The sequence below is a fragment of the Homo sapiens genome, chromosome X, assembly GCF_000001405.40.
Source record: "Homo sapiens chromosome X, GRCh38.p14 Primary Assembly".
In the NCBI taxonomy this organism is placed as follows: Eukaryota; Metazoa; Chordata; class Mammalia; order Primates; family Hominidae; genus Homo; species Homo sapiens.
In genome coordinates, this window is record NC_000023.11 from 118,329,861 (window position 1) to 118,466,167 (window position 136,307).

Consider the following 136,307-nt stretch of genomic DNA (forward strand, 5'->3'; position numbering starts at 1 on the left):
TGGGGTTTCGCCATGTTGGCCAGGTTGGTCTCGAACTCCTGACCTCAGATGATCCACCTGCCACGGCCTCCCAAAGTGCTGGGATTACAGGCATGAGCCATAGTGCCCGGCCTTGGATTTGTTTTTTACAAGTCTACACCTATGAATCACTCACCTAGCATGTTGGGCTGCATGTGCTTACCTTCTTCCAGTTTATACTTTCCTCCCATTAAAAAATTAACAATACACATCTTCAAAAGCATGCCCACCACCACTAATTGCCACAAGCATTTACAGATACTTAAGATTCTTATGTTTATATTTTAACACTCCCATTTTCTGAACACACCTCTCCAAATTTCACAGTCACTTGGAGGAAGGAAGGCATTTGTCCAGATGTCTCAGAGTATTTATGGCTGGAATCTTCAACCTGACAATGAAATGACAAATCTTCACAACACGAAAATGTAATGCAATGCTCCCTCAAACAAACTTTGTTTAAAGTGTTACCTAAGGACCACCTGCATCACAGTCATTTTGGGGAAGTTTCTTAAAATGCTGATTTTGGCCGAGCACGGTGGCTCACACCTGTAATCCCAGCACTTTGGGAGGCTGAGGCAGGTGGATCACGAGGTCAGGAGATTGAGACCATCCTGGCTAACACGGTGAAACCCTGTCTCCTCTAAAAATACCAAAAATTAGCCGGGCGTGGTGGCAGGCGCCTGTAGTCCCAGCTACTTGGGAGGCTGAGGCAGGACAGTGGCGTGAACCCAGGAGGCAGAGCTTGCAGTGAGCAGAGGTCGCACCACTGCACTCCAGCCTGGGTGACAGAGTGAGAGATTCCCTCTCAAAAAAAAAAAAATGCTGATTTTGGGGATCTCCCAGAGATCAGAATTCAATAGATCTGGAGTGAAGTCCCAGAATCTGTATTCTAACAGGCTCTCCAGTTGAGTGTATAGTTTGAAAACCACTGCAATAAGAGATGCTGCTTATGTAGCTTTGTTCACTTTAGGCATCAAGATCTTGACTGTGGTCAGCAGGCAATGCACCCATAACAGTGTGTGATGTATGGAAAGTTCTTTAACTTGAGACTTTATGAAGACAGCAGAGATATCTGTTAAGAGTAATTGAAACTGGCTGGGCGTGGTGGCGGGCACCTGTAGTCCCAGCTACTCGGGAGGCTGAGGCAGGAGAATTGCTTCAACCCAGGAAGCAGAGGTTGCAGTGAGCCGAGATTGCGCCATTGTGCTCCAGCCTGGGCAACAGAGCAAGACTTCGTCTCAAAAAAAAAAAAAAATGACAGAGAGAGTAACAGAAAGTGAACTCTAACAGCAAGGACTATATTCTTGCTCATGCACACACAGATACACACTACTTGTTTACTTACTACATATATTTTAATAAAGCAAACTACAAGGGTCTGTGGTGGGTTTTGATATCAATCTCCAGATCCTCTTTTCTCAGGAACAGACCCTGCCTACATTTTCCTTTCAGATTCTGGGAATCATTCCCTATGTCTCCCAAGTTGTCATACCAATGCTGACTGATGTGGGAGAACCAATTCTTGCTTCAGGGTGCTTATTAGGAATCCCATGCACTTGCTCTAAGTATCAATAATTAATTTATTCCTATATTAACCTTTATTTCCTTCTGATGTGCTCTGCAAGTGGCTGGCTACCTGCTGTACTAGTTAATAGGAATTGGCAATACTTTCAGGCAATGTCTAACCCAACAGTTCCAAAAGCGGGGGTTGGTTGGAAGGGAAGGGGATATATGAAAATAATCTGAGGAGCTTTTTCAAGTGACATGTGCTTTCTGCCCAGGATACATGAGATTTTGGCAAAACCCAAGTTTGTGGATGGGGGATGGGGGTCGAGAATCCCTGGTCTAACCAGCAATCTGCGTTCTCTAAAGCTGTTGTATTCTCTCATTTTTAAAATCAGCATTCTTCAAGGTGAGAGAATGGGAGGTGCATTTTAAATCCCTTCTGCTTTTTTTTTTTTGAAAAGCCACTCCTGGTTTGGAGTCTAAGCTGAAAACAAATTCCCCAATTTCCTTCACTACACAGGTCCATAACACAACACTTCCTCAATAAAACCATGAACATTCCTCCTCTACCATCCCAACCCTTACTCCTGGGGGAGCATTGGCTTAGGGTATTACTAGTTAATCACTTCTTGCCTTCAACCCCCTCATTTACAGAATGACTTTTGGATTTACAATGGGCATCCTCAGAGATTGATGGGGTCGAAAGTCTTTCCCAGGGATGGTATGATACATGGCCTAGACTTCAAGTTTCCTACCTATGATATATGACAAGGGGAAACTGGTTTCTGTTACTGGCCTCATTAACTTTCATTCCTCATTGAATGGCTGTCCACTAACAAATGTAGACTCAAAGGGAGAAAACTTAGATTTCAAGCAAAGAAATCAATGACCCCTTTTTAAAATTTATTTATTTATTTAAGACAACTTAATTCATAGGTTCAGACTCCTTTTTAGACAAAAGTTATGGATCCTCAATAATAAAGTAGCTCAGTTTCAAATGGATTGAAACTCTATCCTTCCTCGGCAGACTAGATAGCCTCACACTCTCTTGGAAAAAATGAACTCTCACCTTTTACCCAAACAGTGTTTGATCCACTTTCTGCAGTTATCCAGCCCAGAAAGTAACTGGCCTCTTCAAGGACTTGCTGCCAGTAGAAGTAGCTATGGCACACTCTCTGATCCAGGACTTCAAGCACCATTATTTTCAAAGACACTTGATATAGTTTGGATCTGTGTCCCCGCTCAAATCTCATGTTGAAATGTTATCCTCAGTGCTGGAAGTGTTGCCTGGTGGGAGGTGATTGGATCACGGGGGTGGTTTCTCATGAATGGTTTAGCACTATCCCCCTAGTGCTATTCTCGTGATAGAGTTCTCAAGAGATCTGGTTATTTAAAAGTGTGTAGCACCTCCCCCTTCTCTCGCTCTTCCTCTTGCTCCAGCCATGTGAAGTGCTGGCTCTCCCTTCGCCTTCCATCATCATCGTAAGTTTCCTGAAGCCTCCCCAGAAGCTGATGGCCAGCATGTTTCCTGCACAGCCCCTGGAATTGTGAGCCAATTAAACTTCTTTTCTTTATAAATTACCCAGTCTCAGATATTTCTTTATAGCAGTGTGAGAACGGACTAATACAACACTATAATAACATATCCACTGCAACAACTATGTAATAGCCTAATCAATACAGCCCCAAAAGGAGAACTTTTATACAGTTTACTTTCTGCCTAAAAGACTGCTTCCATGACAACTCCATCAGAACTGAATCCAACCTATCCAAATCCCCATCTTTCTGTGGAATAGAATTTAACTGAGGTTATACGGCAGAAGAGATAGCCAAAGAAATACCACCCAGTATGGCACATCTTAAAATGATGATACATTATAGATGGTTGATAGATGGATAGACAGATAGAAAATATCCTTTTAAATGCATGACTGATGGTTGAGATGGCGAGAGTAAGAGCCAGTAAGGATATCTTAGCACTAATGCCGAAGGAAAAGGAAGCTATAAATCTGGCATTTCCTTTTGGATAGCTACTGGTTCCTAGCAACCCTAGAAAGTAGGTTTTTTTGTTGGTTTGTTTTTTGTTTTTGTTTATTTGTTTGTTTGTTTTTGAGATGGAGTCTCAAAAACAGCCAGTCACCCAGACTGGAGTCCAGTGGCGCGATCTCAGCTCACTGCAACCTCCGCCTCCCGGGTTCAAGCAATTCTCCTGTCTCTGCCTCCCAAGTAGCTGGAATTATAGGCATGCCCCACCACATCTGGCGAATTTTTGTATTTTTAGTAGAGACGGGGTTTCACGATGTTGGTCAGGCTGGTCTCGAACTCCTGACCTCAGGTGATCCACCTGCCTTGGCCTCCCAAAGTGCTGGGATTACAAGCATGAGCCACCATGCCTGGCCCCTAAAAAGTAGTTTTAACGGATCACTCAAGTGCATGGGGCAAAGGAGACAACTCCCAGGGCCCAAGCAAGGTTATAAATTGGATCAGACACACACTATCCCCCTTCTTCTCTGGTTAAAGTCAGACCCCCAAATGGTAATGGATGAACAGGGGGTAAAACTACCACTCAGAGGCAGATGGTAGAGGTATGGGCCTGCCTCGGTTTTAGCTCTGTGAAGTATGGGGGAAAAATGAGGGGAAAAAAAAGAACTCCTTGAAAGCTTCATAACCCCAAACTTGTACTCAGGTAGGTCTAGGTTCAACTTTCACATTATCTGTATGATCAAGACATCTCACACTGGAAATTAGGCCTAAAATCATTCTGGATTGATAGCGTTCCCAAGTTACTAGCAGGGTTAAGTGCAACTCTTCTCTGGAAGAATACACTTTAAACCTAGGCCTCAAAGAATTTCCAAAGAGAAAGTTCCAATGAATATATGTTCACAAATAAAGATCATAGTACACATTTTAAAAACACAAAAGACAGGTTAAAGCATATGGGGGATATAATAAGAAGGACCACTGCATATCTAATGTGACTTCTAGAAGAAAATATTAAGCAGAATAGGAGAAAGGCAATATCCAACAGTTAATGGCTGAGAGTTTTCCAAAATTAGTGAAATATACAAATCTTCAGATTCAGGCCACATTTAATTAGCATCTTCACTCTGTCTACTGAATTAATTAGGCTAATGCCAACCCTTCATTAGCCCACATGAGAATCCTGGATTGACCACAGTCAAGGCACCCAGTCATGATGTCAGCCTCTAAAAGAGCAAGGGACAATGAGTTTAGTTGCTTGAATAAGCCTCGTGGGTTGTTTCAGAATACTAGAACCGAAATTATGTATGGTCAATGTAGACTTTTTTTCAGAATCGGAAGCAGCATCCAATAGGTGAGCTCTGTTAATTCTAACTCCTAGCTCAGCCATTCTGCAATTTCCAAAAGGAAAAATAGAGATAAAGGTATGCATTTGGTGTGGTATACCAGGAAAAGCATTCACTTTAAGGCTCAGTACTCACCTAAGTTCAAATTTTGACCGTGCCACATGCTTTAGATTCCTACCTACACAATGAAAATAAAAATACAGTGGAGAAAGGTTTGAGAATTAAATGATTGAGATAACTTGTAAAATACAAGCTAGATCATAAGTACAGACTAAATTATTATTCCCTTTTTACCCTCATCCCTCTTCTTAGGTCATGACTTTCAGACTTTTGCCCAAGACTGAGGCCAGATCCATGGTTCATTTCTAAACAAGTTGTCTACTGTTTTGTTTTGTTTTCTTTTCTTTTGAGATGGAGTCTCACTCTGTTGCCCAGGCTGGAGTACAGTGGTGCGATCTCAGCTCACTGCAACCACTACCTCCTGAGTTCAAGTGATTCTCCTGCCTCGGCCTCCCGAGTAGCTAGAAGCTGGAACTAGAGGTGTGTGCCACCATGCCTGGCTAATTTTTGTATTTTTAGTAGAGACAGGGTTTCATCATATTGGCCAGGCTGGTCTCGAACTCAAGTGATCTGCCTGCCTCAGCCTCCCAAAGTACTGGGATTACAGGCGTGAGTCACTGCACCTGGCCACAACAAGTTGTCTACTCTTCACAAAATGATCACTTTGGGTATAAAACTTTGTCAGAAAATTTGAAAAACTAAAATTATGTCTACTATTTCCCAACTTGAAGAGGTATATGGCAGGTCTAAAGGAACAGATATTCCCGACCATACCAGCCAGCCACTGTGACTTAGATGGGCAGTGTGTAAAGGTGGACAGGATAACAGAAGAAGGCAAAAAATCCAGCAGGGCAAGCTAGGTTTCAAGTCCAGACTTAGTACTGGCCAGGAAACATAGGAAGACTATAGTCAGGGCAGGCTGATATGCTGAAGATTTAGCTTCAAAGGTGAGGAACATAGGCAAAAAACCATAAGTGAAAAGTTAGGGATTTTGTTTTTCAGGGACTGGCCAATGACTAATGGGAGCCCCATCCCCAGATGATATGGATCATGTGTCAGATTCCAGGCTTAGACAATGCAGATGAAAAGCTCAGTCAAGGATCAGGCCATACCACTGCTAACCTGATATGTAGTACCATACCTGGCATATAGTGAGCCCTTAATCTGTTATTAATTCTGTTGAAGAAGCAATGAATGATCATGCAACCACAGTGACACCAGATAATGACACTGGAAGGTCACTATTAAGATAAACATTGAGGAATGCTATTCAACCTTTAAAAAGAAGGAAATACAGTCATTTGTGACAACACAGATGAACCTGGAGTACATTATGCTAAGTTAAATAAGCCAGGCACAGAAAGACAACTACTGCATGATATCACTTACATGTGAAATCTAAAAATGTCAAACTCATAGAGACAGAGAGTAGAGTGGTGGTTGCCAGGGCCTAGGGGGAGTAAGGGGCCACAGCCAGGAAATGGGAAGATATTGGTCAAAAGATAGAAAGTTTTAGTTAGACAGGAGGAATAAGTTCTGGAGATCTATTGCACAACATGGTGACTATGGTTAATAATAATATATCATATACTTGAAAATTGCTTGCAGCCATAAAAAATTAATGAGATCATGTCCTTTGCAGGGACATGGATGGAGTTGGAGGCCATTATCCTTAGCAAACTAACTCAGGGACAGAGAACCAAATACCACATGTTCTCACTTATAAGTGGGAGCTAAATGATGAGGACACATGAACAGAAAGGAGAACAACACACACTGGGGCCTATTGGAGGGAGAAGGTTTGGAGGAGGGAGAGGATCAGGAAAAACAACTAGTGGGTACTAGGCTTAATACCTGGAAGATGAAATAATCTGTACAACAAACCCCTATGACACAAGTTTACCTATGTAACAAACCCACACTTGTACCCCTGAGCTTAAAGTTAAAAAAAGAAAAAGCGAAAATAAACATGGAAAATGAGACCAATGGCTAATATAAGTTACAGAAAAGAGAACAGAGAAAAATAGGAAGCAGGAGATTAGCAAACAAATAATGGAGAATTTGCCTGATTTGAAGGGTGTGAGTTTTCAGTCTGAAAGAGTTCTGCAAGTGTTCGGCATAATAACACGCACGCACACACACACACACACGCACACACACACACGGGAGTACATCATTTGAAAGTCTAAGGTATGAAAAAAAGAAAATTGCTAAAAGTAGATTTTAAATGTTCTCACCACAAAATAGTGATACATATGTGAGGTAATGGATGTGTTAACTAGCTTGATTTAATCATTTCACAATGTGTGTATATATATTTAAAACATCACATTGTACACCATAAATATATACAATTTTTATTTGTCAATTATACCTTAAAATCTAAAAGTATTTGGAATGAAAAAAATAAAGATTGACATTGGAACTGAGCACAAGTTCTAAAGGCAAGCAGATTCACCCAATGGGAAAGACCACAGAAGCAGGGATCAGGCAGTCCCTTACATCACATGCGTAGGAGGATTGCTGGGGTTCTGGGGAACATTTTGTAAATGGGGTTGAATTTGGGGCACAGTGTGTCTGTAGTGTATATGATGCTAAACATTTCTTTCATATCTTAAATGCATGTTAGGTTATTTTTTCTGAATTCACTGTTTTTCTGTTAAGAGAAACACACCATAATGTTCACTCCAGTGTTATATTTATTCCCAAGGGCACTCAAGGACTTCAGAAAGCAAACAGTCCATGTTGATGTATTACACGTGCTTTTATCATGACCTACCTAGATCTGTGGTTCTTAACCAGGAGAGAGGATAAGGATATTTATCCCTGTAGTAGTTTTCTATTGCTTCATAACAAATTACCACAAGGTTAGTGGCTTAAAACAATGCCAGTTTATTAGCTCACAGTTCTGTAAGCCAGAAATCTGAGTACAGTGTGACTAGGCTCTCTGCTCAGGGTCTCACAAGGCTGAAACCAAGATGTCAGCCAGGCTGCATTCACATCTGGATCTTGGGGTCCTCTCCCAAGCTCCTGCTGGCTGTTGGCAGACTTCAGTTCCCTGCAGCCACAGGACTGAGGCTCCCATTTCTTTGCTGACTATCAGCTGGGGGTTCACTCTCAGCTCTTAGAGGCCACCCATAATCCACACCGCATGGCCCTCGTAGGCAGTTCACAGCATAGATGTTTGTTTTCATCTAGGCCAACCAGAGTGCATTTTTCTGACTTCCTCTTCCCCATCAGCCAGAAAAAAAATCTCTCTGCTTTTAAAGAACTCATGTAATTAGGCCAGATCCACCTATATAATCTACCTAATCTTTTTTTTTTCTTTTTTTGAGACAGAATCTCACTCTGTCACCCAGGCTGGAGTGCGATCTGGGCTCACTGCAACCTCCGCCTCCCAGGTTCAAGCGATTCTCCTGCCTCAGCCTCCTGAGTAGCTGGGATTACAGGCATGCGCCAGGACGCCCGGCTAATTTTTGTTGTTTGTTTGTTTGTTTGTTTTTTATTATTATACTTTAAGTTATAGGGTACATGTGCAGGTTTGTTACATATGTATACATGTGCCATGTTGGTGTGCTGCACCCATTAACTCGTCATTTACATTAGGTATATCTCCTAATGCTATCCCTCCCCCCTCCCCCTCACCCCACGACAGGCCCCGGGGAGTTTTTGTATTTGCAGTAGAGACGGGGGTTTCACCATGTTGGTCAGGCTGGTCTCGAACTCCTGACCTCGTGATCCGCCCACCTCAGCCTCCCAAAGTGCTGGAATTACAGGCATGAGCCACCATGCCCAGCCTAATCTACCTAATCTTAAAGTCAACTGATTTGGAACTTGAATCACATCTGACAAATCTCTTCACAACAGCGTCTAGATTAGTTTGGGACTGAATAACTGGGAGATGTGTGTATACCAGGGGCTGGGAATCCTGGGGGCCATCCTAGAATACTGCCTACCACAACCCCCCAATGTTGAGATGTACCCATTTAGATAAAGCATACCATAAAAAATGAAAAAAAAATCAACCAATTGCTTTTTTACTTGCTGCAATATTATTATTTTAGATATTTCATTCATTAACATGCTTCATTTGTTGCAGGCTAATAAAACTCCAAACTCTGGAGAGGTAATGAAAAAATAAAATAATAAAATCAAATCAAAGTGTAACCTGAGGCATGTCACCACTTTCAACATCTCAGTTTTCATATTTGTAAAGCAAAGGTGATAATATGATCTTTCCTACCCTTAAAGTGCCTAAGAGTTCAGGCTCTGAATTCAGAAGGCCTTGGGCTCAAATCCTGACCACTAAAAACTAGCTGTGAAACATAGGGCAAATTACTTAACTCTTCTAAACCTCAATTTCCCTACCTGTAAAATGGGTATAATAGTAGCATCTTCTTCATATAGTGTATGAAATGAAATAATATATGCAAAGTACTTAATGTGGTGCCTGTTACCTAGTAAGCACTAATTTAATGATAGTGATTATATTATCATTAAATAATAGATGAAATTGTCTTAGAAAGTATGAATAACTATTGTTATGTAACATATTATTGGCCGGGTGTGGTGGCTCACGCCTGTAATCCCAGCACTTTGGGAGGCTGAGGCGGGTGGATCACGAGGTCAGGAGTTCAAGACCAGCCTGGCCAACATGGTGAAACCCCGTCTCTACTGATAATACAAAAATTAGCCAGGCGTGGTGGCACATGCCTGTAATCCCAGCTACTCAGGACACTGAGGCAGGAGAATCGCTTGAACCTGGGAGGCGGAGGTTGTGGTGAGCCAAGATCGCGCCACTGCACTCCAGCCTGGGCAACGAGAGCAAAACTCTGTCTCAAAACAACAAAAACAACAAAAAAGAAACAAAAAAACATATTATTACTAGGTACACACAGAGAACATACCATTAAACAGGTACTGTACACATATGGTGGACATGTATAGTATCTGCACATATTATTGCATATTTATTTAATGCACCACCTTAATTGTGTAGTCAAAATTCCCATTTATCTGTCTCTGAACACATTCAGTGTAAACATATCAGTATATATTCCCAAGATAAACATACAACAGAGAATTGATAACCATCTTTGAAAAGATGAAAGGTTTTGTATGGACTTAGTAACCAGAATCATAACCAGTGGATGAAAATTACAGAAATGTAGATTTGGGCCAAATAAAATGAAGAAATCTGCTAACATTAGAGGTTATCAAAAAATTGATTGGATAAATACTAAACTCCATGTCCTTGAATGACCATTTACTGGTGAAGTTTGTAGAAGGAATTCATCTATGAGATATGAGGCTTGGACTGATGACCTTTAAAGTTCCTTCTCACCTCCAGATACCATCACATTGGGGATTAGGTTTCAACATATGAATTTTGAGAGAACACAAACAGTCTATAGCACCAGAAAATTCTAGTTGTTGCTGTTGAGTGTGTGTGTGTATGTGTATATTAGCCTGGTGACTGACATTTCTATATAAATATTTGCCTTTAGATTGAGTTTCAAGCATTTAAAAAAAATAAAGATGCCATGGGTGGTAGATAAAAGACATCTTCTCCAGTTTGTGACCCAGAATAATTTTTTTGAAGGATGAAGTTCATATGCCTTTATTCATTTCTCTTTAGATCACGCCATATATACTCAATGTGTTGAAAAACAAAATTATGCTTAGTCCATATTGTTAGAAGTATACCTCCAACCTTGCTCCAAAAAGCTTCCGATCTGTTTCACAGATTCACCATTTCTAGTTGCTTTAGAAATTACCATTACTTATTCTCTTTATGTGTCAGGCTTGCAGTGCAGAAAATATGACTTTCTACTGGTAGACTAATTGCATTTCAAGATTTGCTTTGTGGGTATTTTTTCAAAGTTCAGCTTCTTGGTGGTATTTACTGAAGTGTTCCAGAAACCATCTTACCTACAATAGGCCCAGGACTCATAGTTATGCACTATGTAGGAAATGAATTTTAGATCTTAATTTTGTATGTAAATCTACCTTGTATATGATAGGTTATATATTTTCTTTTAATAATTTCCCCTTATTTATAAGGTAATACATATTCGCTGTAGAAAATCATTACACAAAGGTACAAATAAGGCACAAACCTCCTATTATTATTATTTTAATCAGCAACAAAAGATGCTCGCCGTAAATCCTTTGTGAATATTTTTCCAGAATTCTCCATACACAGAGGTATACACATGTGCATAGATAAATGACTGACATGAATGGGATTATTCTATACACAGTATTCTGTAACATCTGTTTTCATTTAACACTTTATGAGCTCTTTTCATGTCAATGTATATAGAGACTTACCCCTTAATAACTTATATAAACATGTTGCTACTGTCTGCTAGTATCCTTTTGTTTGTCTGTTTGTTTTGCTAGTATCCTTTCCTTGAAAAAACATCCACTGAATATTCTATGCAGTCCTAGTAAGGAAGATAATCACAGTAGTCTCTCCTGATTTGGCGAGTGGCAAGCAATCAGCTGACCCAGGCCTGAACAAATGAGAGTTCTGTATGCTCCTAGCTAGATGGGCCTCCTAAAACCAATCAACATCCTCTCTGAGATTTAATATATAAACACTGACAGAGAAAGTCTCACTTCCTTTGGGACTGAGAGTTATTAAGACATTATAAGCTAAAGTTCCTTGCAGCCATCTTCACTAACTACAAGAAGGAAGTTGTTTGCAGTAGGAAAATTGAAGCCAAAACACAAAAAGAAGCAGATGGACAGAAAGAGAGAGCGTATTGATATATCTTGGGCCCTGGATCCAGCCATACCTGAAGCTACCACATCTGGACTACAGTCAGTTCTGCTATAAAGGGGCATGAGCATTCCTAAAAATCACTCTGCTATGCAAAATTGTTCAATAAAAACCACAAGGCTTATGGGGAAAATGGGGTAGGGGCACAACATTCAAAAATTTCATCAGTGATATATACACAAAAAGATATGAACCTAATAAAAATGGCAGCACAGTTTTACACATGTAAAATGATTAGGAAATACATAAATGCTACAGTAAAGATGGTACTTTACTTTGAAAAAGACCTGAAATTTGCTTGTGGAAGTAGGTATCAGAAGGGTTGCAGGTTGTAGACCAGGTACAGTGGCTCACGCCTGTAATCCCAACACTTTGGGAGGCCAAGGCAAGAGGATCACTTGAGGCCAGGAGTTCAAGACCAGCCTGGGCAACACAGTGAGTAATATTTAATCTTTTCCTGTCAACATTATGTCTCAAATCACCTAACACTGTACATAAAAAATTATTTTTCCTGAGTTATCACTTTAGCTCTTGCTTGTAACAAAAGGCTACATGCATTAGGATGTACTTGGAACACTGATGTTCTGAGTGACTGGTTACCCTTGGGGTTGCGGCAAAATTAGCCTCAAGGATGTTGCCAGTTTGTATTATTCTTGCCAAGAGGAGAGAATGAACATCCCACAGATAAGTTGTTCCATACAGTGGCTGTGACCTCTAGTCTTTGGAGAGTAGAGTATTTGCTATGCAGATAAGGAATTTAGTTAAGCATAAAAATTTTCCTTAAACCCACCTTACCCTTAGATGTATGAAATTTTAATAGTCATTGGGAATGAGCCAGGTAGGGAAGGTTTTATTCTTATTTTTATCTACACACATGATTTTGCAGCATCATATGATCTGCTGAAACCATTTAATTTGAGGGTATTTTTAGTTCTGAGGTACCCTAGAAAATAGTATCTTATGGACCAAGGATCTGAAAATTTTTCTGTAAAAACGGCCTGATAGTAAATATCTTAGGCTTAGGCTTTGTGGGTCACACAGTCTCTGTCCCAGCTACTCAACTCTGCCATGATAGCGGCCATGTGCAATATATAAACAAATAGTCCTGGCTATGTTCCAACAATATGTTATTTACAAAAACAGAGAGTGGGACAGATTTGTCCAGTGGACCATAATTTGCCAACCTCTGCTTTGGACCAATAGTTTTTCATTTGTTCTTTTTTTTTATCGGGCCTTAGGACAGTCTCCGGAGATTCAAGGAAGGTCAAACAGACAGGGACCTCAACTTTGAAACCCTGTTTCAAATAGAGCAGTTTTTATTTGTATACTATATCGACTTTTGCATAAAATTAAGTTTGATTAAGGTTCCATTTCTAATACAGAGAAAAGCTTCAAAACCACTGCCTTGGATGATACCTAAAATCTGCTGCTTTAAAACTCAAGAACTGATATTTCAGGCAAAATAAACACATCTTTTACATCTTTAAAAGTGATGATGGGGCCGGGCGCGGTGGCTCACGCCTGTAATCCCAGCACTTTGGGAGGCCGAGGCGGACGGATCAAGAGGTCAGGAGATCGAGACCATCCTGGCTAACACGGTGAAACCCCGTCTCTACTAAAAATACAAAAAAATTAGCCGGTCGTGGTGGCTAGCACCTGTAGTCCCAGTTACTCGGGAGGCTGAGGCAGGAGAATGGCGTGAACCCGGGAGGCGGAGCTTGCAGTGAGCAGAGATCGAGCCACTGCACTCCAGCCTGGGCGACAGAGCGAGACTCCATCTCAAAAAAAAAAAAAACAAAAAAAAGTGACGATGGGCAGTATTTATATGTGTTTTAACGTTTCCAGCAATTCATTCTAGCAATTGGCTTTCTCATGCAATTGATAAAAGCATTTAAACGGAAACTTTAAAAGCTCTAAAAATGTTACCAGTTTATCATTCCTATCCATTTTACCTTTTTCTAAGTATAATGTTTAAGGCAGCTTAAAAGGTCCAAGAGAGCTGATATGGTATATTGAAAAAAAACAGAGCACCAAACTAGGACTCCGTATTTGTCTCCACTGCTAGATTATTAGCTTTTTGTAGGCAGAAACTTAAGTTGTCTTTTTCTGTTTTGTTTTTGTTGTTGTTGTTGTTGTTGTTTTTGAGACAGAGTCTCCCTCTGTCGCCCAGGCTGGAATGCAGCGGCGGGATCTCAGCTCACTGCAACCTCCGCCTCCCAGGTTCAAGCAATTCTCCTACCTCAGCCTCCCGAGTAGCTGGGACAACAGGCAAGTGCCACCACGCCCCCCTAACTTTTGTATTTTTAGTAGAGACAGGATTTTGCCATGTTGGCCAGACTGGTCTCGAACTCCTGACCTCAAGTGATCTGCGCACCTCGGCCTTCCAAAGTGTTAGGATTACAGGTGTGAGCCACCGCGCCGGATCTAGTTGTCTTTTTAATCTGTCAATTGTCCTCAGCATCTAGAACGCTTCATGACACCAAATTGTATATGTTTACTGAACTGAGCGACTGGTTTCCACACACGGCATTTTGTTTTTGTTGTTGCTGTTGTTTTTTGTGTGTGTGTGTGAGAGACAGGGTGTGGCTCTGCTGCCCAGTCTGGAGTGTAGTGGTGCTATCTCAGCTCACTGTAGCCTCAACCTCCTGGGCTCAAGCGATTCTCCCACCTCAGCCTCCACAGTAGTTGAGACCATAGGCACATGCCACCACACCCAGTTAAATTTTGAATTTTTTGTAGAGACAGGGTTTCACCATGTTGCCCAGGCTGGTCTGAAACTCTTGAGCTCAAGAAATCCGCCTGCCTCGGCCTCCCAAAGTGCAGGGATTACGGGCGTGAGCCACCGCGCCTGGAACTAACACCTCTATCATATAGAGAAAACTAACTTTTTTTTCTTTGGAAGCCATAAATTCACTATTAGATATCTAGGAAGAGAATACATTCAGGTAGTTAACATCTTTCCATAAATATATATTTCCCTACCTTATATCTGGTATCTTTCCATAATCCAAAAAGAAAACAAAAAAACCTATCTTAGTGAGCAAAACGTTTTTAAAAGTTAGTACTTTGAGTTACATTTTTATACCTAGGAAGTTAATTAACATGTTTAAGACACATAAAACCTAATAATTTTTAGGTTTGACAAAAGTCATACCCTCACAAGGATCCACAAATCCCTTGTCTCCAATTCTGAAACTTCAAAAGCTCTGGAAACCAAGTTTCTGTTTTTTTTTTTTTTTAGTAATTTATTTGACAGTCAAATAGATCTATCTTAAACTTATTTGGCAGAAGCGTCTGACTCAAACTGAATGAGGCTATTTACTTGTATTTATTTATCCCGTATGAACAATCATATATCTTGCTGCAAAAATATTAATATATTTGATTACGCAGTGTTTTCCCTAAACTCCCTGGGGTATTATAGAATATACAGTATATGACATTTGGTTTTTACCCAAGTCCACTAGACCACAGCAGACCTTGCCCTGATTGCTTGACAAAGTCTAGAGCCCCTTTCCAGTTTCTCTGAGACCATACCCCTGGCTCCAATCCAGCCTTTTCTTGAATACTAATTGAGGCTGCACGAACAGCTCAAAATGCCTATCATGATGTCAGTTGGAGAAATAAATATGCTGTGTGATCATACTGAAAGTCAATGTTATCACCTTGATGGTCAATGACCCGTGGTTTAAGAAGGAACATCTCGGTTTTTTAAAAAGTACCTTTCTATTTTTATCACCGGACGCTGGGCAGTTGAGGATCAGAATTAAGCCATTAGCTCGTAGGCTTGCAATGATATCTGCTCAATAAATATTTACCATTTAGCTGACGCACATCTTGGGCAGTATGTAAGAACTTCTCTCACACTGTGTTGGCAGCGACAGACATGTGCGGAGAAAAAGTAACCGGAGGCCTAATACTGGCTCAGCTCCAGCAATAAATCCATCATTACACCATGGAACTGGCACACTCCCCGTGTATATCTCAAGGACCCCACCCTCTGGCCGGCAGGATCATATCTAGGGATCTCAATTAGAGATCTCGTAGTGAATAAGGGCGAGTTATTCTCGTAACGCCAGAGGTGGTGGACCTGCCGACGCCCTAGGGTGGGACATTCCGGGCTTGGATAGTAAGACATCGTAAATATACGCCAAAATGTCCACACCAACGTTTCCCGAGAGTATTTCTTTACAAGTAAAAGACCGACTCAAAATCACCCCTCTCAAAACGCGTCTCTTTGGAACTGCAGAGTTAGGGAGTAAGACTTTCTGCCTGACCCCACCTACGTCGGCCGCGCGCTCTCAGAGCCAGGGCACCACGCTGCTCCTGCGCAGGTCCTAGACTCCTCCCTTCGGGAGGCTCACCCCCTCCCTTCTCGGCTACTTCCGGCCCTCACCGAACGCCCTCAACGCGCTTGCGCCGTTTTGATAGGCTTCTCGGGCCGAAGTAATCGGAGCGCTGCCTCTCTGGAACCGCCCCCGCCACCTCTTCGCCCCGCCCACGTATTACCGCCCCTCCGAAATCTCGCGAGGGTAGGTGCGCGTCGGTATTTTGCGGGCAACTAGCTCTTCCAGCTGCTGTAAATTGCTGCTGCGGGAGAAACTGGAGCCGCTGTAGCCGGCGCGCCCTTCTTCCCTTACTGCGAGGAGCCACCGCCTCTTTCGCGCTCCTTATACACCTATCACTGGGAGCGGTGGCAGCAACATTCCCTGGACCAACCGCCGCCTCTTCAGGCGGCCGCTTTGCCGGTCATTCCCGAAGCCCGGCAACTGAGGGCGGCCCCCTTTCCTTAACAGTCTCCTCGCTACAGATCGTCTGCTCCCTCAGCCTCGCCCGAGACCCACTTCCCCAGTCTCGCCCGGGTGGAGGTCGACGAGGAGGAGACAAGAGTCACCCTTCCTCCAGGCGGCGCCGGCCCCCTCACCCGCGGGTGTGTCCTATAAATGGCGTCGGAAAGCGACACCGAGGAATTCTATGATGCCCCTGAAGATGTGCACCTAGGGGGCGGCTACCCCGTGGGGTAAGTGACTGCAGCTATGACAGGAAGCCGGGCATCCCAAGCCCCCCGCATCTCCTGTGTCTTCCCCCTACACCCCTCCCAGGTCCCGCTGTGTCCGCCACCGCTGTTCCTCCCCGTCTCACTGGAGGACTTCAGAACCCAGACCTGGGGCTTCTTAGGGCGGGGTGACTCGGAGAAGGGGGAGTCAGCCACCTCGGGCAGCCTCCCGGCCGTTTCCCTACTGAACGGTCCCAGGGTCGGTCTCGGAGCCCGTTTCTCTTCTGATCCAGCCTTCTGTGAGGGGGAACAGCTTACGTGCCTGAGTCGGAGATTTGTATCTGTGGGGTTCTGAGCTTACCTTTCAAACATCCGTTTTGGCCTCGGGGACCGTAGATTAAAGGAGCAGTAACAGGAGAAATGTAACTTGTAGTTTTTTATTCTCCCGTTTACCGCTAACTTACCTATTCACTTCAGAGGTGGCTGTAACTCTCCCCTATTTGCCGTCCTCTTTTTCTTGCACACAGCGAAAAGGAGCGGGGGGAAGGTTGGGTATTTGCTTAAGAAAGTCCTCTAGCGAATGTACTCTAGATCAACAGTGTTTTATTAAAATAACACCTTATCGTGAGGTAAAGGAAATCGAATACACGGTCCCTATTAGGCAGAATGCGGTCTAAAAGGATGGCCAGACAGAAGAAATGTGCACAACTGACTGCAGAGGGACAAACAAGTGCTGAGTAATCTGGTGATTGGAAGGAGAGCCCCAGCTTTGTGTTCTTTATCTAATTCTGCAAGATGTTTTAGTGGTGATTAATATGGGTGATTCTGAATAGGAAGTACAGTAGTTGGAATGCTCGCTTGACTAGGACTTGTATTTACTTACCCACTTCTCCACTTTTCAAAGTTGGGGTAGTGCTTTAAAGCGATTTCGCCGAACTCCCCTACGAATGTACGTGGAAATAGAGGCAGTGAAATATATTTTCATGCTGTAAGAACTTGAGGATTGGTAAAATGTAGATGTTAGTATAAAGGACTAATATGGTTCGAGAAGTTCACTGCCTTCAATTCTCACACTTACTCCGTGGGAGTAATAACCCGCTGTGATGCAAGTATAGTTAGCCATGCATGCTAGAAGTCATTCTAAAAACTAATGTATGTTTATACACAATATGCACCAAAAAGTTACAGTAATAAAATCAGAAAGCAATGTACGTTGGTAGATTTCAGATGTTTGTCTTTCCACCAACCTTCATGTCACTGTTGTGGGATTTTGGGGTGGCAGTGGCCAATCTTGAGATGACACCGAATCTCCTTCAAGTTCAATATCTGAGACAAGTTTAGAGCTAGGTGTAGAGCATAGGAAATACATTTGGGTTTTGAAATGTATTGGACTTCCGTGAAACTTAATTTTTGTGTGTGTGGTTTTCCCTTCAAAGTAATGAACTGACAATTCAGATTGAATGAGACACCAAGTCCTTTGGTACTTTTGTGTGTGTGTATTGGGGTGGGGGAGGGAAATCATCAGTTTATGAGCTGATCAGTTTAGAACTACTCTGTGGATATTGTTCTTTCCACTGAATAAGTTTAATTTCAAAGGACGCAAGTTATATCAGGACCTGTGTAAACTGTCTAGTCCAGTACCTGGGCACAGAGAAAGCATTCAAAATGTTCATGCTTTTCTCCTTCCTTTCTTGGCATTGGCAAATTTGTTAACTTTACACAAAGCTTATTTTGGGAGATATATAGAACTTGGACCTATTTTACTTATCTAAACCGGATGAGTCATTTTGATAGAATTGATAGAGTCACTTCTTCCCTCATGAGATAATACAGCTTCTCAAGCACTTTGATCCTCTGATATTAGGTGAAAACTGAAAAAGGTTTTTTTGGAACTCAGCTTTCTAATTTTAACTTTAACCTGCCCAATTACTAAGTGTGTTGAGTTCTATGGATAAAACTACAGGGTCAGTTTGTGGATTTCAGGGCTCCTTTCTGTATTAGAGGATTGGAAAGACAATAGACTAATCTGGAGAATTGCATCTGAAAAGAACTGGCAGCACTGAGGGCAGAAAAAGGTTAGCATCATTTACATTTTCCTCTATCCTTTGTGGAAGGTTGTATCATTTGCATAAGACACCGTGAGGAGATCTGGGTGGGCAACTTATAACCTAGAAATGTAGTGAGAAATCTTGATTTGTGGAAACAGATTGCCTTACTAGATATTGGTCATCAGAAATATGTTCTGTTCCTTCATATGATCTGGAGTGGCAAACTATACAATTTCTAAGGTTAATAGACTGAATTTGGGCACTTCAGAAATGTTCCTTGCTGTTGTGTGTTTGGGAGTACACAGACTATGTCAACAAATTGTAGTAAACTGAATAGGCAGTGGAGACTTATCTCATGTTTTGTTAATTAGCACAATCCTAATACACAAGCTATTTCCTAAAATTAATTTATTTCTTGCATTTTCCTTCCAATGATGTCTTCGGCTTTGTTAATCTACTCTTTGAAAGCAAATTTAATAAGTTAAAAATCAGCCCAGTTTTTTTAGAGACTTTTAATTCCAGTACAGCCTACTTTTCTACAGTGGCAGATGATCTTCACTTGCCCAGCTTTGCAATATATGCCGTATTTATAATGCTTTTTTATTGATATTTTAGGTCAGGTTTTCTTTATTTTCTTTTTTCTTTTCTTTTTTTTTTTTTCCAAGATAGGGTCTCACTCTGTTGCCCAGGCTGGAGAGGTGGTGAGATCATGGCTCACTGCAGCATCAAACTCCTAAGCTCAAGTTATCTTCCCACAGGTGCATACCACCCTGCTCAGCTAAAGGTTTTTTTAGAGATGGGGTCTTGCTATGTTGCCCAGGCTGGTCTCAAACTCCTGGCTTCAAGTGATCCTCCCACCTCAGTCTCCCAGGGCGCTGGGATTACTGTCAGGCATGAGCCATCTCGCCAGGCCCAGGTTTTCTCATTTTTATCTTCATTTTTACATATGAGGAACATTTTTTTTTTTTTTTGAGATGGAGTCTCGCTCTGTCGCCCAGGCTGGAGTGCAGTGGCACGATCTCTGCTCACTGCAACCTTCGCCTCCCGGGTTCAAGAGAGTCTCCTGCCTCAGCCTCCTGAGTAGCTGGGACTACAGGTGTGCGCCACCACGCCCAGCTAATTTTTAGGAGAGACGGGGTTTCACCATGTTCGTCAGGCTGGTCTTGAACTCCTAACCTCATGGTCCGCCCGCCTCGGCCTCCCACAGTGCTGGGATTACAGGCGTGAGCCACCGCACCTGGCCTAGGAACCTTAGACTCAGAGACGGTTAAGTGAATTTGTCCTAGGAGAGAGCTTTTAAGTGGCAGAACTGGGATTTGAAACCAGCTCTTCAGACTCCTAGTCCAGTATTTTTTTTTTTTTTTCCTGTGGAGGGCGATGAGAGCAGTGACAGAGAGGTGGACAGAGATCCTCCCCTGGTAAATTCTGGAGTAAAATGCTTTAGGACCAAGTTGCTGAATTGAACTGATACATCTCCATTAAAACCAGCAGCCTAAACTTTTTTGTTCTCTTGGCAAGAAATTCCACTTTCTTTCAGCAACGTGTATTTTTGTTTTGTCAGATAGGAATTTTGCAAGATCATAGCCTGTTGCAGCTAGAAGGGACATCTAGTTAAACTCCTTCGTGTAAAATGTTGTGAAAACTGAAACCTAGAGAGAGAAAGCAACTTGTAAAAGCTGCCACAGCAAATTAATGGTGGAGCTAGGTCTAGAACCCGGATCAGTTTGACTGTCTGGCGTTCTTTCTGCTACTGGGCTGTCTTTTGATAGAGCAGGAAAGAGAAGAGGAATCGTGTGGTACACTAGAAAAGAGCCCTGCACTGTGAGTCATTTTATTTCCTCATCTTTAAATTGAGGGGATTACACTCTTGAGAACCCTTCCAACTCTAAATGTCTTTATATTGAGGTTTAATAGTGTGCTTGTATTGATAAGCTTTTGTTCTTGGTAAATCTTTCGTGATTTTTTTTAATCTTTTCGTTTAACTTAATGGTATTTGGTACATAGTTCAAGACCCATAAATTTGAAATTAAGTATTTACTGGGTAAATTATATATGAGATGAATGCCCCTGCTAACTCATGTGGTTTATACTTACACATACTAAAGGCTGGCACTGAGAACATGTTGTAAAAATAAATGTAACATTTTCAGCACTCTTTTTTTTAGTGGCAGCCAAAATATTTTTGAGGCCTTGGAAGAAGGATAGAATCATAACATTTTTAGAGTAGGAAGGGACTGGAGATCATTTTAGCCCAGCCTTCCCTTTTAACTGAAAGTGAAATTTAGGGTCTGAGAGGGGAAGTGACACATTGCTAATAAGGGCAGACTTGGAACTAGAGCCCAGGTCTCTTGATTCCTCACTTATACCATGCTACCATGTCTGCGGAAGAAGGGAAAGTATTGCTGGCTATTCCTGCCATAGGTTTCTGGCACTTACCCTATTAGCTGGGCTTTTAAGATGGTTTACTTGACTGTTTCTTCATACCTTGCCTATCAGAGGTCTTGAACTATTTTAGAATCCTAAGTTTTGCTTACGAGTTTTTTCCAAGTGAAAGTGAAAAACAATGGCAAAATAGCTTGTCTAAGAACAGTGATTATTTGTATTATTTTATTCTTAGGCATTTAGTTAGTATTAACTGCAATCTACCATATTCAGATAGGAATAATGATAAAATCTTAAGTCATGGGAACTGAGACCAAACTGTCCTGAATAATTGTTAGGTCTGAAAAACAAAAAGGTGTGTAGCTGCCTTTGTTGAAAACTCAGCTTCTCACTTTACTTAGGTGTCAGAAACATTTCTCTCTGAATTGAAAATTGATACAAGTTTTAATTTAAAAAATACCTGTGCAATATTTATTACTTTAGGGAAGTTTCCTTAAAAATGGCTGTTTGTTGATGAGTTGACATTTGATCACAAATTTGATTACTGAAGGCTTTAAGGAGTGATAGAAGTATATTTACAAATGCTGTTTTATCGCACTCATGTAACATCATATTGAAGTGAGAAAAAACAACCCTCTACATATTAGTTAGTAAATTCAAGTTCTAAATTTAGTGACATCCGGCCGGGCACCATGACTCACGCCTGTAATCTCAGCAGTTTGGGAGGCTGAGGCGGGTGGATCACCTGAGGTCAGGAGTTCGAGACCAGCCTGGCCAACGTGGTCAAACCCCATCTCTACTAAAAATACAAAAATTAGCCGAGCATGGTAGCACACACCCAGCTACTTGGGAGGCTGAGGCAGGAGAATCGCTTGAACCCGGGAGGCGGAGGTTACAGTGAGCTGTGGTCATGCCACTGCACTCCAGCCTGGGCAACAGAGCAAGACTCCGTCTCAAAAATAAATAAATAAACAATTTATATTTAGTGACATCTGACTGTCAGTTGGTAACTCATGGGGGTAGGATAGTCCATAGTGGCATGGCAATTTGGGGGCTCAAGTTGAATCTGTATAAACTCCTGTAAATTGGAAACTGTATTCTCTTCTTGTGATAATCTACTTCATAAGATAGGACAGATAAAATTTGTGTTGTTTGTTTTTTGTTTTTTGTTTTTTTTTTTGAGACAGGGTCTCACTCTGTCACCCAGGCTAGAGTGCAATGGTGCAATCTCAGCTCACTGCAGCCTCGACCTCCCCAGGCTCAGGTGATCCTCCCACCTCAGCCTCCCAAGTAGCTGGGACCACATATGTGCACCACCACGCCCAGCTAATTTATATATATATATATATATATATATATATATATATTTTTTTTTTTTTTTTTTTTTGTAGAGATGGGGTTTCACCATGTTGCCCAGGCTAGTCTCAAACTCCTGGGCTCAACTGATCCACCCAACCTCGACCTCCCAAAGTGCTGAGATTACAGGTATGCACCACTGCACCTGTCCCTTGATTTTAAAAAATATTAAAAACCTAAATAGTTTTAGGATGTGAAGTATAGTGGTGGTCTTAAACAGAAAATAATTTCTAATTATTGGTATTTTAGACTTACTGTCTAACCTTTACATTACCCAACACTCCATGTGTTTGTACTCTTAAGTTCATTGTTAAGACTTTGACAGAATCAGGTGAATTTGCCAGGCAAGCACCTTTAAGAGGCTGCTTGTTTCCTCCTCATACTCTGCAATTTTGTTAGTTACTTCCTGGGGTAGTAGTGGAGGTGGAGGAAGGGAGTATAAAGAGATCATGCAGGTTGTGGTGATGGAGGTGGAAGAGGTAAAGGTAGCCCCAGCAGTAGGTATAGAGACCAAGTTACAGTGCTGCTTCCTGGGGCATGGATAACTGAGATAAGACAAATCCCATCATTTTGATACACATGTTCACAGCATGAATTAAATAACCCCTTCTCTAAGAGATTAATAACCTATAAGAAATACCTCAAATCAAAGTTAAAGTAACAAAAATTGTAGGTACTTTATGATGTCCTACTGATATTTAGCTTGAATTGATAAATAACCTATGTTTCTCATTTCTATCCATAGTTAGGCTAATATCTACAAACTTTCACAAGGACTGTTCCCCTCTCACTGTTGGATATTATTCAGCTAACCAGCTAAACCTTTAATAGGGTGCTTTCCTTACTCTTCAGAGTGAAACTCTTTCTATTCCCTTATTTCAAACTCAGCAGTGTTTGTGTTAGTCTGTCATCTCATGATTCAAAACCGAGGAAAAAGCACCTACGACATAATGTGGGCCTCATACCTGATGGCAACCCTGATGTTTTTCCTCAGTCAGTATACAAATTTATCTTGGTTACTATAGCAACCAGTCTATCAGTTATTCTTCTAGCTCTTTTGCCTTCTCTCAGATACTAGGATTACCATATAATCAGGTTCTGCCAGAGCGCTTCAGGTCTTAGAGTTCTATTACCAGCTGCAACTGTCTGGCAGTTCACAGTTTGGCATTCCATCAGAGTCAGTTGTTTTTTAAGTCCACAAAACCTTTTTGTCTCCAAACCTTTTTAAACATTTTAAACATATATAATTTAACAAAAACATGTTTAGGCAGCAATTTCCTCATACTAATTTTCTCAATCCAGTGTTAGTCATTGCCCTGAAGATTGAATGCATTGCATCACTGCATCCAATAGCCATCCCTTTATAATAACAAGTAGAATCAATTTCCAGATCGAGGGTGACCATTTAGGAAATATATTTGCAAATGTGATTTTAGACTCAGTATCATCACAAACTAGCTAAAATGACTTAAAAGCATCTTGATCATCAGCAGCTACCAAATAATCCAGCTTTTAACAAAAATGATTTCTATAGGTTGTAGAAAGAATGTTTGGCCTTTAGATTAATTCATTTTAATTTGAGAAAACTGTTTAGAAAACTAATAGGAAGTGTTATCTTTTGTAGCCCTTGAATAAACAGGAAGAGAACAGTAAAGACTGAATAGTTGTATGGGTCTTTTTTTTTATATTTATTTGACATACTTTTTTAACTCTTAAAAATCTCAGAATTCATGTAACTAAAATAGTTTTAAATTATAAATATGTTTACCTGTTTTGGTCAAAACAAGGATTGGCCAGGTACAGAAGCTCATGCCTGTAATCCCAGTGCCATGAGAGGCTGAGGTGGAGGGATCACTTGAAGCCAGGAGTTTGAGACCAGCCTGGGCAATGTAGCAAGACCTCATCTCTACAAAAAGTTTTTAAAAATTAGTTGGACATGATGGTGCATGCCTATAGTTCTAGCTATTTGGGAGATTGGGGCAGGAGGATTGCTTGGGCCCAGGAGGTCGAGGGTGCAGTGAGCTATGGTCACGCCACTGTACTCTGGCCTGGGCGATGGAGCCAGACTCTGTCTCTTAAAAAAAAAAAAAAACTATAGTTAAATTATGATAATGCTTCAAGGAAATCTTTAATTGTACAAATAGACTTAAGACTGGTTTCACTTTCTCCACAGAGTCCTGATCTTTAAAATTTTTCAAAGGGGGAGTCAGGTTTTTAAAAAATCTGAGGATGAAATATAAGATTTTTTGAAACTTCTGAGGGAAAACTTGAATGGTATTTTTTTTTATTATACTTTAAGTTCTGGGGTACATGTGCAGAACATGCAGTTTTGTTACATAGGTATACACTGAATGGTATTTTCTAATAGGTATCCTATACAGAACAAGCCATACCTGTAACAAGCTATCTATATCTGTATAAAACCTACTTGGCCACTACTAATTGTAATAGACTATTCCAGTACAAAACTCATTGAACCATGGGCATTCTTATGAACCACAGATCAAACTTTCTAGAGAACCTATAAATAGTATGTAGTGCTGTATGCAAACTCACTGTCCCAGGAGCAAGCATCCTGATTACTAAGCAAGCTCAAGAGAAGAGGTGGGAGTATTCTTTCTGACATTGTTCTTGAACTGGTAAGAATAGCTGTGGATGAACTTAATATCCATAGTCCTCTTTTAATTCTGTGCCTGAAAGTATTTATTGAAATTGGAAGACTAAGGGAATCATCTTTCTGGTTATTAGCAGTACTGTTAACAATTGAATTTTTTTTTTAAATCTGTCTTTTAAAATATATTACCTATCCATGCCAAACTAAAATGGCAGGTGGATTGAACATTTCACTCAGCCCCAACTCCACCCCTTTCACTGCCAGCTTTTTCTTTCCTAGCATAGTCAATGTCATTAGTACAGAGATTTCCTAGTATAACTACTTCTTGTCCCTTAAAACTGAGAAGGGTCAGTGATGGAAGAAATATAAAGGGTGGGAACTTTTGGAAGGAGTAAGGGAAAAATTGGTTGCATTGGATATGGTGGACAAGTTGGTAAAGACTTTAGTGTTACAGGTGGTGCTTAGTCATTGGATTAGTGAAAGATGGGTGAGCAGAATGAACAAGTAGCTTGATAAAACTAGTAGCTTTGTGAGTGAAAGCAAGTAGATTTGTCTGTATTTTGCAATGGGTATTTTATCTTTATTAGCTTGGCTTAAGGGTTAAGGTTAATGATTGAGATCAGTCCTTTTTCCTTTAAGTGCACCTTACTGTGCCTATTATGTCCCAGATCATAGCCCTTAGCTGTTGACTTTTAACCTTTGCCTTATTTCCCAGCATAGTCCACAGTTATGTCTAGCAGTGCACACAAGGTTTAGTTGGGGAGGCGGGTGGTGAGTAAGCATGCTCTGTGGTATCTACTGCGCTTCACAATTGGTTCTGATTTTGAACTTCCTGGTTCTCTCCAATCTCCAGTCACCCTTAAACACACACAGGTACCAGTTCCTATAAGAGGAGGTAGGTAAGGGAGCTGAGGCAAAGAGAGTGCTTTGGATGTATAGGATCTTCATAACTTGAGGACATCCTATACCCAGTAAATATTAAATGTTAACAGTAAAACCTTGGGTGGTGTTGCCAGTTATCCTGCATTCCTATCAGTTCCTTGTTACCAACTTTTTTTTCAGGAATGAATGTGTTCACAGTAAGAAAGAAATATTATAGTGCTACATGTTACATGCAAAGAACGATAACACCATAACACCATAATGCTAACTAACGGTGGGCATTTGTTTTCAAAGTTCTTTTAAAAAGTTACTGTTTCAAACAATGAAAAGCAGTATTTTTATGCCCTTCATTTTAAGCTTTGACATAATTGATTACGGCATGGTAGCCAGGTCAGAAAATGACCTTGCTTCTGAAAAAGCTGGAATCCCAGACACTGTTCACTGCATTTCAAAGAGTTATGGTCTTTGTTCCTAAGGGAAACCCCCTCAGGATATGAGCCATTGCTGATTTGGGTTTCAGTGCCGTGTCAAAAAGTCTTAATCCCAGATTTTTTTTTTTCCTACAATTGTTTTATAGATTGTTGTCAGTTGCTTAGTTAGGCCACAGTACTGTATTGTGTTTTGTTTTTATTTTAGTATAACTGATTCATTTTTTTGGCCACAAGCCTCTAACTAGAAACACAATGTTTCTTTTTCTCTTTCCCTTCAAATGTGTTTTGTAGCAGTCACAGAGAGTGACTGCTTTGTCACTCTTTGTGACTACCTACCTAATCAAACCTCTATTGGCTTTCAAACTAATGGGAAAAATGTATTCCTAATAGCTGGGTAATTACAAAAAAATTAAATGATTAGTAATTACTGTTTAAGATGTAAATAAGATTGAACAATTTGTAATAATAGTAAAGGGCTTAAACTTGATCTACATAGTGTGTTCTGTAGGTAAGCATTCTAGATAATTGAAGATTTTTGTAGAATATATATATCAAGTCATTGATATATATTTCTTTCTTTTTTTTTTTTTTTTGAGACAGAGTCTTGTTCTGTCACCAGGCTGGAGTGCAGTGGCACAATCTCGGCTTACTGCAACCTCCACCTCCCGGGTTCAAGCGATTCTCTTGCCTCAGCCTCCGGAGTAGCTGGCATGCCACCAAGCCCAGCTAATTTTTGTATTTTTAGTAGAGATGGGGTTTCACCATGTTGGCCGGGATGGTCTCAATCTCTTGACCTCGTGATCCTCCCACCTCGGCCTCTCAAAGTGCTGGGATTACAGGCATGAGCCACTGTACCTGGCCTGATATATATTTCATTAGAAAAAGAATGTAGAAGTAGAAATTCAAGTACATAAAGCATAGAAATTAAATTTAGAAAATAAAGTACTTAATGGCAGATTTTACTGAAATATATTTGAGTTTTTGTTATTCATGATATTGTAGGAAAACATGAATAATTAAAAGCTGTCAGTTACACAACAATCTCAGGTCAGTCATTAGTTTACCATCAAAACTTTTATCAAAGATAATAACAGTAGGTTTTCTTTAATTTTAAAAAATAAATAGTTTGGTTTGAGTTTTGTTCCTCTGCTCATCTTTGGTGATGAGCAGTGAACTCAAAAGAAGGAAAACAAGAAATCTTGAAGTCTGAGTAGTTCACTAATAGAATTTATCAATTTAAATTTTTAAAAAGGGGGGCTCACGACAGGTGCTTTAGAATGCTAGTTTTTATTTAGAAGTTACTGGCATTTACTTTTAAAAATTAGTACCCCACCAGGTGTGGTGGCTCATGCCTGTAATCCCAGCTACCCAGGAGGTTGAAGCAGGAAGACCCTTTGAGGCCAGGTACTTGAGACCACGCTGGCCAACATAGTGAAACCCTGTCTCTAACATTTTTTTTTTAAACTTAACCAGGCATGGTGGTACTTGCCTGTAGTCCCAGCTAGGTGGGCGTAGAGGGGGATTACTGGAGCCCAAGAATTCAAGGCTATAGTGAGCCATAATCACACCACTGCATTCCAGCCTGGGCAACAGAGTGAGACCCCGACTCTTAAAACACACACAGCTGGGCGCGGTGGCTCATGCCTGTAATCCCAGCACTTTGGGAGGCCGAGGCGGGCAGATCATGAGGTCAGGAGATCAAGACCATCCTGGCCAACATGGTGAAACCTCATCTCTACTAAAGATACAAAAAATTAGCTGGGCATGGTGGTACACGCCTGTAGTCACAAACTAGCTAAAAATGACTTAAAAGCATCTTGATCAGCAACAGCTACCAAATAACCCAGCTTTTAACAAAAATGATTTCTATAGGTTGTAGAAAGAATGTTTGGCCTTTAGATTAATTCATTTTAATTTGAGAAAACTGTTTAGAAAACTAATAGGAAGTGTTATCTTTCTTTTGTAGCCCTTGAATAAACAGGAAGAGAACAGTAAAGACTGGATAGTTGTATGGGTCTTTATTTTTAAAAAGCCATATGTCTTTCTTTTTTTATATTTATTTGACAAACTTTTTTAACTCTTAAAAACTTCAGAATTCATATAACTAAAATAGTTTTAAATTTTAAATATGTTTACCTGTTTTGCTCAAAGTAAGGATTGGCCAGGTACAGAAGCTCATGCCCAGTGCCATGAGAGGCTGAGGTGGACGGATCACTTGAAGCCAGGAGTTTGAGACCAGCCTGGGCAATGTAGCAAGACCTCATCTCTACAAAAAGTTTTTAAAAATTATCTGGGCATGATGGCACATGCCTGTAGTCCTAGCTATTTGGGAGGCTGAGGCAGGGGAATCGCTTGAACCCAGGAGGTGGAGATTGCAGTGAGCCGAGATCGCACCACTGCACTCCAGCCTGGCGACAGAGCGAGACTCCGTCTAAAACAAACAAAAAAGAAAAAACCACCACCACACACAGATTAGTACTCCATTTAATGTTTTAGGTAACTTACAAAACCATATTAATATGGCCAGGCATGGTGTATCACACCTGTAATCCCAGCACTTTGGGAGGCCGAGGCAGGTGGATCGCTTGAGGTCAGGAGTTCCAGATCAGCCTGGCCAACATGGTGAAACTCCATCTCTACTAAAAATACAGAAAGTTAGCCGGGCATGGTAGCACACAGGAGCTCCTCCAGCTACTCGGTAGACTGATGCAGGAGAATCCCTTGAACCCGGGAAACAGAGGTTGCAGTGAGCCAAGATCACACCACTGCACTCCAGCCTGGGCGACAGAGTGAGACTCCATCTCAAAACCAAAAAAAAAATCTTAGCACTTTAGCTTGATAAAGCTTCTGTAATACGGCCTGTAGCCCAACATCTTGTTTACTTTTTCAAAAGTAACAGTGATCTAGCATGATTGCATTAGATATTGATTTCTCTAGGCAGGCATAAATTTAGTTATCTGTTTCTGTCTTGATTTTACTGGAAATTACTTTAAGTCATTAATAGATTTGACTTTTATTCTAACCTACTTTAACAAATTGGGACATGGTGATATAGCTGCCTTACCTTGGTGTTATTGTTTTACTGCAGGTATTTATTGAATGGTTGTGAATGTGCAGAATAGAATGTTTTTAGTTTGGAATCCTTGAGTAGGCCCAGGAAAGTGGTTTTCTGTTTATGTCAGTAAATACATTATCAAGCTGTTCTTTTAGGAATATGGCATAAAGCTGCACTACATACATCATTTTTGAAAAATCAGGTTGTCATTTTAGATAAGATATAATTGTAAGAAGGTCCACTTGAAGTTTTGTAATTACCCTGTATGTGAACAGATGTATATTTCACAACAAAGTTTCCTTTGATTTCATTAAAGATCATTTACAAATATTGCCACAAAACCTTTCAAAAAACATAGGGCCATTGTGCCAAATTTTCTCACTATTTCTATTAATATCATTGATAAAATAATTATTAGTTAATTTTAGATGTAATCTGCTATGCTTTCATAGTATTTAAAATTTAAATGTCCTTTCAAAAGGTAATAAAAGTAATAATTCACATCTTGAAGATTCAGTTAATATCCTATTGGATAATTGTCATAACTATTCTCAGCTTTTTGTGAATGTTGTTAATAAACCAGTATTGCTTTGCATCCAAGGAAATTCGAGTGATTTCTATTTTCTGCTGCCTAGTTACCTGAGATTTTGGGATGTACTAGGAAAATCAGACTAATTTATGATTGCCTAGCACTTATTTTTTTCCTGCTGTTTTTAGACTTTTCAGGTTTAGTTGGTATTATCACTTTTGGTAGTAGTCAACTTAAAATTATTAGTAGTCAACTTAAAATAGGACTGTGAGAATGAGAGTGGTACTGTTACAAATTATTTAGGTTTGAAAGGCCAGCAGATGATTTTTCTCTTAGATGCCATTTCTTCAATTTGAGTAGCACTGTCTTTAGGTTGAAGGTGCTTATATACATTTCAACTCCAGTGTACAGTATTACATACCACATTTTAAAAGCTGTGCACTTAAAGCAAGATTTAAGAACAAAGGAGAACAGTCTCTTGTTCTCTAAACTTGAAGTGTTTTTAATTTTTGGTTCAACCTAGGGTTAGTTTTGTTTGTTTTTATTTTTGTTTTTTGCTTCATTTTTTGTTGTCATCATTTTTCTGCCTGGCCTCAGTGGGCCCAAGAAAGAGTTCTTGTTAAGTGTTTCCTGAGGACCAGACACGTGATTCCCTGTTTAGACTTAGCACTTCAGTGTCGGTCTTAGTTTGCTATCAAATCTTACTGTTTCAACTTGCTGGACTTTAGAAATCAAAACTCTTTAATTAGTTGCTTACTTTAATGACTGGCTAAGTCCTTATCTATGCTCATACCCTGTTCACCTCAAGGACCTTAGAATCCTAGCGCCTTCTTTGTACAGGCAAGCTATTCTTTGCTTTGCTTGATTCAGTTCCTTGGTGCACTGCTTAAGCTCATCTTACTTTTATATTTTCTTTATAACAAAGGATAGAGGGGGATAAAAACAAAATCAAGCTGTAGGGTAATTTCCTGGTGAACCTTTTGTAGTCACTTTCATGTAAGAAAAATGTTTCCCAAGCAACCAGCTTTATTCTAGCTGACTCACTTTGTACTCCCTCCTTCCATGTCATTGCTCCTTTTTACCTCTTTAGGAGTCTGTTAGGAATTTTGCAACCTGACAAAAGGCTTCTGCAGAGCCAACCACCTTTTTTTTTCCTCAGGGCCTGAAAAAAAAGTGAGTCTTCCTACTGACAGGAAAATAAAAAGAGACCTTGTTAGTCAATTTTTTTCTGTATGTTCAATTGTTCTGGTATATTCTTTTCCTTGAGTATAAAGAAAAGTCTGAAAATAATGGTAAAAGTGTGAGATTGCTCTGATATTTCCTTTTTGTACTTTAGGAGGTGGTTCTTTGAGTTCCTAGTTGTTTAGTTGAACATGAAGCAGGTGGCAAATGTAAGTTTAGTCTACACACTGATTCCTTCCTGTTCGCAGAAGGGTTCATGTGTTCGTTTTTAAATAATCTTCGGGTAAGGAATAGAGAAACACCAAGCCCAAGAGGCAGAAGGATCTGTCTATAGCTAATGAGTGAGAAACTAACTGTGGGATGGTTTATGGTCTCTGGCTCTTTGAAACCACAGAAATTTAAAGTTATTTTTAAAAAGCCAACTTGACTGGGCACAGTGGCTCATGCCTGTAATCCCGAGGCAGGCGGGGGGCCAAGGCAGACAGATTTCTTGAGCCCAAGAGTTCAAGAACAGCCTGGGCAATATGGTGAAACCCCATCTTCTCAAAAAAATTAAAAAATTAAAAAAAAATTAGCCATATGTGGTGGTGCATGCCTGTAGTCCCAGCTACTCTGGAGGCTAAGGTGGGAGGATCACTTGAGCCTGAGAGGCGAAGGTTGCAATGACCTGAGATCATGCCACACTGCACTACAGTCTGGGAAACAGAGACCTTGTCTCAAAAAAAAATAATAACTACACCTAAGCACTTACACCATTATTTTAAGTCCTGATTACTTTAAGGCCATACCACATGAGTGCTGAAGATCTGAGTTTAAAATTGGAAAAGGTGTTCCTATAATTGCCTGGAGAAAAACCAATAATTGCCCAGAGAAAAACCACTTGCAGAAGCTATGAAAAACCAAGTTAGATTCCTACTAGTCAGCCACGTCAGTAGCTGATTTCAAAATATGAGTTTTGCAGTAAGCCAGGCAAGACAGTACAAGTAGCTTCTATTTGGGGAATCTAATCTATATAGGTTCTTAATACATACTTGCATTGATTGCCATTCAAATCTAGGAGCTATTAGTGCTTCAGCTGTGGGAAAATTGTGAGATTATGCATTGACAGAATTGAGAAGCAAATTCTACTTCACGTTGCAGAAGGCTCATCAGATTTTAGATTGATATAGAAATAATATAACGAATATTTCTACTACGCTTTTTGTAAAGTGAGGAGACTGTTCTAAAGTGACTTTGTATATGTAATAACTGAATCCCTTTTTAATGACAAAATAATTTTAATTGATATTTATCTAGAAAGTTGGTTGTTGATGGTTATTTGACCTATACAGGTTAACCTCATTTTGAACATGTTGACTGAGGACAGTTTCAGTGATTATAAGTCAAATCACATATCTAGAGATTTTGTCAATGTATTACAGTAGCCATCTTGGTTTTGTGGGGCAATCTAAGCCAAAAAATAATGAAGCTGTTTATATACCTTCCTGCTTTTTGCTGAGCATTTTTGATAAATGTACATAATACCATACATGTAGTATTTGCATTTAAGCCTATTCAGTGCATGCACTGTCTGGAAGAGCTCTGACTAAATAGACACGTGCAAATTTTTTCCCCATTCAGTGAACACTATTAAAAAATCAGATGAATATTTATACAGTGGCATTGGCCATGCAATTCTTCCTGCTTTGTCCCTTTATCACACACTAACAGAACGTAGGATTAATTATCCACCTAATTAACTTGGGGGTGGGGTAGAGTTGCTGGATAAAGTACAAGACACTCAGTTCAATTCCAATTTCAGATAAACATACTAAAAATGTATTCATTGTTTATCTGAAATTGGAATTGAACTGGGCATCCTTTATTTTTAGTTGCTAAATCTGGCAACCCTAGGTGGGGAAGAGGCAGGAGACTAGTAGATATAGGCACAGTTGTGAGATTTAAATACACCATGCAATGACAAGAGTAACCTTTACTCTCACGGGAATACTAAGTGTTTTTTAGCGCAATGCTATTTATTTTAGTGTCCAATGCTTTTTTCTTTTTTTTTGAAAATGCATCAATGCTCAAAGCTCAAAAATAGTAAAACGTGGCTCACACTTATAATCCCAGCACTTTGGGAGGCAGAGAGGCAGGCAGATCACCTGAGGTCAGGAGTTCAAGACCAGTCTGGTCAACATGGTGAAACCCTGTCTCTACTAAAAAAAAATACAAAAGTTAGCCGGGCGTGGTGGCAGGCACTTGCAATCCCAGCTACTTCGGAGGCTGAGGCAGGAGAATTGCTTGAACCGGGAGGTGGAGGTTGCAGTGAGCCAAGATCGTGCCGTTGTACTCCAGCCTGGGAGATAAGAGTGAAACTCCGTCTCAAAAAAAAAAAAAAAAAGGGAGAAAAAAGAAAAAAATAGAAAAATGTAACAACATATTGTTTAGGGATACATGCACGTATGATGAACTGTTTTTGAAAACAAAAAATTAAGGGAACAATAAGCGAAATCTGGGATAGTGGTTACCTCTAAGGGAGCAGCAAGCAGATGGAATAAAGCACATAGTAGCTGCACTGGTATTAATGCTAATTCTCAGTTAATGTGGTAAGTGACAGGATGTATTTTTTTATGCTTCATAATTACGTGTACACATTGCACATATCAAATACAGAATAGCATTTTAAAAGATAAGTTAAAACAGACTTCAATAAGAAAATTAGCCTATGTGCAAAATTTAACTGTATATACTTTCTAAAATAAATCCAAAATCCAAAAAGTAAGGTCAAAAGGCATTCTGAAATTTTACCAGTTTGCTAAAGATCATATTGAGTAATTAATAGATTCTAGAATGATTACTTATCTGCTGTAATACATCTAAAATAATTAAACTCTTTGGTTTGTGAAAATTTCATTTTTATTACTTGATGTCTACAGTGGTGAATCTTCAGTTTTTGTCTTTACTTGGAAAGATTACTGATTGTTCAGATATATTATATGCCAAATTAAAGGAAAGAAAAACAGCAGGTAGAGCATGCATTAAGTGATTAATTCAAATGAGCTAGGCCTAAACTTTAGGATTCCTGGAACAAAAAATCAGAAATCTCTGTTTTCCTTGATTAATTTTTAAAAGTTAGATTTCTAACTCCTCGTTTGTAAAAACTATTATGACAGTCTACAATATCCATCAGTAAGCAGAAAAATTCATCTTTAGCAAGTGCCAGTTTAGAGCATTAAGCTGAAGTTAGTGTTTAGTGTAAATTTATTTAGTGTTTTAAAGCACTTCTAGCTCTCTGTAGTCTTATATAATTTTGTCTTGTAGAAATAGCTGGAGGGTCTATTCCAGAAAGCCTATCCAAATATGTCCTCTTCTCCCACTTACATACACACTTAGGTGCCCCTCCTCTGTGCTTCAAGGTTATCATGTGCTTGTGTCTCTCATTGCAATTGTTACCTTATATTGAAATTATGTGTTATATTTTCCTCAGCTTATCAGATTGTGACCTTTCTGTGGGCAAGGGCTGGATCTTTCTCACCCTTTGTATTTCAATGCCTGAAAGTGCCTGGCACATGGTAGATAACCAATAAGGATTTGTTGACTGAATGAAGGGGCCTAAAGACTCAACTAATACAGCTCCTTCATTTTACAGGTGTGGAAACTGAGGTTTAAAGAGATTGTGGCTTTAGAAATAGAAACAAGACCACAGAGATTGTCTGTTCCAGCCTTCTACAATATCCCTATTGAGACATCATTGAGTTTCTGTTTTAATACTTTATCAGGGAAGCAGCTCATGGCTTTTTCTAAACTCAGGTTGTTACTGAGATTGTTAGGTTGAACAAAAGCCTATCTCTTTGTAATTTCTACTCTTAGTCCTAGTTCTGCTGCATAATGCTTCAAACATTTGAAAACAACTACTTTTCTTCCTTATCTTCTTCTGGTTAGCCATCCTTAGTTCTTTATATCATTCCACTCAGTTTCTAGAACATTCACCAAATTGATTTCTCTCTTCTGAGTATGTTCTGTTTCATCAGTGTTCCTTTTAAAATGAATCTCAAAAAGTATATGATGTTCCTAAATGTGCTTTTATCAGTAAGAAGTAGAAGAGAACTTACCATTCCCCTTGCTCTGGACATGATAGTTCTGATAATTCAGCCTAAAAACACAGTAGTTTTGGCAGCCATATCACAGTCTTTGTCTGAGCAATCAACCAAAATACCTAAATGTTTTCACATGATTTGCTGTTAAGCCATGTCTCTCCCATCGTGCATTTTACATTTATCCCTACTACATTTCATACCGTTAAGATTTGACCCATTGTTCTAGCCCATTGAAATATTTTGGTGGCCAGTGGCAGTGGCTCACACCTGTAATCCCAGCACTTTGGGAGGCTGAGGCAGAAAGATTGCTTGAGCCTGGGAGGTCGAGGCTGCAGTGAACCATGATCGTGCCACTGCACTCCAGCCTAAGCAGCAGAGCAAGACCCTGTCTCCAAAAAAAAAAGAAAAAAGAAAAAAGAAAAATTTTGGGGTCCTGTCAGCCAGTATATTACCTGTCTCTCTCAACTTTGTGTTATCTGCAAATTTAGTAGATATGCCATCAGTATCCTTATCCAAGATATTAGTAAGAACATCAGGTAGGGTAGAAAGTAATTTAGTGCTTAAAACCGGATTTTTGTGTGTGTGCAATATTCTCTTTTATTCTAGGCCAGTAACCCTATCAGAAGAGGAAATTAGGTTAATCTTGCATGATTGGCTTCTGTGAATGCTTGCTGACTCTTAATGAGTATCTTTTTCCCTTGCATAGGGCTCTTAAACAATTAAACAGTGTTTAAGAAATTTGTTTGGAATTGACATCAAATCAATCTGTCTGTAGTTGGTGGCATCTAGGCATCTACCTGCTTTGCAGAGTTGACTATTAGTGTTTTCTTTACATCATCCCCTTCCATTCCCCTGATTCTTCAAAGGTTTTAGATGGAAATTGAGCTCTGCAAATTCTCAGATACACTGGGACATAATTTGGGAGAGTAGAATGGAAGTCACTTATAATATTAATAGTTAGGTACTTTTATCTCCTTGAATGCTTTGGGATTCAGTTTCCTCATTCTACAATTTGTTTTTCCCTTTCTGGTTTGACTATCAGTAATCTTAATAGAAAAAAAAGTTGAGATAGCCTTTTACATTATAATAACGTATACTTATCCATATATAAGTAGACCTGCACTTTATATTTGTTGTGCTTGTTCTGAGTATAAATTAAGAAAAATCTTGTCTCCGGTATTTTTTTTAAATCTTAGCACATTCTGAGTGCCAGCCTTTCTGATAATGTTCTTACAGGTTTTTGCAATTTTTCTTGGATATGTGCCCATTCCATCCCTCCAATCTCTCCTGCATGTTTTTAAAAAAATATTTCTTCTGACATGTCACCATGAAGATGCAATCAACAAAATTCAGACATGAGAAATTCTACAGGATGAGCAACCTACTTTCTTCAACACATGAATTGCAAGAAATAAGAGAGATTGAAGGGGAACCTGCTGATTTATCGAAAGAGACATATCAACTGATTGTAATATATGGACCGTATTTGATTGATATAAACCAAACGTACAAAAATTTGGGCAGTCTGGGAAGTCTGAATGTTATATAACAGCATGTTATATATAATATATATAATCTATTAATGTATATAATAAGGAATTGTTAAATTTTATAGTAGTGTTGTGGTTATGTTTTAAAGAGAAATCTTTGTCCTTTTTAGATGCATACTGAAATATTTATGGTTAAAAATGAAATGGTTTCGGCCGGGCGCAGTGGCTCACGCCTGTAATCCCAGCACTTTGGGAGACCGAGGCGGGCAGATGACGAGGTCAGGAGATGGAGACCACGGTGAAACCCCGTCTCTACTAAAAATGCAAAAAAATTAGCTGGGCGCAGTGGCGGGCGCCCGTAGTCCCAGCTACTCAGGAGGCTGAGGCAGGAGAATGGCGTGAACCTGGAAGGCGGAGCTTGCGGTAAGCCGAGATCACGCCACTGCACCCCAGCCTGGGCAACAGAGCAAGACTCCGTCTCAAAAAAAAAAAAAAATGAAATGGTTTCTGGGATTTGCTTCAAAATAATCTGGCAGAGGGGTGGAAGAGGAGTACTGATATTTTTATCATTGTTGAACATGATCAACATGTTGTATATTTGGGTTTATAATATTATTCTCCCAATTTTGTATATATTTGAAATAGCCATAAGTAAATGTTGGAAAAACTCCCCCTAAATATTTATTGTCACATAGATTTTTACTGGCAGATTTGGGACTAAAACTCAGGTCTCCTGATTCTGCTCTTTTTTTGTGTGTGTGTAGCTAAAATTATAGCTCTTGTACTTTCAGATTGATGTCATGTTGTCCTTTCAGTCTCTGGGACCCCCAAGCTTTCCCTGAGAAATTTGTGGTAGTACTTGTAGATAAATTAAGGCCTTACTAAAGGGTCACAGTTTCACTTGACTGGCTACCTACCTATGTGAAACCATAAGGGACATTAGACTTACTAGTGTAGAGAGGCTGCATGGGTTATTAGAACCAGCAAAGAAACTTGGGTCCTAGTCTTCACTAGGCCTTAGCATAAGTTCTAAGATGGCAGGGACCATGTCTGTTTTGTTCACTACTTTATACTCAATACCTGGGACCATGCCAGGTACATGGAAACAATCAGTAAATGTTGAATTAATGGATTAATTTAACCGATGGCATAATTTCCCTCACATGTAAAATGAGACAGTTGATCTAAATGATTCTTAAGTTTCCTTCAAACACTGAAAAAAAAAGTACTCTTGCCTTCTGACTGATTTTTTTAAAATCCTTTTAGGATTTTGAAAAGGATTACTGTAAATTTCTTTAACACTAGGTGACATCAGTAGGTAATATGCTCACTTTGAATAACTGTTATAGAAAAACCACAGTTGCTATATTGCATCAAAATCTCTTTAAAAATAGACTACTGTTATATATTTTCTGTTAGATTGGTATTTATTTCTATAAAGTACATGCATACTGTTCTCAACATACTAAATTAGAGAGTCAGGTTTAGCAAGTTCCAAAGTGTAGCCATCTAAGAAGGTTACTAAAATGTTCCCTTTGCTTGCATACTTGTGCTTTTTGCTTCAGTTGTATTGAATGCAGTACTATTATGTCAGAGTTTATAAAGGATTTGACATTTTGCTTCCCAAGGAAAAATCAGTGGGCAACTTTTGGTTAAGTGGCAGTTATTGTCATCGCATCAGTGACTAGGCTCCTATCATTGGGAGTAATGACCTTATTATGAAATTTTGCTTCAGGTATCTGTAGGTTATCGCTGAATCAGGTCAGAGTTTGTAAAAGAAAACTAATTCCTATACCGTTTTATAAAATCACCAGAACAGTGTTTTGAAGCCACATACATGTTTTGAAATAGTGACTATATATATATATATATATATACTTCTTGAGGACCTTTCCGCATTCCTCCAGCTCCTTCTGAAGCCTTGTCTTGGCTGATACATGGATGTTGATGACCTCTCTTGTTGCTTCTCCCAGCAGTGTTTACCAAGGGCCTTTGGGAAAGGTTTGCATGACATCACAGGGCAGCTAGAGGGGAGAAGTGTTGGGAGACTGGAAAGGCCTCTGTGTGATGCCACTAATCATATGAAGTAGCAATCCACATACTCTTCCTTTTTTTTTTTTTTTTTTTTTTGGAGACAGAATCTTGCTCTGTCACCCAGGCTGGAGTGCAGCGGTGGATCTCGGCTCACTGCAACCTCTGCCTCCCGGGTTCAAGCGACACTCCTGCCTCACCCTCCTGAGTAGCTGGGACTACGGGTGTGCACCACCACACCTGGCTAATTTTTTTTTTCTTTTTGTATTTTTAGTAGAGATGGGATTTCGCCACATTGGCCAGGCTGGTCTCAAACTCCTGACCTCAGACAATCCACCCACCTTGGCCTCCCAAAGTGCTGGGATTACAGGCATGAGCCACCATGCCTGGCCAAAAATAATTTCTATAATTAAAATGCTAAATGAATAGGGACTGGAGAAAGCATGTAATAAACTATTTTATATTCAGACATGAGCTTTGTTAATATAAACTAAATGTTAGCTAGTGTACTAGTGTATGAAAATAACTTTCTTTTTTATTTTATTTTATTTTTTGAGACAGAGTCTCACTCTTTCACCCAGGCGGGAGTGCAGTGGCCCTATCTCGGCTCACTGCAAGCTCCGCCTCCCGGGTTCACGCCATTCTCCTGCCTCAGCCTCCCGACTAGCTGGGACTATAGGCACCCGCCACCATGCCCGGCTAATTTTTTGTGTTTTTGGTAGAGACGGGGTTTCACTGTGTTAGCCAGGGTGGTCTCGATCTCCTGACCTCGTGATCCGCCCGCCTCGGCCTCCCAAAGTGCTGGGATTACAGGTGTGAGCCACCACGCCCGGCCTTTTTTTTTTTTTTTTTGAAATGGAGTCTTGCTCTGTCACCCAGGCTGGAGTGCAGTGGCGGGATCTCGGCTCACTGCAAGCTCCGCCTCCCAGGTTCACGCCATTCTCCTGCTCAGCCTCCCGAGTAGCTGGGGCTACAGGCGCCCACCACCACGCCTGACTAATTTTTTGTATTTTTAGTAGAGATGGGGTTTCACCGTGTTAGCCAGGATGGTCTCAATCTCCTGACCTTGTGATCTGCCCGCCTCGGCCACCAAAGTGCTGGGATTACAGGTGTGGGCTACCACGTCCAGCCGAAAATAACTTTCTAATAGAAAACAGGATATAATGCATTAAAATGTTCTATTTATATTGAAAGTTGCTGAAGTACTAATCTTAAAATTGCCTTTATATTCAAAACCTAAGTGGAAGACACACTAAATAATTTTAGTATTTGATCTGTAAGCCATGTGGGTTTTTTAGTAGAATATCAGTACTTATTTGAATCAGAATTTATTTTGAAGCTGTTTCAGACGTTGCTTTTTGTGTTTAAATTCATTGGCAGCATTGATAGACACTGTCTTCAATTTCAGAAACTATGCTGCAAAATCAAAATTTTGCTGTTTTTGACATTAGTCTAGGCAATGATATTTTGGATTTAACCCCAAAAGCACAGGCAACAAAAGCAAAAATACACAAATGAGATTGTGTCAGACTAAAATTGGTCTGATAAAATTGCACAGCAAAGGAAACAACAGTGAAAAGACAACCTACAGATTGGGAGAAAATATTTGCAAAACATATGGTTTAGATGTTTTGTGCCCTCCAATTCTTATGTTGAAATGTGACCTTCAGTATTGGAGGTAGGCCTAGTGGGAGGTGTTTCAGTCATGGGGCAGATCCCTCATGAATGTCTTGGTGCTGTCCTCACGATGAATGACTTCTTGGCCTGAGTTCACGCAAGATCTGGTTGTTTAAAAGTGGGTGGCATCTCCTCCCCCACTTTCTTCCTGTCTTGCTATGTGATGCATCCCTTTTGCATTCCATGATTGGAAGCTTCCTGAGGCCCTCACCGGGAGCAGATGCTGGTACCATTCTTCTTGTACAGCCTGCAAAACCATGAGCTAAAATAATAAACCTCTTTTTTTTTTTTAGACAGAGTCTCGCTCTGTCGCCAGGCTGGAGTGCAGTGGCGCAATGTCGGCTCACTAAAACCTCCAATTTCCTGGTTTAAGGAATTCTCCTGCCTTAGCCTCCCTGAGTAGCTGGGATTACAGGCACGCAGCAGCACACCAGCTAATTTTTGTATTTTTAGTAGAGATGAGTTTTCACCATATTGGCCAGGATGGTCTTGATCTCCTGACCTCGTGATCCACCCGCCCCATCCTCCCAAAGTGCTGGGATTACAGGCATGAGCCACCGTGCCCAGCCTAAACCTCTTTTTTTTTTTTTAATAAATTACTCAGCCTTAGGTATTTCTTTATAGCAATGCAAATGGACTAACACACCATACATCTGATAAGGGATTAATACCCACAGTATGTAAGGAATTCAAACAACTCAGTAGCCAGAAAACAACCCAATTTAAAAATGGGCAGAGGACCTGAACAGACATTTCTGAAAGGAAGACATACAGACAGATGGCCAACACACAGTGGAACACTATTGAGCCTTAAGAATGGAATCATGTCATATGTGGCAATATGGATAAACCTAGAAGACATTATGTTAAGTGAAATAAACCAGGCATAGGAAGACTACTACTGTATAATCTCACTTGTATGTGGAATGTAAAAATGATGAACTCGTAGAAGCAGAGAGTAGAATGGTAGTTTCCGGGGGTTGGGGGAGTAGGGAGCAGCTGAGGAATGGGAAAATATTAGTCAGAGGGTACAAAGTTTTAGTTAGGAGGAATAAGTTCTGGAGAACTATTGCACAGCATGATGACTATAATAATAACAATGTATGTTTCAAAATTGCTGAGAGAGTAAATTTTGAATGTTCTCACCACAAAAGATCAGTATGTAAAGTGAAGAATATATTAATTTGCTTGATTTAAAGATTTACCATATTTGTAATTAGTATTAATATGTTGGAAGTTTGAGTTTTGTTTTGTTTCTGCTGTTAGGTGAGCAAGGAAGCCTAGCTCTTGAAATTTGTATTTTTGTTCAACTTTGTAAGAAGCATATTTATTATTTAAATAAATATTTATTGATCAGATAGTAAATGCATCAGAAATATTTGATTTAAAGGTGCCCTATGATGAAAGCTTTGGAAAGAAAAAATGAACTTTTGAAGCTCTCATTTTGGTTTGTCGGGTTTTCTTTAAAAACATACCACCAATACTCAAATATGTCTACATGTAACTTCAGAGTTTTCTGAAAAATTTTCCGTGTGTGTGGTTTAATAAAGTTATTTTATGTAGACATTTGAACTTTTTCTGCAAAAAATTACCTTAATATGTAAAAAGGATAAATCCAATTTACCCCATTTAGTATCTATAGAATATTTTGAAGAAATATTTTTCTATTTTTCTTTTTTTATTTCTTTTTTTTTTTTTTAGCTCCTGCTATCACTGGAGAAAAAAATATTTTTCTAGTTAACTAGATGTAGCAAAGTATTATTGGACATTTCTGGGTATGTACGTGTATGTCTGATTATATCCGTGTTTTATATAATATATTTCAAATTTAAGGGAAATTAGAGGATATAATATTTAGATCATTAATCATGGTACAAATTATGTCTCCACTCTCAAACTAATGGTCTTAAGACAAAATTCCCTAAAATTATAGGAACTCTAAAATCCCTTGCTTAAGATATTTCTGCTAGTTAGTGGGAGAGCTAAGAGTAGAACTTAATTTTCTTGACATCTAGTTCCCCATTTCTCCCTCCCATCCCCAAACTTGAACATGAATAGTTGTTTTCTTTAGGCACATAAACACTGAAATAGTCTACTGTTACTATCTCTACTTTGACATTAGAGACTTATTTACAGAGAATTTTTGAGTTGTCTAAGGATACTGAAGATTAATAACACCTCACTTATCTGTTGGCCACCTCTGTGGTAATGACAGTTCTCAAGATACAGCTGAAAACAAGAAATAAGCATTTAAAAAGCCTCTGAACAGTTCAATAAAAAAAAAAGTGCCACAAAGTTCAAAATAAGATTATGTACGTAAAGTCTCATGGGGAGACCCTTAGGATCCCTAGATTCTCCCTTCACCATACAATTTCATATTAAGGAAATCTGGTTTCCCAGCTCAATGCAGATTAGAAGCACAAGTGAGAAGGATGGTGGGAAGAAAGCTTTTAAATGCAGGCGCATGGCTGACTGTAATAAGCCACCGCTTATAGGCTGGGTGCGGTGGCTCACGCCTGTAATCCCAGCACTTTGAGAGGCTGAGGAGGGCGGATCGTCTGAGGTCAGGAGGTTGAGACCAGCCTGGCCAATGTGGCGAAACCCCATCTCTACTAAAAATACAAAAATAAGCCGGGCTTGGGGGCGGGCACCTGTAATCCCAGCTACTTGGGAGGCTGAGTCAGGAGAATAGCTTGAACCTGGGAGGCGGGGGTTGCAGTGAGCCAAGATCATGCCACTGCACTCCAGCCTGGCCAACAAGAGCAAAACTCCGTCTCAAAAAATAAAACAACAACAACAACAACAACAAAAAGAAGTGACCACTTAAAGTGAGGAAGGAAATATAAAACTATAAAACACAGACATTCCAGGCATAGTAACTTAGGGTCCTTGAAGGCAAATAAATCTGCACTTTAGGGTCCCTAAAGTGTATTAAAATATAATGTAGTATTTGAGCGTGATAATTAAGAAGGACAATTGTATATCCTTTGTTTAAGAAGATATTTTCAGGGAAAGAGTACTGAAACTGCAAGGTTTAACCTACTCATGTACTTATTTACAAGCTGCTTTTGAGATTTTTAAATTCAAAAATAGTTAAAATATTATCAAAAATTTGGCACTCAAAAGCTTCATCTCTCTGGAAATTTTACATGTGGAACGTTTCATTATTTCATTCCCTAGCAGTCCAAGGCAATTAGGTGTTAATTGTAGTTGTTAAAGGCAGGTCAGGATTCAGAGCCTTTGACTTAATCAGTTTAGTCCAATTCAAGAAGCAGCGTTAATTGCCTTTACTTTGGTGCTCATACACAGCACCAGTTACAGTGTTTTCATAATTATCTTCTTTTAAGTCCTTACCCAGAGAGGAGGCAGTATTGCGAAGTGGTTGAGAGAATGGGCTCTGGAGTCAGGCTGCCTAGGGTCAAATTCTGGCCCTACTGTTTACTAGCTGTACAATGTAAATGACCTAATCTGACTCAAGCCAGTTTTTTGTTATGTAAAATAGAGCAAGTAATATAACCACCTAATAGGAGGGCTGTGAGGACCAAAGAAGCTAAAACATGTCAAGTGTTATAGTTTTTGGCAAATGCTTAATAAATGATGGCCATTGTTTTATTTTATTTTATTTTATTTTATTTTTTCATTATACTTTAAGTTCTGGGATACAGGTGCAGAACGTGCAGGTTTGTTACGTAGATATACATGTGTCACAGTGGTTTGCTGCACCCATCAATCCGTCATCTACATTAGGTATTTCTCCTAATGCTATCCCTCCCCTAGCCCCCCACCCCCTGACAGGCCCTGGTGTGTGTTGTTCCCCTCCCTGTGCCCATATGTTCTCATTGTTCAGCTCCCACTTATGAGTGAGAATATGCGGTGCTTTATTATTTTTACAAGGCCCCTATTAGGAAAGTTTTGTGTGATAATACTAAATAATGTTTTTTATTGCTTCTTAGGGTGAAATGAATTGGTTTTTTTTCATCTTGGCACATGATACAAATCATTTTAGCCAACTTTGCAAGTTATAAATATGCCTTCACTTTTTACTAGGCATTAATGTTCTACAAATGGATTTAGAAATTTGTCACAAAGGAATTCTACTCTTACAGATTACCCTGTTAAAGACAGTTTTAGGCTTAATAGACTTGAAATTGTAGTAGTTTGAAATGTTCCTACCTACCAAGGCCTTAACAACTTTGTAACATTTAACATATACCTCAAACATGAGTGTCTTTTGTTACTAGTTTTTTATTTAGTGATGTCACCCAGTTGCAAGCAGGATCCCATTTTAATCACCAGCTCAATATGATATAGCTTTTTCATGTTCCCTGTCGTTAAATGTGCTGGAACTTGACAGGCTATAGGGGACCTTTGCTGTATTCCAGAAATTGGTCTCAGGCTCCCCACTACTGACAGACTGCCAAAGTGCCTTTGAGAAACTTGGAGCATTTCAGAGCTGCTGAAGAGACTACACTATCATGTGTGTCCCATGTACTCACTCACTTCATCCTCATAGAAGTTCTATGAAATAGATGGTTTTACCCCCTTTTGCAGAGGATGAGATCGAGGCTTGGAGAAATGATTTGATCACACATAGGATAAATAGTAGAAACAATATTGAAGCAAGGTTCATCTGCTCAAAAGCCTATATTTTACTGTCTCCTCGTCTCTCAAAAGAAAATAATAAATTACTCTGTATAGTTTGTACACAGTTATATGTAAAGCCCCACCAGAACCAATCTAGAATATTTCCATATATTTCCATGTGTGTCAGTAATTAGCCAATAACTTTGATCCTATGAATCAACAGCCAGAGAGTACTGTTTTTGAAACTAGTGGCACACAAGAAATAAATATGGCTTCCTGGTTTTTTTTTGTTTGTTTATTTTGTTTTTTGACAGCTAAAAAACCTGTTCAGATATCTCAAGGTGTGAGGGTTGCTGGAAAGGCCAAGTTTCTTCCCTTCTCTACCTCATATGGGGCTTAATTTTAAAATATCTTACCCTTCTTACCTTTATGCCTTTGTTGCAGGTGATTGGCATCCTGAATTTTGTACCACATGGAAATTTGTGCCCCTTAAAGGTTTTTCAGGCTAGGTGCAGTAGCTCACCCCTGTAATCCCAGCACTTTGGGAGGCTGAGGTGGGAGGATCGCTTGAAGCTAGGAGTTCAAGACCAGCCTGGGCAGTAAAGTGAGACCCCATCTCAAAAAAAAAAAAAAAAACAAACAGGTTTTTCATTTTTGCTTTTTAATATTTGTTGTTGTTTTGATTGCACTTGTATTATTTAAGATATCAATTTGTGTGGAATCTTCTTTCTTTTTTTGAGTATGGATTAGCCTCAGTCCTAACTAATCAACTCTAGATAAACAGGATTTTGATACATTGCAGTGTAAGTTTGTCAGGGGACCAAAATAATTAGCAATATATGTTTTCATTTCTGGAAATTGTCCTTTGTTAACACATATTTATATTGACCAGACATTGTAATTAAATGGGTACTATTTTATGACAACTACTTTTTTTGTTTTCTAAACAAATTTAACTCCCTCCCCTAAACTAGAATTTTATCTAATTTATCTTTGTATCTCTAGTCTTGGTACATAGTAGGTAATTCATAAATGTCAGCTTTGGGTGTCTGGTTTTATTTTTTGTTTTGAGACAAGGTCTCGCTCTGTCACCCAGGTTAGAGTGCAGTAGCACAATCATGGCTCATGGCTCCTGGGCTCAAGTGATCTTCCTACATCAGCCTCCTAAGTAGCTAAGACTGCAGGTGTGCAACCCCATGCCTGGCTGGTTTATTTTTATTTTGTAGAGATGGGGTGTCACTATATTGCCTAGGCTGGTCTCAAACTCCTGAGATCAAGCAATCCTCCCGCCTTGGCCTCCCAAAGTGCTGGGATTACAGGTATGAGCCACTGCACCCAGCCCATAAATGTTTGTTGAGTAAAGGGATTGATTTTCTGTTACTCAAAAGTAATTTTTTTAACAAATTAAGTTTTTATTAGAGGTCAAGGATTCCTCTACCAAAGGAATCATTACCCAGTTTGGCATATAAAAACATGTTAGTAGGACTCATTTCTTCTCTTGGTTGTGCTCCAAAATACGACTTTGAGGAAAAGTCACTTAATCTCTTGGAATCTCAGTTTCTTGATCTGTAAAAAGAGGCTGTGTGATTAGATCATCTTGAAGGTGCCTTTCAATTCAAATTTGCATCATGTAATCATTGGATTTTACCAAAAAAAAATTAGAAATGGCATATTAATTATTTAAAACTTTCCTATTGCATAACCCCAAGGTATAACTAAGTAGCCTTATGCTTTGAAGCAGATATCAGACTGTTCCTATTCAAAAAAAAAATGTGGGGGAAAGGGTGAAATGGTGAAAAGTTACTTTTAAAAATTATTACATCCAGGCTGGGTGCGGTGGCTCCCTCCTGTAATCTCAGCACTTTGGGAAGATGAGGCGGGTGGATTGCTTGAGCCCAGGAGTTCGAGACCACCTTTAGCAATATGGCAAACCCCGTCTCTATACAAAAGTACAGAAATCAGCTGAGCATGGTGGCACGTGCCTGTAGTCCCAGTACTTGGGAGGCTGAGGTGGGAGGATTGCTTGAGCCCAAGAGGTTGAGGCTGCAGTGAGCCATGATGGTGTCACTGCACTCAAGCCTGAGTAACGGAGTGAGACCCTATCTCAAAAAAATATGTATTACATCCAGAGTAGTCTGTTTAAGAACAGAGTCTTGCTCCAGTAGAAAAATGAGCTGAGAGTGGTACACAGTGGTTCGTTCCTGTAATCTCAGTACTTTGAGAGACTGAAATGGGAGGATTGCTTGAGCCCAAGAGTTCAAGACCAGCCTGGGCAACATAGTGAGACCCTGTCTCTACAAAAAAATACAAAATATTAGCTGGGTGTGGTGGCGCATGCCTGTAGTCCCAGCTACTCAGAAGACTGAGACTGGAGGATCGCTTGAGACCAGGAGGTCGAGGCTGCAGTGAGCCAAGATCACACCACTGCACTCCAGCCTGGGCAACAGCAAGACTCTGTCTTTAAAAAAAAAAGAAAAAGTAAAAGCTGAGAACAAAAATGGGTATCTCTCTTCAAAATCGATATAAATGTCTAATACATATGAAAATTTTCATCCACACTGGAAATCAAAGTACAAATTAAAACACCAATGAGATATACTTTTGCCTGTCAACTTGGTAAAAAAAAGTTTAAAATAACACTTATTTTTGGTGAGGGTATTAAGAAACAGGCATTCACAGAGCAGTAGGAGTGTAAACAGGTACAAGTTGGCAGTTTGAAAGTAGTGTTATGTCATATACAACTATATATGTACATATGAAGATAAAAGATACTCAGATCTCTAGGTGATAAGATTATGTATGAATCACTTTAATTTTCTTCTCTCTCTTTTTTTTTTTTTTTTTTTTAAGAGATGGGATCTTGCTGTCTCCCCCAAGCTGGAGTGCAGTGGCACAATCATGGCTCACTGCATCCTTGAATTCCTGGGCTAAAGCAATCCTTGTGCCTCAGCCTCCTAGGTAGCTGGGTCTACAGGCAATAGCCACCACACCTGGATAATTTTTAAATTATTTGTAGAGACAGGGTCTCACTCCGTTGACCAGACTGGTCTTCTCCACTTTTTTTTTCTTTTTCTTTTTGAGATGGAGTCTCGCTCTGTCACCAGGGCTGGGGTGCAGTGGCATGATCTCGGCTCACTGAAACCTCCGCCTCCCGGTTCAAGTGATTCTCCTGCCTCAGCCTCTCAAGTAGCTGGGATTATAGGCACGCACCACCACACCCTGCTAATTTTTGTATTTTCTGTGGAGGTGGGGTTTCGCCATATTCAGGCTGATCTTGAACTCCTGACCTCAGGTGATCCGCCTGCCTCAGCCTCCCAAAGTGCTGGGATTACAGGCGTGAGCCACTGCGCCCAGCCTCTCTTCCACTTTTTGTTTTCCACATTTTCTACGTGCACACAAGACTTTTCAGTCACAAAATATATACACATTTTTTAAATGTGGACTTGTCTGTAGTAAGTGTATAGAAGTATTTGTCTTCTCATCTCCTCTATTCAACACCTCCTTACTTTTATTTCTGAACAGGTCTCCAGGAAAAGTTGGGCTTTCAACATTCAAGGTAAGTTGTGCTTTCTGAAAGTTATGTTTTTAGAAATTGTATACTTTTTATTCGTGTTTTTGTGTAATTCTTCATTTTCTTGCTTTTGCTTTTTTTTACTTACTTTTTGCTCAGTAATGTAGTCATTATGTCCTACTTGGTATACATAGGTACTCTAGAAATACCTAACTAAATATTATGCTGTAAAGAAGGAACTGTAAGTATTTTTTAGATTTCTACTGATTTTTATTTGTTTATAATATCTAGAATAAAAGAACGTGTGTGTGTGTGTGTGTGTGTGTGTTGAAAAAGTGATACTTGGCCAGGCATGGTGGCTCACACCTGTAATCTCAACACATTGGGGGGCTGAGGTGGGCAGATCAGTTGAGGTCAGGAGTTTGACACCAGCCTGGCCAACATGGTGAAACCCCGTCTCTACTAAAAAAAAAAAAACACACAAAAATTATCCAGGTGTGGTGGCGCAGACCTGTATTCCCAGCTACTTGGGAGACTGAGGCAGGAGAATTGCTTGAACCCAGGAAATGGAGGCTGCAGTGAACTGAGATCGTGCCACTGCACTCCAGCCTGGGTGACAGAGCGAGACTCCACCTCAAAAAAAAAAGCAAAAAATTAATACTTGCATGACAAAAATGTACAGTAACTGAAACACATGTATACTTCTTGTGGGCCCATGTACCATCACTATATATAAAAATCAATCCCAGCTTATATTCAGGCAGAGGAGTTTGGTATTGAGATATTATGCCACTGAGAGCCATTTTAAGTATAAGATATCACCAAATGGAACTATTTATATCAGATAGAGTATATATTGTATATGTATATTTATATGTATGTGTAATCTCAAACATGCTATATTTTTTTCAGTTCCAGTATACCGACCTTCTGTTTATACACATTGGATACCAGTCTCTTTGATAAATTATGATATGTTTATATGAAATATTCTACAGTAGTAGAAATGAATGAATTAGTTATATACAATGACATGGATGAATTTCAGCACTAGAGTGTTGAGTTGGGGGTAACTACTCATAGAAAAACATATACAGTAACGTTTCATTTATATTAAGTTCAAAAGCATGCCAAACTAAAGAATATATTGTTTAGAGAATAGATTGTTTAGAGATACAAGCGTGGTAAAACTGTGAAGAATTACCAGGGAATGAGAAATACAAAATTTAGGATATCGGTCATTCTCTGAGGGGGAGAGATTGTAATGGAAATGGAGAAGGATACACAAGAGACTTGAAAACTGATAATAATGTTCTTTTTCTTAAATTGAGTGCTTAAGAAAAGTTATATCATAACTCTTACGCTAAATAAAAATTATTTTGTATTTACTTAATATTTAATAAAAACAGTCTTTAAAAGTAATAACGTGTAGGGTTGAAATTTACTCAGGACAAAAGGTATATGGTTGAAAATGTAGCTTTCCTTCCACTTCTCATCCCCCACCTCTCAAACTTCATATCCAGAGGCGATTACTGTTTATGCTTATAGGTCTTAAAAGCCATTTAGCGCTAAGATATTTTTATATTATAACAAATAGATTTGGAGAATTTACTTTACCCCGTAATTATAGATTGTCCTTAACTTGAGTGAAATTAGATAACAAGTATACATATTTAGTAAATAAATATGAAGTTGGATATTGTTCATTTTTTTAACTTTTTATTTTGAAATAATTATAGATTCACAGGAAGCTTTAAAGATAATGCAGAAAGGTCCTGTATATTCTTCACCATTTCCCCAGTGGTTATATCTTAATTATAGTACAATTTTAAAATGAGGAATTTAACGTTGGTGCAATGCGAGTGTATAGTTCTGCGCCAATTTATCATGTGTATATTTGTATAACCACCACAATGAAGATGCAGAACTATTTCATCATCACAAAGATCTCCGTTGTGCTACCCCTTTATAATCACACCCACCACCTTCCCCATATCATCCCTAAATCTGTTTTCCATCTCTATAATTTTGTCACTTAAGGAATGTTCTATAAATGGAATTATATACTATGTGACCTTATGGGATTGGTTGAAAGGGTCACGATCCATCCAAGTTGTTGTCTGTATCAATGGTTTGTTTCTTTTTATTGCTGAGTAGTATTATATGATAAACATGTACTGAGGCTATTGAGTGCATATTATGAATAACAGTATATCTATTGATATTGTAATATAAAGGAAGGCTTGATATAGTTCTGATTGTTGGTGATTTTACAGTCTGATGGAAGAGACATGTATACAAAAGGGCAATTTATGAGGTCTCGATGTTTGTAAAATAGAATAGACGTGTTAACTGCCACAAGGGGTTTGGAGGAACGAGAGGAAGATAGAATTGGCGTGAGAGCACTGTTACCTGAAATAGCAGAGAAAAGTTTCAGGGAGGAAATAGAACTTTTGCTGAGCTTTGAAAATTGGGAGAGGTTTGCATAGGTAGATAGAGAAAAATTGGGAAAGCATTGTAGTTAGGAAATAGTAGGGACTAATAAATATGCAAAAGCATGGGATTTGCTAGAAGCATTGAAAAACTGTGACCAGTGTAAAAGTTTCAGTGGTAGAGTACTGGAAAATAAATTGAGGCCAGATTGTGATGAGCCTTGAATGTCAGGTTACCTGATTTTATCATAATACTATGTATACATGCATTGAAACATCACATTATACCCTGTAAATATGTATCATATTATGTGTCAATTAAAAATTAAATTATAATTTAGAAAAGAGATGGGGCGCAGTGGCTCACGCTTGTAATCCCAGCACTTTGGGAGGCTGAGACGGGCAGATCACCTGAGGTCAGGAGTTAGAGACCAGCCTGGCCAACATGGTGAAACTCCATCTTTACTGAAAATACAAAAATTAGCCAGGCGTGGTGGCACATGCCTGTAATCCCAGCTACTTGGGAGGCTGAGGCAGGAGAATCACTTGAATCTGAGAGGCTGAGGTTGCAGTGAGTCAAGATTGTGCCACTGTACTCCACCCTGGACGATAGAGTGAGACTCTGTCTCAAGTTAAAAAAAAATTTAGAAAAGAACTCTGATCTTTAAAATTTTGAAGCAGGATATTTTTGGGTTTCTTTTCCTTGCTTTTCTTTTCTTTTCTTTCGTTCTTTCTTCTTTTTTTTTTTTTTTTGATGGAGTCTCACTCTGTCACCCAGGCTGGAGTGCAGTGATGCAATCTTGGCTCACTGCAACCTCCGCCTCCTGGGTTCAAGCAATTTTCCTGCCTCAGCCTCCCAAGTAGCTAGGATTATAGGCGCCCGCCACCACACCCAGCTAATTTTTGTATTTTTAGTAGAGATGGGGTTTCACCATGTTGGCCACACTGGTCTCAAATGACCTCAAGTGATCTGCCCACCTCAACATCCCAAAGTGCTGGGATTATAGGCATGAGCCACTGGGCCCGACCAGTATATTTTTGTTTTTTGAAGGTCTCACTCTGTCACCCAGGCAAGAATGCAATGGCACAATCACAGCTCACTATAACCTCGAACTCCTGGTCTCAAGGACTCCTCCCACCTGAGACTCCCAAGTAGCTAGGACTACAGACTCAAACCCCACACCCAGCTATTTTATTTTATTTTTATTTTTTAGAGATAGGGTCTTGCTAGGTTGTCCAGACTGGTCTGAAACTCCTGGCCTCAAACCATCCTCCTCCCTTGGCCTCCCAAAGCATTGGGATTACATGAATGAGTCTCTGTGCCAGGCCTAAAGTGGGACATTTAAAAAGTCAACTTTTATATGTCTTACAGCTGTGCTGCCAAGGTGGTTTTTTTGTTTGTTTGTTTGTTTGTTTTTGCTCGGGAACTAAGAAAACTGGTGGAAGGGTGGAAGAAAGTTTGGAGGAAAAAGACTTAGGTGCAAAGAAAGCTGTCAAGAGGCAGTTAAAATGTCAAGACATGAGACTCCAACAAAGGGAACAGCATTGAAAGGAGTGGATGTATGGATATGACAGCGATTTAAGAGTTGTTTACTTTTTAGAACAATTTTCTCAGCAAAAAAAGAGTGGAAGTCACATTTATAAGTTTTTCTCCTTTTTTAAAAAATTTCACTTTAGTAGCTTCCCTTCCCTTACTACTAAAAATTACCAGTTACCTGAATTTTTCTATAATTAATGTTTTTAGCTTAATGTTCTTTAGTAGGTAATAATGAAGATTTCTGTGAGTGTAGATCACTTTCATACAAATACTTTGTTGGGTGTACTTATTAAAATTAAAAAGCTGAAATCTTATAACCAAATACTGCAGGGGGGTTATAGACAGCTCTGTAATATCCAACACAGGTGGAGGTAACTGTTACATGAATTGCTGAAAATTGAATAAGCTACCATACCTTTTAAGGAAGCAAATTTTTGATACCATGATAGATAGGAGTTAGAGAAATTGCCTAATAGTAGGGAAGCTGGGATTTAGTAAGTACTGCATTTTAATAATGGGTCAGCACATCACCAGAAGTAGGTAATGGACTGTCTCAAGTATAGCTAAGTTGGCATTGGTTGTCTGTGGACACATGCTTGGCTTCCATTCCTTTGTCCCAAAAGCCTGATCAAGGTGTTAGAAGGACCTGGATGTTATACATCACTGAGAGAGAATCATAATTGACTATATATCCTAAGTCTGATTTTATTAAGAAGTCTTCTCTGGAGATCAGGCCCTCTGGTAGGTGCCATATCACTCCTTTAAACTTGTGACTTAAAACAGCAGAGTACCTTAGGAGTTACTATCTTTTAAAAGTTCAGACTCCAAGAGAGTTTTGTTAAAGCCAAATAAAATAGAAGTCTGATCACTGCTTGGCAGTTTTGGCTAGTGTAGGAATGTTAATCTTTTATAAGTAAATAATTGAAACAAATTAGGCCGAGTGCAGTGACACATAGGCCAAGTGCAGTGACTCACGCCTGTTATCCCAACACTTTGGGATGCTAAGGTGGGAGGATGGCTGCATTCCAGCCTGGGCAACTGCGAGACCCTGCTTCTAAAAATCAGTTAATCAAAATGAGGTCCAAAGATTATTAATGTGTAATTTTATGTAGCTTAATTTAGGGAAAATATCCACAGAATTATGCTGTACAATGCTTCTGATTTTCCTACTGATAAACAGTTATTAGAAAATAATTGGATAAAAATAATTAGTAGGACAGTTGAAGGTGTTTCTCTAATATGCATTAACTGTTATTTATTTATTTATTTTTTTCTTTTTTCCTGCGGACCCCGTTCTGCTGAGAGCATCAACTATTCTTAATGGTGATCAGCTTCCAAGTATTCTTTTTTTTTTTTTTTTTGGAGACAGAGTCTCGCTCTGTCCCAGGCTGGACCAAGTATTCTCTTAATGGTGATCAGCTTCCAAGTATTCTCTCTCCACCTTGTCAAGGTTATCTTATCAATTGGTCTTGGTTAGATTTTTATTTCTTTTTTTTAATTTCTTTTTTTTTTTTTTTTTTTGAGACAGGGTCTTGCTTTCTTCCCCAGGCTGGAATGCAGTGGCATTATCATAGCTCACTGCAGCCTCAGGCTCCTAGGCTCAAGTAGTCCTCCCACAACAACCTCCAAAGTAGCTGGGACTGCAGGCACATACCACCATGCTTGGCTAATTATTATTTTTTTTAGAGGCGAGGTCTCACTGTGTTGCCCAGGCTGGTCTCAAACTCCGGGTTTCAGCCTGTGCCCGGCCTTCTTTCATATAAAACCAGGATCCAATTAAAGCCTATGTAAACTTAAGATGTATGTATTAACTGAAGAAAAAACAGAGCATGCATCATTCAACATTCATTCAGCAAATGATTATTTAGTGCTGGACACTGTTTTAGGTACTGAACAAACTGTAGATAGAACAAACAAGGTCCATCTCTCATGGAGCTTACATTCTAGTGGGACAGGGAAGAGACAAAAAATAAGCAAGTAAATAAGGTCATTTCGAACGATAAGTGCAATGAAGGAAAATAGGATAATGTTTTCCCAGCACCATTTATTGAGTAGGGAAGCCTTTCCCCATTCTTTGTTTTCATCAGGTTTGTCGAAGATCAGATAGTTGTAGGTGTGCGGTCTTATTTCTGTATTCTCTATTCTGTTCTATTGGTCTGTGTGTCTCTTTTTGTACCAGTACCATGCTGTTTGGTAACTGTAGCACTGTAGCATAGTTTGAAGTCGGGTAGCATGATGCCTCCAGCTTTGTTCTTTTTGCTTAGGATTTGCCTTGGCTATTCAGGCTCTTTTTTGGTTCCCTATGAATTTTAAAATAAAATTTCCTAGTTCTGTGAAGAATCTCAGTGGTAGTTTAATAGTAATGGCATTAAGTCTATACATTGCCTTGGGCAGTGTGGCCATTTTAACGATATTGATTCTTCCTATCCATGAGCTTGGAATGTTTTTCCATTTGTTTGTGTCATCTCTGGTTTCTTTGAGCAGTGGTTTGTAGTTCTCCTTTCACCTCCCTAGTTAGCTGTATTCATAGGTATTTTCTTTTCGTGGCAATTGCAAATGATGGGAGTTTATTCCTGATTTGGCTCTCTGCTTGGCTGTTATTAGTGTATAATAATGCTAGTGATTTTTGCACATTTATTTTGTATCCTGAGACTTTGTTGAAGTTGTTTATCAGCTTAAGAATCTTTTGGGCTGAGACTATGGGTTATCTAGATATAAGATCATGTTGTCTGCAAACAGGGATAGTTTGACATCCTCTCCTCAATCCCATTACTGGGTATATACCCAAAGGAATATAAATCATTCTATTATAAAGACACATGCACACACATGTTCATTGCAGCACTATTCACAATAGCAAAGACATGAAATCAACCTAAATGCCCATCAATGATAGACTGGATAAAGAAAATGTAGTACATATACACCATGGAATACTATGCAGCCATAAAAAAGAACGAGATCATGTCCTTTGCAGGGCCATGGATGGAGCTGGAGGCCATTATCCTTAGCAAATCAATGCAGGAACAGAAAACCAAATACTGCATGTTCTCACTTATAGGTGGGAGCTAAATGATGTGGACACATGAACCCATAGAGGGGAACAACACATGTTGAGGCCTATCAGAGGGTGAAGGGTGGGAGGAGGGAGAGGATCAGGAAAAATGACTAATGTGTACTAGGCTTAATACCTGGGTGATGAAATAATCTGTGCAACAAAACCCCATGACACAAGTTTACCTGTGTAACAAATCTGCACATGTACCCCTGAACTTAAAGTTAAAAAAAAAAAGAAAAATAGGATAATGTGATAGAAAGTTAAGGAGTCAGCTAAGGCTATTTTGAGATGGTCAGGGAAGTATTTTCTGATAAAATAGCACTTGAGCTATGACCCTAATGGCAAGGAATCATCCTATTGGCCAGAATGTAATTGTGGGGGAGTGATATGAGAGGGAGATGAGGAGTGTAGAAGATATCAAAAATGTAGGCAGAGGCTATGTCATGTTTAGGCCTTCATGGGCCTTGGTACTGTTTGGATTTTATCTAATACTTAAGAGTCCATGAAACATTTTTTTTTTTCTAGAAGAATCTGTGTAAGATTGGTAGTATTCTCCAAATTCTGGGGGAGGAATTCAGTGCTCGAAGATATTGCAAGTCCTACAGAAATTTCACTGGCACGTTAAATCTTTAACATTTTAATAATCTCTGGAGTAATTTCATTATTGAGCCTATTGTGATCATATCCTGATACTTGTATAAGTGCCACCTAAATAATTAATGTGCCTTGAGTCCTTTATCTGTCTAAAATGGTTATAATGACCTTCCTCTAACAAACTCTGTGATGTGCACAAAGAATTATGGTTTTTTTTCCTCAGTATCAAGAGTAGCATTCAAATTGCTGTGCTTCTATAAATAGACAACTTAAGATTGAGAAGAGTATTGTATTGAGATTTGCAAATATATGATTGTCTTATTTTACCCTAATTTTTTCCAGCAGAAATGCAGTATCCATTTCTAACCTCCCAAATATATATATATATGTACGTATGTGTATATAAATGTATACGTAGATATATATGTATTTTTGGTGGGTTTAATTTTTTTCATCTTTTTTCATAGTTTTTTTAGGGGCTTCATTTAACTTCTGGTTAAGTCTTGATTTCTTTTATCTAAAGCATGTAGAATTTTAAGAAAACTATTCCCTGAATGTGGTTTTCTGTGTTATAAACTTTTGTATTTGTGCATATTTATGGAGCAATGCTTTGGGGAAAATAACAATTTTTATTCAGCCCCTTGCTTAAATCCTTAATCCTTTTTAGCTATAAAAGTACGTAGAAGTTCTTATCGTCCATTACAGTTTTTTAATGTTAAAAAGTTGAGCAAGTTTTCACATTTAAAGGTAAATATCCTATTGCAGAATAATAGAATATTGCTGATGGGTAACTTTCTTATGCAAATTACATTGTCCCATTTGGCATAAAATTTCTGAGCATCTATCAGTATTCAGAAATCTAAGCCCTTTAGGCTGGGCACAGTGGCTCACACCTATAATCCCAGCACTTTGGGAGGCTGAGGTGGGTAGATCACTTGAGGTCAGGAGTTCAAGACCAGCCTGGCCAACAAGGTGAAACTCTGTCTGTACTAAAATTACAAAAATTAGCCAGGTGTGGTGGCACGCGCCTATAATCCCAGCTACTCGGGAGGCTGAGGCAGGAGAATCACTTGAACCCGGGAAGCAGAGGTTGCAGTGAGCCAGGATTGTGCCACTGCACTCCAGCCTGGGTGACAGAGTAAAACTCTGTCTCAAAAAAAAAAAAAAAAAAAAAAGAAGAAGAAGAAATCAAAGCCCTTTAAGGGCCTTTGATTTATTAATGCTACATTTTCTCATTTGTACCCCTTTAAAGCATATTTTTAAAGAAAAGATGTCATCATTTGGTCTCTATTTCTTTTCTTTTTCAAACAGGAAACAGAGAACACTGCATACAAAGTTGGAAATGAGTCCCCTGTACAAGAATTGAAACAAGATGTGTCTAAAAAGGTTGGAAAGATACAATGTCAATATTAGTTTATAGCAGACATCATATTTATATGGTATATTTCAAACAGCTTTTATATTCTTTTAGTATAGCGCTCTGTACATGGCTGATGTTCAGCAAATGTTTCATGAATCTGTCACATTTGTGGTTGAAGACATTTCAGTCTTTTTAGAAGTCCTTTTCATATTCTAATTGGTAATTTATCCTTGAGACAATATTTTGTAAAATGCTTTTATTTTTTGTTCTTGTATTTTTATCAGAATAAGCCCTAACTCTTCTTGAGGTTACTACCAGGAGTTATGGGTATTGAAAAGCTCAGTGCAGCAACATTCTGATGTCTTTAGGAATCAGAAGTTATAAGAAGTCCTTACTCTGATAGTACCTGATACCTTTTAAAAAATTGATGCTATGAAGCTTCAAAGGTTGGTTTACTAGAAGAGACTGAGCACAAGATCAGTATTTTGAAAATGGGCAGTTTACAGTATCAGGATAAAACTCAAGGAGAAAGACAGGATGGTGTGTTTTTATTCATTTATACAAGTTTTAAGTGTTTTCTGTGCCCTAGGCAATGTTCTAGCCAGTGGGTTTCCAGAGGCTAACAAAATGACACATTCTCCACCCCAGAGTTTCTCCAGTACTGGCACTCGACATTTTGGGCTAATAGAGGGTAGGGGAAGGCCTGTTGTGTGCATTGTAAGATGTTTTAGCAGTATCCCCAGCTTCTACTTACTAAATGCCAATAGCATCCTCAACTCCCAATTATGACAACCAAATATATCTCCAGATGTCTGGGAAGGGGTATGGAACAAAATAACCCCTAATGGAAAACCACTGTTCTATCCTTATGGAATTTAGAAATTTAATGGACTACATTTTTTTTTTATTTGAGGCAGGGTCTCACTCTGTCGCCCAAGCTAGAGTGCAGTGGCACAATCATGGCTCACTGTAGCCTCCACCTCCTGGACTCAAGTGATCCTCCCACCTCACCCTCCTGAGTAGCTGGGACTACAGGTGTATGCCACCATGCCTGGATAATTTTTGTATATTTTATAGAGACAAGGTTTTGCCATGTTTCCCAGGCTGGTCTTGAAATTCTGAGCTCAGGCAATCCACCCACCTCAGCCTCCCGAAGTGCTGGGATTATAGGTGTGCAACACTGTGCCCAGCGAGACCACATATTTTGATATTGATCATACTTTTTCCTTTAAAGGAAAAATGTTCCCTTTTGGGACGAATGGTGGATTGCATAGCAGTGTACATAACAGGAATTGAACCATTTTTTTAAAAAAATAAGAAATTGCCTATAATTCTATACTATAACACACAGGTGTCTTGATTTTTCAGCATTTCCTTCTGGTCCTCATCCATTAGCATACATTTTTCTGCCTAATTGTAGTGTAGGTAGAATTTTATATTCTGTCTTTTACTCTTACCATTTTTAGATTTTCCTCATACTTCTATATGAGTTCTGTACTCAGATGCATCAGATTCCATCAAGTAAATGGATTACAATGTTATCTAGCCATTTTTATTGTTGAAACTTAAAATATTCCTGTTTTTTCCACTATAGCTTTTCTTATTTTTTAAAGAATGTTTTTCTTAGGATAAATAACAAATGTATAACTATCTATAGTTAGTGGGGAAAAAAGATGATTTTAAGGAGAGTTTAGAAGTTTAAACAGTAGTGAGAAAACACTGTGGAGCAGAATGAGGTTTAAGATTCTAAATAATCACTTTTTAAGTTCTAGCCTTTTCAGTTGAATTAAGTATGAATCACTAATGATAAAGGCTATGGGGATATACCCTGGACGAGGGCATACTCTGCTCTCGAGTAACTTACATTTTAGTAGAAGAAATTGGATAAACACAAAACTAAATGCAGTAAGTATTCAAATAAACTTAGAAGCTATTGTAAGAACACAAAGGGAAGGAGACTTCTTGCTTGGGGGTAGGAATGAAGATGACTTCATGGAGGAGGTAGCATCTGAGCTGGTTCTTAATGAATGCATAAGATTTGGACAGGCTAGGCCGGGCACGGTGGCTCACGCCTATAATCCCAGCACTTTGGGAGGCCGAGGCAGGCGGATCACCTGAGGTCGGGAGTTCGAGACCAGCCTGACCAACATGGAGAAACCCCATCTCTACTAAAAATACAAAAATTAGCTGGGCGTGGTGGCGTGTCCCTGTAGTCCCAGCTACTTGGGAGGCCAAGGCAGGAGAATCGCTTGAACCTGGAGGCAGAGGTTGCAGTGAGCTGAAATTGCGCCACTGCACTCCAGCCTGGTGACAGAGCTAGACTCCCTCTCAAAAAAAAAAAAAAAAAAAAGGATTTGGCCAGGCTAAGATGGGAGAGGAAAGGCATTACTGAAGGCATGGAGGTGGGGAATGTGCAGAACATTTGAGGATGAGCCTAGAGAGCAAAGTTAGGGCTGGATTATAGGAATGCCTTATGTCATACTAAACTGTCTGCTTTTTATTTATTTATTTATTTATTTTTTGAGACTTGAGTCTCGCTCTGTTGCCCAGGCTAGAGTGCAGTGGTGTGATCTCAGCTCACTGCAACCTCCACCTCCTGGGTTGAAGCAATTCTTCTGCCTCAGCCTCCCAAGTAGCTGGGTTTACACCAACACACCACCACGCCAGGCTAATTTTTTATATTTATTTATTTATTTATTTATTTTGTATTTTTAGTAGAGATGGGGTTTCACCATGTTGGCCAGGCTGGTTTTGAACTCCTGACCTCAGTTGATCCGCCCACCTCAGCCTCCCAAAGTGCTGGGATTACAAGCATAAGTCACCGTGTCCGGTCACAGTGAGCTTTTTGCAGCAAACAATGCTTTAGCATAATCATCTCTATGTGTGTCTTGGTTCTCATTGTTCTCTTAGTCTTTCCGTTTTCACTATTTCCTAAAATCCAGAAAAAAATGACAGGGCTAGGCACCATAAGAAGGTGTCATGAGGCATATCAAGAGGCAAAAAACATGGACCTTTCTCTCCAGGTACTAATTATCTGGTGTAGAGAAAATAAATAGAGCTAGCCTATATACAGCTCTGTATTTGTATTATAGTTCATACTATACTGAACAGTAAGAATAATAATAGAAGTGCAGAGGAGGGAGAGATTATTATCAGATAAGGGATTGGGGAAGATGCATTTTCAACCTCATTTTGACCCCTCTTGTGGCACAGACATTTCCATTATGTGTAGTGATTATTTCAAACCTTTATACTCACCTCATGCTCACTGTACCCACTCACATCCCCCTCACTTTCAGCCGATAACCTTGTTTCCTACTCCACGTAAATATTAGAGGCTAAAAAGCCTGAATCCATTCCTTTGTATCATCTTTCACTTCCTTTACCTACATATTTATTGTTATTTCTTACCTTTTTTTCATGTCATCCATCACTGAAGATTTAGTATTCTTGTTTTCTGTCCAAAGTAGTGTGGTATAATACAAAGATCACTGGATTTTTAAGTAAGACCTGGATTTCAGTTTTGGCTTTGTAGCTTACTAATTGTGGGACTGGCAAAATTCTTAAAGCCTTTACCTCAGAGTCCTGCTTTTCTAGGAGGGAGGTAATCCAGCTACCTAACCCAAAGGCCTGTATGACAATTAAATGAGAATGTGTATACTAGGTCTAATACACAGTAGGCCTTCTTTCCTTTCTTTTCCAGAACATTGCTCTGTTATCTTCTTTTCCAGTAGTTCCTTCCCTTCAGGTTATAAAAGTGCTGGGTCACTTTATCGAAGTCTTTTTGCATTTATAGCTAAGCTTTTTGAAAACTCAGACCGTGCTAATGTCTCTGTATCTTCACCTCTTATTCAATCTCAAATCCATTGTAATATGACTTCTGTTATCACTGTTATCATTGAGGTTCTCAGTGCTCAGTAACCACCTAATTGACAAATTGGTTGGACTCTGGTTAGTTTTGGTGAAAGCAAGGTAATTTCTAAGGTTAACAATTTGAAGTTTGAGAAAAACTAACATATAGAACATGCTAAGAAATCAGGGATGAATATTACTGAGCAGCAGTAATACCCAGTTCAAGTTAGCATGAAATTGTAGTAAACCAGATTAGGATGGTTCTATGATGCATTCTGTTAACTTTCTGAAGCCAGGGAATTGAGAAAGCAGAAGTTGTTCATGGTTGGACATGGTGGCAGGATAAGTGATCTGGGAGATTTAATATTAGTAATGACAAGACTGGGGAGAAAATATATTCTAAATGTTGGCAGAAGATAATAGAAAGCCTGTTTATATTTTAAGCTACATATAAGAAAGGGGGCCAGGCGCAGTGGCTCATGCCTGTAATCCCAGCACTTTGGGAGGCTGAGGCAGGTGGATCACATGAGGTCGGGAGTTAAAGGCCAGCCTGGCCAACATGGTGAAACCTCGTCTCTACTAAAAATACAAAAATTATCCCGGCGTGGAGCACCTGTAATCTCAGCTTTTAGGGAGGCTGAGGCAGGAGAATTGCTTGAACCTGGGAGGCAGAGGTTGCAGTGAGCCAAGATCGTGCCACTGCACTCCAGCCTGGGTGACAGAGTGAGACTCCATTTCAAAAAAGAAAAAGAAAGGAAGGGAAAAGACAAGGTGGACTGGGTATTTGAACTCTTTTCATGGTCCTGCCATCAGTCCACATAGTGGAGTTTAGGTGTAGTCTGTTTAAGAATGTTAATCTCCCTGCATCTGCTGGTTTTTGGGTCATAAGCTTGAGTTCAGAGCTAAACAACTTGAATTCTTCTCCTGGGGATTTGGATTATCGTGGTTTGGTTAAGTAGGCTCAAACCATTAGGCTGGTATTACAACAAGTTTGGCATAAATATGTAAATGAATCAGGATATTGAGTCTTAATGTAAGTTTAGGATTGAACTTGATTTTACAGGATTATTTGATCTTTTGTACCTAAGTATTAACACAAATTTGCTATTATGAGGGTTAAGAGTATAGATGCTGGAATCAAACTCCCTGGGTTTATACCTGCTTCATCACTTACTAGCTTTGTGACCTTGGACAAATCATTTGATTAGTTCCCTAATTTGTAAAATGGTGACAGTAGGAGTAGAATCTCATAAGGTTGTTGTAAAGATTAAAATATGTAAAGTGTTAAGAACATTGCCTGGCACATACTAAGTACTATGTAAATGATTAGCTGTTACTGTGTTCTTATAAATAGCTTCATTTTTAAAAACTACTTTTAACCCTTTCATCAGATTATTGAAAGTATTATTGAGGAGAGTCAGAAAGTACTACAGCTTGAAGATGACTCTTTGGATTCCAAAGGAAAAGAACTCTCTGATCAAGCTACTGCCAGTCCTATTGTGGCTAGAACAGATCTGAGCAATATACCCGGACTGTTAGCCATAGATCAAGTACTACCGGAAGAATCCCAAAAGGCAGAGAGTCAGAATACATTTGAAGAGACTGAATTAGAATTAAAAAAATGCTTTCCTTCTGATGAAACCTGTGAGAAACCAGTAGATGAAACCACGAAGTTAACTCAAACAAGTTCAACTGAGCAGCTTAATGTGCTTGAAACTGAAACAGAAGTATTGAACAAGGAAGCAGTGGAAGTCAAAGGAGGTGGTGATGTTTTAGAGCCTGTGTCCTCAGACTCCTTATCTACTAAAGATTTTGCCGCTGTGGAAGAAGTGGCCCCTGCCAAACCCCCAAGACACCTTACTCCAGAGCCTGATATAGTGGCTAGTACAAAGAAGCCTGTTCCAGCACGCCCACCTCCTCCAACTAATTTCCCACCTCCTAGACCCCCACCTCCTTCTCGACCTGCTCCACCACCAAGAAAAAGGAAAAGCGAATTGGAATTTGAGACTCTGAAAACTCCTGATATAGATGGCAAGTATTAATTGAGAAATCACTCTGTTGGTTGGGCACAGTGGCTCACGCCTGTAATCCCAGCACTTTGGGAGGCCAAGGCGGGCGGATCGCTTGAGCTCAGTTCAAGACCAGCCTGGGCAACATGGCAAAACCCCATCTGAGCAACAACAACAAAAAAAAATACAAAAGTTAGCTGGCCATGGTGGCACGCGCCTGTAGTCCCAGCTACTTGGGAGGCTGAGGCAGGAGAGTTGCTTGGGCCTGGGAGGCAGAGACTGCAGTGAGCCAAGGTCGCGCCATTGCACTCCAGCCTGGGTGATCAGAGTGAAATCTTGTCTCAAAAAAAAAAAAAAAGAGAGAAATAACTCTTTGTGGTGAAATTTTGGAGTTGAAACTGTTTACCTTTCTGCCTTTATTTCACTTTATTAAAAAACTCACTGGCAACCAAGTTATTAAAATTATTTCTTTAGTAATAGACAAAATGTAAAAATGTTTACATTGGTGAAAATTACTTTACTGTAATTGAACACTTCAGCAGACTTCAAACTTTCAATTCTGTTGCCATCTGAGAGAGAGTGGCATGGTGAAAAAAACTTGGGATTTGGAGACCTAAAGTCTGAATTCAAGTCCTGCATCTTTTTTTTGTATGAGCTGTATAGTCTTGAGGAAATTAAATAACTTGTTTGAACCATGGTTTCCCTGTATAGGAAATGAGAGTAATCAAGCCACTTTCCTCACAGGGTTGTTACAAGAATCAAACAAAAAGGGTTGTTATTATTGTTGTTATTATTATCATTGCAGTTCCCAAAGAGAATATTACGTCTGATTCTCTCCTAACCGCAAGCATGGCTTCAGAAAGTACGGTTAAGGATTCTCAGCCTTCTCTTGATTTGGCAAGTGCTACCAGTGGAGATAAAATAGTTACCGCCCAGGTTGGTGAATTAGTGTTCTGTTTCATATAGACTTTATCAGCTCCCTGCAACTGGCTGGTTTGTTGATGATTATTCTGTATTCTCCAGGCCAGATTTTTCTTTGTCCTCCAAACCTGACCCCCTTACTTCTCTTGATCAGCTCTGCTACATGCTAACTGGGTGAGCCTAGCAAGCTGTTTAGCATCTGGATCTCAGATGCCCCATCAATAAAATGGAGGAAAAGTCCTTCCTTGAGGGTTTGAAATGAGCTAAAATATGCCAAGTATCTAGCAGGTAATAGGTATTCAAAAAACGACAGATGCTACTATTTGTAATATTGTTGGTACTAATAAACACCAACTATAGTCTATGTTTGTCCTGTATTGGTCAGAATTGAAGACTTTTTTTTTTTATAATTTCCTTTTCCTAATCATAGAAAAACTTTATATGCTAGGAAGCGGGCTACACAAAAGACTTGATAACACTAATTTTACCACAGCCAGATTCTGGGACTCAGAGCTACTTACATGGTAGCTGTGGTGGGCCAGGCTACCACACTAGAATATAGGACACTATAGTCTTGTTATAGCCTTAGAGCAGGGGTCAGTAGTGGCCTGCTTTAGGAGGTTCCCCAAGCTAAGAATGTTCTTTACATTTTTAAAGGTTGTTTAAAATAAGAAGAAGAATATGTGACAGAGACTCTATATGAACAAAAATGCCTTAAATATTTACTGTATGGCTCTTTATAGAGAGAAGTTTTCTGACCCCTACCTTTGAGGTAGCCACATACAGTCCAGATTAATAGCAGTCTTAGTAGAGAAATGCCTTTTGGCCAGGTTCAAATAGAACATTTATTTGTTTTCAAGAATACTAAGACATTATTTCATGAGCAGCAATAGTTTTGGTTCCTAATGTTTTTCAGCATGCTGGGAAAAATGAAGGACTGAAACGTAATGTTCCATTTAGATTTTCAGCAGACTCCATTATCTGAATTATGAAATTCTTTAGAATTATATGTGGTAATAATTGAAAATTTATAGAAATTGATTCAGTCTAATTTCTGTTTATAAAATTATATTTCCAGGAAAATGGAAAAGCACCTGATGGGCAGACTGTAGCAGGTGAAGTGATGGGCCCTCAGAGACCTAGATCCAACTCTGGGAGAGAGCTTACTGATGAGGTAGAAATAGATTTTTTTGTTCTTGTTCTTAAAACATAAAGTACAAAAAACATAATGGGAAGATGAAAACGTTCTGGAGATGGATGGTAATGATGGTTGCATGACAATGTGAATGTACTTAATGACCCAGAACTATACACTTAAAAATGGTTAAAATGGTAAATTTTATGTTATGTGTAGTTTACCACAATTTAATTTTTTTTAAGTTTATTGCTGTTACACACAAAAAAAAATACAGAAGAAAAAATGAAAATTGAAGATTGTCTTTGTTGATATGCTGGATGTAGCATCTCTGACTTAAACTTGCCCTTTCACTGTGTTGCATAGTGGAATAAATATATTGAAAGCAAGGTTTATATTTTATAGAAAGTGGGCTTTAAAAGAACTTGATATTGAGGCCAGGTGTGGTGGCTCACTCCTGTAATCCCAGCACTTTGGGAGGCCAAGGTGGGCAGGTCACTTGAGGTCAGGAGTTTGAGACCAGCCTGGCCAACATGGCAAAACCCTGTCTCTACTAAAAATACAAAAATTAGCCAGGCATGGTGGTGTGCATCTGTAATCCCAGTTACCCAGAGGCTGAGGCAGGAGAATCACTTGAACCTGGGAGGCGGAGGTTGCAGTGAGCCGAGATCACACCACTGCACTCCAACCTGGGCGACAGAGCAAGACTCGGTCTCAAGAAAAAAAATTTAAAATAATATAATAATAAAAGAACTTGATATTATGAATATATGTTATACCAAAATAAATTTTTTTATTATTTTAATGGTTTCTTATCATTAAAACTTAGTATGCACCTATTAGCCAACTTATTCAGAATTAAATTTTACAGCAAAATCTTAGTTGATGTTTCTTTAAAACAATACATTTCTTAAAATATTGCACTTTGGAAAACAGTTTGGCAATTCCTCAAAATGTGAAACATAGTGTTACCATGACCCAGCAATTCCGTTCCTTTGTATATACCAATGAGAAATGAAAACATATGTTCACACAAAAAAATGTACACAAATATTCACAGCATCATCATTCATAACAGCCAGAAAGTGGAAACAACCCAAATGTTCATCACTGATTGGATGGATAAATAAAATGTGGTATATTCATACCATGTTATATTTTTTAGCAATTAAAAGGAATGAAGGGATAAAGTACTGATACATGCTACAACATGGATAAACCTTGAAAACATCATGTTAAGTTAAAGAAACCGACATAAAACGCCATATATTACAGGATTTGATTTATATGAAATGTATGGAATAGGCAAATCTATAGAGACAGAAAGTAGATTGGTATTTGCCAGGGGCTAAAAAGAAAGGGAAATGAGGTGTGACTGCTAATGGGTAGGGAATTTCCTTTTGGGGTGCAGAAAATATTCTGACTTAGTGGCAATAGTTGTACAACTCTGTGAATATACTAAAAACCATTGAATTATATGCTTTAAATGAGTGCATTTTGTGGCATGTGAATTATATCTCAATAAAAATGTTAGAAATTATTGTGTGCAGTATTGAATATATCTAAAAAGCCTTTAGCTTAAATTTTAGGGGATTTTGTAGACTCAAAAAGATAATTAAATTGCAGGTCATCTTGGTGTGATTGTTTTTTTTTTTTAACCTCAGGAAATTTTAGCCAGTGTAATGATTAAGAACCTGGATACTGGAGAAGAAATACCTTTGAGTCTTGCAGAAGAGAAACTACCAACAGGCATTAATCCTCTCACTCTACACATCATGAGAAGGACAAAAGAATATGTAAGGTATGGCCTAATGTTGTTATTTGTCATTTCTAGTATTTCAGAGTTGTTAAGATTTCTCTGTTAATGAACTATGACAACCCCTAATTTGGTTTCATTCAGTCTTTTTTCTTCTGGAATTAAAATAGAGTTAGATAATGTATGTATTCTTTAACTTTGCTCTTCATTATGACTGTACAGTTACTTGGGGAAAATAGTATAAATATTAAATCCCATAGCACTTAATTTCTCTTTTTTAATGATTTAAATTATACTTGAGACAATATAAAAACAGTGAGGCAGCCAGGCGTGATAGTTCATGCCTGTAATCCCAGCACTTTAGGAGGCTGAGGCAGCACTTGAATTCAGGAGTTAGAGAGGAGCCTGGGCAACATAGTGAGACCTCATCTCCACAAAAATAAATAAATAAATTAAAATAACAGAAAAATGAGGCTAAAAAGCTATGTAGAATGAACACTTAGTCTTCTGAAACCTTGCTTTAAGGATCATAAATTGTTTAAATATTTGTACTGTTTTTGTAGGATCAGAAAATGGCTTTAAAATGAGATGAGTGACTTTACTACGAGATGTATGTGGATCTATTGAATCATTTTGGTAAAAGCAGGAGCTATTTTATTAAATGTAATGCAGGATGTACTTAATGAGTGGGGAGGAAGATACCTACAAGTTACTTTATTATTTCCCTATAGCACATTTTGCCAAGCAAAAAGGTTTGTTTGTAGTAGGTTTTTCATAAATTTCTAAATTGCATTCATTTACATGTTGTACATTGAACCTTGCTTAAAGATTCTTTTCTTCAATTTCTGAAGCCTTTAAGTTGTCAGGTCCATCATTTAAATTAAAATTATATGGGCCGAGCACAGTGGCTCACACCCGTAATTCTAGCACTTTAGGAGGCCAAGGTGGGTGGATTGCCTGAGCTCAGGAGTTCGACACGAGCCTGGGCAACATGGTGAAACCCTGTCTCTACTAAAATACAAAAAATTAGCCAGACATGGTGGTGTGCGCCTATAGTCCCAAGTACTCAGGAGGCTGAGGCAGGAGAATTGCTTGAACCAGGGAGGCGGAGGTTGCAGTGAGCCAAGATTGTGCCACTGCACTGCAGCTTGGGCGACAGAGCAAGACTCCATCTCCTAAATAAATAAATAAATAATTAAAATTATGTAAAGCTTATTAGCGTAGTTTTTCTTATTCTGATTAACTGGTTATATAGTAAGTATAAACAGATTTTTAAGAAGTATAGAAGAAATGGCTTCTTTTAAAACAACTTCCCCTTCTTACAGTAATGACGCGGCACAGTCAGATGATGAAGAGAAGTTACAGTCTCAGCCAACAGATACTGATGGTGGAAGGTTAAAACAGAAAACGTGAGTTACAGTACATCCCTTTTCTTCATTTCAAGTTTTTATTTAAAAAAATATGAGAACTACCATACTATTTTAAATCATGCTCCATGTAGTTTTTATGTCTACCCACCACCATTCCTCCCTGTCCCTCGCTGATGGGTTATGAAGTTGTATTGATTAGTTTTAAAGCATCTGGGCTGGGCGCAATGGCTCACGCCTATAATCCCATCACTTTGGGAGGCCAAGGCAGGCAGATCTCCTGAGATCAGGGGTTCAAGACCAGCCTGGCCAACATGGTGAAACCCCATCTCTACTAAAAATACAAAAATTAGTTGGGCATGATGACAGGTGCCTGTAATCCCAGCTACTTGGGAGGCTGAGGCAGGAGAATCACTTGAACCCAGGAGGTGGACTCCACTGCACTCCAGCCTGGGCGACAGAGCAAGACTCCCCCTCAAAAAAAAAATGGTAATAATAATAAAGCATCTGACATACAGAAAATGACCAGTAAGTGTTGCACCATACTTGTGTTATTTTTCTACCAGTAGGTAGGTACGAAAAGTGTTAGTAGAAGAACATGATTGTCCTTGAAGTTGTCTTTTCCCTTTCTCTTTATCTCTGCAATCCTATTTGTCTTTCTAAACCCAACTATAATGAGATTCCTCCTGACTACTACAGTCCATGGCAATTTTCTTTCTTTTCTCAATTTTGGGAATACCTGTAGTCTATAACTTACTTTTTCCCTTTACAATATGTTATCTTAAACTGTTTTCAGACAAATACACATTAAACAATCAAAGCGTATGTTGCAAAAGGATTCTGATTATGCCATCCTTTGTTTCCCCTACAAACTTCTAGATCAATGGTGGGCCTGTACATTTTGTTTGATTATACACAAGTCACTAAATTGATAATAATTAACTCTAAGGTCCAAAGTGAATTATCCACTTGAGTCCTTTTCCTAGTGTGTATCAAAGAAAGCATTGAGAATTTTTAGGAAAGATGTACCTAAAATGCAGGCATATGATAGCACCTTAGATATTTGGAACTTGGCCATCTAGTAGTTGCAGTTATTGGGAACCTGAGAATAAGGAATTACTACAATTATTCTGGGACAGATAAACATCCAGAAGAGATGTCACATAGTCCATGCACTAAAGCTCATTATTTTTCTAAGAGAAAAGTTCCTCAGGTTTATTCAAAGCCATTATGCTTATTTCTTACATCATTTTTTTTAAAACTCTGTTCAGTGTCTGAGCTTACTGCAAAATAGAAGCAGCAAACTGTGACAACATGTAAGTTGACACATAAGAATGTCAGGTAATCAGAAAAATGATAAAATAACTCATAATATAGGTGGGTGCAGTGGCTCACACCTGTAATCCTAGCATTTTGGGAGACCAAAGTAGGAGGATCACTTGAGCCCAGGAGTTTGAGAGCAGCCTGAGCAACACAGGTAGACTCACTCTTTACCAAAAAATTTTAAAAATTAGCCAGGCATGGTGGCACACACATGTGGTCTCAGCTACTCAGGAGGCTGACATGGGAGAATTGCTTGAGCCTGAGGGATCGAGGCTGCAGTGAGCCGTGATCACACCACTGCACTTCGGCCTGGGTGACAGAGCAAGACCTTGTCCCCCACACCCCCCACCAAAAAAAAAAAACTCATAGCACAATCATTGTACCACAGTGCTTTTCAACCTTTTCTTATGCCATTGACACACAGAGAACATAATAGTATTTGCACTGAATGTTGGGGTAAGCTGGCCATCAGCTGATGGCCAGAGAAGATTGGCCCAGGCTTCCCTGGGCCCTGCCCTGTTGCCTTGAAGGCTGAGTGGGGAACCAATAGTATGGCCCACCTGCAATGCATTAGAAAGGCTCTGAATGTATTAAAGAACCAAAATGATGGTAACGATCTTATCCATCAAGGAATGAAATTTAGGGAACATTAAGTGCCATTTAAGAAGGCATAAAAGTAGATACTTTAGAACTATTACCATCTGAAATAATTAAAATGTCTGTTTTCTTGGCTTTTAAAGTGGTAGTAAACTTATAATTATCCAGAAAATACAGCTTCAGAGTTATAGGTAGCAGAGACCTTATAATGGCTTTAAAAATGGTTTATCATCTGTGTTTTCTGGTTATCAAAAGAAATACAGAAATATGTAAAATAGAAAATGAAAGTTTCTCATAATCTCAGCCCCAGAAATCAGTTTTGTTTTTTTTTTTATTATACTTTAAGTTTTAGGGTACATGTGCACATTGTGCAGGTTAGTTACACATGTATACATGTGCCATGCTGGTGCGCTGCACCCACTAACTCGTCATCTAGCATTAGGTATATCTCCCAATGCTATCCCTCCCCACTCCCCCCACCCCACCACAGTCCCCAGAGTGTGATATTCCCCTTCCTGAGTCCATGTGATCTCATTGTTCAATTCCCACCTATGAGTGAGAATATGTGGTGTTTGGTTTTTTGTTCTTGCGATAGTTTACTGAGAATGATGATTTCCAATTTCATCCATGTCCCTACAAAGGACATGAACTCATCATTTTGTATGGCTGCATAGTATTCCATGGTGTATATGTGCCACATTTTCTTAATCCAGTCTATCATTGTTGGACATTTGGGTTGGTTCCAAGTCTTTGCTATTGTGAATAATGCCGCAATAAACATACGTGTGCATGTGTCTTTATAGCAGCATGATTTATAGTCCTTTGGGTATATACCCAGTAATGGGATGGCTGGGTCAAATGGTATTTCTAGTTCTAGATCCCTGAGGAATCGCCACACTGACTTCCACAATGGTTGAACTAGTTTACAGTCCCACCAACAGTGTAAAAGTGTTCCTATTTCTCCACATCCTCTCCAGCACCTGTTGTTTCCTGACTTTTTAATGATTGCCATTCTAACTGGTGTGAGATGATATCTCATAGTGGTTTTGATTTGCATTTCTCTGATGGCTAGTGATGATGAGCATTTTTTCATGTGTTTTTTGGCTGCATAAATGTCTTCTTTTGAGAAGTGTCTGTTCATGTCCTTCGCCCACTTTTTGATGGGGTTGTTTGTTTTTTTCTTGTAAATTTGTTTGAGTCCATTGTAGATTCTGGATATTAGCCCTTTGTCAGATGAGTAGGTTGCGAAAATTTTCTCCCATTTTGTAGGTTGCCTGTTCACTCTGATGGTAGTTTCTTTTGCTGTGCAGAAGCTCTTTAGTTTAATTAGATCCCATTTGTCAATTTTGTCTTTTGTTGCCATTGCTTTTGGTGTTTTAGACATGAAGTCCTTGCCCATGCCTATGTCCTGAATGGTAATGCCTAGGTTTTCTTCTAGGGTTTTTATGGTTTTAGGTCTAACGTTTAAATCTTTAATCCATCTTGAATTGATTTTTGTATAAGATGTAAGGAAGGGATCCAGTTTCAGCTTTCTACATATGGCTAGCCAATCCAGAAATCAGTTTTAATAGCATGGTGTATTCGCCATAGAATTTTTTTTTCTCGTAAAAGCGGGGCTACTCTATGTCTATAGTTTGTCAACTTGCTGTTTTTTGTTTTTTTTGTTTTTTTGGTTTTTTTTTAGAAAATCAAATATATCATAGACATCTCTTTATATCAGCACTAATAATATATATATTGTAGTCTTTCTGAGAGCCAGATATGAGAGTTAAGTGCTTGGGATATAACAGTTAAGACATTAAGAGGCCAGGCGTGGTGGCTCATGCCTGTAATCCAGCACTTTGGGAGGCCGAGGCAGGTGGATTACCTGAGGTCAGGAGTTCACGACCAGCCCGGCCAACATGGTGAAAGCCCATCTCTACTAAAAATACAAAAAATTAGCTGGGCATGGTGGTGGGCGCCTGTACTCCTAGCTACTCGGGAGGCTGAAGCAGGAGAATTGCTTGAACCCAGGAGGCAGAGATTGCAGTGAGCTGAGATCATGCCTTTGCACTCCAGCCTGGGCATCAAGAGTGAAACTCTGTCTCAAAAAAAAAAAAAAAAAAAAAAAACATTCAGGATGGGTGCAATGGCTCATGCTTGTAATCCGAGCACTTTGGGAGGCCAAGGCAGGTGGATCACTTGAGTCCAGGAGTTCAAGACCAGCCTGGGCAACATGGCAGGACCCCGTCTCTACAAAAAATACAAAAATTAGCCAGGCATGGTGGTGTGTGCCTGTAATCCCAGCAACTCAGAAGGCAGAGGCAGGTGGGTCTATTGATCCTGGGATGTCAAGGCTGCAGTGAGCCAAAATCATGCCACTGCACTCCAGTCTGGGCAACAGAGCAAGACTCTGTCTCAATTAAAAACAATTTATAAAAAAGACATTCGTGGTCTCTGCCTTCATAGAACTTCTGTTAAATGGGAGAAATAGGCATTAAACATGTAATTGCACAGATAAGTCTAGCTACATTTGTAGTGATTGCTATAAAAGAAAAGTTCCAGGTGCTGTGGAGATATTACAGTAGTTCCCTCTTATCCATGGGGTATACGTTCCAAGATCCCCAGTGGATACCTGAAATCACAGATAGTACCAGACTCTGTATCTACTGTGTTTTTTCTATCTGATAACCAAGAAGACTACTAAGTAATAAGTGGGTATCATCTATAGCGTGGAAACACTGGACAGAGGGATGATTCACATCCCAGGTAGGATGGAGCAGGGTGGTGTGAGATTTCATCATGCTACTCAGAATGGCACACGATTTAAAACTTACAAATTGTTTTATTTCTGGGATTTTCCATTTAATATTTTTGGACCATGGTTGACTGGGGTAACTGAAACCATGTAAAGTCAAACTTGGGATAAACGGGGACTATGTAACAAAAACTCTGTCTAAAGTTAAAAAGGCCATTTTGAGAGAGCTGTTTGATCTGAGACCTAAAAAGTGAGTGGGAATTAGCCAAGGGAGAGGTGTTCCAGGCAGAAATAACCACACATGCAAAGCCCCTGAGGTTACTATAAGAGCTTGGCACATTTAAAAAGCTGAGGTTTGCCTCATTAATTTTATTGTATTTCATACCAGCACTTATTTATCTGTTCCTCTATTGACAAAAAAAAATTTAGTTTATTTCCACTTTTTGACTATTCTAAACAGTGTTACATTGAACTTCTCTGTATATATAACTTAACAACTTTTAAAAATACTGTCCCTCATGAGCTCCCATGAATCAGTAAAAATTTACTCCTGATTTGTATTTCTTTTGGTTTTAAATATCATCATGTACTGTGCATTGCTTTTTGTAATCTTAATATATGAAATCTGAGACTTAGCTAATTGAAAATGCAATAAGTAAGTCCTATTTATGGAAGCTTGAGATGCATACTTAGTTTACCTCGTATTTGGGAATACCTACTAGGAAAACTCAGCCTAATTTTATTACATGCACCTACCCAAACTGAAAGAGAAGGGACAAGGGACCATCTTAAGCTACCAAAGCATTCTATTTTGTGAGGAAATATCTCTTTACTCTTTATTGGTAAAATGTGTTTTTAAGAACAGCTCTCTAAAGCAGCCTTCTCAAAGCAGTTCTCACCCCCAGACTCTCTAAATTGGATTATCTGGGGATGGAGCTGAAGTACCTACACTTTAAACACTCCCCTCTCCACACTACCTCTGCCAATCAATTTTTATTCACCATTGAAAACCAAAGCTCTAGAATATATGAATATTGTAAATTGGGGGAAAGGGTGTATGTTTCCTTTGCCATATTGACTTGAATATGTTTATTCCATAGAATAAGGGATTTGGAACTCAAACACCTATTATTTATGTTTAAAAAAGTTATTTCAAAGTAGTGTACTTTATCAGTCACAGCTGATACATTTGTCTGCAAATTATTGGACTTTTACAGTTAACTGAGTTGATACTTTTTTCATTTTTGTTAAGGACTCAACTAAAGAAGTTTCTTGGAAAATCAGTAAAGAGAGCAAAGCACCTTGCTGAGGAATATGGTGAACGTGCTATAAATAAAGTTAAAAGTGTTAGAGATGAAGGTGAGTTAAAACAGAACATTTCAACTAAACATTCAATTAATTTGTAATCGTCTAAATTTAGCCTGTAGTTTGTAAGAAGCATTCTATTTAAAATAGTAAACCTTTATAGCTGACATCTTAGTATTTCAATAAATAAGGTACTCTATGACTTAATTTTATGAGTGTGAAGAAAAATGGATTTATACATATTTTGTGACTTTTGACAGTCTGAAATGGTTGAGTGTTAAATAATCAGTTATGAATTAGTTTCGTTTGTTTGTTTGTTTGTTTATTTGAGATGGAGTCTTACTCTGTTGCCCAGGCTGGAGTGCAGTGGCGCGATCTCGGCTCACTGCAAGCTCCACCTCCCAGGTTCACACCATTCTCCTGCCTCAGCCTCCCGAGTAGCTGGGACTACAGGCGCCTGCCACCACACCTGGCTAATTTTTTGTGTTTTTAGTAGAGACGGGGTTTCACTGTGTTAGCCAGGATGGTCTCGATCTCCTGACCTCGTGATCTGCCTGCCTCGGACTCCCAAAGTGCTGGGATTACAGGCGTGAGCCACTGCACCCGGCCATAAATTAGTTTTTTAAGGCTATTTGGTTTTGGGTTTTTCTTTTTTCTTTTTTTTTGAGAAAGTCTTGCTCTGTCGCCCAGACTGGGGTGGAATGGCATGATCTTGGCTCACTGCAACCTCCGTCTCCTGGGTTCAAGCCATTCTCCTGCCTCAGCTTACCAAGTAGCTGGGATTATAGGCACACACCACCACACCTGGCTAATTTTTGTATTTTTAGCAGAGACAGGGTTTTGCCATGTTGGCCAGGCTGGTATTGAACTCCTGACCTCAGGTGATCCACCCACTTCTACCTCCCAAAATGCTGGAATTACAGGCATGAGCCACCACGTCTGGCCAAGGCTATTTTTTTCTTTTTTGGAGATGGAGTCTCGCTCTGTCACCCAGGCTGGAGTACAGTGGCACGATCTCGGCTCACTTCAACCTCTGCCTCCTGGGTTCAAACAATTCTCCTGCCTCAGCCTCCCAAGTAGCTGGGATTACAGGCACCTGCCACCACACCTGGCTAATTTTTGTATTTTTAGTAGGGACAGGGTTTCACCATGTTGCCCAAGCTGGTCTCGCACTGATGACCTCAGGTGATCTGCCCACCTCAGCCTCTCAAAGCTCTGGGATTACAAGCGTGAGCCACCGCGCCTGGCCAGCTATTTGGTTTTTACAAATACAGTCAGTCCTCCATATCCATGGGTTCCACATGGAGGGATTCAAACAACCACAGATAGAAAAATATTTTTAAAAATATATAAAAAATAACAATGCAACAATAAAACATAATAGAAAAAATAATATAACAACTATTTATATAACATTTACACTGCAGTAGATATTATAAGTAATCTAGAGATTATTTAAAGTATACAGGGCGAGGCATGGTGGCTCATGCCTATAATTCCAGTACTTTGAGAGGCCAAGACAGGAGAACCGCTTGAGGCCAGGAGTTCGAGACTAGCCTGGTCAAACATAGTGAGACCCTGTCTCTACTAAAAAATAAAAATTAGCTTTGTGTAGTGACGTGTGCCTATAGTCCCAGCTACTCAGAAGGCCAAGGAGCAGGATTGCTTGAGCCCAAGAGTTCAGGGCTGCAATGAGCTATGATTGCACCATTGCACTCCAACCTGAGACCCTGTCTTTAAAAAAGAAAGCAAGTACGTGAAAGGATGTGCATAGGTTATATGCAAATACCATGCCATTTTATGTTAAGGGATTTGAGCATTCGCAGATTTTGGTACCCATAGCAGGTCCTGCCATGGATACTGGGGAATAACTGTATTTTCAAAATTAGGTAGGGCTGGGTATGATGGCTCATATCTGTAATCCCAACACTTTGGAAGGCTAAGGCAGGAGGATCACTTAAGCCCAGGAGTTGGAGACCAGCTTGGGCAACATAGTGAGACCCCTGTTTGTATAAAAATAAATAAATAAATTTTTTTAATTAGGTAAATTTTCTAAATTTGCACATATCTTAACCTCCTATGCTTTTGTCATTATTGTACTCATTTGTTTTATTTAATGAAACTTACATAGTACTTATTCAGTGCCTGGGACTGTACTAAGCACTTTTACCTGTATTAATTCATTTAATCCCATAGAAACCCTATGAGGTAAGTACCATCATTATCCCCATTTGATAGATGAGAAAACTAAGAGGCATCGAAAGTTGAGTAACTTGCCTGTGGTCACACAGATAATAAATGACAGAGCTGGATTTGAACCTGGCAGTCTGGCATTAGACTCCATGTTTTTAACCAGTATGTTATATAATAAATAAATTTTGCTCTTCCATTTAATGAATTTTCTTGGTATGCAGGAAATATGAAATTATGATAATAGCAATATCTACATTAGCTAGTAGTGATTTCTGTTGCTTTTCTGTTCAGTGTTTCATACTGATCAAGATGATCCTTCATCAAGTGATGATGAAGGAATGCCATACACAAGACCAGTTAAATTCAAAGCAGCACACGGTTTCAAAGGACCTTATGATTTTGATCAGATCAAAGTGGTGCAAGATCTTAGTGGTGAACATATGGTAAGCAACTTTTTCATTTTTTAGGATTGATACTGTTTTTGTTAAGAGAAATACTTTGGCTTCTACAAAACTATCTCTTTCTATGTATGTAACTTTGCTAGCCTGACTCAAGAACGGGGAATTTATGTTAACATGATTTAATGAATAGGTAATGCAAAGTCTATCTCTGAATTATTCCAGAAGTGACTTATCGGCCAGGTGCGGTGGCTCACGCCTGTAATCCCAGCACTTTGGGAGGCCAAGACAGGCGGATCACTTGAGGTCAGGAGTTCGAGACCAGCCTGACCAACATGGCGAAACCCTGTCTCTACGAAAAATATAAAAATTAGCCAAGCATGGTGGCGGGTGCCTGTAATCCCAGCTACTTGGGAGGCTGAGGCAGGAGAATTGCTTGAACCCAGGAGGCAGAGGTTGTGGTGAGTCGAGTTTGTGCCACTGCACTCCAGCCTGGGCTACAGAGTAAAAAACTCCGTCTCAAAAAAAAAAAAAAAAGAAAGAAAGGAGTTATTGAATAAGTAAACTCTCAGGCTGTATCACTAAGAAAGCTATGCAAAGGCACCAAACTTTAAAGCAGTTAGATTAGAGGGTGTAACTTTGAAAAATGTTTAAAATGCTCCCAACCATATTTTAAATAATTTACAAAATATATCAGAAGCTCAATATATGTTGTAAAGTGAGATATTCAGCTAAAACAAGGAGAGAGGTAAAAGTTCAAGTTCTCCTTTAGAGTTCAAATGTACCAATGTAGATGCAATTGCACAAACTGTATTGTGGTTAACCCCTGAAAATGCTAGGAACACAAAGAAGGCAGTGATAAAATTTAGATCTGAATAAATAATACTGTGCCCTTGATCAGGGAATCTGTTTACATTTTAAGTCTAAAAGTTGGCTTAACTAGAATGAAGCAACCATAAATATATTGGATGGCAACCAAATTCAAATTTAAATTTTGATGTTTACAGATAAATGTTTGAGTTGATTTTAGTATTTTCCTTAAGGAAATTGATGAATTTCCTAGTACTGTATTGACTCGTTATTTCCTGTTTTAAATAAAATCTCATCGTAGTAGGCTCCAAATGACTCATTTTTAATACACTTGAATTTTGTAGAAGTGAATGGTTATTTCAATAAATGGGCTGTGGCATAATCTTTTTGATACATCTGAATGTGTATATAATAGTATTTCTTGTAATAAGATTTGGTCTTTCCAACTTAAGAGGTTCATGTTCTTTCTCCCTGCTCCTCCACCCCCACCACACACACATACTTTCCTATTGTTCTCAGTATCTAGAGATTCTGGTCATATACTTTGAAACCTTGTTTCTAGAGAGAAAAGTAGGATGAGACCACACCACTCCAATACAACTACCTTTTTTTTTTTTTCTTTTTGTGGCAGAGTCTCGCTCTGTCACCCAGGCTGGAGTGCAGGGGCGGGATCTCAGCTCACTGAAGCCTCTGCCTCCTGGGCTCAAGCAGTCCTCCCTCCTCAGCCTCCTGAGTAGCTGGGACCACAGGTGCGCACCACCATGCCTGGCTAATTTTTTGTATTTTTTGTAGAGATGGGGTTTCGCCATGTTGCCCAGGCTAGTCTCAAACTCCTGAGCTCAAGTGATCCACCCGCCTGGACCTCCCAAAGTGCTGGGATTACAGGCGCGTGCCACCACGCCCGGCCCATTCCAAAACTGTAATACTTCTAAGTGCTGGATGCTATACGGGTCACTGCCAAGGTGGGCTTTAGTCTTCCTCAGTCCTGCTCAGTTGTTAGTGCTATGCTGAGGGCTCTGCCACCCATCTTTACGTTCAGCTAGGGGACTAAGATCCCCAGCTAGGATTTGTGCTTTTCCAATGAAGATTTCTGACCACTTTAGAACTCCCATTTCTGTTAATATGTGGACAGGGTTTGAGTTCTTGAAGTTGTTAGTTTAGATTATGGAACACTACAACTATCTTACCCTACCTTTCTTGTGAAAGTCTACTTTTGTGGTATTATAGCACCATTGAACTTTTGGACTTAAGTAGTGTTAGCAATTTGAGCATTATCTTAGTATATGTAATTTGGCGTAATTTTAAACTTTGGCTTTAAAGTAATGTCTCTATTTTATTTTATTTATTATTATTTTTAGATAGAGTTTCGCTTTTGTTGCCCAGGCTGGAGTGCAATGGCGCGGTCTTGACTCACTGCACCCTTCACCTCCCAGGTTCAAGTGATCCTCCTGCCTCAGCCTCCTAAGTGGCTGGGATTACAGGCGCCCGCCACCATGCCCAGCTAATTTTTGTATTTTTAGCAGAGATGGGGTTTTACCATGTTGGCCAGGCTGGTCTCGAACTCCTGACCTTAGGTGATCCACCTGCCTCAGCCTCCCAAAGTGCTGAGATTACAGACGTGAGCCACCATGCCAGGCCAAAAGTAAAGTCTCTAAAGGTGTAAAGTATTAACTTTGAAACTTCTTTTGTTTTCATAGGGAGCTGTTTGGACCATGAAATTTTCTCACTGTGGCCGATTACTTGCCTCAGCTGGACAAGACAATGTAGTGAGAATATGGGCTTTAAAAAATGCTTTTGACTATTTCAACAATATGCGAATGAAATACAATACTGAAGGTATTTTTCATCTATTTAAAAATCTACAGAAACCTGAAGTTTTTACATTTTAGGTATACTGATGCCCTACTTTTCTGGCAGTCATTTGCAGCAACCACTACTTATGATAATAGCCAAAAACTTGAAAGTAAGACAGACGTCAGTGGCAAAAAGTCTCTAAACCCAATGAAAAGAGCTGCCACAAAGCTTTTGATTTATTCCTTTCCAGGTGTAGTGTGTAGTTAATTTCATCAACTATTGAGAACATGATATTTGGTTTCCTCTGGCAACCTTCAGTTCTATCCTAGGTTAAAATAGAATTGCTAATTAAACTGGAAAAAGAATGAAAATCATATATATCCAGTAAGTAAAAATGATTAAGGAAAAAGTCATGGAAAATGAATGTGAATTGTCAATATATCAAGGGATATATGAAAAAATGTTGAAAAGAGAAGCCTCAGAACATTATGTACACACTGATTACAACTATGTACAGATATTTATGTATCATGGTGTTATCAGGAAAGTATGTAGAACTGATGTAAATTTGGGCTTTAAGTTCATGGGATTCTTTTCTAATAACTATTTAACTGTGTAATAAGTTTTTTCCACACCCTCCCCGCCATCAAGTAAGGCTGCAAACGAGAAGTAAAGCATAGGAGAAAGGAGAAGAAAGGTGGCCATGGGTGAGAGTATATAGTCAAAGCACCAATTTGAGGAACATAAAAGTCTAGGGAGATTCACTAAACTGGCAAGCTAGACCTCATATACTTGAGTAAATCCTGTGAGTATTGCTTGCATTATGTTTCAGTACTTAGTTGAAGATGATAATAATTTGACAAGAAGTTAAACTGTGTTTACTATATGGTGAGTTTTTCTAGTCCTAGCTGTGTGTCATTTCTTTTACTGCCCTGCCAAGAGCAAAAAGACTATTTTCAGTGGCCCTTGAGACTAACCCCAGCCCTGAACCTTTCTGCTCCTTTATTGTTCCTCTTGCTACTTGTCATGATTAATAAGAATGTGTTCTATTCGAATACTGAGGATTTAACGGTATTTTGTTTACTAAAGTAGGGAAATGGTTAAGCCATTTTATGAAGTTTTTATGTAAAAATGATTGAAACAAATATTTTGGCTCCTATAGGGTTATGCCTCAATTGTTAGTATTTTTCTAGAATACTGTATTCTCTAACTATTAGACATTGCTGTGTCATTACTTCTGGATGTTATATTTTGGTGGGTCTGTGTGTGTACATACATGCCTTTTTTACAATTATTATGTTGTTTTTAGGACGTGTGTCCCCATCACCCTCTCAGGAAAGTCTAAGTTCATCAAAATCGGATACAGATACAGGGGTATGCTTATTGTTTTATGGTTACTCTGTTTTCAGGTATGATTTAATTTGTTTACCATAAAGTATTTTTGTGTATCAGAAATTACAGTTGCATGAAGACACTTAATATAAAATTAAGATGTATCATTAGAACCAAGAGTTTCTTCAATTAGAAGAAATTAGCAAATGAAAATTTTTGATATTTAAAGGTTGCCAGACAGTGAATACTATTGCTCAGGGTACTATACCACTAATGTAAACTTAAATAATACAAAAGCCCCTCCCCTCAAATCCATGTTAGACATTTTTAAAATAATGATAATAGATACCCAAATAAGAGGTAATTAAGGAAAGAAAAAATATATTTAAGTATTTTAATTTTCTAATCTTCTTGGTTTAATAAACACTTTATCACAGTTTCAGATAAGGTATCTTAATGATTTTCATTTGGTTTTAGAGCTGGAAGGTTAAATATAACCAATTTTAAACCTATAAAGCAGAATACACAATATTGTACTAAGTTGTCACCTGTGTTTTTTGTGTGTTGCATTAGGTAAGGGTGATATAAACAAGAGAACCTAAAATGTCTACCTGCTCAACAGTATTTTCCTGAGATTTCATTGGCTCCAGTATTTGACACTACGTTTTCTCCTTCTCCTGGCTTTCCATGGTTCTGTTTCCCTTTGTTCTCTTATACTCCCACTGTTTCTTCTTCCATCTCCTTACATTTACTGTTTCTCAGGGTCTGTTCTTGGCCATTTTCAATAGACATATTTATGCTCTTCTTCTAGTCCTGAACTGGCTTTAGATCTGTAATTCTTTGTTTACTTTCAGTAACTTTATGATTTTTAAACAAGAACATTATTGTGCTTGCTGCCTTTTCACATAATATATAGGATCTCTTTATCTACATGTAATCCAACCACATCAACTAATAGGTCCAAAACTAAACTCCTTCAACAAATGTTTTCTGAGTGCCTGCTATATGTGGCAGACACTGCTACATGCTATAAAATCAAATGAGACATATTCTCTGTCCTCAGGGATCTTGTGAACTAGTGAAATGGGTAAACTCACAATTACAGTATTAGATGGTGATATTCTACAGAAGGTACTACACAAAAATAGGTTAGCCTTATAAATCACAGTGTTAGGAATAGTTTCCTGGAAACTTGTTATTTGAGCTAGGATTTAGCTATATGAGAGAAGAAAGGAAGGAGCGTGTCAGACCCAGGGACTAGCAAGTGCAAAAGCATGGAGGCTAGTATGTTAAAGGTACTACAAGGAATTACACATGGCTGGGAAAGGTGCATTTGTGAGATTGGTGGGAGAGGTAGGCAGGAGTGGAATTTTAAATGACTTTTTGTGATGAACCAAGATGGAACTTTATCCTGCAAACTACTGGGAGCAGGGTGGGGCTTTGAAGGATTTCACTCAGAGGCATAATTACCATGTTCAGATTTTTGTTTTAGAAAGAGTATTCTGGTAGTATTGTGAAGGATAGACTAGGTGGGGGCTTCAGGTTTGAGACAGGGAGACCATGTAAGAGGCTATTAACCCAGAGAAATGGTTACTTCCGATTTTGATGATTATGATACCAGTAGAGCTAGAAACTGTAAAGATAAGCTGAATTGAGAGATGTAAAATAAGTCTAATTTGTAGGACTTGGTGACTGACTAGCTGGGGTAGTAAAAGTGAGTAGCCTGGGATGAATCACAGGTGTCTAGCTTGCGTAGTTAGCTACATGGTAATGGTCACTCATAGAAATATTTTTTATATTTTAATTTTTCCATAAGTTATTGGGGTACAGGTGGTATTTGGTTACATAAGTTCTTTAGTGATTTTGGTGCACCCATCACCCAAGGAGTATACACTGCACCTATTTGTAGTCTTTTATTCCTCACCCTCCTCCCACTCTTCCTCCCAAGTCCCCAAAGTCCATTGTATCATTCTTACATCTTTGCGTCCTCATAGTTTAGCTCCCACATATCAGTGAGAACATACAATGTTTGGTTTTCCATTCCTGAGTTACTTCTCTTAGAATAATAGTCTCCAATCTCATCCAGGTTGCTGCAAATGCTGTTAATTCATTCCTTTTTATGGCTGAGTAGTATTCCATCGTGTATACATACCAGTTTCTTTATCCACTCGTTGATTGATGGGCATTTGGGTTGGTTCCACGTTTTTGCAATTCCAAATTGTGCTGCTATAAACGTGCGTGTGCAAGTATCTTTTTCTAATAATGACTTCTTTTCCTCTGGGTAGATACCCAATAGTGGGATTGATGGATCAAATGTTAGTTCTACTTTTATTTCTTTAAGGAATCTCCACGCTGTTTTCCACAGTGGTTGTATTAGTTTACATTCCCACTAGCAGTGTAGAAGTGTTCCCTGATCACCACATCCACGCCAACATCTATTTTTTGATTTTTTATTATGGCCATTCTTGCAGGAGTAAGATGGTATCACATCGAGGTTTTGATTTACATTTCCCTGATTATTGTGATGTTGAGCATTTTTTCATACGTGTGTTGGCCATTTGTATATTTTTTTGAGAATTGTCTATTTATGTCCTTAGCCCACTTTTTGATGGACTGTTTTTTTCTTACTGATTTGTTTGAGTTTGTTGTTCATTCTGGATATTAGTTAGTCCTTAGTTGGATGTATAGATTGTGAAGATTTTCTCCCACTCTGTGGGTTGTCTGTTTACTCTGCTGACTGTTCCTTTTGCTGTGCAAAAGCTCGTTAGTGTAATTAAGTCCCAACTATTTATTTTTATTGCATTTGCTTTTGGGTTCCTGGTCATGAAATCCTTGCCTAAGCCAATGTCTAGAAGGGTTTTTCCAATGTTATCTTCTAGAATTTTTATGCTTTCAGGTCTTAGATTCGAGTCCTTAATCCCTCTTGAGTTGATTTTTGTATAAAGTGAGAGATGAGGATCCAGTTTCATTATCCTACACGTGGCTAGCCAGTTATCTCAGCACCATTTGTTGAAAAGGGTGTCCTTTCCCCACTTTTTATGTTTTTGTTTGCTTTGTCAAAGATCAGTTGGCTGTAAATATTTGGGTTTATTTCTGGGTTCTCTATTGTTTTCCATTGGTCTGTGTGCCTATGTTTATACCAGTACCATACTGTCTTGGTGACTATGGCCTTATAGTTTGAAATCAGTAAGTGTGACGCCTCCGTATTTGTTCTTTTGCTTAGTCTTGCTTTGGCTGTGTGGGCTCTTTTGGTTCCATATGAATTTTAGAATTGTTTTTTCTAATTCTGTGAAGAATGATGGTGGTATTTTGATGGGGATTGCGTTGAACTTGCGATTGCTTTTTTTTTTTTTTTTTTTATGTTCCATGGTTTTGTGTTTTTTTTTTTCCATTACTGGATATATACCCAAAGGACTATAAATCATGCTGCTATAAAGACACATGCACACGTATGTTTATTGTGGCACTATTCACAATAGCAAAGTCTTGGAACCAACCCAAATGTCCAACAATAATAGACTGGATTAAGAAAATGTGGCAGATTGCTTTTTGAAGTATGGCCATTTTCACAATATTGATTCTACCCATCCATGAGCATGGGATGTGTTTCCATTTGTTTGTGTCGTCCATGATTTCTTTCAGCAGCGTTTTGTAGTTTTCCTTGTAGATGTCTTTCGCCTCTTTGGTTAGGTATATTCCTAAGTATTTTATTTTTTTGCAGCTTTTGTAAAAGTGATTGAGTTATCGATTTGATTCTTCGCTTGGTTGCTGTTGGTGTATACAAGAGCTACTGATTTGTTTACATTAATCTTGTATCTGGAAACTGTGCTGAATTCTTTTATCAGTTCTGAGCTTTCTGGAGGAGTCTTTAGGGTTTCCGAGGTAAATGATCATATCGTCAGCAAACAGTGACAGTTTGACTTTCTCTTTACCCCATTTGAATGCCCTTTATTTCTTTCTCTTGTCTGATTGCTCTGGCTAGGACTTCCAGTACTGTGTTGAAGAGGAGTGGTAAGAGTGGGCATCCTTGTCTTGTTCCAGTTCTCAGAGGGAATGCTTTCAATTTTTCCCCATTCAGTATTATGTTGGCTGTGGGTTTGTCATAGATGGCTTTTATTACACTGAGATATGTCACCTGTATGCTGATTTTGCTGAGAGTTTTAATCATAAAGGATGCTGGATTTTGTCAAATGCTTTTTCTGCATCTATTGAGATGATCATGTGATTTTTGTTTTTAATTCTGTTTATGTGGTGTATCACATTTATTGACTTGCATATGTTAAACCATCCCTGCATCCCTGCTATGAAACCCACTTGAACTGGGTGGATTATCTTTTCGATATGTTGTTGGATTTGGTTAGCTAGTATGTTGTTAAGGATTTTAGCATCTATGTTCATCAGGGATATTGGTCTGTAGTTTTCTTTTTTGGTTGTGTCCTTTCCTGATTTTGGTATTAGTGGGTGATGCTGGCTTCATAGAATGAATTAGGGAGGATTCCCTCTTTTTCTATCTTGTGGAATAGTGTCAAAAGAATTGTTACCAATTCTTCTTTGAATGTCTGGTAGAATTCTGCTGTGAATCCATCTGGTCCTGGACTTTTTTTGAGATGGAGTCTCACTCTGTTGCCCAGGCTGGAGTGCAGTGGCGCAATCTCAGCTCACTGCAGCCTCCGCCTCCTGGGTTCCAACGATTCTCCTGCCTCAGCCTTCCTGGTAGCTGGGATTACAGGCACACACCACCATGCCCGGCTAGTTTTTGTATTTTTAGTAGAGACGAGGTTTCAACATGTTGGCCAGGCTAGTCTTGAACTCCTGGCCTCAGGTGATCCGCCTGCCTCGGCCTCCCAAAGTGCTGGGATTACAGGCATGAGCCATCGTGCCCAGCCAGTCCTGGACTGTTTTTTTTGTTGATAATTTTTAAATTACCATTTCAATCTCGCTGCTTGTTATTGGTCTGTTCAGGGTATCTATTTCTTCCTAATTTAAGCTAGGAGGGTTGTATTTTTCCAGGAATTTTTCCATCTCTTCTAGGTTTTCTAGTTTATGTGCATAAAGGTGTTCATAGTAGCCTTGAATGATCTTTTGTATTTCAGTGATGTCAGTTGTAATATCTCCTGTTTCTCTTCTTAATGAGGTTATTTGGATTTTCTCTTTTATTTTCTTGGTTAATCTTGCTAACAGTCTATCAATTTTATTTATCTTTTCAAAGAACCAGCTTTGTGTTTCATTTATCTTTTGTATTTTTTGTTTGTTTCAATTTAGTTTAATTCTGCTCTGATCTTGGTAATTTCCTTTCTTCTGCTGGCTTTGGGTTTGGTTTGTTCTTGTTTCTCTAGTTCCTTGAAGTGTGACCTTAGCATGTCAGTTTGTGCTCTTTGAGTCTTTTTGATGTAGGCATTTATAGGGCTATGAACTTTCCTGTTAGCACCACCTTTGCTGTATCCCAAAGGTTATGATAGATTGTTTCATTATTGTCATTCAGTTCAAATAATTTTTTAATTTCCATCTTGATTTCATTTTTGACCGAGTGCTCATTCAGGAGCAGGTTATTTTATTTCCATGTATTTGCACGGTTTCGAAGGTTCCTTTTGGAGTTCATTTCCAGTTTTATTCCACTGTAGTCTGAGAGAGTGCTTGATATAATTTCAATTTTCTTAAATTTATTGAGGCTCGTTTTATGGCCTATCATATGGTCTATCTTGGAGAAGGTTCCATGCGCTATTGAATAGAATGTGTATTCTGCAGTTGTTGGATGGAATGTTCTGTATATATATCTGTTAAGTCCATTTGTTCCAAGGTATAGTTTAAATTCGTTGTTTCTTTGTTGACTTTCTGCCTTGATGACCTGTCTAGTGCTGTCAGTGGAGTATTGAAGTCCCCAACTATTATCGTGTTGCCGTCTATCTCATTTCTTAGGTCTATTAGTAATTGTTTTATAAATTTGGGAGCTCCAGTCTTAGGTGCATAAATGTTTAGGATTGTGATATTTTCCTGTTGGACAAGGCCTTTTACTGTTATATCATGTCCCTCTTTGTCTCTTTTAAATGCTGTTGCTTTAAAGTTTGTTTTGTCTGATATAAGAATAGCTACCCCTGTTCGCTTTTGGTGTCCATTTGCATGAAACGCCTTTTACCACCCCTTTAAGTTTATTTGAGTCCTTATGTCTCCTGAAGACAGCAGATAGTTGGTTGGTGGGTTCTTATCCATTCTGCATCTCTGTATCTTTTAACTGGAGCATTTAGGCCACTTACATTCAATGTTAGTATTGAGATGTGAGATACCTCATAGTGTTATTTGTTGCCTGTGTACCTTGGTTTTTTTTGTTTTTGCTTTTTAACTTACATTTTTGTTTTATAGGTTCTGTATGATTTATGCTTTAAAGAAGTTCTGTTTTAATGTGTTTCCAGGATTTGTTTCAAGATTTAGAGCTCGTTTTAGCAGTTCTTATAGTGGTGGCTTAGTAGTGGCAAATTCTCTCAGCATTTGTTTGTCTGAAAACGACTGTATCTTTCCTTCATATATGATACTTAGTTTTACTGGATACAAAATTCTTAGTGATAATTGTTTTGTTTGAGGAGGCTGAAGATAGGGCCCCAATCCCTTCTAGCTTGTAGGGTTTCTGCTGAGAAATCCGCTGCTAATCTGTTAGGTTTTCCTTTATACGTTACCTGGTGCTTTTGTCTCACAGCTCTTAAGATTCTTTCCTTTGTCTTAACTTTAGATAACGTGATGACAGTGTGCCTACGCGATGATCATTTTGTGATGAATTTCCCACTTGTTCTTTGTGCTTCTTGTATTTGAATGTCTAGATCTCGAGCAAGGCCGGGGAAGTTTTCCTTGATTATTCCCCCAAATATGTTTTTCAAACTTTCAGACATCTCTTCTTCCTCAGGAACATCAGTTATTCTTAGGTTTGGTGTTTAACATAATCCCAGACCTCGTAGAGGCTTCATTCATATTCTCTTATTCTTTTTTCTTTGTCTTTGTTGTATTGGGTTAATTTGAAGACCTTGTCTTTGAGCTCTGAATTTCTTTCTTCTACTTGTTCAATTCTATTGCTGAGACTTTCCAGAGCATTTTTCATTTCTATAAGTGTGTACAGTGTTTCCTGAAGTTTTTATTGTTTTTTTTCTTTATGCTATCCATTTCCTTGAATATTTCTCCCTTCACTTCTTGTATCGTTTTTTGGATTTCACTGCATTGGGCTTTGCCTTTCTCTGGCGCCTCCCAGATTAACTTAATAACTAACCTCCTGAATTCTTTTTCAGGTAAATCAGGGATTTCTTATTGGTTTGGATGCATTGCTGATGAACTAGTGTGATTTTTCGGGGGTTGTTAAAGAGCCTTGTTTTGTCAAATTACCAGAGTTGGTTTTCTGGTTCCTTCTCATTTGGGTAGGCTCTGTCAGAGTCTAGGGCTGAAGGCTGTTGTTCAGATTCGTTTGTCCCACTGGGTGTTCCCTTGATGTAGTACTCTTCCCTTTTTCCTATGGATGTGGCTTCCTGTGAGCCGAGCTGCAGGGATTGTTATCTCTCTTCTGGGTCTAGCCACCCAGCAAGTCTACCCAGCTCTGAGCTGGTACTGGAGGTTGTCTGCAGAGAGTCCTGTGATGTGAACCGTCTATGGGTCTCTCAGCCGTGGATACCAGCACCTGTACCAGTGGAAGTGGCAGGGGGGTGAAATGGACTCTGTGAGGGTTCTTAGCTTTGGTGGTTTAATTTTCTATTTTTGTGCTGGTTGGCCTTCTGCTGGGAGGTGGCGCTTTCCAAAGAGCATCAAGCTATGGTAGTATGGATTGGAAATGGTGGTGGGTGGGGCCCTAGAACTCTCAAGAGTATATGCCCTTTGTCTTCAGCTACCAGGGTGGATAAGGAAGGCCCATCAGGTGGGGGCAGGGCTAGGTGTGTCTGAGCTCAGAATCTCCTTGGTTGGGTCTTGCTGAGGCTGCTGTGGGGGATGGATGTGATGTTCCCAGGTCAATGAAGTTGCGTACCTAGGAAGATTATGGCTGCCTCTGCTGAGTCATGCAGGTTGTCAGGGAAGCGGGGGAAAGCTGGCAGTCACAGGCCTCACCCAGCTCCCACACAAACGGAAGGGCCAGTCTCACTCCCACCATGCCCCCTCAACAGCCCCAAGTCTGTTTCCAGGCAGTAGGGGATCTGGGCCTGAGAACTTGCCCCAGGCTACTCACCTCCCAGCTGTGAAAGAAAAAGGCTTGGTTCTTTCCCCACCTATGGAGTCTGCACACCGGATTCGTGCCCTCCCCCTTCTGGCCAGGAGGCTTCTCGCCAGTTCAAATTGTTACAAAGTTCAGCTGGAGACTTCCTTCTCCCTATAGTGTTTCCCCTCCTATTCCTCTGGCTGCCCTCCCGAAGGATCCCTGTGGTGCCAGGCAGGAATGGCCTGCTTGAAGACCCAGCGAGCTCCCAAGGCTTTCCTGCTGCTTCCTCTACTTCTATATTTCGCTGGGCTCTCTAAATTGACTCAGCTCCAGGTAAGGTCAGAAACTTATCCTGCAAACAGACGTTCAGTTTCCCCAGTGGGGGTGTGTGTTCCGGAGAGGAGGATCTCCCTTTCCCACTTCTGCAGTTTGGGCACTCACAGTATTCGGGGTGTCTCCTGGGTCCTGCAGGAGCATTCTGCTTCCTTCAGAGGGTCTGTGGGTTCTCTTGGGATTCCTAGTTCTTTCTTGCAGTCGATCTGCAGCTAAAATTCATGGTGTGAGCCTCCGCATGCTGCTCTGTCCATCTGAGTAGGAGCTGCAATCTAGTCCTGCCTCCTGTCTGCCATGATGGCATCCCATTATGTTTAAAATGTTTCTTATAGATAGCATATAGTTAGACCATGTTTTTTTACCCACTCTGCCAGTTTCTGTTTTTTAATTGGTACATTTATACCATTTAAACTTACTGTAATTATTGCTACTTTAAACTCAAATCTGTCATCTTTATGATCATTCATTGAAATATTTTCATCATTCACCCACAAACCTGCTTCTCCTCACTTCTGAACCTTATTTAGTGGCATCAACATCTACACGTTACCTTTTTAACTCAATCAAAAATACTCCATTACTTTTTCTTCCTTACCCACATTTCAAATTAGTAACAAATTCCTAGCCACTCTACCCCCACCCACAAATACCTGTGGAACTTACCCCCTCATCCCTAATTGTCACACACATCGTCTAGGTCTTCAACACTCATTTAAATGCTTGCCATAGTCTCCTAATTGTTTTTTCTGCCTCTGGTCTCTACCCAATTCATTTTCTACACTGCCACCAGCCAGCCAGGTTTTTCAAAACAGATTGACTGTGCCATTGTGTGGTTTAAAATTTTTTTTTCTTTTTTTTGAGACAGAGTCTCGCTCTGTCGCCGAGGCTGGAGTGCAGTGGCATGATCTCGGCTCATTTGCAACCTGCGCCTCCCGGGTTCAAGGGGTTCTCCTGCCTCAGCCTCCCAAATAACTGGTATTACAGGCACTCACCACCATGCCCAGCTAATTTTTGTGTTTTTAGTAGAGATAGGGTTTCACCATGTTGGCCAGGCTGGTCTTAAACTCCTGACCTCAAGTGATCCTCCCACCTCGGCCCCCCAAAGTGCTGGGATTACAGGCGTGAGCCACCATGCCCAGCCTTGCGGTTTAAAATCTTTTGACGGCCCTTTATCTCCCCCACAATAAGATTCTTCCCTGTATTGCCTAATCTTAACTTTTGACTCAGTTCCAATTCCCTAGTGCCTGTGCATCCTACCAGCCGTGCCTGATACAGGTCTGTACACTATAAACACTTTCACTTTCATGTCTCTGTCCCTGCTGTTTGCTTTGCCTTCACAGGGCAAAGCCCTACTTATCCTTCAAGATTCAGCTCAAATATCTTATTATTTTCCCTGAATCCAGCAGATAAAATTGTTCTTCATTTGTATTCTAATAGTACATCATAGGTACTTTTATACTGATATTACCATGTCTTTCTTGTTAGTCTCCCTGGCTAGGCTCTGGGCTGATTGAAGGCAAAGAACTGTACTTCACAGATTTTAGTATCCTTGGAATCTAATTCCATTCCTGACTGTAGCAGGCCCATAATCATGTTGAATTCCTGCCTGTGGACCTTATTCCTATTGTTCCCCTTATTTGGATGCCTTGATCATCTTTCTATTCAAAGCATGCCCATTCTTCATGGCCCGCTTCCTCCATAAAGCCTCACTGACTAATGTAGCAGAGATAATTTTAACTGCTTTGCTTTAGGGAAAAGGGCTTGCTTTTATTAGTTTAATTTACCATACAGTTTCCAGGCATTGATTACTATTAAAAATAGAGACTATCTGTAGTATCTTTTATTGCGCTTATTTCAGCAATCCTACTTATAGATCCTCAGCTACATCCATCTAACCCCAAACAGACCTAAGTAACTCACAATTTTATTGAATACAAAGCCTTTTTACATGAGAAATAACATTTATATCCATTGTTTTCAGGAAGAGATCATTTGGGGTTTGTTTCCCTTCTGTCATTTTATTTGGGGACAGTTAAAAGAGGCTTCTATTTCACATGCCATTAGAGTTTGACACCAGAAATTATCTTCTAACCTAGTGCTAGCCACAGTGAGGCACAGTAAACACAATGGAGTTTATGTTCCTGATGTGTGTATTCTTTTTTTCTTATGATAGTGATATCTTTTTCATCTCTTTTGAAGTACTTTTTCAGTCTTTTGTCTTAGCATCTGTGTGGAATATAATATATAAAAGTATTGTACAGTCGAACATACAGAGTGATGTACCCAAGATCACTCACCTGTGCATTGGTAATGCCAAGCCTAGAATTCTGGCTACTTTCTGTTTCTGTTAATTTTCAAAATTAGCTCAATAAATGTAAGAAAGACAGGAAGAGGTGCATGTCTAATATGCTCCATTATCTTAGACACTTATAAAGTAGGGATTTTTTTAATAGTTGGGTTTTGCAGAGACTGTTAGACCTCATGGCTTCTAAGAATTGATAATTGCATCAGATTGCAAATATGAATATACTGTATCCATTTTAATAAGTATAAAATTTCTTTTTGATACTAGAAGCTGTAAGTATGCTATGTACCTAGAAAGTAATGTTTTTCTTGCAAATTTATGTTTAATGTGCATGACTAGGGAACATTAGCATAGGTGTTGTAGCATTTAACTGCTGCTTAAAATTTTTGAGAATAGGCCAGGTGCAGTGGCTCATGCCTATAATCCCAGCACTTTGGGAGGCCCAGGCAGGAGGATTGCTTGAGTCCAGGAGTTTGAGACCAGTCTGGGTAACATAACAAGACTATGTCTCTATTTAAAAAAAAAAAATATATAGCCAAGCATGGTGGCATGTACCTGTAGTCCAGCTACTTGAGAGGCTGAGGCATGAGGATCACCTGAGCTCAGGAGTTTGAGGTTACAGTGAGCTGTGATCACCACTGCACTCCAGCCTGGGCAACAGAGCAAGACCCTGTCTCGAATAAATTTTTTTGAGCCAGGCGCGGTGGCTCATGCCTGTAATCCTAGCACTTTGAAGAGGCCGAGGCAGGCGGATCACCTGAGGTCAAGTGTTCAAGACCAGCTTGGCCAACATGGTGAAACCCGGTCTCTACTAAAAATACGAAAATTAGCTGGGCATGGTGGCATGTGCCTATAATCCCAGCTACTTGGGAGGCTGGGGCAGGAGAATTGCTTCAACCGGGAGGCGGAGGTTGCAGTGAGCCAAGATCGCACCATTGCACTCCAGCCTGGGTGACAAGAGCAAAACTCCGTCTCAAAAAAAAAAAAAGAAAAATTTCTGAGAGTATATCATTAGAATCTAGAACTTGGGTAAAGGAAGTTAACTATAAGGGAGTGAGAGAATTTTTGTGAAATGTAGGTATGCAGTATTTGATACAGATTTGTCTTGGTACTATTAATAGCCTCACTTTACAAATGAAGGTTTAGAGCTGTTAAGTAACTCAACAATTTCACACAGTCATAGCATCAGTATTAGAACCCTGCTCTGTCTCTAGAGCTTATGTTTTTAACCATTATGCTCCAATAGTTGACATCTTGAGGTCTGGGACTATGTCTTCATTCACTCTAGAGATATTTATTAAGTGCCTACTATTTTTATTAATCACTGTTCTAGGAGCTAGAGATATAGTAAGTGAACAAAAGAGACAAAAATATCTGTGAACAAGAGACAAAAATAGAATGGAGCATACATTCTAGTGGAAGAAGACAGAAAATAAGTAAATTTTATAATATAAAGTTGTTTTTTTTTTGAGATAGAGTTTCACTATTGTTGCCTAGGCTGGAGTGCAGTGGCACAATCTTGGCTCACTGCAACCTCTGCCTCCTGGGTTCAAGCAATTCTCCTGCCTCAGCCTCCCAAGTAGCTGGAATTACAGGCACGTACCACCACTCCCAGCTAATTTTTTTGTATTTAGTAGAGACGGAGTTTCACCATGTTGATCAGGCTGGTCTCGAACTCCTGACCTCAGGTGATCCACCCGCCTTGGCCTCCCAAAGTGTTGGGATTACAAGCGTGAGCCACTGTGCCAGGCTATAAGTTAATTTTTTAAACCACTTTATTGAGGTATGATTGGTATTCAAAAAGCTGTATGTATTTATTATATAGAACTTAATGAGTTTGGAGATAAGTATACAAGCATGAAACCATCACCACCGTCTGTGCCATAACCCAAGCATCACCTATAAAAGTTTATTCTCATCCTCTTATTTATTAAGTATACGATACAGTATTGTAAACTGTATGCACTGTGCTATATAATAGATCTCTCAAACTTAATCATTTTGAAAGTGAAACTTTGTACCCTTTGACTAATACCACCTGTTTCGCCAGCCCCAAGGCCCTCGCAATCACTGTTCTACTCTGCTTCTATGAGTTTGTTGTTTCTAGATTCATCATATAAGTGGCATTATGTAGTATTTGTCCAAAAAGTATCTGGCTTAATTTCACTTAGCATAATGTCTTCCAGTTTCATTCATGTTATCACAAATGCCAGGATTTTCTTTTTATGACTGAATAGTATTCTGTTGTGTGTATATGCCACATTTTCTTTATCCATTCATCTGTCAATGGACATTTAGGTTGTTTCCATGTCTAGGCTATTGTGAATAATGCTGCAGTGAACATGGGAGTTCAGATACCTCTCTGACATACTGATTTTATTTACTTTAAATATATACCCAGAAGTGGAATTGCAGGATCATATGGTAGTTCTATTTTAAGTTTTTTCAGGAACTTTCATACTGGTTTTCATAGTAGGTGCACCAATTTACATTCCCATCGACTGTACAGGGTTCCATTTTATCCACATCTTCACTAATACTTGTTATCTTATATATATATATATATGTGTGTGTGTGTATGTGTATATATATATATGTGTGTGTGTGTATATATATATATATATATATATATGTATATATATATAATGTTCATCCTAACAGGTGTGAGGTGATATATCATTGTGGTTTTGATTTGGAAATCAAATCACCTGATTAATTGGTGATGTTGAGCACCTTTTCATGTACTCATTGGCCATTTGTATGTCCTCTTTGGAGAAATGTCTATTTAGGTCCTTTGCCTATTTTAAAAATTGGGTTATTTGTTTGAATTTTGGGGTTTTTGACATTCAGTTGTAGGGGTTTCTTACATATTTTAGATATCAACCATTCATTAGATAAACGGTTTGCAAATATTTTCTCCCATTCTGTAAGTTGCCTTTTCATGTTGTTGGTTGTTTCTTTTGTTGTGCAGAAGCTTTTTAGTTTGATACAGTCCCGTTTGTCTATTTTTGCTTTTGCTGCTGGTGCTTTTGGTGTGGTGTCATATCCAAGAAATCATTGCCAAGTCCAATGTCAAGAAGTTTTTTTCCTGTTTTCTTCTAGGAGTTTTACAGCTTCAGGCCTTACATTTAAGTATTTAATACATTTTGAGTTTATTTTTGTATATGATGTAATATAAGAGTCCAATTTCATTTTTTTGCATGTGTATCTCCAAAGGTAATCAGTTTTGTGAAGAAAAGTAAAACAAAGTGGGATGGCAGGGAGTAAATAAGGTGGGTGAGCAAAGCTTCACTGAGAAGTTGTTGTTCGAGCAAAGTACAAAGGAGGTAAGGAAATGATCATATGATAAGACCATTCCAGGTAGAGACAGCAGCAAGTGAAGCTGCTATAAGGCAGGAGTTCTGGTGTGCTCAAAAAACAGCAGCAAGGGCAGCTGGAGCCAGTGAGTGAGAAGGAGAGGAAAATAGAAAAGGAAAACATAGAGATGTCGATGCGGGGATCAGAACATATAGGACATTGCAAGGACTTTGGCTTTTGCTCTGAGTAAGATGGGAATCAGTGGGTTTTCAAACAGAGAATGACATAATCTGATTTATTTTAAAAGGATCATTCTGACTTTTATACTGAGAACAAACTATAAGAAGATAAGGACCAGGCATGGTGGCTTATGCCTGTAATCCCAGCACTTTGGGAGGCCAAGGTGGGCGGATCACCTGAGGTCAGGAGTTCAAGACCAGCCTGACCAACAAGGTGAAACCCTGTCTCTACTAAAAATACAAAAATTAGCTGGGTGTGGTGGCAGGTGCCTGTATTCCCAGCTCCTCGGGAGGCTGAGACAGGAGAACCACTTGAACCTGGGAGGTGGAGGTTGCAGTGAGCCAAGATCACACCACTGCACTCCAACCTAGGTGATGGAGCAAGACTCCATCTCAAAAAAAAAGATAAGAAATGTCTTGTTAATTCTGGTATTCCAAATAAGCAATACAGTATATCTGCTACATATTGTATGTGCTAATGAATGTCAAAAGCCTTATAATTTTCCATAGCAATCCAACTTTATAATATCTTTAGATAGGCCGGGCATGGTGGCCCATACCTGTAATCCCAGCACTTTGGGAGGCCGAGGCAGATGGATCACCTGAAGTCAGGAGTTAGAGACCTGCCTGGCCAACATGGTGAAACCCCATCTCTACTAAAAATACAAAAAAATTAGCTGGGTGTGGTGGCATGTGCCTGTAGACCCAACTGCTCGAGAGGCTGAGGCAGGAGAATCACTTGAACCCGGGAGGCGGAGGTTGCAGTGAGCTGAGATGGTGCCGCTGCACTCCAGCCTGGGCAACAGAGCAAGACTCCGTCTAAAAAAGAAAATCTTTAGATAATTAGAACATTTGAGTGTGGATTAGATATTAGATGATATAAATGGTATTTTTTAGGTATGAGAATGGCACGGTAATCATATTTAAAAGAAGGGTTATCAGAGGTATATATAGAAGTATCTACTGATAAAATTATTAGTGTCTAGATCTTGCTTTCAATGCTGCAGCAAAAATAAACAAAAATGGGAAGACTGATAAAGTAGGTAAAATTTTGATAATTGTTAAAGCAGGTGATGGATGCATGGGGTTCAATATATTATATGGAGTTCATTATACTCTTCTATCTACTTTTGTATATATTTAAAATGCCCATAATAAAAAGACAGTGGCCGGGCATGGTGGCTCATGCTTGTAATCGCAGCACTTTAAGAGGCCAAGGTGGGAGGATCACTTGAGCCCAGGAGTTCAAGACCAGCCCAGGCAACAAAGAGAGACCCTGTCTCTACAAACAAACACAACAAAAATTAGCTGAGTGTGGTGGCACATGCCTGTGGTCCCACCTACTCAGGAGGCTGGGGTGAAAGGATCGCTGGAGCCCAGGAGGCGGAGGTTACAGTGAGCCGAGGCCATGCCACTGCACTCTAGCCTGGGCAACAGAACAAGACCCTATCTCAAAAAAAAAAAGAAAGAAAAATATATGTATATAACATTTTACTTGGTAATTCTACCTTTAATAATTTATCATAAAGGAATAATCAAGAAAAAATAAATACCAAAAAATAGAACAAAAAACAAAAACAAACCAAAAAATTATTAGATATTCTGAAAGATAAGTAAGAAGATTCTCATCTTAGTGTTTTCATAATAGCTAAAATTTGAACAACCTAAATTTCTAACAGTTGGAAAATAAAAACTGGTATAACCCATGCAGTAAAATACATGCAGTCCTTAAATTGTTTTCAAAGACTATTTAATGATGTTAAAAATGGTCACAATAAAACATAAAGTGAAGAAAGCAGAATGTGAAATTGGATACAATATTACCACAATTTTGACTAAAAAGTACCTATAAATATACATATATATTTTAAGGGATAAGAGTCTCCCTCTGTCACCCATGCTGGAGTGCTGTGGTACCATCATAGCATGTTGTGACCTCAAACTTCTGGGTTCAAGCAATCCTCCCACCTCAGTCTCCTGGGTAGCTTGTGCTACAGGCAAGCACCACCATGCCTGGCTTTTTTTTTTTTTTTTTGGGGACGGAGTCTTGCTCTGTCACCCAGGCTGGAGTGCAGTGGCGCGATCTCTGCTCACTGCAAGCTCCGCCTCCCGGGTTCACGCCATTCTCCTGCCTCAGCCTCCCGAGTAGCTGGGACTACAGGCGCCTGCCACCACGCCCGGCTAATTTTTTGTATTTTTAGTAGAGACGGGGTTTCACCATGTTAGCCAGGATAGTCTCCATCTCCTGACCTCGTGATCTGCCCTCCTCGGCCTCCCAAAGTGCTGGGATTACAGGCGTGAGCCACCACACCCGGCAAAATGGGCAGACATCTGTAACTAACTCATTAGTTCATATTATTTGAGAGAAACTGCTCTAGCCGTCTCAGTACATCCTCTCCACCATGAAGTAAGCTCCATGAGGGCAGGAATCTTTTTTTTTTTTTTTTCTTTTCGCTCTGTCGTCCAGGCTGGAGTGCAGTGGCACGATCTCGGCTCACTGCAAGCTCTGCCTCCTGGGTTCACGCTATTCTCCTGCCTCAGCCTCCCGAGTAGCTGGGACTGCAGGCACCTGCCACCAAGCCTGGCTAATTTTTTTGTATTTTTAGTAGAGACGGGGTTTCACCGTGTTAGCCAGGATGGTCTTGATCTCCTGACCTCATGATCTGCCCGCCTCGGCCTCCCAAAGTGCTGAGATTACAGGCGTGAGCCACTGTGCCTGGCCTATTTTTTTAATTAAAAAATAATTTTGCGGCTAGGCACAGTGGCTTATTACACTTGTAATCCTGGCACTTTGGGAGGCCGAGGTGGGTGGATCAGTTGAGATCAGGAGTTCAAGACCAGCCTGGCCAACATGGTGAAATCCCATCTCTACTAAAAATACAAAAAGTAGCCAGGTATGGTGACCGCCACCTGTAATCTCAGCTACTTGGGAGGCTGAGGCATGAGAATCGCCTGAACCCAGGAGGCAGAGGTTGCAGTGAGCCAAGATTTCACCACTGCACTCCAGCCTGAGTGACAGAGCAAGACTCCATCTCAAAAAATAGTAATAATAATAATAATGATTATTTTTGTAGAGACAGTCTCACTGTGTTGTCCAGTCTGGTCTCAAACTCCTGGCCTCAAGCAATCCTCCTGCCTCAGCCTCCCAAAGCACTGGGATTACAGGGACGAACTACCGTGCCTGGCCCTATAAATATTTATAGATAAAAGACTTTGAGGAAATATGCTAAATTATTAATAATATTCTTTATCTCTGAGTGATAGGATTTCACATCTTTTGATTCTTTATACTCTGTTTTTCTAAAGTTTTCTTTTATGCTTACCTACTTTTATTAAAACAAATGGAAGAGGGGAATGTAAATTAGTTCAACCATTATGGAAGACAGTGTGGCAATTCCTCAAAGACCTAGAACCAGAAATACCATTTGACCCAGCAATCCCATTACTGGGTATATACCCAAAGGAATAGAAATCATTGTGTTATAAAGATACATGCAGGCATATGTTCATTGCAGCACTATTCCATATAGCAAAGACATTGAATCAACAAAAATGCCTATCAATGATAGACTGGGTAAAGAAAATGTGGTACATATATACCATGGAATACTATGCAGCCATACAAAGGAATGAGAGCATGTCCTTTGCAGGGACACGGCTGGAACTGGAAGCCATTATCCTCAACAAACTAATGCAGGAACAGAAAACCAAACACCACATGTTATCACTTATAAGTAGGAGCTGAACAATGAGAACACATGGACACAGGGAGGGGAACAACACACAGTGGGGCCTGTCAGGGGGATGGGAGGAGGGAGAGCATCAGGAACAATAGCCAATGCATGTGGGGCTTAATACCTAGGTGATGGGTTGATAAGTGCAGCAAACCACCCTGGCACACGTTTATGTAAGAAACCTGCACATTCTGCACATGTATCTTGGAACTTAAGAAGTATTATTTTTTAATTCAAAACATAAAAAAAAAGAGACTATAAAAGTTTCAGGTTTAAACTTTTTGACCCAGTAATAACCCTAATATAAGGATAAGGAAATAGGCCAGGCACAGTGGCTCACGCCTGTAATCCCAGCACTTTGGGAGGCTGAGGCAGGTGGATCACTTGAGATCAGGAGTTCGAGACCAGCCTGGCCAACATAGTGGAACCCTGTCTCTACTAAAAATACAAAAATTAGATGGGTGTGGTGCTGTGTGCCTATAATCCCAGGTTCTCGGGAGGCTGAGGCAGGAGGATTGCTTGAACCCAGGAGACAGAGGTTGCAGTGAGCCAAGATCGTGCCACTGCACTCCAGCCTGGGTGACAGAGCAAGACTCAGTCTCAAAAAAAAAAAAAAAGATAAGGAAATAGTCAAATGTGGATAAAGATTCAAAGATTCATGTTCCAGGGCATTCATTGAATTGCTGGGTTTTATTTATTTGTTTGTTTTTGTTTTTTGTTTGTTTGTTTGTTTTTGAGACAGAGTCTCGCTCAGGTTCTAGTGATTCTCCTGCCTTAGCCTCCCGAGTAGCTAGGATTACAGGTGTGCACCACGCCCGGCTAATTTTTGTATTTTTAGTAGAGATGGAGTTTCACCATGTTGGCCAGGCTGGTCTCCAACTCCTGACCTCAGGTGATCCGGCTGCCTCAGCCTTCCAAAGTGCTGGGATTACAGGAGTGAACCACCACGCCTGGCCGAATTACTGTTTTTATTAGCAGAAAAGTTGGAAATGTCTAAGTGACCAACAAAGGAAGAATGATTAATCGTGATGCATCCATATTATGCAGCTACTAAATGTTTTCAAAGCATGAAATACAGAAAATGCTCATGGTATAATAGGAAGATTGGTAAATTTCATGTTTAATATGATTTCAAATACATTTTTTAAAAATGAAAGATTGAAGAGAGACAAAACGTTAGCAGGTTTGGGGTGATGTTAATTTTTCTGTTTTTTTTTTTTTGTTCTCCGAATTGTCTACACTGATCATGTATTATTTTATAACTTAAAAAATTTAGGCTGGGTGTGGTGGCTCACACCTGTAATCCCAGCACTTTGGGAGGCCGAGGCTGGTGGATCATGAGGTCAGGAGTTCAAGACCAGCCTGGCCAAGATGGTGAAACGCCGTCTCTACCAAAAATACAAAAATTAGCCAGGCACGGTGGCAGGCGCCTGTAATCCCAGCTACTCAGGAGGCTGAGGCAGGAGAATCACTTGAACCCAGAGGGCAGAGGTTGCAGTGAGCCGAGATTGCACCACTGCACTCCAGCCTGAGTGACAGTGAGACTCCATCTAAAAAAAAAAAAAAATTTAGTCTGGTCATGGTGGCTCACACCTGTAATCCCAGCACTTTGGGAGGCCGAGGCGGGTGGATCACCTGAGGTCAGGAGTTCAAGACCAGCCTGGCCAACATGGTGAAACCCTGTGTCTACCAAAAATATAAAAAATTAACCAGGCGTGGTGGCATGTGCCTGTAATCTCAGCTACTTGGGAAGCTGAGGCAGTAGAATGGCTTGAACTTGGGAGACAGAGGTTGCAGTGAGCCAAGATCATGCCATTGCACTCCAGCCTAGGCAACAAGAGTGAAACTCCGAATCTGATTTGTATGTAATGAGGGAAGCCTGTTTAGCTGTATGTCTCCCAGCAGTGCTCACTAGTCTGGTAGTAAAATTGAGGGGGGCGAGGATGGTAGTCATCTAGCATTAGAAGTGCTTGGCAAAGGTTACAGGAGTCTGTGTTGGTGGTCTACCTCCATGGTTGATGTGAAGATGTTTTTTATAAACTGTAAAGTTCTACACGAATAATAGTGGTAGTTTTTAATCTATCCCCATGCCACTGTCCTCATTCAAGCCCTCATTATTCTTACTTAAACTTATTGACTGCTTTTCCTGCCTCCATGCTCTCTCCAAACCATCTTTTACATTACTGCCCAGAGTTCTTTTTCTGAAGCACCGGTAAGATGGTGGTGGTTTTTTCCTTTCAGAAACCTGTGTTGGCTCTCCATGTCTGAACTTTTAAGCCACAAATTTGAGGCCTTTTTATTGTTTATTTTATTTTATTTATTTATGTATTTTTGGAGACAGAGTTTCGCTCTTGTGGCCCATGCTGGAGTGCAATGCTGTGATCTCAGCTCACCGCAACCTCCACCTCCTGGGTTCAAGCGATTCTCCTGCCTTAGCCTCCCAAGTAGCTGGGATTACAGGCATGCGCCACCATGCCCAGCTAATACTGTGTTTTTAGTAGGGACGGAGTTTCTCCATGTTGGTCAGGCTGATCTTGAACTACCGACCTCAGGTGATCTGCCTGTCTCGGCCTCCCAAAATGCTGGGATTACAGGCATGAGCCACCGTGCCTCGCCAAGGCCTTTTTGAATGTGATCCCAAAGTACCTTTCTACCCTAATTTCTGACTACATCTCCATATACTGTTTTCTCTGTCCTCATCATCCTACCTACCTTTCCCTAAATATGCGAGGCTTAGCTAACCCTCTGTTCTTGCTCATGCTATGTCATGTAAAACATTTGAAGGACAAACTTTGGACTTACAGTTAGATGACTTGTATTACTGCTTTGGTTCTGCTGTTCACAGGTGGCTGTGTGGCCTTTAATATATTATTTTAACCTCTTTGATCCTCAGGGGTTTGTTGTGTGTTTTGTTTGTTTGTTTGTTTGTTTGTTTTTACTAATTTCTTCATCTTTATACTGTTAATACCTACCTCAAAGAATTGTTAGAATTTATTCAGATAATGAATACGAAAGCACGTTGTAACTAGATGCACAGTACACATGTATGGCATTATTTTCTACCTACCTCTGTCAGTATGCTTTTGACTTCAAATAACAGAAATCCAACTGAAAATGGCTTAAACAATGAGGAAGCAACTCTGGAGGTAAGGCGGTTCCAGGGTTGGTTAATTCAGCAGCTCAGTAGCATCGTCCTACTATCTCCCTGCTTTGTACTCTTTGTTTTGTTCCTTTCGGCTTTTTACACTATGGTCTTAAGATGGCTGCTACAGTCTTAGTTGTCACATGAAGTCAGCAATGTTCAGATGCAGGAAAGGAGGAGTCCTATTAGTATGACCCTCTTTAAGGGTGAGAAAATCTCTCTAGAAGCCTTCCCTCATCCCCACCCCATAAACTTTGCCCAATGTCTAATTCATGGAAATTGTACCACATGCCTAACCAGTCATCACTGGGAAGGGAAATCAGCTAATCTTCATTAGCTTAGACCAATCATGATTCACTCGCTGGTACTGGCCGTCACCTCTCCTGAAGGAACAGATGCTTATTAGGGGCTCTATTAGGGAGGGAAAAGATTGTGACAGCACGATGTCTTCAGGGATGACCCTGGTTTGTTAGGGCAAGGAGATGAAAGGAAGAGGTGCTAAGTAGTAAATCAGCATAAAGGGGAGCTTGCTTTTGGTGACTCAAGATTTCAATCAGGCATCATACAAAATGCTGAGAGAACAGATGGGGTGGGAAGAATGTGAAACTAGTTTTACATTGCAGTTTCAAAGTTTATCTTTATATCCAAATAGGTATGCAGTGGAACTGATGAAGACCCTGATGATAAAAACGCACCCTTTCGGCAACGGCCATTTTGCAAATATAAAGGACATACTGCTGATCTCCTTGATCTTTCATGGTCTAAAGTAAGAAATTCTTATTTGAATCATATAGTAATTCTGCGTATAAGGAGCTGATGCTGTAGTCTTAAAGCAGAATTTCTTCTCCGGGAAACCTCAGTTTTTTGTCTTAAGGCCTTCAACTGATTGGATGAGGCCCACCCACATAGTCAAGGGTGATCTCCTTTACTTAAAATCAACTGATTATAGGTATTAATCACATGTACAGAATACCTTCACAGCAACAACTAGATTGGTGTTTGATTAAATAATTGAGTACTAGCTTAATAATTAAATAATTGAGTATAGCTAAGTTGATACATAAAATTAACTGTTATAACCACCTTCTTACCAGAATTAACACCTTTTCTTTGAACTCATTCTCCTTAACCTTTCTCTAGCATTTGATGATTTGATGCTATTGATCTTTCTTGAACTACTTGATTTTGGAGCACTGTATGTTCTAGATTCCCTTCCTATCTCACTGACTATTCCCTTGTTTCCTTCATGGAGGAAATATGTAATAGTTAAAAAAAAAAATTGAGAACCTGTGCAACTATACCTGCTATGTACCAAGTACTTTTCATTCACTCAAAACATATCTGTTGATCATTTTACCACCTGGTTAAGAAATGACCCCTGGAGCCAGACTCCCAAGGTACATATTCTTCCTAGTCTGCCCCTTACATTATGTGACCTTGGGCAAGTTATTTAACCTCACCATGCCTCATCTGCAAAATAGACATAATAAAAATACCTTCCTCATAGTGTTATAACAGGGAAAGATTAACTGAGCTAGTAAATATAAAGCACTTGCCTAGAACATAATAAATGTTCAATTAATATTAGCAGTGATGATAATGATTAACTGAGCTAGTAAATATAAAACACTTGCCTAGAACATAATAATGCTCAGTTAATATTAGCAATGATCGTCATCATCATCATCATCACTATCTGCCAAGTAGCATTTTAGCCACTGGGGACACAGACAAAAGTTAAGTACTTTACATGTGCTCTGTTCGTACCCTCAAAACAACCTTATGCGATTGTTGATGTTTCCTTATCAAGGATTTAAAACCAAGGGTCATACGTGTTAAAGAACATGCTTAAAGGCGTATAGCTAGGGAGATACGGGAGTTTAGGTTCAAACCCTATGACTTCGGAGCATTACTCTCTAGCCCATTCCAGTGTCACAGTAGCTAATCACTACAAGGAAACAGGATGACAAAAATAACAAATGTTGGACACGTTGAAAGATTTAAGAAATCATAAATTTTTTATACTTTCCGTTTTATACTTTATTTCCATTCTATCTCTTAGGAGGCAGCAGTAATATGATTTAGTATCTATCCAGCTACCTAATTGTCTCAAGTGAGTAATGTGCATTTTTAAGGACTGGTGCCAGCCTATAAACCACCTGGTCTTCCTGGTCCTTGACGATACAAATATAGAATACCAGTCTGTGAAGAGATAAGTGCAGAAACCAAGAGTAAACTATTTAGAAGTGTTTATGGCAGTTTTCACAATAAGTTTATACCTGTTTAATCTTTTAAAACTTGGGCTTCTATTTTGTATAATAATACAAAATGGGGCTTTTATTTTATATGACTTTTATTTTTATTTCATTTTTCTAGTAAATGTTTTCTGTATTTTAAAATAGTTTCAGTCCACAACTCATTGGAAATTTAAAAAAACAAAAACAATCCTTCACCAGAAATAGTCTGAGAAGCACTAGTCTAGATGAGTTATTTCAATGAGGTGCTGCCCCATGCAGGAATGGTTCCTAAAGGTCTATCCTCATATCCCCAACCCCTCCACCCCACCTCCATCCAGAGGAAAGGAACAAAATTTCTGCAACAAGATTCTAAGCCTCTCCAGGGTAGGAACCAGATATTATTTTACTGTTTTTTGCTTTTCAAACACCAACTCAAACCAGATATTGTTTCTCTTTAATGTCTATCACAGTGTTTTTAGTGAGTTTTCTATTTGTTGAAGGTGTATTTTGTGCCAATAACAAGAATTACCGTGTTAATTCTTACAATAACAACCCCGTGAGGTAGACAACCTGATTTTGTCTCGAGGAAGAGATTGAGCCCCTGTGACCTATCTAAAATCACAAAATTAGTTATGGGTAGAACTTAGATTTTAATCTAATTTATCTGACTTCTAAGATCAGTGCTTAGTTTAAGAACGTTATTTAATTTCGTTTATTTAATAAAAAGTATTTATTAAATACTTATAAAAGAACAAGTCTTTCTTAAAGAATACTTATTTGGAACAAGTCTTAACATGTCTTCAGCACCTTCACTTAATATTTTAGGGATGTCTTCATACCTCTTTCATATGCTCAAAGCAATGAGCTATTGCAGGAATTGAATACAGTCAGTTTCTGTTTTTTGTTTTTTTCTTCTGTTTTCTTTTTTTTGAGACAGAGTCTCGCTCTGTTGCCAAGGCTGGAGTGCAGTGGCACGATCTCAGCTCACTGCAACCTCCATCTCCCAGGTTCAAGCGATTCTCCTGCCTCAGCCTCCCCGAGTAGCTGGAATTACAGGCGTGGGCCACCACGCCCAGCTAATTTTTTTTTTTATTTTTAGTGGAGATGGGGTTTCACCATGGTGGCCAGACTGATCTCGAACTCCTGACCTCAAATGATCCACCTGCCTCAGCCTCCCAAAGTGCTGGGATTACAGGCATGGGCCACTGTGTCCAGCCAAATAAAGTCAGTTTTAATGAACATAGGTTCATGGTGTGCCATAGGTTAAGTTTTTATACAGTTGGTATTAATCAACAGGAAATTATAATGCAAACTGCATATACTCTTAAAAACTTTTCTGGAACTGAGTGGATCTTGAAAATAAAAATGATTGTTAGATATTTCAAAGATTATTGTAAATTTCCAAATTCTGTTTTTTAATTCTTTACTTTTAATCATAAAGTATACCATCTATTTGAAAACAGGTATACCACAATGTACCTACTTCATAGTGTTGCTATATAATGCGAAGAACAATGCTTAACACATCGTAAGTATGCGATCAATGTCACCATTGCCTTGATTTGTTTAGCACCTTTAGGCACACCAAAGAATACAGAGGTATCATTTGAGTTTTCTCATTCAGTATAACTCATAGTTCTCCTCCTTAAATAGATTATGTTGAGGAATTAATGAGCTTCTGCCAGCTGAAAGCTTTTGACAGATAGATGTTTGTTTCCTGGGCGATGGGGCCATCACGGTGCCTAAGTCAGTTACACTACCATCTTCTAGCCTTGAACATTCTGTGATCTATTCTGAAAGATTTGACAATTTCTATTCTCTAATTTTCTTGCCTAGAGTGTGACAGGTGCACAATAACTTTTCATTTCCATGCTGCATTATAGGGTAATCTTTTTGAAGACATTTTAAATGACAATTAGAGATCTATGTGAGTTAAAATTCACCAGTGTTATCAATGTGAAAATAACTGAAGTGACAATAAAATGAATAGATGCCTTATACTGATAGCTAAGTTCCAATATGTGCAGGTGATAACAACTAAGGCACACCTTAGTTCTCTGCTGGTGCCTGGCAGATTTCTTTAGACATTGATAAGATTCATCTGAATTTCAGAACAGGTAATGTCAAAAAGTTTTAGAATCAGTGAAATATGGTACTTAACTGTTTGGGGGAAAATAGGATCTTCCAAGTGAATTTGATAATCTTTTGTTCTTTCCGATGCTGCATTTAACAATAACAAAACTGTTGAGATACAAAAACCAAAAGTTCACTTTTATTGTATAAATAGGGTTCTTTTTCATATAGTGATAACATAGTCAATGTCATTTTCCCCATAGAACTACTTTCTTCTTTCTTCTTCAATGGATAAAACAGTCAGATTATGGCACATTTCTCGAAGAGAATGCCTTTGCTGTTTTCAACATATAGATTTTGTCACTGCCATAGCTTTTCATCCAAGAGTAAGTAACTATTTATACATGTTTTTGTTAACCTCTAAGGAAGGTGAGAGAACCTGATTTCTCTAGAGGGCAATTGGACTACAGGAAAAAAATTATTAACAGCTACATAGTTATGAGCAATTTAATTTTGTGTTTCATTTTGCTTTAGAAATGAGAAAGGAAATATTCTGCTGATCTGCATTAGAAAAACTGGGGATATTATATCCTAAATCTTTATTAAGACATGCAAGGTATAAATAAATGAAATAAAGTATCCTATTAAAGATGAGAGATATTGGAGATGGAGGAAGAAGAGACAGCAGATGGATAAATGAGAAAGGGAAGTACCTAGGCAGAAATAATGAGAAGATTGGGGAGGGAAGAGACAGAGAAAAAGACTGAAAGAGGCAAAGACGAAAATTCATTACAAGATACACTGAATTCATATTGTTAGTCTTGATATCCCTTCTTTATTCCTTTTCAGTATAGAAAATCCTTTCATATCTTTCCCCCAGAAATAAAGTATTTCATATGATTTCAGCCAAATGAGAAAAATCTGCTGTCATGGAATTGCAGACCTATTGTATGCCCTTAGAGGATGGAGCCACCAAATGCTTAAGGCTAAATTAGTTACAGATTTTTGCAACTGTAAGCAAAAGGGAAATCACATGTTGGTGCTGACTGCACTAGCTCTATTAAGCAGAGGACTCGAGCTGACCCTAGCAACAAGTTTCCCTTACCTAAGTTGGTGTTATGATTACATTTCCAGTGGTGTCCTCATCTTTATATGTTTAACACACATTATCTTTTTAATGTAACATTTTAATCATATTCACATTTCTTCATCTCCCCCAAATTAAGAAGACTGACTTGTTTTCAATATACTTTCCTTCCCTGAGCAGGCTTGTAACATAAGCAGTGATAATTCCGAACCCTTGAAGACTTGGTTAAGGGCCAGGCGCGGTGGCTCACACCTGTAATCCCAGCACTTTGGGAGGCCAAGGTGGGCAGATCACGAGGTCAAGAGATCAAGACCAACCTGGCCAACATGGTGAAACATTGTCTCTACTAAAAATACAAACGTTAGTCAGGCATGGTGGCAGGTGCCTGTAGTCCCAGCTACTCGGGAGGCTGAGGCAAGAGAATCACTTGAACCCAGGAGGCAGAGGCTGCAGTGAGCTGAGATCGCGCCAGCCTGGGCAATAGAGCGAGACTCTGTCTCAAAATAAAAAAAAAAAAAAGAGGAAGAAGACTTGGTTAAGAATTTTGGTGGCTCACGCCTATAATCTCCGCACTTTGGGAGGCTGAGGTGGGAGGATGGCTTTAGGCTGGGAGTTCAAGACCAGCCTGGACAACACAGTGAGACCCCACCTTTATCACACACAAAAAAACTATGTTAATTCTTACCAGTTTTGATGATCAAGTCATTAGAGTCCTGTTTCTGAATAACACCCCCATCCCTGTTCCCTATACACACAACAAAAGGATGGATTTACCCCATCAGCAACTGTGAGCAAAATCTTTCCATCCATAAATCTTTCCATAACTATTTTAGCTATAAAGTATCAGCTTGGAAAGAGATATTTGGTTGTGTTCGTTTTCTTTCTCTTTCTTTTCTTTTCTTTTCTTTTTATTTATCTATTTTTGGAGACAGGGTATCACTTTGTCACCCAGGCTGTAGTGCAGTGGTGCAGTCTTGGCTTACTGCAGCCTCAACTTCCCTGGCTCGGGTGATACTCCTGCCTCAGCTCCCCAGGTAGCTGGGACTACAGGCATGCACCACTATGCCTGCACTATGCCTAGCTAATTTTTGTATTTTTAGTAGAGACAGGGTATTGCCATGTTGCCCAGGCTGGTCTCAAACTCCTAGGCTCAAAGCGATCTGCCCACCTCGGCCTCCCAAAGTGCTAGGATTAAAAGCATGAACCACTGCACCCATCCAGTTGTTTTCCATGTGGTATTTTATTATTTATTAAACTTTCTGTTCAGCCATGTTTTTTTTTTTTTTTTTTTTTGAAGACAGTCTCCAGGCTGGAGTGCAGTGGCACAATCTCGGCTCACTGCAACCTCCACCTCCCGAGTTCAAGCAGTTCTGCCTCAGCCTCCCAAGTAGTTGGGATTACAGACATGCACCACCACATCCAGCTAATTTTCATATTTTTATTAGAGATAGAGTTTCACCATGTTGGCCAGGCTGGTCTACAACTCTTGACCTCAAGTGATCCGCCTGCCTCAGCCTCACAAAGTGCTGGAATTACAGACGTGAGCCACTGCGCCTGGCCCAGCCAATGATTTTTTATAGTGCTTTTATTTGGTTTTATTTTGGAAACTATAAAGCCCTATTTCTAAAAATCGTACTGACCTGGAGTGTTTTTAAGAGGGGCTAGGAAAGAATAGGGTAGTGATGCCTTTTTTTGGGGGGGAAATATGACTTTTATTATAATGTTAAAGGAAGAAAGGTAGCAGAGTTAGAAAAGAAATAGCAAAATGGGCCAGGCGTGGTGGCTCATGTCTGTAATCCCAGCACTTTGGGAGGCCGAGGCGGGTGGATCACCTGAGGTCAGGAGTTCAAGACCAGCCTGGCCAACATGGTGAAAACCTGTCTCTAATAAAAATACAAAAATTAGCCGGCCGTCGTGTTGCATGCCTATAATCCCAGCTACTCAGGAGGCTGAGGCAGGAGAATTGCTTGAGCCAAGGAGGCGGAGGTTGCAGTGAGCCAAGATTGTACCACTGTACCCCAGCCTGAGTGACAGAATGAGACTCCGTCTCAAAAAAAAAGGAATAGCAAAATGGAGATACACATACATAGATGTATGTATGTGACAATTCTGAATTAGAAGACTAAGTTAAAGTATTTTTACTTGTTCACCTCTTCTACTGGTACACATTGAGTGAGCTTACATTATTTGTAGATTGTCTTTGACAGGTTTCAGAGATGGGTAAGAATAATAATCTTTGGCAAGGAACAGAAACCCTTAGGGCAGGGGGATTTGGGGTGGGGGAAGGAAAAAAAAAGAAGAAGAAGAATCTTGGCTGGGTATGGTGGCTCACTCCTATAATCCCAGCACTTTGGGAGTTTGAGGCAGGAGGATCACTTGAGGCCAGGAGTTTGAGACTAGCCTGGGCAACATAGGGAGACCCCATTTTTATAAAAAAATTTAAAATTAGCCCGGTATGGTGGTGTGCTTCTGTGATCCCAACTACTTGGGAGGCTGAGGTGAGAGGATTACTTGAGCCCAGGAGGTCGAGGCTGCAGTAAGCCGTGATCGAGCCTCTGTACTCCAGCCTGGGCAACAAACTGAGACCCCATCACCAAAAAAAAAAAAAAAGAAAGAAAGAAAGAAAAATTCTTATGTTGCCAAAAACAAAACAAGCTTAGTGGTAGGACTGATTTAGTTTAAAGGAGATTTCTCAATCCTAGTACTATTGACATTCTTTGTTACACGGGGGAGAGTAGGCTGTGCGTTATAGGATATTTAGCAGCATCCCTGGTCTCTACACACTAAATACTGGTAGCATCCTGATCCTCCCACCAGTTTTGACAACCAAAATGTCTCCAGATAATGCTAGATGTCCCCTGCAAGGTCAGATTGCCGCAGGTTGAGAACCGCTGATTTGAGAGCAGAATTTGAATGATGAAGTAATTCTCTGTTGACATGGTGTTAGAGTTCCAAAAATGACTGGTTTTGGGGGCCACTAACTGATGTTACTCTTTATCCAAGTGTTACATGTATCCCAGAGGAAGGTATGATATAGGATAGTGTTTCCCATAGCATGTTCCTGAAAGGTCTAGCACCTCCCGTAAACACGCCCCCCCAAAAAAAGTCTGTGGTTAAATATGTTGAAAAGTGCTACCTACTTTATCCTGTTTGGAGATTCAAAATGCAGGTTAACTGAGAATCATGTTTAACTTTTTGTAACCCAGAATTTCTCAAACTTATTTGATCACAGAACCTTCTTCCATGCAATACACACTCAAACACTTTATCTATTGACATCCATATCTTGCAAAACAGCAGTTTAAGGATATGATAATTAGAATTTTATTTCTCCAAAGTGAATAGTGAGGTTTCTTATTGTTGTTACTGCTTTCAGTGCATAAAATAATGCTTGCTTAAAGAATAAAAATTTTTAAATGAAATCTTTTTTTTTTTTTTTTTTTTTTTTTTTTTGAGACGGAGTCTCACTCTGTTGCCAGGCTGGAGTACAGTGGTGCGATCTTGGCTCACTGCAACCTCCACCTCCTGGGTTCAAGCGATTCTCCTGCCTCAGCCTCCCGAGTAGCTGGGACTACAGCCGCGCACCACCATGCCCAGCTAATTTTTATATTTTTACTAGAGACGAGGTTTCACCATATTGGCCAGGATAGTGTCGATCTCTTGACCTTGTGATCCACTGCCTTGGCCTCCCCCAAAGTGCTAGGATTATAGGCGTGAGCCACCGCACCTGGCCCTGAAATCTACATTTTTAAACTATTCTAATAGACTTACTGATTTGATTTGCTAATGAGTTTTTTCTTGATGTGGTAAAATGAAAACTTTCTCTGTTGCCACCTCTTTAGGATGACAGGTATTTTCTAAGTGGGTCTTTGGATGGAAAGCTCCGCCTTTGGAACATACCTGACAAAAAAGTGGCTTTGTGGAATGAAGTAGATGGTCAGACAAAATTGATCACAGCTGCAAATTTCTGTCAGAATGGCAAATATGCAGTGATTGGGACATATGATGGCAGATGTATTTTCTATGATACAGAGGTAAATGATTGTTTTTTGTAAATTATATAATTGTATACTTAGTAAACACTTTCATGGTTTTGGACAAGTTGCTTATCCCCTCTGGGCTTTAACTGCATTTTCTCTAAATAGAGACAAATAATACCATGTCTGTCTTAAGAGTTGGAACAGATGACTTTTGAGATGTCTTCTAATTCTAATTTAAAAAAAATTTTTTTTTGAGATGGAGTCTCACTCTGTTGCCCAGGATGGAGTGCAGTGGAGCGATCTCGGCTCACTACAACCTCTACCTCCTGGATTCAAGTGATTCTTGTGCCTCAGCCTCCTGAGTAGCTGGGACTATAGGCACGTGCCACCACACTCAGCTAATTTTTGTATTTTTTGGTAGAGATGGGATTTCAACGTGTTGGCCAGGCTGGTCTCGAACTCCTGACTTCAAGTGATTAACCTGCCTCAGCCTACCAAAGTGCTGGGATTATAGGCGTGAGCCACCACGCCCAAGCAAAAAGAATTTTTTTATAGAGACAAAGTCTCATTCTGTCACCCAAGTTAGAGCGTAGTGGTGCAATTGTTGCTCACTACAGCCTCGAACTCTTGGGCTCAAGCAGTCCTCCTGCCTCAGCCTCCTGAGTAGCTAGAGTTACAGATACGAGCCACCACACATGCTCCTAATTCTAATATGTTAAATGTATGGTTTATTTTTAGCATTTGAAATACCATACACAAATACATGTCCGATCTACTAGAGGGCGCAACAAGGTTGGAAGAAAAATTACTGGCATTGAGCCTTTACCTGGAGAAAATAAGGTACTACAGTATTCAAAACCATCTCTCTCCATACTATATGTAGATTCTTGAAAGTTCTTAATATCTTGGCAAAAAAATGTATTCTCTTTGTTGTGGAATACCGCTTTTCTTCTAGTTTTGAGGTATATTAGTTTGTATGTGTGTAACACCCTTTTTGGGTTGTAGCTTAGCTTGTACTAAAAGATGATATTTTTAACTTTTCATTTGATCTACTTTTAGATATTGGTAACCTCAAATGACTCCAGAATCAGACTATATGATTTGAGAGATTTGTCACTATCCATGAAGTATAAGGGTTACGTCAATAGCAGCAGCCAGATCAAAGCAAGTTTCAGGTAAATTGGCAATGAGATGTTCCCAAAAGAGATCAGGACATTTCTCCCCTAGTTCCATTTTTCCATTGGTCTATGCCTTATGTTTAATGGGGTTCTTTTCACTTTTGCAAGTAGTAGTTTATTATCATGCAATACGTACCTTGTCCACCTATATAGTATATAGAATTCGAATTGACCCTGTTCTGCAAATGAAGAAACCAAGACTCAGAAAATTAAGTGATTGGCCTAAAGTCATGGTTGTAGAGCCAAGATTATGAAGACTCTCATCTCTAGAGTTTTTGCTTTTGTACCTTTGTTTACGCTTTTAAGAGGGGGCTTACGGCTCATCCCGCCACTCCCCTCCCTGCCCCATTGTCTTGAACCTTTTAGGAAAGGAAGGAACCTTTTAGGATTCTAAGAAAGCATTTTAACACCCCACAGCACAGGGTCTTGTATTCAAAACTTTACATATCATTATTATTTAAATTTCTAATTTGGGTTCTGGACACTCTCCTGAAATAGGGTTAGCTACCTTTTCTTCTTTCTAGCCCTCTTCTTTTGCCGTTTTCTTACCAGTTCTTTTTTCTTGAATTATACATTAATTAATTCAATTGGTAAAGTATTCTGCTCCTGTCTTTCACACCTTAAATCATCATTCCTCCCAACGTGGATTAACTAACATCACAGTTACTTAGAGCTTTGATGCAAATACAAGTGCCAGGCCACTACATCACACGTACACATTTAGAACATCTAGAGTGAGACCATGGGTCTACATATTCAACAAGACCCTTCAAGTGTTATTTTAGGTATCACAAAGTAGGAAGCACTGATAAAGGAAACCTTTAAACATATACACACACACATTTTATTTGCTTTTCCTTTCTCCCCAAAATTCAGCCATGATTTTACTTACCTCGTTAGTGGTTCAGAAGATAAGTATGTTTATATCTGGAGTACCTACCATGACCTAAGCAAGTTTACTTCAGTCAGGAGAGATCGTAATGACTTCTGGGAAGGTATTAAAGGTAAGTACATACTTGCTTTTGTGTGTCTTATAAGAGAATCAAGTTACAGTGGATATATACTAGAAGTAAATTCATGACCGGACACAGTGGCTCACGCCTGTAATCCCAGCACTTTGGGAGGCCCATACGGGTGTATCACGAGGTCAGGAGATCGAGACCATCCTGGCTAACACGGTGAAACTCTGTCTCTACTAAAAATACAAAAAAAATTAGCCGGGCATAGTGGCACACGTCTGTAGTCCCAGCTACTTGGGAGGCTGAGGCAGGAGAATCGCTGGAACCTGGGAGGTGGAAATTGCAGTGAGCCGAGATGGCACCACTGCACTCCAGTCTGGGCAATAGAGTGAGATTCCGTCTAAAAAAAAGACAAAAAAAAAGAAGAAGTAAATTCATTTAGGCATTATTTTAGAGAGGCAGTTTGACAATGATAAAGTGCCTTGCATTTGGCTTTGCTTGTTTTATCTATACTAAGGAAGAACTTTGGTCTAAAATTTGAGAAGTCAGGGAATTTCAGAACTTATATGTGATTTTTTTTAGAAAAATTTTTGGGTTTTAAATCACTCTTAGTTACTTCTATGTTAGTTTTTAAGGATATTTGGCATATAACATACACTATCGTGTTTGTCTTGGTATCCAATTTGTCAGTTATCCTGAAGTAAATTTTTTCCACAGCCCACAATGCAGTTGTTACATCAGCCATCTTTGCACCAAACCCAAGTTTGATGTTATCTTTGGATGTGCAATCTGAAAAATCAGAAGGGAACGAGAAAAGTGAAGATGCTGAAGTTTTGGATGCCACACCTTCTGGTAAATCTTTACTTGTCCTATATTTTTTTCTAGTCAGCACTTAGTAGCCTCATTTATCTCATTTGAGTATAATAAGGTTTTCACTAGTATAAAGAATATTTCTTTTTTCTTTTTTCTTAAGACAGGGTCTTGCTCTGTCACCCAGGCTGGAGCGCAGTGACGCAGTCACACACAGCTCACTGCAGCCTCAACCACCCTGGACTCAGGTGATCCTTCCACCTCAGCCTCCCAAGTAGCTGGGACTATGGGCCTACACCACCATGCCCAGCTAATTTTTGTATTTTTTGTAGAGATGGGATTTCACCATGTTGCCCAGGCTGGTCTCAAACTTCTGGGCTCAAGCAATGCACCCACCTCAGCCTCCCAAAGTGCTGGGATTACAGGCATGAGCCACCAAAGAATATTTCTTGTTTGCAACTTAATGGTTGTCAGATATCCATTTCTGAACTTTTCAGTAATATATTTCCTCAAAGTTTTACCTGTTTTAAATTCACCTGAGAATTAAAAATGAGAAATTTGGGCCTGGTGCGGTGGCTCACACCTGTAATCCCAGCACTTTGGGAGGCCAAGGCAGATGGATCACGAGGTCAGGAGATCGAGACCATCCTGGCTAACACGGTGAAACCCCGTCTCTACTAAAAATACAAAAAATTAGCCGGGCATGGTGGCGGGTGCCTGTAATCCTAGCTACTCGGGATGCTGAGGCAAGAGAATGGTGTGAGCCCGGGAGGCAGAGCTTGCAGTGAGCTGAGATCGCGCCACTGCACTCCAGCCTGTGTGACAGAGCAAGACTCCATCTCAAAAAAAGAAAAGAGAAATTTGGATGTTCATAACTATGGGTAACCATTCTCTTTAGAGAAGTGCAAACAATATATGCAAATGTAAAACTTCTTTATTACCTGTCTCTCCTACTAGTCTGTAATCTCTAGAAGACAGAGACTTTTCATGTCTTATTTATTGCTGTATTGCCAGTGTCTCTCACAATGCTTGCCTACACATAGTAGGTGCTTGATGAACATGTGCTGACTAAATGAATTAAACCCAAATGAAGCAGGGCTAATTTTTCTACTTGCCACAAGTTAACAGCTTCTTGAGATAGGTGGCTATTTACAAGTTTGTAATTTCTTGCCATTTGTAGCATATATGCTTTGAGAATGAATATTAATTCCAGTTATATACAATGCTCATATTAGGAAGGGAGAAGAAACTGTCAGCAAGTAATATTGAGTGCCAATCAGTTATATAAAAATCTGGGCCAGGTGCGGTGGCTCACGCCTGTAATCCCAGCACTTTGGGAGACCAAGGCAGGCGGATTATGAGGTTGAGAGTTCGAGACCATCCTGGCCAACATGGTGAAACCCCGTCTCTACTGAAAAACTGCAAAAATTAGCTGGGCGTGGTAGTGCACGCCTGCAGTCCCAGCTACTCAGGAGGCTGAGGCTGGAGAATCGCTTGAACCAGGGAGGTGGAGGTTGCAGTGAGCCGAGATCACGCCACTGCACTCCAGCCTGGTGACAGAGGGAGACTCCATCTCAAAAAAGAAAAAAAAAAAAAAAAAAGACCAAGGTGAGCAGATTGCTTGAGGTCAGGAGTTCAAGACCAGCCTGGCCAACATGTTGAAACCCTGTCTCTACTAAAAATACAAAAAGTGGCCAGGTATGGTTGCACACCTCTGTAATCCCAGGAGGCTGAGGCAGGAGAAGTGCTTGAACTCGGGAAGGTGGAGTTTTCAGTGGGCTGAGATTGCACCACTGTACTCCAGTCTGGGTGACACAGCAAGACTCTGTCTAAAAATATATATATATGGCAGGCGTTGTGGTATGTACCTGTAATCCCGGGTATTTGGGAGGCTGAGGCAGGAGGTCTTGAGCCCGGGCAACATAGAAGACCAGCCCGGGCAACATAGAAGGACACCCAACTCAAAAAATATATATATGATTCTTTTTTAATTTTTAAATCGATTGCATAATAGTTTATTGACTGTATTGTCTCATGCTACAGATTACAAACAGGTCATAAAGCCACAGGAATAGATACAGTGTACAAAGAGTGCTTCTAAAGTATTTGAATGGTAAAAAGTTATCAAGTACTTTAATCTCAAGTAATTTTTTTGTAGTATTATTTGGACTATCTACTCCACTCATGACACTTTTCCTTCTGTCTGTGAAGAAAAATTTTGATAACAAAGATGAACTTCAGTCTAGCATTTCTTTCAGTACAAGATACAAAAATAAACCAAGTTAGAATGATTAAACCTTTACTAAATGCCTGTTTAACTGCTGTCTGTTTTCTTTTTCTTTCCTTCTCAGAATCACATCCAGCTTCTGTCTTCTAACTTAAGTCATTTACGTTTTTTCTTTTTTTTTTTAACTTATGAATGAATGAATGAATGAATGACATGGTGTCGCTCTGTTGCCCTGGCTAGAGTGCAGTGGTACAATCATAGCTCACTGCAACGTTGAACTCCTGTGCTCAAGCAATCTTCCTGCCTCAGCATCCCGAGTAGCTAGGACTACACGTACTACCATGCCTGGCTAATTTTTTTTTTTTTTTTCTTTTTGCTAGCAATGAGTTCTCGTTATGTTGCCCAGGCTGGTCTCGAACTTCTAGCCTCAAAAAGGTTAGTCCTACTTTGGCCAAAGTACTGGGATTACAGGCATGAGACATCATACCTGGCCTTTTTTTCTTTTCTTTTCTTTTTTCCCCAGTGCTACCTTTTTACATTCCATATACTTCCCCTGCATATTCCACAGGAAATTCTAGCTTTTAAAACAATTTGAGGAAAAGTAAAAAGTACAGGGTTTTTTTTAACTTCTCAAAAATATACCACATTAACAAGGTTCAGTTAACTAACTGGGTCCTTTTTTAAGAGGCACAAATTTTAGTGGATTGTACTCAGATTTGTGTTTGTCATTTTGTACCCATGTAGGTGTAGTCTAAGAATAAGCTCTCTTAAACCCAAAATGTGGGATCACAAAATATATTCAATTCCCCTCTCTCTTTGTTCCTGACGTGTTTGGCAATTCAAGCCTCAATTTTCCTTATGTGTAAAATAATGATGATAACCTAGTTTATAGAGTTTCAATAAGAATTAGATATGACATGTATAGGCTGGGCATGGTGGCTCATGCCTGTAACCCCAACATTTTGGGAGGCCAAGGCAGGAGGATCACTTGAGACCAGGAGTTTGAGACCAGCCTGGACAACATAGCAAGACCCTGTCTTCACAAAAAATTAAATAATTAGTCGGGCACAGTGGCGCATGCCTGTAGGGAGGCTGAGGTGGAAGGATCCTTTGAGCCCAGGAGTATGAGGTTACAAGAAAGCTATGATGGTGCCACTGCATTCCAGCCTGTGCAACAGAGTGAGACTCTATCTAAAATATATATATATATATATATATATATATATATATATATACTTGTATGTGTAAAAGTGCCTAGCAAAATGCCTGGCATGTAGTAGGCATTATTGTTATCATTTTCATTATTATTGTGTCTTACAAAGCATTTTATATGTATGGTGAATTATTTTCTTCTCTATCCTTTCTCATATTCCTAAGTTCTTTGCTGCTGCTACTACTGCACAGCACTGCTGTGAGATATGCCAAAAGGGTGGTAAAGGAATGTTCAAAGGCTTAGGATATGTTTTTAGCACATCTAAGTGAAACCATTTTGTGTGACTCATCCTGTCCACAACTTTCCAATTAAAGTTTGGATTATTTTCTTCTTTTTTAAATCTCAAATTAAAATCTCAGTTTTCACCTATGTATAATAGAGTTAGTTAACACTGAATTTTTTTATTAAGTGCTTTTATGCAACTGGCAAATGTAAGAGGTAAGCATTTATGCCATTCAGCATAGTTATATAGCTTTTCAGTAAGGACCATATGGCAAAAGGTGCTGTCAGCATTCACACAGCAAACGTGTGTACTTCATTTCATGGCAGTTTCAGTATGTCTGCTATACAATAAACCTTACTGGCAACCTCGCTAGACACCCCTGTTAGCAACAGACTTGCCCAGCTGATCCGATTCTGCCAGCACTCCAGTCCTGGGGCTGAATGACACACTAGCTTCTTGCCATGCAATGAAGCATTAGATGACTTAGATGCCTAGGCTGCCTAGGAATAGGTCCAAGCATCCAGGCCCCAAGAGACTGTAATATCCTCAAGCCAGGGAAAGACCAGCTAAGACAAGGTAAGTGAAAGTGAGCCTCAGAGCAGAGGAGAGATTCAGCAGAATGAAAGAATTACAGGAGCCAGCCAGAAAAGGAGACTGAAAAGGTGGGGAGATGATCTTCTCCCCTGAAGCTGGAGGGTCATGGGCATGTGATAATTGTGGCAGCAGGCTTCATATTCCTTTAAAAATCAACTTAAAACTATTTTTTATACTTTTAAGGTATTATGAAGACAGATAACACAGAAGTTCTTCTCTCTGCTGACTTCACTGGAGCAATCAAAGTGTTTGTTAATAAAAGAAAAAATGTATCTTAATTTGAAATGGCATTTAAAATAAACATATCAGTAAGTTTCTATATGTATCAAAACTGAAAAAATAGTGTTCCAGGCTAACATACTTTTTTAATTTTTATTGAAAGTTGTTCAAATATAATATATTTTTTGAGAGGCAGTGTTAATGATCTAGGAAACCCTGGGCTGATAGAGTAGAAAGGAATATGGCTAGAATAACATTGCCAAACATTAGGCTTTATGTTTTGTTATGTTTGTGTTTTCGTTGTATAATTATGAACATGCACAAGTTTCTGCATGAAAAGATATTAATATATTAATCACATGTATGTGCCTTTTGGTTACATGCATTAAATCTAACAGAGTTAAATTATTTCAGTGGCTCTTTTGGCCTCTTACTAGGGGGGATAGTCTTGTTTCTAGCTTAAACAATTTTTTTTTTGCACAAAATTTCATTTTTAATAAAAGTGGTATCTTTTGACTGAGTTATTGTTTTGAAAATGGTATATAGGTTTCCAGTAGGTCAACAACCATATGTAAATGGTTTTTATAAATTTCTCAATTTGGGGACAAGATTTTTTTGTGGTCTAAATTGTGGGCTTAAGATTCTTTTCTTTATATGTGTACATATAATTTTTTTTTCTTTGCCACACTGGAGCACAATGTTTCTATGTAAAGAATTATTTTCATTCTTTATCCATGAGCACCAGGCTTTGCTCACTTAAAAAAAAATTAAGCCACATTAAGGAGTGAGTCTTCTTTTTTACAATAATGTAAAAATTAAACTGTTTACATTTTTTTAAAGCATTGTAGTTTTTAAAAATTAAGCTGTTTTGTTTTGTGTTGTTGAATTTGAAAGCCTTTGTAAATATCAATATAATGTACCAATGAAATAACATCTGGGGCAATGAAACCCTGATCATGTTGTTGATGGTTAGCATATGTTTCTGAAAATTAAATATGTATTATTAAAAGTTGGTCTCCAACACTTGTTTAAACATGACTTTATTTTTAATTGACTTCAGTAAATCAAGGAATGCAAGAAAAATAAACTCTTGTTTTAATCATTTAAATTTTAGCAACAGAAGACCAGATTTTAGATCCCTAAATTATAATGCATTAGTTACATGCCTTAAAATTTTTTTAATTCTAGCTTTAAATTGAACAGTGCTAAGAATTCATCTATATGCTTATATGTTCTTTACTGCATTTGTTTTCAGCATGTAAGTGAGAAGTTGGGGAGCCACGGACATATCCTTGTTGATTAGCACGGTCTTAGAGTGTTCTAGGCTTTCTAGTAAATTACATATTATTTGTTGCTTTCTTCTTGCCAGTGCTGTGCTTTCTCCCTCTACCCTTCCCCCTCCCCTCTCCTCATCTCTCTGGTTGCTTTGGCTTCCTCACTCTCCTGTACTCTCCCTGACTGAATTGTTATGCCATTGGCTTTCTAAAAACCAGGCACAGTTTCTTTAATCTCAAGGTCTGGGTGGCATTGTGATTGATCCAGTGTTTCTTTTTAAAACTTGATGTCTTCAGCTCTTTGAGGCAGCTTGGCTTTCACTAACTTCTGCCTGAGAACTTGTAGTCGGCTGTGGTGTTGATTGTTTTAACTGCAGATAATCAGGGTATTATTATATGACTATCTCGTGATAGGTTTTATGTGGTTACTTGACCAAAAAGACAAAACGAGTTGGGATGCAAGCTTAAAAGCATAATACTGGCCGGGCGTGGTGGCTCATGCCTATAACCCCAGCACTTTGGGAGGCCAAGATCACCTGAGGTCAGGAGTTCAAGACCAGCCTGGCCAACATGGTGAAACCCCATCTCTACTAAGAATACAAAAAATTAGCTGGGCGTGGTGGCGGGCACCTGTAATCCCAGCTACTCAGGAGGCTGAGGCAGGATAATCGCTTGGACCCAGGAGGCGGAGGTTGCGATGAGCCAAGATCGCACCATTGCACTCCAGCCTGGGCAACAAGAGCAAAACTCTGTCTCAAAAAAAAAAAAGCATAATACTGACACTTGTTATTGCTATATGAATACACTGAATTTAAAAGGTAGCATCAAAATATATAGAAAAAAAGAACACTATTTCTCTTTAAAATGAGTTTTAGATATTCTCTATAACGAGTGATATGGTATTATTAAAAAAAAAAAGATCACAGGTTCTAGAGTCAGGTAAACTTGGATTTGCTTCCTTCCCGTTAGCACATTCCTTGGGCAAGTTATTTATCCTACATTACTACTACTTCCTTATCTGTAATATGGGAATACCTAACTTAAATTGCAAAGATTTGCTAAGAAATCATGTATGTGTAAAGCTTGGTGCCTAACCAGTAGGTATACTCAACAGATGTACATTTCTTGCTGCCTCTCGCAAATCCGTGAGTACTCTCTCAGACCAAAAAAAAAAAAAAAGACGATATATGGAAACGCTTTCTTTTTGAGATGGAATTTTGCTCTTGTTGCCCAGGCTGGGGTGTAATGGCACGATCTCGGCTCACCACAACCTCCGCCTCCTGGGTTCAAGCGATTCTCCTGCCTCAGCCTCCCAAGTAGCTGGGATTACAGGTATGCGCCACCATGCCCAGCTAATTTTGTATTTTTAGTAGAGATGGGGTTTCTCCATGTTGGTCAGGCTAGTCTCCAACTCCCGACCTCAGGTGATCCACCCGCCTCGGCCTCCGAAAGTGCTGGGATTACAGGCACGAGCGACCACGTCCAGCCAGAAACGCTTTCTAGACATAGGGATTTCATGGACACACAGCATTTTAGGGATTGACATAGGGCACAGACATTTTTTAACACTTTTTTAACAGACACCATCTACTATCCCCACTTCATAAAAGATAAAACATTTTAATGCTAAAAACATAGGCCAAGCACTATCACATAATCTTAGAGCAACCAATAGTCTATTAAAATGAATACACTTGACTTTTGAAATAAGTAATTATATTCCCTTATTTTTCTTACGATACCATGTTATATTTTTCAATTAAGGAACCAATATTGGTATAATTAACTAAACTCCACGCTTTATTCAGATTTCACTAGTTTTTACCCATATTTGGTCATCATGTGTCCTTAGACCCCTCTTAGCCGTGACAATTTCTCAGACTTTCCATGCTTTTGATGACCCTGATAGTTTTGAGGAGTACTGGTCAAGTATTTTGTTGAATGTACCTCACATTGGGTTTGTCTAATGTTTTTCTCATGATTCAGCTGGGGTTGTGGACTTTAAGGAAGTGAATTGCTCTTTTCATTACATCACATCGAGGGTACGTTCTTATCACCTGGCTGAGGTAGTGTCCATCATATGGGCACAATTTAAGCAATCCATCAAACATTCAGGTTGTGCCTGTTTTTTATCACTGTGAATAACAATCAGAGATAGAGAAATATATATCTTGTCAGAATTTCCAATTATTGATCGAAGGTGGTAGGTCCTTAAAATGAAAGTACAAAGCATGAACTCTTAACAGTAAGCACCAGCCTGGGCAACATGGTGAGACTCCGTCTCTACAAAAAAAAAAAAAAAAAAAAAAAAAATCCAGACGTGGTGATGCATGCCTGTGGTCCCAGCGAACAGGGAGACTGAAGCAGGAGAATGGCTTGAGCCCAGGGGGTCGAGGCTGCAGTGAGCCATGTTCACACCACTGTGCTCCATGTGCTCCAGCCTGAGCAACAGAGTGAGACCCTGTCTCAAAAAAAAAAAAAAAAAGAATAAGCGATGTATGAATTACAAGAAATTCCTGCATAGAAATTGGGAACCCCAATTTGTAGTCCTGGTTGTGGTGGCCTTGTGACTTCAGGAAAGATAAGTAGTTCTCTGCAAGTCTATTAAAATGAAGTCCTTGGACTAAGATTTCTAACTCTGATGGTCCATGTGGTCCATGTGCTTGCCGGCAGTCCTTCAGAAACAGTGCAGCTGAGGATTTCCTCACTTTCTCATTCATTTATTCAAATTCCTGCTGACATAACTTGTGATCTTCTGTGGCATCAGAATGGCACAATCAGTGACTGAGTTCTACTCCTAGAACATCTAATTACAAGATCGGTATATTGAGAAGCATTTTCCCTGATTTTTTTTTTCTCAAAATATGTTCATCAACTGGATCAGTATACACTGTCTCCTCTAGGTGGTACCCAACATTTAAAATACTGCAGTGTATATTATTTGGATAAGAAGACCAAAAGCATAATTTAAAATTGCTAGGAGAAAATGCCTTAGATTTTCACCATCCCTACTTGGAGAGGGGGAGGAACATTGCAACAGATGTCAGTGCTTTGCTTCTCTTAGGACCAGAACCAAACAGAAAGGGGACCAAGAAGCAAGAAAGAATTGCGCTATTCTATTGAACCTCTGAGCAGGTTGCAAATATTAAGTTTTTAGTGAACCATGAAACCTAAGTTGTTTACAAAACAAAGTGAAGCAGTGCAAATTAGAACTGAATCTGTTTTCTAAGCCTAGAACATTAGTAAAAACTCAACTATTGGCTGGGCACGGTGGCTTACACCTGTAATCCCAGCACTTTGGGAGGCCGAGGCGGGTGGATCACCTGAGGTCATGAGTTCGAGACCAGCCTGGCCAACATTGGTGAAACCCTGTCTCTACTAAAAATACAAAAATCAACTGGGCATGGTGGCACGCACCTGTAATCCCAGCTTCTCAGGAGGCTGAGGCAGGAGAATTGCTTGAACCCAGGAGGCCTCTGGAGGTTGCAGTGGGCCGAGATGGTGCCACTGCACTCCAGCCTGGGCGACAGAGTGAGACCTCTGTCTCGGGGGGGAAAAAAAACTCAACTATTTTAAGTATGGCCAAAGTGAACTTAAATTGAACCTACCCTTGTTAAGTCAGAGTCCTTAATTAGGACAGTCTTCTCTAGAGTGAGTTTTGCATGAGGCAAAAAAGAAAGGCACACTTGGTCAGAATGAAGCTCTGTGTGTGGCAAGAGCAGGAGTGATGAAGTGGTATGGCAGCGAGAGGTACAGACAACTGGAGAAGCAGCAGCAGCTGGGACGGACACAGGTGGCAATGGGAGTGGAAGGTGGTGGGAAGCCTCAAAATCCACAGGAGATCAAGTTGAAGCAGATACAGAAGAGAATCATTCCACTTTATTGATTATTATGGAGTGATTTCACCCATAGAATACGTGTGAAAGTCAATCACAGGTCCTTGTAAGTAATGTTCAACAAATATTTGATCTGAATTGAGTCTGCTGCAGTGCATACAACAATATGAAAAAGAGTAATTGAAGAGACATTGGAAACTGACTTCCTTGGGTCAGTTTTTGCCTTAACATGGTCATTCACTAATCAGTCGAATAAACCGTTAGATAAACCATTAAGTCAGCCAAGCTTCCATGCACCTTCATTAGGGAAAGGAGTTATTTTAAGCTTATAAGCAATTCTATGAAAGCTTTCACTCTTGTGCACTAACGTCAAGAGCAGGATATTTTGTTTTTCCTTTTTCCAAGTCATCTCCTTTCAACCCCATGGGGACTTCTAAAATTGTGGTCTGCTATGCCTTCCTCAGAAGCACCTGGGAATTAGTTTAACGTGCACTGAATCACAGTCTGTTGGAGAAGGGATGCAGGAACCTGTTTTCAACAACTTTAAGAATCCCTGAGCTAGGAATAGAAGTTTAAGCAGCTAACTCATTCAGGTAAAGGCCAAGAGACAGACAAGTAGGGTCACGAATTGCCCAAGGCCTACAGCCAGTGGTGTACTAGTAAATGTTTCACAGTCCACCCTCCAAAAAAAACCAAAAATAAATTTGTAATATTTGCTAATTTCCATGGTGTAAATACTCCCACGGTGGCCAATTTTAAGCTAACAATGTGACATCACCTAACATGGTGCACTGTAGCACTGTTACATAGTATTTGTACCATAAAGATACAATAAATCTCAAGATCATAAATGGTAGTACAACATAGTAAAATAATCAGGAAGTGATGAGTTTTTAGTAATTATTACCTGTATCTTTATTATAACTTCATTGTAATATTGATTTAAATTACGACTGTGTTTAACAAATGGCTTGCAAATTTTAATGATCACCTCTCACCATTACCTGAAAACATTCTTGAAAAAGACACACATCCCTCCTTTGGCCTGTGGACTAATCAGAGCACATGAGCAATCTCAGAGAACCTGCCATGTGTCAAGTGAGGAAGGAGAAGTGTTAGGGGAGGCATTGTTTACGGATGGATTTGGCCAGTAATCAACAATCAGGAAGAGCTATTATTGTGTTCATTCCCTGGGGCCTATGTGGCCACACAGAACCAAGTAGGCAACTTAGCCTCCTCATTCAGAGGCTTGCCCTAGAGCCTGAGCTAAGAAAAAAGACCACGGGGAATGCACTGCAGCCCACAGGCAAACTGCCTTCTGCATCTTATACATACTCTAGCCCAGGATTTCTTCAGCACAGACGACCTGCATGAAGTTGTGCTTAAAATGTAATGTCTTGGCCAGACGTGGTGGCTCACGCCTGTAATCCCAGCATTTTGGGAGGCTGAGACAGGCGGACCATGAGGTCAGGAGATCAAGACCATCCTGGCTAACAAGGTGAAACCCCGTCTTTATGGCCAGGCGCAGTGGATCACGCCTGTAATCCCAGCACTTTGGGAGGCCGAGGCGGGCGGATCATGAGGTCAGGAGATCGAGACCATCCTGGCTAACACGGTGAAACCCCGTCTCTACTAAAAATACAAAAAATTAGCCGGGCGTGGTGGCGGGCACCTGTAGTCCCAGCTACTTGGGAGGCTGAGGCAGCAGAATGGCGTGAACCCGGGAGGCGGACTTTGCAGTGAACCGAGATTGCGCCACTGCACTCCAGCCTGGGTGACAGAGCAAGACTCCATCTCAAAAAAAAAAAAAAAGAAAAAAAAACCCGTCTTTACTAAAAATACAAAAAGTTAGCTGGGCGTGGTGGCACGCCCCTGTAGTCCCTGCTACTCAGGAGGCTGAGGCAGGAGAATCGCTTGAACCCTTGGAGTGGAAGTTGCAGTGAGCTGAGGTGGCACCACTGCACTCCAGTGTGGGCGACAGAGCGAGACTACATCTCAAAAAAAAAAAAAAAAAAAAAAGGCCTGGGCCCCACCCCAGACCTCCAGAATCAGAATCTCTGGGAGCCTGGTGTGGAATTTGCATATTTAGAAACACACCAAGCAAGTCTGATAAGCACTAAAATTCAAGAACTCCTGGGTTGAAGCAGCTGTAGTTAAGTATACATACCCCTGAGGGTACTTGAAGATTTTCCAAGGCATATGTAGGCATAGATAGTTTTAAAGTAATCAATTTCCAGATCATTCACTTTCGTATGTACTCAGATTCCCAAAATCCATCTGCCTGAAGAAGTGGCAACCTGCAGAATCTTCTTTCCCACCTCCCCTTTCATGATTGCCAGTCTCTACCTTCAAAAAAAAACCATACTTCTTGCCCATCCCAAAAGTTAGTATGGAGCATGGCCACAGGGTGTGAAAACCTCCAGAGATATAAATAGGACAATCCAACATATTGGTGTTGGTGCTGAGAAAATTAGTGATACTCTGATAATGGGGTAGCATATCTTTTTGCCAGTCAAGTGGTTTCTAATTTATTGCTTTCAGTAACATTGAAGGAGGACATAATTGCCAGCTAATCATTAAAAATAACTTTGATCATAGAATACTTTTTTATATGTAACTTGGAAAGGGTTCAAAGAAATGGGTGGCATTGCTATAAAAAAATTCCATTCTCGTCTATTTAAATTTGTGAATGAGGTTCCTCAATGCTTATATCTATAAAAGAAAAGAAAAATAGGAACAAAGTTGATGTTGAACCCTGTCTCCCAGCAGTAAGAGTAATCCACAGAAACATGAACTAAAAATGGCCCCATACATTTTAGAGCTGTGTTTCCAATAAAAATGTACTTCTCATGCTTAATAATTATTGATTAAAATTGTTGTGGCCAGGTGCAGTGGCTCATGCCTGTAATCCCAGCACTTTGGGAGGCCGAGGCAGGCGGATCACTTGAGGTCAGCAGTTCGAGACCAGTCTGGCCAACATGGCGAAACCCTGTCTCTACTAAGAATACAAAAATTAGTCAAGCGTGGTGATATGTGCCTGTAATCCCAGCTCCTCGGGAGGCTAAAGCAGGAGAATCGCTTGAATCTGCGAGGCAGAGGTTGCGGTGAACTGAGATCCCACCCCTGCACTCCAGCCTGGGCAACAGAGCGAGACTCCGTCTCCAAAAAAAAAAAAAAAGAAAAGTTACGTTTATGTTGATTGTCTAGTAATATAAATTGTAAATAAATAATTTGTGAAGCTATTTTAATTCAGAAGAAAAGTGTTAACATTTTAGAGCATTGTGTTGACAGAAAATTAAAAATTATTTCAAGTTTAATGTGTATCTGATTATTTGCTGCAAGGAAGTACGACAGGATGACCTATATAAATACTTTCAGAATACAAAAGATATCATTAGGATAAAAATATGTGGAGGAAGAGGAATGGATTTATAAGTTCAAACAGAAAAGGGAATGATGTATAGCCTTCAACTGTTAAGGAGCTTGTCTTTATGTTTTTTAGAGGAATGATGTTGTCAAATTGATATGGTATGAGCCCTATGGTATGATAAACGTATCTTAATAAAGTTGTTATTTTTAAAAAGAAAACTGCTAGGGCAGTAAGATTCCAAAAGTAATGTAAGATTTCTTCTAAAATATTTACAAAATGCCAAAATTGCATTCTCTCCAGTATTTTAACTTATGATGTAAAAGTTTAAATGTCAATTTTAAAACATGTCAGGAATTATGTATAACAAATGTTGAAGACCACTGGGGTAGAACATGAAGGATGAGGAAGACTGGCATAAGGTAAGCTGGGTCTGGGTCCTTTTGAGCTTTCACGCATTGTTCTCTCTCTCTCTTTTTATTTTTTTTGAGAAGGAGTCTCGTTCTGTCACCTAGGCTGAAGTGCAGTGGCACAATCTCGGCTCACTGCAACCTCCGCCTCCCGGGTTCAAGCGATTCTCCTGCCTCAGCTTCCCGAGTAGCTGGGATTACAGACTCCTGCCACCACACCCGGCTAATTTTTGTATTTTTAGTAGAGACAGGGTTTCACCACGTTGGCCAGGCTGGTCTCGAACTCCTGATCTCAGGTGATCTGCCCGCCTCGGCCTCCCAAAGTGCAGGGATTATTACAGGCGTGAGCCACCGCGCTCAGCCTTCATGCATTGTTCTGAGAGCAATGGGCTGCTCTCAATGTGAAGAGTGGGGTGGGCAGAGGGTGTCAAGAACGGGTAAAACCAGAGGCTGAGCAAGCAGCTAGGAAAATGTGGCAGTAATCCAGGCAAGAAATGATAGTGGCTTGGACCAGAGTGGTAGCAGTAGGAGGACAATTCCTTCCCAGGATTAGTTTGAGGATAAAGTCTTGAGCATGAAAAGGATTGAGTGGGGCACAACTGGAAACTACTAGTGCTGTTATTAAATACAAACCTCATAAAGCAATACGACAGCTTATATTGCTAAACCAAATTGCAAATCAACAAGAAAAGATAGCCATCGGATATGCTAACAACAATGCAGTACATCATTTGGAAGGTCATCATTATTCATTAAAAAGGTACCAAAATCCTCCCAGCTCCATCAGCAGGTAAAAAGACATTTCAGGTCTTTTATTTAAACTGGTGTACACTACTTAGGATAGTTACTTCTGAATTTACACCTAGAGGGTCTGTGTATTGTAGACCTTAAGCTGGGGCTCCCCAGCTGCTGGGCCATGGACTGGTAATGTCCGTGGCCCATTAGGAACCGGACTGCACAGCAGGAGGTGAGCAGCAGGCTGGTGAGCATTTTACCGCCTGAGTGCCACCTCCTGTCAGATCAACAGTGGCATTAGGTTCTCATAGGGGCATGAACCCTATTGTGAACTGCGCATTATGAGAGGGACCTAGGTTGCAAGCTCCTTGTGAGAATCTAATGCTTGATGATCTGAGGTGGAACAGTTTCATCCCAAAATCATTTCCCACCCCACCCCACCCTACCATCCGTGGAAAAATTGTCTTCCATGAAACTGGTGCCTGGTGCCAAAAAGGTTGGGGACCACTGCATTAAGCAATTATCTCTTATAACCTTGTCCCACGTTCAGAACTGCATAAAAATTCATTTGAAGTCACAGAACCATCACTTGGATCGAGTCCATCCCCCTCAACTTCCATTTCTTTGGATGACAGTTTTTTGTTGATCACTTTTTCTTTCAACAATTTTGAAAATAATTGGGAATGGAGTGATGTGTATGGTATTTTGAAATAACTACTAAATGTCCATCCCCATTCCTGAAAGTGAAGTTCTGAAATATATATATATATAATATATATGTAAATATGTTTATATATAAAATATATATAAGGTGACAAAATATTACAAAAATTAAGTCAATTATGAATTAAAATGGGCTTTTTAATAGAAAAGTTTTTAAAAATTTCTTTAAAATGATGCTGCACATCAGGGAGTAGAGTGTGTTCTGGCTCTTCCATTAGCTTTATGACTTTGGGCAAATAGCTTCCCTCTCCCTGTGCCTCAGTTTCCCCATCTGCAAAATAAGGGATTGGACACAAAGATATTTCAATCCCTCCAGCTCTAACTGTGGTGATCTCACCACCTAATTTACCTATAGCTGTTTCTTTTTCCCTCTAGGCTTGCCGTTTGTAGGCCATTGTATAATTTCATTTCACCTCCACTAGAGGGTGGCCAGGGAAAGGAGATGAGGCTCAAACCAGCTATTTGTATTCTTTGCCGGCAAAAAACCAAAAAATAATGTTGGCAGAAGAAATCGATATTACATGGACAAGAATGAAACTGGGATTTCAGTTGGTTTCGTTTGTCTTAGCTGTTATGCTCCTATGTTATACAAAGGAATCATGAGAGAGGTGTTTTACATAATTTTCTTTTAAATTAATATAAGGAAATCAAGCACAGTTGACCATCCGTATCCTTGGATTCTGCATCCATGGATTAAACCAACCTCAGATCAAAAATATTCTAAAATAAAATGAAATAAAAAATGACAATACAACAATAAAAAGTAATACAAATGTTTAACAATAGAGTATATCTACACAGCATTTACATTGTATTAGGTATTATAAGTAAGCTAGTGATGATTTAAAGTATACAGGAAGGCTGGAAACGGTGGCTCACGCCTGTAATCCCAGCACTTTGGGAGGCCGAGGTGGGCAGATCACTTGAAGCCAGGACTTCGAGACCAGCCTGGCCAACTTGTTGAAACACTGTCTCTACTAAAAATACAAAAATTAGTCGGGCTCGGTGGTACGCGCCTGTGATCCCAGCTACTCAGAAGGCTGAGGGAGGAGAATCACTTGAACCCGGAAGGTGGAGGTTGCAGTGAGCTGAGATCATTCCACTGCACTCCAGCTTGGGTGATAGAATGAGACTGTGTATATACACACATACATATATACAGGAAGATGTACGTAGGTTATACAAATACTACACCATTTTATATACGAGACATGAGCATCCATGAATTTTGGTGCCCATGAGGGTCCTGGAAACAATCCCCTTTGGATACCGAGGGACAACTGTATATACTTGCCTCCTCCAGACTGTATGTCCCCAGCTAATAAATACAATCTCTACTAAATCAATCTTCAAGCACACCCCCTTCCCATTCTTTGTACTGGAATTTCCAGTCAAGAATTGTGATCAGGAACCTTCCCTGATTCCAATTTGCTTGCCACAGAAAATTCTAGCTCTCTGGCCAACTTTCTGACCAATTTTGTTTCCCATTACTTCCCAGAAAATATCCTCTACCGGAAAGACACAGCTTTTCATTAAGATCCCACAAACGTAGCCTTGGTGTTTTCAGGGCTGACCTACTGTGTTGCGATAACGCTGCAAGCTGGAGTCAAAAGATTTTAGTGTACCAGAGCTTGTTAGAGAATGGCTGATTCCAGGGCTGGGCAAGGTAAGCACAAGGTGAGCCTGGAGCATATTTTTATGCCAGAAATTAAGGAAGTGCTCAAAATAAATGATGGTGGTATGTCACAAGGACAGGTACCACCTTGAAGGGACCATGGGCCAAATCTGGGAAAATTGAGATTCAAAATAATTAAATACAGTAATGAATTAGGACATGTTAAAAAATTAGTAAAGATATAAGTTCATACCAATAATAGATAAATAAATCGCTAAATAAAATGAAGAAGGGAGAGAACTTTACAGTAGAATTCAATTGTGAATGTGGAAGAAGTACTAGAGGTGGAAAATCAGTATTTTGCAACCATCATAGTAAATATTGGTTCAGACAAGAGTCATCAATGGATTTAGATGAGGAGTAGGCTATTTGCATGGTCTTAAAGTATTACCCCACTGGCCAGGCGTGGTGGCTCACGCCTGTAATCCCAGCACTTTGGGAGGCCGAGGCAGGTGGATCAACTGAGGTCAGGAGTTCAAGGCCAGCCTGGTCAACATGGTGAAACCCTGTCTCTACTAAAAAATACAAAAATTAGCCAGGCGTGGTGGCAGGTGCCTGTAGTCCCAGCTACTCAGGAGGCTGAGGCAGGAGAATCACTTGAACCGGGTAGGCGGGGGTTGCAGTGAGCCGAGATCACGCCATTGCACTCCAGCCTGGGCAACACGAGCGAAACTCTGTCTCAAAAAAAAAAAAAAAGTATTACCTCACTGACTGCTTGTTAATTACATAGCAAAAAGAATAACTATACAGTAAAGAAATTGGACATCACCTTGACCAAGTGATCAAAACTAATATCACCAGTGGGACAGATGGATAACATGTGCCTCTGGTTTGACACCCTGAGAAAGACCCAGCAACACTTGCGTAGTATTCCAGCTGAGAATGCATCACCTGAATATAATCATGAGAAAACACCAAAGAAACTCCAAATAAGAAACACAATTTTTTAAAAAAGGACTATATTCTCTCTCTCTCTCTTTTTTTTTTTTCGAGATGAAGTCTCACTCTGTCACCTAGGCTGAAGTGCAATGGTGCCATCTTGCAACCTGTGCCTCCTGGGTTCAAGTGATTCTCCTGCCTCAGCCTCCTGAGTAGCTGGGATTACAGGCACCCGCCACCACGCCCGGCTAATTTTTGTATTTTTGGTAGAGATGGGGCTTTGTCATGTTGACCAGGCTGATCTCGAACTCCTGACCTCAGGTGATCTGCCCACCTCGGCCTCCCAAAGTGCTGGGATTACAGGCGTGAGCCACTGTGCCTGGCCTACATTCTTAAAAAACAGTGATGTTATAAAAGACAAAACTGTCCTGGTGGAGTGACTTATGCCTGTAATTCTAGCACTTTGGGAGGCTGAAGCAAGAGGATCACTTGAGGCCAGGAGTTCAGGAGCAGGCTGGACAACATGGCGGGGTCCCTACTCTACAAAAATAATAATAACAAAATTAAAAATAAAAATAAGTTTTAAAAAAGACAAAGGCCGGGCATGATGGCTCATAGCTGTACTCCCAGCACTTTGGAAGGCCAAGGTGGGAGGATTACTTGAGCCCAGGAGTTTGAGACCACCCTGGGCAACACAGCGAGACTTCTACAAATAACATAAAAATTAGCCAGGCATGATGGTGCGAACCTGTGGTCCCAGCTACTCACAATGTTGAGGCAGGAGGATCAGTTGAGCCTGGGAGGTCGAAGCTGCAGTGAGCCATGATTGCACCGCTGCACTCCAGCCTGGGCAATAGAGCAAGACCCCATTTCAAAAAAAGAAAAAGACAAAGACTGTAGAAATGTGTCCAGATTAAAGGAGATTAAAGCAACATGACAAATAATGCATACCAGATCCTAGATTGAATCTTGGAGGGGGGAGATGATGCTATAAAGGACATTATTGGATCAGTTGACAAAATGGAAATATGGACAGTAGATAAGAAAAAATTATATCCATATTAAATTGAAGTTAACTGTACTGTGGTCATGTAAACATAATATTCCTAGTCTTCAAAATATACCGGCAGGAGGATCGCCTGAGTTCAGGAGGTCGAAGCTGCAGTGAGCCATGTTCGCACCACTGCATGCCAGCCTGGACGACTGAAGTCTTTAGGGGTCATAAATCATGAAACTTACTCTCAAATAGATGGATACACAGAGAGAGAGCATGCCTAAATGAGCCATAATGGTAATAATAGCCGAATCTGAGCAAAGAGAGTATATGGGGTTCTTCGTACTGTTGTTTGTTTGTTTGTTTTGTTTGTTTGTTTTTTGAGACGGAGTCTCCCTCTGTTGCCCAGGCTGGAGTGCAGTGGTGCGAACTTGCCTTACTGCAACCTCCGCCTCCCGGGTTCAAGCGATTCTCCTGCCTCAGCCTCCCGAGTAGCTGGGATTACAGGCGCCCTCCACCACGCCCAGCTAATCTTGTGTATTTTTACTAGAGAAGGGGTTTCGCCATGTTGGGCAGGCTGGTCTTGGACTCCTGCCCTCAGGTGATCCACCCGCCTCGGCCTCCCAAAGTGCTGGGATTACAGAGGTGAGCCACCGCGTCCGGCCCTCTTCTTTTCTTCTCTTCAATTTTATTTTTTGAGACCCGATCTCACTCTGGCCCAGGCTGAAGTGCAGTGGTGCCATCTCAGCTCACTGCAGCCTCGGCCTCCCAAGTGATGCTCCCACCTCAGCTTCCTGAGTAGCTGGGACTAAAGGCGCACACCACCACACCTGGCTAATTTTTTGTTTTTTTGTAGAGACAAGATTTCACCATGTTGCCCAGGCTGATCTCAAACTTCTGGGCTCAAGCAATCCACCTGCCTTGGCCTCCCAAAGTGCTGGGATTACAGGCATGAGCCACTGTGCCTGGCCAGGCTGGCTTCTTAGGCTCAGGTTCAGGTCTGCTCCATGTATCTCTCATTTCAGGACCCAGGCCAAAAAGGAAGTAGTTACCTGTGGCATGCTTGTCTTTTAGCGGATAGCAGGAATACAAGACGCCTCTTAAAGCCTCTGCTCAGAACTGATACACTATCACTTTGGCCCATTGGTCAAAATAGGACACCTGGCCAAGCCCCAAATTCCCGGAATGGGGAAATATACTCCACCAACTCTACTGGGTGGGATGTACTACAAAGTTGCATAACAGAGGGTGCAGATGGATAATTCTCTAGGGAGAAGGAAGAAATGAGAATAATAATCCAATATTCTAGACACTCTTGTCCATACACCAGAGTAGAGTTGAGGTGGCTGTGAAGTCCTGTTTATGTTATTCTGATTATAATTATTCGTGCATTTGTGACTAACTTATTTAAGACCTATCTCTTGTACTGGATATGAGCTCCTTGAGGGCTGGGATAGTGTCAGGTTTGGCTCATCATTGAATCCGCCACATCTAGGACGGTGCCTAGTATGTAGTAGGCACTCAATAAATGTTGTTGAAATCATGGATGAATAAATGGATCCCTGTTTCTGTTAGAGTGTTACCTGATTCATCTCTCTTTCGAGAATCTCAGAGCATTTCACAGTTTTGTCAAAAATGTACTGCAGTCAGGAGAATCGTTTGAACCTGGGAGGCAGAGGTTGTAGTGAACTGAGATCGTGCCACTGCACTCCAGCCTAAAAAAAAAAAAAAAAACAAGGAAAAGGAAATGTCCTGCAATCACCTTGGAGAACAGAGGTCACGCTAGAGTTTGGAACAAAATATTACAAAACGACAAAAGCTGGTTTAAGAGCTTCGGGAAGAGGAACCTACACATGTGACTCTAAAATCGTAGACTGTATCTGGAAAGCCTTGATAAGAAAGATCTCCCTGATGACACTTGATTTCTGGCATCATCAAATAAAGTTGAATAGAAATACATCATCCAGTCTTGCACAAAAACTCCAGGACACAAACCAAGTAGGCAAAGGAGAAAAACGGATTACATGAGCTTTGAGAGGAAAAAAGAAATTATTACTGCCCATTTACTTAGTCATGTTGAATAAATCTTGAGTTGTTAAATAAAACGGATCTTATTCTCAGTTAACCCACCTGGGGCTCCCTGAGCAGTTGGAAAGAGATATTCTATGAAGAACCCAATCGTTCAGATACTGGGAGGAATCAAACACCTACCTAACAAAGAAGCAAAGGGATGCCCTTCTGCACTTCCCACATCTTTCCACTGAAGTATCCCAAAGCACAAATGTATGAATGTGGTAAGCACACAATTTTGTTGAACTCACAGGTAATATTCCAAAAATCCATGCAAAGTTTGCTTCCTGCTCCATAACATATCCAAATGCATTTTAATATAAAAATACCATTTAAAATTGCTCATTGTCGTCCAGGCAAGGTGGCTCATGCCTATAACCCTAGCACTTTGGGAGGCCAAGATGGGTGTATCACTTAAGGTCACGAGTTTGAGACCAGCCTGGCCAGCATAGTGAAACCCCATCTCTACTAAAAATACAAAAATTAGCTGGGTGTGGTGGCACGCGCCTGTAATCCCAGCTACTCATGAGGCTGAGGTGGGAGAATCACTTAAACCCAGGAGGTGAAGTTTGCAGTGAGCCGAGATCACACCACTGCACTCCAGCCTGGGGAACAGAGCGAGACTCTGTCTCAAAAAATAATAATAATAATAATAATAATAACAAAATTACTCATTGTCTAGTAAAATGGAAACCCAGGAAGATGCACCTTGTTGTTTTACATACGACCCCCCTTTCCCAGCCTGTTCTCTTCCCCAGGCTTACGTATCTCTGTTTGAGAAACAGACCTTTTATCATTGGCTGAAGCTGTTAACCATATTATAATATTTAAATCAGCCTGGCTAGATGTTGCCGCCTTATACGGGAAAGATTTCCAAAGGTGATGTCAGAAGGGAATCGAGGGGCTCTTTTGCAAGTGAAAACCAAAATGGAATCAATGAGAATGAGATTGCCCCAAGGAGATTTCAGTATTTCTCTAAAAACCCTTTTGCTATTCTGCCCCTGTGGCCTAACTTGGGTGATCACTCTAAAACTTTATGCTTCTGGAATCCCCACCCCTACAGAAATCACCCAGCCTGTTTGCACAATAGAAACATTGGCCAGTGGAGTATAGGTCATCCAATAGGATTAGAGAAGAGGCTTCTTTTTCTGACTACAAGAGTAATTTTTATTCATTGTATAACAAATTGAAAAGTATAAAAAGGCAGGAAAAAAAATAAGCTGATGCCCCAAATCGCCTTTTGGCATATTTTCTTCCAGCTTTTTTTTCTGCTCTT

General features: G+C 39.7%; 1 protein-coding gene and 1 non-coding gene across 5 annotated transcripts, besides 8 other annotated features; both read left to right on the plus strand.

The window, feature by feature from the left end:
* Positions 15,477-15,596: an enhancer, noted in NCBI's record as "active region_29869". NCBI's record gives its function as "activates an Ori minimal core promoter by ATAC-STARR-seq in GM12878 lymphoblastoid cells {active_cell/tissue: GM12878}" and the evidence as "EXISTENCE:reporter gene assay evidence [ECO:0000049][PMID:35858748]".
* Positions 15,787-15,836: an enhancer, noted in NCBI's record as "active region_29870". NCBI's record gives its function as "activates an Ori minimal core promoter by ATAC-STARR-seq in GM12878 lymphoblastoid cells {active_cell/tissue: GM12878}" and the evidence as "EXISTENCE:reporter gene assay evidence [ECO:0000049][PMID:35858748]".
* On the plus strand, positions 16,213-120,101 carry WDR44 (WD repeat domain 44). 4 transcript variants are annotated; one of them, NM_019045.5, is made up of 20 exons: positions 16,246-16,720; positions 48,559-48,592; positions 57,480-57,554; positions 62,772-63,411; positions 64,195-64,325; positions 65,389-65,484; positions 67,110-67,246; positions 68,527-68,610; positions 74,478-74,584; positions 77,015-77,166; positions 79,629-79,767; positions 81,035-81,099; positions 102,921-103,034; positions 106,842-106,964; positions 111,508-111,699; positions 112,384-112,485; positions 112,705-112,820; positions 113,700-113,827; positions 114,500-114,634; positions 119,033-120,101. In NM_019045.5, the coding sequence occupies exons 1-20, from the start codon at positions 16,644-16,646 to the stop codon at positions 119,125-119,127; spliced, it is 2,742 nt and encodes a 913-aa protein (NP_061918.3). In that variant the 5' UTR covers positions 16,246-16,643; the 3' UTR covers positions 119,128-120,101. The 4 variants fall into 4 exon arrangements, with proteins under 4 accessions (NP_001171895.1, NP_061918.3, NP_001171894.1 ...); NM_001184965.2 differs by having other exon boundaries at positions 113,724-113,827; XM_011531353.4 differs by lacking the exon at positions 57,480-57,554.
* Positions 16,378-16,921: an enhancer, noted in NCBI's record as "H3K27ac hESC enhancer chrX:117480201-117480744 (GRCh37/hg19 assembly coordinates)". NCBI's record gives its function as "activates a minimal SCP1, AML or CMV promoter by ChIP-STARR-seq in naive H9 embryonic stem cells {active_cell/tissue: H9 hESC(naive)}" and the evidence as "EXISTENCE:reporter gene assay evidence [ECO:0000049][PMID:30033119]".
* Positions 18,417-19,011: an enhancer, noted in NCBI's record as "NANOG hESC enhancer chrX:117482240-117482834 (GRCh37/hg19 assembly coordinates)". NCBI's record gives its function as "activates a minimal SCP1, AML or CMV promoter by ChIP-STARR-seq in primed H9 embryonic stem cells {active_cell/tissue: H9 hESC(primed)}" and the evidence as "EXISTENCE:reporter gene assay evidence [ECO:0000049][PMID:30033119]".
* Positions 23,393-23,462: an enhancer, noted in NCBI's record as "active region_29871". NCBI's record gives its function as "activates an Ori minimal core promoter by ATAC-STARR-seq in GM12878 lymphoblastoid cells {active_cell/tissue: GM12878}" and the evidence as "EXISTENCE:reporter gene assay evidence [ECO:0000049][PMID:35858748]".
* MIR1277 (microRNA 1277) lies at positions 56,534-56,611 on the plus strand. Its single transcript, NR_031685.1, has one exon. It is a non-coding gene; the product is annotated as a microRNA 1277 (primary transcript).
* Positions 88,476-89,011: an enhancer, noted in NCBI's record as "H3K27ac hESC enhancer chrX:117552299-117552834 (GRCh37/hg19 assembly coordinates)". NCBI's record gives its function as "activates a minimal SCP1, AML or CMV promoter by ChIP-STARR-seq in primed H9 embryonic stem cells {active_cell/tissue: H9 hESC(primed)}" and the evidence as "EXISTENCE:reporter gene assay evidence [ECO:0000049][PMID:30033119]".
* Positions 89,012-89,547: an enhancer, noted in NCBI's record as "H3K27ac hESC enhancer chrX:117552835-117553370 (GRCh37/hg19 assembly coordinates)". NCBI's record gives its function as "activates a minimal SCP1, AML or CMV promoter by ChIP-STARR-seq in primed H9 embryonic stem cells {active_cell/tissue: H9 hESC(primed)}" and the evidence as "EXISTENCE:reporter gene assay evidence [ECO:0000049][PMID:30033119]".
* Positions 95,358-95,575: a silencer, noted in NCBI's record as "fragment chrX:117559181-117559398 (GRCh37/hg19 assembly coordinates)". NCBI's record gives its function as "represses an EF-1alpha promoter that drives an FKBP-Casp9 reporter gene in an ReSE screen in HepG2 liver carcinoma cells {active_cell/tissue: HepG2}" and the evidence as "EXISTENCE:reporter gene assay evidence [ECO:0000049][PMID:32094911]".

Bases quoted from the DNA above. Each gene is read 5' to 3' on its own strand.
- WDR44 (NM_019045.5), top strand. From the start codon at position 16,644: ATGGCGTCGGAAAGCGACACCGAGGAATTCTATGATGCCCCTGAAGAT. The intron at 16,721-48,558 runs GTAAGTGACTGC...ATTTCTGAACAG, and splicing joins GGGGGCGGCTACCCCGTGGG to GTCTCCAGGAAAAGTTGGGC. The intron at 113,828-114,499 runs GTAAGTACATAC...TTTTTTCCACAG, and splicing joins CTTCTGGGAAGGTATTAAAG to CCCACAATGCAGTTGTTACA.